The sequence below is a fragment of the Nipponia nippon genome, unplaced genomic scaffold, assembly GCF_047370975.1.
Source record: "Nipponia nippon isolate SJK-2023a ecotype South Korea unplaced genomic scaffold, ASM4737097v1 scaffold_6, whole genome shotgun sequence".
In the NCBI taxonomy this organism is placed as follows: domain Eukaryota; kingdom Metazoa; phylum Chordata; class Aves; order Pelecaniformes; family Threskiornithidae; genus Nipponia; species Nipponia nippon.
The window spans coordinates 79,154-201,676 of NW_028262380.1; the positions used below are offsets into that span (position 1 = coordinate 79,154).

Here is a 122,523-nt window from a genome sequence, read left to right on the forward strand (position 1 = left end):
TTTGTGTAAGTAACAAACTGTGGGCAACTAACGGCTCCAGCCTTGAGGAAGAGCTCACAGACCGATAAAAGGGAGCATCTCGGTACCAAAGACTGGACGGTGGCCAGAGAAGCGTGAAGTTTGATCAAACTGCAGAAAGTGGGTGAAAGGTAAACGTGGCGAGGGGAGATCGTGACCGCCGACTCAATTCAGGACCGAAAAGACTTGCCCCCCCACCTGAAAGGGGCACGCGTGCTAATTTACATAGCAAGCGAGGCTAATTTAAGTACAGCAAACCAATAGTGTATGAAATGTTAATCACCAGCCGATAAGTGTAAATTTAGGCAGGTTTATACCGATCTTGTAACCTGATAAATACACTGCCGTTTTGTGTGAGGGTGTGCCTGATTTGTGGGAAATCGCCAAGCACCCAGCTTTGCGCAGACCTGAAATAAGTGATCAATGTCTCTCCTGAGTGGGTGGATATTGGGCCGTTGCACACCGGGCAAAGGATCCGCCTTTCGGACAACACAGGGAGTGGGTGGGGGGTGTTGGAGTTTGGGTGGGGGCAATGGGCAGATGGGGGGGTGCAGGCAGCGCCCCAGGGGTCCAGAAGCAAAGGGGCTATGGGAGGGGGGAGCAGGGGAGCGGGGGCACAAGACCGGAGGGCAGGGGACGCGGGGAGCACGTCACGGGGAAAAAAAAACCCCGCACGGGGGGAAAAACCTTGTGTGGGGGGACGTTTGGGTGGAGAGCACTTGGGAGGGCGCAGAGACAGGCAGAGGAGGACGGGGGGGCGGAGACGGACACGGACAGACAGCGGCTGTGTGTGGATAGAAAGGTGCACGGGGGGACACAGGTGGGGATGACCTACACCAGGGGGTCCGCCCGGCATAATCCACAGCAGATAACTCACCTGGGATAAGCCGCAACGGATAGTCCGCTCCGGAGAAGGAATCCACGCCAGAGAACAAATCCACTTCAGATAATTCCCAGCAATGCTCCTCGAACTGCCAGCATTTCACCCCAATTTTTGCCAAAATTAGCAGTGTTTTTTGGTGGGGTTTGGTTTGTTTTTTGGTTGTTTTTTGTTTTGGTTGTTTGTGGGGTTTTTTTTTTTGGCTTTGACATCATACAAAACTCGGGGGTTTCTGCTTTCCAAAATATTCAGTTCTGGGGTTTTCCGGCGCTTTTCCACATCATAACAATGGGTCATTTTTGGTTTTGGTTTTCTGCGTTAACATGGGGGGGGGGGCAGTGTTTGCTTTCCAGCTGCACAAATCCAGGCGGATTCGGCTTTCCTGGGAGCCCCAAACTGTGTTGCTGCCCCCCTCCAAATTGTGTGGCCCCGCAGGGGAAAGTCCCCGTTTGGGGGAAACTGGCCCCAAAGCGGGATGGGAAAAGGGGGAAGGGACAGCTTTGGGAAGTGCTTTTATACCTGCAAGAGAGATTCGAGGGGGAGGTCGAGTTTTTAAATCCCTTCTATAAACAGGGTTTCTTTGCATTTTATAAACCTTCTGTAGCATAGACATTTACACTTAGGTAGCTAGTTACACATACATATATTCAGGCAACAGATACCTTTGATGCATATTACCTGTTTACACTGTTATATCTATTGACATGTACGTGGCTATTTACACTTATTATATAGAACATCTATTTAGATTAGCTAGCTGTTTAGACTTGGATATTTTGACACTTTGATATCTTAGACTTCCCTCTTTAGACTTAGATACCTACTTACAATTCTGTCTATTTAGTCTTAGTTATCTGTTTACACTTCCATAGAACCTTTTACTCGGTGACACACGGTAAGCGTAGAGAGCTCTACCTATCCAGACTTTTCTCTGTTTTAAATTCCTTCATATCCATCATCTCTTTTTGCATTTTAAACTCCTTTATTTCTTCACATATAGACAAGTTCTTTTTTATTTTAAAACCCTATCTATCTCCATTTAGATTTTTTAATAGTCTAAAACCCTTTATATAATATAGCAGATACAGGTTTGTATTTTGAAATCCTTTTTTTATATATATATAAGTGAATATTATTTTTTTATATATATATATATAAAGGCGAGAGATTTTTCTCTACTGCAATGCCTCACACCTGTATTTACAGTTTTTAATGTTTTTAATGAATTTTCAGGCATTTTGGGGCTGTGACCCCCCCCCCTTCTCTGGGGGGGAACCTCCCCGTGACACCTCCATCCCCCACTCACCTGCTCCTCTGTTTCATCATCACACCCCCCGCCCCCAGGGACGTTGGGGTGCCCCAAATGACATCATCACCCCCCAGGCCCCTCCACACTTTTTCATCACCCCCCCAAAAAAGGCACAAAACAAGGAAAACAGCCCCGACCGGCAGCTCGCTACTTTAATAATGCCGTTTACATATGTAGGCGCCCCCCGAAAAGGGGAGCTCCGCCAGAGAAATAAAATGGGGGCAGCCCCCCCCAGCCCCTGTCCCGCAAGCCGGCGGCTGCCCCACGCCGCGGGGGGAGCCTGCCAGGGGACGGTGACGCACCTCTCGCTCAGGCTCTGCTCTGCCGTGCTCCCCCTCCGTTCCCGCGCTGGCTTGGGCTTATCCAAGGGCTGCAGTCCCTTAGGGGTTTATCCGCTTCAAGTGGAGCCTTATCTACGAGCCAGTCTCTCCAGGAGTATACCTGCTGCGGCACAGACTTCTCCACAGTCACTTAGAGGTGCACCTGTTCCAGCGTGGCCTTCTCCACAGGCCACAATGCTTTCCGAGATATACTGGCTCCAGCATGGCCTTACCCACAGCCACGTTCTCTTCAGAAGGAAACCTACTCCAACATGGCCTTACCCATGCCCACACGCCTTGAGGTGCTCCAGCATGAGCTCATGCACAGCCACCAATGCTTCAAGGTGTACCTGCTGCAGCACAGACTCATCCACAGCCACCAGTGCTTCGAGGGGTACTTTCTCCAGCGTGGCCTTCTCCTTCAGCCACAATCCTTTCAGAGGTATACCTGCTGCGGCACAGACGCAACCATGGCCACAGACGCTTTGAGACATACCTGCTCTGGCATGGGCTTACCACATCCACGGATGCTTCGGGGTGTCCTGCTCCCGCGTGGACTCATCCACAGGTCGCAGTCCCTCTGACTCAAGGTCAGCTGTCCTGGCCGTGCCCCCTCCCAGCTTCTTGTGCACCTGGCAGAGCATGGGAACCTGAAAAGTCCTTGACCAGTATAAACACTACTCAGCAACAAACAAGACATCACTGTGTTATCAACATTATTCTCATCCTAAATCCAAAACACAGCACTACACCAGCTACTAAGAAGAAATTTCACTCTAACCCAGCTGAAATGAGTACAAGTCCTTGCACTGCTGCTGCGCATCTTGCTGGCTCGGTCGATAAAGCTGGAAGCGAAGCGTAACGCTTTTGAGGGTAAAAGGAAAACCAGAGGACAAATCGCAGCAATTCGCTTCATACTAAAAAAGCTGTGGGTGTGTTTACAGACATCCAATAAAAATAATTCTGCTGGAGAAGGATTGGATTTTCCTTTTGCATTAATTTAACTTGCACAGCTGTGAATCGATACCAGCAGATTATCTGTCTCCAAGATACGCAGTTATCATTTGACCAGGGTTTTTTTGCGCCTTACGTCATTAGGAGCGACATCTGGCCAGCCGCGCTGCCCGAGAGAGATGCTACTGAACTGCCAGGGAAACGCACCCTTGAAAGCCAGACAGAAAGAAAGTACTTCAGAGCACTCCGTCAAACGAGCGGGGGGGAAAAAAATCCGTAACGTTCAGTTGCCTCTCCTGGTCAACGTTTACAACAAATACCTAACGGCTTAAATACACCTAAGCAATTGTACGCCACAGCTAGTTGGCAGTTAAAGTTGAAACAATGCCACAGCTAGTTGGCAGTTAAAGTTGAAACAACGCCACAGCTAGTTGGCAGTTACAGTTGAAACAACGCAAGGCAGTTTGCATAGACAATTTTAACTTTTTTTTTTTTCCTAAAGTTACATCTAGGGTAGAAAAATCAGTGAGAGAAGAGATCCCCCATACGGTTTTACTTTGCGGGCGGAATCCAATCCCCGGGGCTGCAATGCCTAAGGCTACCAGAAAGGACCGGCAGATTTGCTAACGCTTTTGGCTGCACCGAAGCACGCAGAGGAACGCGTGTTGATGACATCTCGGCTGTTGCAACTGAGAACCAGCGATGCCATCAACTTCCGGAAGACGTGCTGTGCTCGGGTCTTTGGAAGCAAACGGACTTTTCTTTCTTTTTTTTTTTTTTTTTTTTTTTTTTTTTTTTTTTTTAGAGAGCGGAAAGTCTCGCTGCTGCTGACTTCTACTGCCAAGCGCATCATCTCTGAAGATCCCCACTCTGATGGGGAGTTCATAAAACACAACTTCTTTGAATGAGAAAGACTTCCATTCTGGAAAATCTCTTTCCAACTGAAGTAAGAAACCACACGCTGTAGGTTAAGGAAAAAGGACGCTGCCGAAGCAGTAACTCACCGAAACCACGTCAGGACTCGCTGTCGCTACTTACAAGGCTGGCAATGCTTCCCGGGAAAGCGACGCCGATTCCTCCTCTTTTGTCCACGTCTCTCCTTGGACCTGGATCGCTTTTAGTATGGGTGCCAGTATCTCAGTAAGCTTTTCAAGTACTACTCTAAGATATTTTCAAAACTTATTGACTGAAAAAGCACACAGCTTCTATGACGAAAACAAAGCCTGTTTCTTCTGAACGCCTGAACTCTTACAAACGGCGTCTTTCCTCTTTTAGGACGCAACTATTTTCCCGATATCATTTCCTAGTAAGCGCACAGAAACAGAAGATTGCGCTTTCAGGAAGGCAAAATAAACGGAGGGAAGTCGGCTTTGCACAGGCAGAACACGCTCCAGCGCAGACCTTCTTTTCCTTTTAGGATCTGCGTTAAAATAGTTCCTAGAAAAACTACAGAAGGAAGGAGAGCTGGCGCATTCTTGACGTTAACTTTGAAGTCCATGCTCCAAGCGCCTTAGGAAAAACGCGGACACGCATCGCGGACGTACCTTGTACTCGCAGACCGCTACGGATCACAGCAGCGTGCAAAAGAGAGGGGGCCAGGGGAGCGGCAGGGAGGGCCTGGCACTCACCGCAGCTCTCGCTCTCGGCACTGCCGGGAGAATTGACCAGTTCAGACGCTTCTTTCTCCTTCTCTCCTCCCTTCCTCTTCTGTAACTCCGGTCGCTTGGCTGTCCTCTACCTAAGAGGAAATGTAGGTGTCTTTCAGCTCTTACGAGACAATGCTTCCTAGGCACGTAACCTCTGTCTCTCATGCGCTACGCAGCTCTACCGCGCTGTGGTTTACATGTATCAGCCCTGCGGTGGATGTTGGTGGTCTTGATACCTGCGAATATAGATAGAAGCTATCACTTCAAGTCGTTAGAATCATTGCACAACAGATGTAACCAAACAAAAGTAAATCTTTGTGATTAGTTAGGACAGTTGTAAGATAAGACGCTCCTGAATAATCCCCCTTCAGACAACTAGGCCTTGGGAGAGCAGATGTGTGAAACCATAAAGTAAGAAAGAAAGGTGCAAAATGACCATTAGACCACAACAAACCGACCTTGAAGGACATCGTATACGTGATCCCAGAACTGAGTTTGCGCAGAAGTAAAGGTCAGTCAGCGAACACAGTGAAGACGACTACGAGCTTTCATCTGAAGACCCCAAAGATCACCTGAAGACCACTATGGAAGACAACTGCACATGCGGATTGGACATTTACATATGTTAATAAGTTCCAGAAAATCTCATGTTTATGTAAACAAATTCTCGGAAGTCCTATGAATGTGTATGATTTCATAGTATGTAATTACTGAAGGTTTACCAAGCTGTTGTAGCCCTCATGGTGGAATGATCCCCAGTGCTGTCCAGCACCACGATAAAGAATGCCTGCTTTCTAAAATGCCAAAACTAAGTTTTAGAGAGTGAATTATTTCGCCGCTTTCCGGTAACAGATTTTGGCACCCCAGGTGGGACCCTGCTCTTGAACATCGATGGATCTGAGGGACTGTGGGACCTCCCTCTGGCACCGAGGGATTCTCAGGGAGAACCTCCGATCCCCAGACCGAAGAGCTCTGAGCCAGGACCAGCAATAAGGTAAAGGCATTCTTTCAGCGTTGTTTTCTGTTGCCTGCCCGTCAGTCCTAGTGAAAGCTGCACAGGGTTGGGCTGAATCCCTGGGGCAAAGGGAAAGGACCCTTGGATCCAAACTGAAGGATAGGTCTCCTTCCAGAAACTGAGGCTGGGGAGTTTGTCTGATCTGCGAATTTGAATGCTGAATAGGGTCGCGGCTGTAACTGGGTGCTTTTGTGTGTTTGTGGCCCTAAGTGTTTGTAATTGTGTGGTGGTGGTGTGAAAAGTTTGGTTTAAATTGTTTTGTGTCTTGCTTTTAAAATGGGAACTGCAACTTCTAAAGGGGAAACGATCTTAGAGAAATCTCCTCTCGGGTGCATTTTACACAATTGGGAGCAAACAGCAGGACCGCGGGAGGAGCTGCAAAGCAAGCTGATCTAACCAAACGTTGTAATCGGTGGTGGCCAGTGTAGAACCTGGGGGATGGAGGAAAGTGGCCGGTTAGTGGAACTTTGAATTGCCGTTATACTTTGTTGCAATTGCCGTTATACTTTGTTGCAATTGCCCGTACACATTGTTGCAATTGCCCGTTATACATTGTTGCAATTGCCCGTTATACATTGTTGCAATTGCCCGTTATTTTTAGGACGGGAAGGAAAGTGGGATGAAGTCCTGCATGCGGATATGTTTTTCACTTTACCTTCACACCCTGCATGGCAGAAGTGCGGGATAAATTTGGCTGCCTCAGATCCTTTGGTGCTAGCATTGGAAAGAGAGAGTAAGAGCAATGGAAAAGGGAAAGGTTTGAAAAGGTGTTGTTCTGCTGGTGGTATTGGACAGAGGTGTTTACAATGAGTTCAGGATGAGCCAGAGGATGACCCAGAAGCGTTGGTTGCTCCCAGGCCGAGGCAGAGATCGCAGAATGACAAACCTGAGCCCCCTGAAGCAGGCGACTGAGAGCAGAGAGAGAGGAGCGACGCCGGTGGCTGGGAGGACGCGTGGTCGGCAGGAGCAGCGCCGCGAGCGCCATTGGGACGGCTGTTGGGAACGAAGGACCCCTGACTGTGAGGGGGCCCTTTTCGATTGCTGATTTAAATGATTGGAAGCAGGCGGCGGGCAATTATAGCGATAACCCTGAGAAGGTGGCTAAAGCCTTTGACACAATGATCAGAACTACAGACCCTGACTGGAAGGCTATCGATGCTCTTCTGTCGGTATTGTTTGATAGCGCAGAAAGAGAAATCATCTTTAGAAGGGCAAGAACTCAAACAGAGGGACAAATTGCTACAGGACAATTGCAGGGTCGGTGGGAGCAACATTTACCTCCTACAGATCCAGACTGGGATCCTAATGACAGAACGGAAATTAATAAAACGATACCAGAAGCTGATTTTGTTTGGAATTAGGAATGCTGTTCCTAAAGCGGTGAATTGGTGGAAGTCGTATCAGATTAAGTGGAATAAGGAGTCACCGACTGAATTTTTAGATAGACTAAAAGAAACTGCACAAAGATATACCACTATGGACCTGGAATCGGAAGAAGGGAAAAATCAGTCAGTGTCCCTCTTTATAGGACAGTCAACAGATGGCATTCAGAGGAAATAACAAAAGTTGCAGGGCACAGATGTCAGGGACTTAGGGAAATTGTTGGAAGTCGCATGGATAGCTTTCAGAAACAGGGATCAGGTGAAAGAAAAATGTCATGCTTGGTTGATAGCAGCTTTAGAAGGATTGCAAGTAAGTAGAGGAGGATTTTGAGGAGGTAGAAATGGAGTCGGAGGAAGAGGACGAGTTAGAGGCGCTTATTGTAAAAAAGGAGGGACATTGGAAAGCGAACTGCCCCTCCCGACAGGGAACAGAAGGAGCCGATTCCGTGTTGACAACAACAACTGCAGTTAACACTGAGGAATGAAGGGGATGGAGGAGTCTTCCCCAGCAGAGCCTCTGGTTAAAATACAGCTGGGGGAAGATCCAACTGAAGCAGAATTCCTGGTAGATGCTGGAGCAGCTTGTTCGGTTTTGAATGAAAAAGGTGTTGAACTTCGTAATAAGAGAATCAAAGTTGTTGGTGTGACTGGTAACGCTGAAACTAGGCCATTCTTCAAGCCTTTAACATTCAAAATTGGAAAACAATGGGTAACACATCAATTCCTGTATTTACCGGGGGCTCCGAAACCTTTGCTAGGGCGAGATTTGTTAGAAAAATTGGAAGGAGAAATACGATTTAAAGACGGGGAGGTCGATGTATTAATTCCTGAATCTAAACTTGTACAAGCAACTGCGTTCCTATTGCAGGAAGATAAAACTTCAGGAACCGGCATCCCAGCAGAAGTGGAAAAATGCAGTGATGCCCCTCGTACGGGCTGGAGAAGTCCCTGGTAAAGGTAGGAACGCTGAACCGGTAAAAACGGAGCTCAAAGCAGGAGCAAAGCCAGTAAGGCAAAAGCAATACCCTTTGAAACTAGAAGCTAGAATCGGGTTAATGCCAATTATTGAGAAATTCATAGAATACGGTCTGCTGAGGGAATGTGAATCAGAATACAACGCCCCCATCTTGCCAGTAAAAAAGCAGATGGGAAAAGTTATTGATTGGTACAAGATTTAAGAGCTATTAATCAAATTGTTCATGATATTCATCCAGTAGCTGCAAAACCATACACTTTACTGACAACAATAAATTAAAACCAAGAATGGTTCACAGTTATAGATTTGAAAGATGCCTTTTTCTGCATACCTCTCGAGCAAGAAAGTCAAAATATATTTGCCTTTGAGTGGCAAAATCCGGAAACTGGTCATAAATCACAGTACACTTGGACAGCGTTGCCACAGGGATTCAAAAATGGTCCTACAATATTTGGAAATCAATTAGCCAAAGAACTGGAAACCTGGAAAAGAGGATACAAGACAGGGACTGTGTTGCAGTATGTCGATGATATTCTAGTTGCAGCTGTAACCCAGGAAGAGTGCTGACAATATTGCTCTTTTGAATTTTCTGGGAATGAATGGTTACTGAGTTTCAAAAGAAGAGGCACAAGTCATTTGAGAATCTGTCAGGTATCTGGGATTTGAGCTTTTGAAAGGATGAAGACCGAGCACAGAAGGAAAGGAAGCCGTCTGCCAGCATCCCGAGCCCCAGAATGCACGGGAGCTGCGGGCCTTCCCGGGAACGGTGGGGTGGTGCAGGCTGTGGATTGCAGGCTATGGACTCATTGTGAAACCTTTATATGAGCTACTGAAAACTTCACCACCTGCATGTTTGGAACGGGACGACAGCACCAGAAATGCTTTCAAACGAATAAAAAGAACTCTGATGAAGGCACCAGCTTTAGGACTCCCTGATCCAACTAAAACTTTTGAATTGTTCGTTCACGAGCGACAAGCTACGGCTCTGGGAGCGCTCTTAGATGCCAGGAGGCAACAGACGCGCGGTGGCCTATTTCTGCAAGCAATGGGGCCGTACCAGCAAAGGACGGCCAGGTGGTCCGAGGGCTGTCGCCGCTGCTGCGCTGTTAATCCAAGAAGCCCGGAAACTGACACTGGGACAGGAAATGACTGGGTCTGTACCACACGTGGTACTCGCTGTCCTGGACCAAAGAGGTGGGCACTGGTGGTCTCCGAGCCTGATGTTGAAGTACCAGGTAGCACTTCTTGAACAAGATGATGCTGTTTTAAAATCAACGGCAATAGTAAACCCAGCAGTTTTCCTGTCATCCCAACAACTGGAAGAAGAACCCACACATGATTGTTTACAGACTATCGAGGAACTGTATTCCAGCCGACCTGACCTGAAAGACACCCCTCTGGAAAACCCAGACTGGGAGCTATATTCGGACAGGAGCAGCTTTGTGAAACAAGAGATCTGGATGTCGGGATATGCCGCGACCACAGTGGATACGGTTGTAGAAGCAGAAGCTCTGCAATCAAAAATGTCAGCCCAGAAAGCAGAACTGATTGCACTAACAAGAGCTTTAGAATTGAGTGAAGGAAAGCGAGTGAACGTATGGACCGATTCCAAATACGCATTTGGAGTATTACATGCACATGGAGCGATTTGGAAAGAAAGGGGACTATCGTCATCTCAAGGGACCAGAATTAAACATGCGGAGCAGATTCTAAAGTTACTCAAAAGTGTACAGAAACAAAAAGAAGCGGTTGTTATGCACTGCAAAGCTCACCAAACCAGCCGCACCCCACAAGAAAGAGGCAATCAATTGGCCGATTTGACCGCTCGTAAGGCTGCAGAAAAGGGTAAAGGAATATTGGCAATAATCCCTGAAAAGAAAACAGAATTAGGAGAATCTCCTAACTATGACAGTCAGGACAGAAACTTAATTGAAACATTAAGAGCTGAAATACAGAAAAATGGATGGGCTGTTACTCCTACGGGGCAGGTAATTCTAACCCCAATTTTGATGCATGAAATAGCAAGGGAAGAACATAATAGTGTTCATTGGGGAACTGAGAACTTACTGAAACATCTGCAAAAGTCAGTGGTGAGTCATAATATGGTAGAAATTATAAGGTCCGTAGTTGAAACGTGTGAAACATGCCTTAGAAATAATCCAAAGACACAGAACAGAATTCAGTTTGGATCCACAAAACCAGGAGATGCTCCAGGAGAGCGCTGGCAGATAGATTTCACTGAACTGCCAAAAAAAGGAGGGTTAAACTATCTGTTCGTATTGGTGGATACTTTTACAGGATGGCCTGAAGCCTTCCCATGTCGCACCAACAAGGCTAGGGAAGTTGTCAAAATCTTACTTAAAGAAAGAATACCCCGACTTGGTGTTCCTTTAGGGATTTCCTCTGATAGGGGGCCACGTTTTGTTGTAGACATTGTCCGACAAGCAGAGTATCACAAATAACATGGGAGCTGCATGCCCCCTATCGCCTGCAATCCAGTGGACGGGTAGAGCGCATGAATCAGCCCTTAAAACTGCAATTGAGTAAAATTTGCCACTTCAATGACTTGGATACAAGCACTTCCACTTACGCTATTGATAATTAGAGTTCAGCCTAAAGGAAACCATCAGTTAAGCCCTTATGAGCTGTTGTATGGGAGAGCGTACCAGATTCCTAAATTACCAGAATAATTAAACATCAGTGGTGAAACAGATTTACGAAAGTTTCTAATACCCTAGGGACAGTGATACAAGAAATGAAAAAGAATGTGATTGTAAATAAATCTCTGAATCTTGATTCCCCAGTACATCCGTTCCAGCCTGGAGCCTGGGTATACCTGGAGTCGTGGACCGGAGAACCCCTGCAAGAAAAGTGGAAAGGACCATTTCAGGTTTTACTGACAACATACACATCTGCAAAACTAGGTAAGAAAGGGCCCTGGATTCATTACTCAAGAGTCAAAAAGGCTCCTAAACCATGGACTTCCGAGGAGGCAGCTCCTCTGAAGCTCGTTTTCAAACGACAACTTCAGTTTCTGTGTTACTGATAAGTTCAGAAGTGTTTGGGCTGAAACTAGGAAGGTCCATGGCACGAGAATGTTCCTGTGCCATTAGTAGCAGAAGTAGCTTCAGCTATTAATGCAAGCAAATGTTGGATTTGTGCTAGATTCCCAAAGCACAGTACTCAGTCTGCTGTAACACTAATTGGGCTACCAATTCCTTTCAATACCACTTGGAATATCCTTTGGGACAGCCCAAAAGTTTAAAATTTTGGGAAGTGCCCAAAGGACTGGGATGGTATTGGCTGTGCGGAGACCAAGCCCTTAAAGCACTACCTCCCTGGTGGACAGGTTCTTGTACGTTAGGGGTGGTGTCCCAGACATTAAAGTAATAACACATCTCCATGGAATGGGGGGATTAAATCCCCAATTGGAAAACAGAAAAAGAGCAATGGATAATCCATTGATTACTCTGTCTACTGCCTTTCACTCATTTCTAAAATGGTTAATCCCAGCGTTAGGAGTCAGTGAATTGGAAAAAGCAATAGTAAATATAGCAGGAGTCATCAAGAAAATTGGGAATGCCACATCCGATGCTATAAAAGCTTTACAAGAAGAAACTGCTACATGATGTTGGCTTCCCATGGAGGAATATGCGCAATAGTAAATTCAAGCTGCTGTACACACATTGATGAAAGTGGAAGGATATCCAAAGACTTAAAAATCATACCTGATCAAACAATAATCTTACATGAAGTAACTAAAGAAAATACCTCTTTTGGGTTTGAAGAGATTTGGAATGCTCCCACTTCTTGGTTACCTAATTGGTTATGGCTGAAGAGATTATTTTTATTAGTGATTATTACCATAGATTGCATTCTTGCCTGCATAATGATCCAATGTTGTAACTGCTGTACAAGATATAATAAGTTTGTACAGTGAGGACTGTAGCGTATAAGCCACAAGCCCTCAAAAGAAAAGGAGGGATTGATACCTGCGAATATAAATAAGAAGCTATCAATTCAAGTCGTTAGAATCATTGTACAACAGATATAACCAAACAAAAGTAAATCTTTGTGAATAGTTGGGACACTTGTAAGATAAGAAGCCCCTGAATAATCCCCTTCAGACAGCTAGGCCTTGGGAGAGCAGATGCGCAGAACTATAAAGTAAGAAAGGTGCAAAATGACCATTAGACCAGAACAAACCGACCTTGAAGGACATCGTATACGTGATCCCAGAACTGAGTTTGCACAGAAGTAAAGGTCAGTCAGCGAACACAGTGAAGAAGACTACGAGCCTTCATCTGAAGACCCCAAAGATCACCTGAAGACCACCATGGAAGACGACTGCGCATGCGGATTGGACATTTACATATGTTAATAAGTTCCAAGATATCTCATGTTTATGTAAACAAATTCTCAGAATGTGTATGATTTCATAGTATGTAATTACTGAAGGTTTATCAAGCTGTTGGGGCCCTCATGGTGGAATGATCCCCAGTGCTGCCCAGCGGCACAATAAAGAATGCCTGCTTTTTAAAATGCCAAAACTAAGTTTTAGAGAGTGAATTATTTTGGTGCTTTCTGGTAACAGGACAGGGGGAAATTCTGAAGCGACTGGGGAAAAGAAACATAGGCAAGAAATTAAAAAAAAATAGAAATGGGGAGCCGGATAGAGGTAGATATAGAAAGGAAACTTTCAAAAAGGAGCAGGGTACAAGAAACATAGGCAAGAACTAAGAAATAGGGACAGGGAGCTAGAAAGGGGGAGACGTAGAAAGAAAGTGTAAAAAGTGACAGGGTAGAGGACAGAGGGAAGAATAAGAACTAGAGACAGGGAGATGGATAGGGGGACATGTAGAACGACAATTTTACAAGAAACAGGATACAAGAATCATAGACAAGAATTCAAAAGTAGGTTCATGGAGCTGCAGAGAGGAAGAAGTAGGAAGAAAATTTGAAAAATGATGGGGTACAAGAAACACTGGCAAGAAATGAAAATCAGGTCAGGGAGACAGACAGAGGGAAAGGTAGCAAGAAAATTTTGAAAGCAACTGGGTTTGAGAAACCTATGCAAGAATTTGAAAAATAGGGATGGAGAGGTAGAAAGTTTCAGAAGCGATGGGGTACAAGAAACATAGGCAAGAACTGAAAAATAGGGACAGGGAGCCTCATAGAAGGCAACTGTGGTGGGCCAACCTCAGCTGGCCACCGGGTGCTCACCAAGGCACTCTATCCCTCCCCCTCCTCAACAAGACGGGGAGAAAATACAACAAAAAAGCTTGTAGGTCGAGATAAGGACAAAAGATATCACTCACCAAGTACTGTCACAGGCAAAACAGACTCAACTTGGGGAAATTAATTCAATTTATTGTCCATCACAATCAAGAGTAGGATAATAAGAGAGAAGAACAAATCTAAAAAACAACCTGCCTCACCATGGCCTTCACCCCAGCCTGCAGGGGAATCTCTGCTCCAGTGCCTGGAGCACCTCCTCCCCCTCCTTCTTCACCGACCTTGGTGTCTGCAGGGCTGTTTCACACTCACGTTTTCTCTATCACAGCATCTGCACAGCATTTTTTACCCCTTCCTAAACATCCATCCCAGAAGCACAACCAGCATTGCCGATGGGCTCAGCTTGGACCGGCTGCAGATCCATCTTGGAGCTGGAAGTGGCTGTGCCTGACATGGGGGCAACTCCTGGTGTCTTCTCGCAGAACCCACCCCTGCAGCCCCTGCCCTGCCCCACCTAACAAAACCTTGCCACGTAAACCCAATCCAACAGCGATCGTCTGCAGGACAGAGAAGGGGGACTGAAAAATAGGGAAAGGGAGCCACAGAGGGAGAGGTACGGGGGGGGGGAAAAAATAGCGATGGGCTACAGGCCAGAGAGGAGGAAGTGACAGGGAATCAGCCTGAGAGAGATGGAGAAAAACAAAGAATAGCGATGGGCCACAGGGCAGAGAGGGAGGATTTTTAAAAAGGGGACAGTGAGGACTCACTGCAGCTCCTGCTCTCAGAGCTGCTGGGAGAATTTGACAGTTCAGACATGTCTTTGTCTCTCCCCCCACCCTGTAGCTCCGGTTGCTTGACTGTCATCCACCTAAGAGAACAGACTGGTGTCTTACAGCTCTTACAATACAAGGCCTCCCAGATACATAGCCTCACACGTGCACGTGTTACCTGGCTGTACTGTGCTTCCAGCTACGCATACGGACCCTGCAATGCACGTTGGCAATTGGATCTGCTGAGGGCTATGCTAAGAGGGATCCTTCCTCACACTGAGAGGCAGGCTGTCTCCTGTCTGCAGCTGGAGGCAGCTGCCGGCTGGCTCCTCTTTATTTTATTCTTCAGCTGCTTTACCTTTTTCTGGCTTCTCCAGCTTCAGCTGCGGCAGCTCCTGTCCACAGCCAGGAAGCGTCCAGCTGTCCATTTTTGCCCATGCCGCTAGGAAAATGAGGCCAAAGGCCACCCACACAAACCTGAGCCAGATGCAATCACCAGCATCCCTGGAGAGCAACCGCCAACCGAGTCCTCAGTGCTGCCTCTGGGAGAGGGAAAGAACAAGCAACCAACCATTATCCACAGGGATGACTGCAGCTCTCCTCAGGCAGGAACCCCTCCTTCTGCAGGAGCTGCTGGAGACGCCGCTCTTTCCCTGAACTGATGCTAATGGCACCTGCATTTAAGGAGAATGAAGCATTTTCAAGGGCCAGCTTGCTGCCATGAGGACAGGGTTTGGGGGCAGTCTATGATGGGGAGGGACAAGGAAAGAGAGGAGGAAGGGCAGAGCAATCTAGGAAAGAGGTGAGGAACAGGGAGGCAGAAAGCAGGATGGTGCAGAAGAGAGAGGGCCTGGGAGGGGGTGCCGGGATAGAGAGCCAACAAGAGCAAGAGAGAATATGCCAGAGAGGTGGAGCACGAGAGAAGACAGGGACAGAGCACAGGACAGAGGTGCAGCACTAAATAATAGGGAGAGGGAGCAGGACAGAGAGTGGGACAGGTAAGAGAAGAGATAATTGGAGAAAGAAAAGCAAGGGAAGAGCAGAGAGGGTCAGAGAAGAGAGGTATGGCTGAAAGAGAAAAATCAGATGAGGAAGAAGGAGTGAGGAGCAGAGAGAAAAAGGTCCGGGGAAAGGACAGAGATGGAGAAAGCGAAGACAGACTAGAAGGAGAATAAAGGGAAAGCCTGACAAGGCCAGGGAGCAGGAGAAAGGGACAGAGGAAGACCAACTAGTGATGGGCAGCAGGATCGAGGAAAAGAAAGGAAAAGAACGCTAAGAGCAAGAGAAGGAGAATGAGAGAAGGCTGTCTAGAGTGAAGACCGGGAGCCATAAAAGGAGGGGCTGTGGGACACACACATCAGAAGGGTAGAAAGCAAAAGAGAGGGATGAGGAGCAAGGGAGTGTGACAGAGAGAGATGGAGGGAAGGAGGGGACGGGATGTGAGGATACAGAAAAGCAGAGGTAGAGGGAAGAGGAAAGAACAGTAGGCGGGGGTAATGGGGGGCAGGAGAGAGAGATAGAGGACAAACAAATAGTGAGGGGCAGAAGATAAATACAGAGAATGAAAACAATACTTGTAGGGAGTGGGACAGAGGGATAGAGCAAGAGGAAGAAGTCAAGAGGGAGAAAGACGGGTAACACACAGCAGGAGTGTGTGTTACCAGGACAAGTGCGGGAGTGAGAGGGAGGGAACCCAGAGCAGGACAGAAGGATGAAGAGAGGGCGAAAATGGGGACAGGAAGCAAAGCAGAGTAGCCAAGAGAGGGGGAGAAAAAAAACAGAAAGGGAGCCAGACAGAGATGAGCAGCAGGACAGAGAGATGGAGAAAGTAAAAAGAGGGGCAAGGACAGGGACAGAGGGGTAGAGAGGCAAAGAGAGGGACACGGACCAGGACAGTGGGGGGACACAAGATTGCAGAGAGAGAGGTCCAGGGAAGTGGAAAGGATGAGAGAAAAAGAATGGGGCAGGAAGCAGATCAGAGCTGGAGGAAAAAAAAAAAACTGCTGGGGAGCAGGACAGAAAGACAGAGCGGAAAGAGATGACTGGGAAGGAGGGCAGCAGGATGAAAAGAGCAAAACTCATGACAGGCAAGAGGACAGAGGGATTGACAAAGTAGTAAGGGGCAGGAAGCAGGCCAGAGGAATGGAAGGAAAAAATACTGATGGGCAACATGACAAAGGGATGCAGAGAAAAAGGAGGAAAAGGAAGGAGGGGGAGAGAGAGAAAGAGGGGGATTGAGTGCAGGACATGGAGAGACAAAAGGCAGGAGAAGGAATAGGACAGAGGGAGTGTCAGAAGTGGAGAAGGAAGAAAAAGGGTGATGGGCTGCTGGACAGAGACAGCAGAAGAAAAAGTAGGGCCAGACTAAGGAACAGAAAAAGGAAAGAAGGGAGAGGTGGCTGGCCAGGGGGTTACAACTAGAAGCAATGAGAGAGGCAGTGGGACAGAGGAATACAGGCAGAATAAGCAGGGACAGGAAGCAGGAGAGGTGGGCAGTGAGAGGAAAAAAAAGGGTCAGAGAGTAGGACTGAGAGATGGAGAAAGAAGCATTAGGGCCAGGGGGCTAGAGAGAGGGAAATACAGGTTGGAGGAAGGAGAGGGGGACAGAGAGAGAAAGTGGGTGACAGCCCAGGCAGAAAGTGGGAGAAAGAGAAACCAGTGACAAGCAGCAGGCCACAGGCAGGGAGAAGGAAGGACAGGAGGAAGGAGAGAGGGCTAGAAAAAGCAAGTGAGGGAGAGGGAGCAAGAAAATGGGATGCAGAGAAAAAGAGAGGGATGGGGAGCACGATGCTGGGATACAGAGCAAGCGAGAGCAACGGGGAGAAAGAGAGGGAGGTGGAGCCACAGGAAAAGCAGGGACTGAAAGCAGGAGAGAGAAATGGAAAAGGGAAATTAGGAGTGGGAAGCAAGACAGAGGGGTGGAGAGAGAATGAGGGACATAAGGATAACGAGAGGGAGAGAGGGAGGGAGAGGGAAGGAAGGCTGGGGAGCACCACAGAGGGATGCGGAAAGCGAGAGAGAGCTGGGGAGCAGGGCAGAGAAATGGAGAAAGAAAATGCAGTGATGGGGGGCAGGAGAGAGGAGCAGAAAGAAGAAGAGTGGGGAGCAGAGAGAGAGAGAGAGAGAGAGAGAGAGAGAGAAAGGTGGCAAGAAAAGGTCAGAGAGGTGGAGAAATCAAGAAGTTTAGGGAGGAGAAGCCCTGCAGAGAGATGGAGCAAGAAAAGGTAGGGTTGGTGAGCAGGACCAAGGGATAGAGAGACAGGGGGTGGGGAAGGAGAGGAAGAAGAAAGGAGGGCCAAAGATGGTGAGAGGGCGCAGGACCTAGAGCCAAAGAGAGAGAAAGGAGAGAGAAGAGGAGAACAGGACTGAGGAAGAAAAGGGAGGGTCAGATCTGTACAAAGAGACCAAGAAGGAAAAAAGAAAGAGCAAGGGGCTAGAGGACAGAGAGAGAGAGGAGGGGGAGGGAGGGGGACAAGGACACAGGCCAAAGTGAAAGAGAGGCAAAACTAAGAGGCAGCCAGCAGGAGAGAGAGGGAGGGGGGAAAGCCTAGGATGGGCAGCAGGACAGAGATGGAGCAAGAAAAAGCAGCAAGAAGGAGCGGGACAGAGTGAGAGAGAAGAAACCAAAGAAGAAAAGAAAGCAAAGAAGGAACGGGGCAGAGCACCAGGAGGAAAGGTGAGGAGAAGGAGAGAGAAACCAAGATAGGGGCAGGGGGATAGGGAGCAGGAGAGAGAGATGGAGCAAGAAAGGAAAAAAGGCGAGGAGGCAGAAAAAAGGGAAAGAGACAAGGAGAAGGAGCAGGACAAAGGGATGGAAGAGGAGAAAACTAGCGATGGGCTGCAGGACAGAGATGGAGGAAGTAAAAACAAGAGATGGAGCATGGCGGAATGACAGAGAGAGAAAGCGGGGACAGAGAGCAGGAGAGCACTGGAGGAAAAAAGCAACTGGGATAGGCAGTGATGGGGAGAGAGATGGAGAGAAAAAGAGTAATGAGGAAGAGAGAAAGGAAAGGAGAGCCATCTGGAGAGAGATATGGTTAGAAAGGATGGGAGAGGGACCGGGACCAAGAGACAAAAGCAGACAAGATGGCAAGAGGAAGCAGGGCAGAGGGGGGGAAAGGGACAGGGATCTGGGCAGAGATGGAGAAAAAAGCAGCAGGGATGGGTTAAGAGACAGAAAGAGCAACAGGGAGCAGTGCAGAGAAGAAAAAAAACATACCACACAAACAGGGCAACAGCAGGATCACAACAGAGAAGAAAAACACCTGGGAGGGTCAAGAGGACAGAGAAGATGATGAATATGGGCAGGGAGCAGGGCAAAGGGATACAGCGAGAAAGGACAGGACAGGAAGCAAGGCAGAGCGACAGACAAGAATAATGCCAAGGAGAGAGAGAGAAAGAGAGACCTTGAGAAGCACAGGGGGTGGGAGGGTGGAGAAAGAGAGAGAGGTCTTAGGAGCCCTGCAGAGAGATGGAGGGCAAAAAAAATGGGGCAGGGAGCAGCACAAAGTGTCCGAGAGAGTAAGAGATGAAGAGGAAGGAGAAAAACGGAATGGGAAAAACCAGTGGCAGTGAGCAAGGCAAGGGAGGGGGAGAGACAGAGAAGGAAGGTAAGTGAGAGGGAGAAGGCAGGGAGACAAAGCAGCACCTCCAGGCACAGAGAGGAAAAGAACGCCAGAGCAATTGTGGAGGAAAGAGACGGATGCAGATGAGGACAAAGAGATGGAAAAGGAAAAAACAGCAATAGGTGCAGGACAGAGACGGAGGATGAAAAAAGGGCGCGAAGGAGCAGGACAGAAGACTAGAGAGAAGAGGTGCAGGGAAGCAAAAAATTAAAAAAAACCCAACCAAACAAACTCACAGCATCGTGCAATGGAGAGGGGGCCAGTGGAGAGGTATGGAGGGCCCAGCATGCAGCAGTGGGGCAACAGGGCCCTGAGGGCCTGGCACTCATTGCAGCTCTTGCTCTCGGCGCTGACGGGAGAACTGGCCAGTTCAGATGCTTCTTTCTCCTTCTCTCCTCCCTTTCTCTTTCGTAACTCCCGTTGCTTGGCTATCCTCCACCTAAGAGAAGGTGTGAGTGTCTCACAGCTCTTACGAGACGAGGCTTCCTAGACATGCAGCCTCACTCTCATGTGCTACGCGGCCATACCGCGCTTTGGGTTACGTGTACCAACCCTGCAGTGGACATTAGTGGTCTGGCCTGCTATGGACTATGAAGAGTGATCCTTCCCCACCCAGAGAGGCAGGCTCTCTCTTGCCTGCAGCAGGAGGCGGCTGTTGGCCAGATGGCCTTCTATTTTTTACTCTTTACCTCTCTCCGGCCTCTCTGGCTTCAGCCGCGGCAGCTCCTGTCCACAGCCAGTAAGCGCTCCGCCTGTCCCTTTTCACCCCCACACCGCAAAGAGAGTGAGGTCAGGCAGAGACAACCCACGCAAGCCTGAGGCAGGTGCTGTCAGCAGCATCCCCACGGGAGGAACGGACAACCGCATCCTCAGCATGGCCTCTAGCACAGGGAAAGAAGAAGCGGCGACCGTTATTACCGTAGATCACCCCTGGCCTAAGCCCTTCCTTCTGCAGAGGCTTCTGGAGACACTGCTCCTTCCCCGCACTGCTGGTAACGGCACCCGCGTTAAGGGACAATCCAGCCCACTTGAGAGCCAGCTTGTGGTCTTCACAACAGGGCTTGGGGGCGATCTGGTGCTACGGGACAGGCTTCAGGGGAGGTGCCGGAGCAGGGGGCAGCTGCACGGGGCCAGGAGAGGCTCGGGGGAGCTCTGGCGAGCTGGGGAGGCGCCCGGGGGCTGCCCCTTCTGTCAGCTCTCGGGTAACTCCCTGGGGCAGACCGGGAGCCGGCCGCAGCGGGCAGGCTGAAGCTTCCCGTCCCGCCACCCCCGGCGGCCAGCGGGCAGGAGCCGCCGGAGGGGCTCGCTCGCCTCCCCGGTGGCCTCGGCCCTCACCCGCCGCCGGGAACGGCCCCAGCGCGCCGCCACGCTGCTGCCGCGCGCCGCGCATGCGCCCGGAGGGGCCAGAGCCGGCGCGCGAACGCGGGCTGCGGTACCGCACTTGGGCCACGAGGCGGCGGCAGCAGCGAGCACCCAGCGCGCGTCGCTCGCCCCGGGCGGCACCAGCGCTGCCGTCCGCGTTCCACGCGCCGAGCGCCCGCCGACAGCGCGCCCGTGGGGCGGGAGCGGCGTTTCCTTACCGGGAGGCAGCACCGAGCGCGGCGGCACCGCCCCGCGGGCACCGCAGTATCCATTGCCGTTACCGGCGCCGGCAGCGTGGATCACGTGGACGCCAGCATGCGCTGCCACGCACGTCCGTAGAAACTACACCTCCCGGCATGCCCCGGGGAGCGACACGGCCGACCGGAAGCCCCGGGGCCCCAGGATGCCGCCACGGGCACCCGGCCCAGCTCTCTGGCCCTGCGGGGGCACCGCTCCCCTCGCCGCCGACGCACCCGGAGCCCCGCCGAGCCCCCGCCCGGCTCCGGGCTGCCCTCGCCACCGGCCCCGACCCGGCGCGCCCCCCCGCCGCCCGGCCCCGGGAAGCCCCACCCGCCCGGCTCCCACACGGCACCGCACCCTCCCCGCTCCGTGCCTCCCGCCGGCCCGGCCGCTCCCCCCCAGGCACCGCCGCCCTCCTCGGGACTTTCCCCGCTCACCTCCTCCCTGCCTGCAGCCGCAGCCCAACGACCGCTCCGCTCCGCCCCGGGCTCCCGCTGGCCCCTCCGCGGCCACCCGGGGCAGGGCAGCACTAGCTGCCCCCCAAGCAGCCCCTTTACAGGGAGGGGCCGGCGCCATCAGCCTCACTGCCCGCACCTGGGCCTCTCCAGCCCCGGCCCCCAGCTGGGGCCCAGCAGGAGCAGGGGGCCCTCGCCCGACCCCCACAGTGCATCAGTCACCTGCTGCCCTGGGCTCCGCCACAGCCCCTTGCCCGGTGCAAAGGGAACGCAACCACAGCCGGGAGGGCAAAGGAGAAGGCGAGTGTTTATTCAGTCACGCACAGAAACATAACCAGTCCCAGGAGCGAGTCTGCCCCGGGACTCGGGGCCCCCGATGCTCCCCCTGGCCCGGGCACACCTCAGCAGTCGTTCCCAGAGCCACGCTCGCTCATCGGTTTGGTGGGGAAGTGATGGTCGGTCTCGGCTGGCTCCTGGAGCGATGGGCTGCTGGGCAGAGGTGGAGGCTGCCAAAAATGAGGATCAGGGCACAGGACGCTAGAAGAGAAGAGAAGAGAAGAGGAAGGTGACAGCCGGCTGGCACAGTATTTTCATTGGTCATGAATAAATGCATTTGAAGAGTTTGTACTATTACTGACTTCAGGTATTTTTGGTTTGAAAGAAAACCAAGAAAACACCATACTGGACGTGATTCCGTTTTAATAGTCTCTGAATTTCCAATATTTGAAAGGAAAAAATAATGGGGTAAATGCAGGAGTACGCAGCTATTACCAAGAGAAGCAGCGTTAGTAAGCTCTGTGGTTACTGGCTGTGCGCTGTGTCCCTGCAAACAGCAGTGTGGCAAACAATTGCACTCTTCTGTTTTTCATAGATATGAAGACCTATCACGTACAATGCTCCAATTTCAAAGCACATACAAGGAAGAGGGGAAAAGGATCTTTCTTTCCAGAACTTACTTATGGAAAGCCTTGCTGATGATATTTGAAAATTGGGAGGAGAAAAAGAAAAATTTGCTTCCATGGAAACTGAACAGTTAATAATTACTTATTACTTTTCCTACCCTTTAGATGCATTTAAGGCATCCAAACCCCGAAGAACAGCAGCATTAGGCACTGATTAGCATATGGCAAACTTGAGGCTGAATGTGAAGAAAACAAACAAAATTTTTAAAAAATTAAGAACTCAGGAGTGGAAGGTGTATCTTAAATCCAAAGAGCAGAGCTCAGGCGGAGGGTTTCATTCCTGCTTTTGCTTTCATTGCAGTACCTAAATGCACATTCAAGGTCCAAGGTCAGGGGAAAAGCTGTACCCCTCTGGAGAGACATAAGGGGACCCCTTTGGAGCTAAGTAACTGCATCCCTCCTGCACTGCAGGAAGCACCTTGGGAGCACGAACGGGGAGCCCTGTGCCCACCAGTCCTCACTGGCAAGGGCTGTGACCAGCAAGAGACTAATGGATGGCTTCCCTGCCAAAGTTTCCTGAAGCTTGTAAGAGGAACAAACATGTGGTGCTTACCTCCCCAGTCCATGCCTCACATAGCGACCAGTGTAAGTACAGAGAAAGATGCCATGGCAGCATGGAATTATGTATGAAAAACACGGATGGGATGGGAAAGACTCCAGCAAAGCTGCTGATTTGCCCTGCCACCCCTTTGAAGCTTGGCCACCCTGCTTGTGCGCACTCCAGTGAGCTCCGATGGGAGAAGCGCTTTGCCTCGTCACCCCTGGCAACGCACCTTTCCCCGTGTAATAAAATTGATGCTTGGATTGCCACGTCTCCGTTCTGTTGGGTAACAGCAGGCTGGGTGCTGGTAGCAAATCGCAACAGCTGTCTTACAGGATCTCAATAATTTTTAGAAGCACAATTTCAATAATTTTTAGAAGCTTATATGTGCATCCAAAATGTGTGAAGCATTTTATGTACATCAACACCATACTATCTGCTTCTCTCAGAGGCCTTTCACTTTAAGATTTTTTTCCCTCCTCAGTGAAATCATATCCAGTACACTATGTAAAGTGAAGGGGTGCAGAGAATATTTAACAGACCTTGCATGATCCTCCAGAAAACAGGTGCTTGTTATTCTCTTTAATGTAGCTATGCAAATTCTGAACAATTACTGCAGGACAATAACACGGCCCTTGGAGCCTGTTAAACTTTACGATATTCACACTGAGTCTGACTTGCCCTCCGCAGGCAGACCAGACAGTGCCCCTGTATCGTATCACCTCCTCTCCTCTTTCCCCGGGTTTCTCAGAGCACACCTTGGCCCTTTGACTTCAGCATGTGCTAGCCAGGAAAAATGGGGAGAGGGGGCGGAATATGGGGCTGGCCCTATACACAACCTCTGTGGGGAACGGTGATAAGGATGGCGCGATGGATATGGGCTCTGAGCAAGGTCACGTCTTGGCTCTCAGCAGTGTCGCCTGCCTCAGGAATCGTCCTGCCAGCTACTCATCCCCAGAGGAGCGGAACCTTTACAAGCAAGAGGTGGGTAAGGAAGTACAGGCCAGAGCCAGGGAAAAGGTAGGGAATCCCAAAGTAATGTATTTCCGAAGCTATCTGAACCATTAATTATATTTGAAATTGTTGTAAGTGGAACTAATAGCAAATAGATAATTTTTTGTATTTAAATAGTTAATCAAAATCATACAAGAATGCATACATTTCAGGTGTTTTCTAATGTGTCATTACTGCATATTTTAACTGAACTATTCTAACTATAATTACCTGGCTAAGTTACAGACAACTCTGACTGGGCTGCACGTATTTTCTAGCAATTACATCATGGCTATTTTTATGAAAGCATTCTAATTCTAATTCTAATTCTAATTCTAATTCTAATTCTAATTCTAATTCTAATTCTAATTCTAATTCTAATTCTACAACTTCCTCAAGGGGGGGCAGTGGAGCGGGAGGTGCTGATCTCCTCTCTCTGGTGACCAGCGATAGGACACGAGCAAATGGAATGAAGCTGCGTCAGGGGAAGTTCAGAGTGGGCATTAGGAGAAGGTTCTTCACTGAGAGGGAGGCCAGTCACTGGAACAGGCTCCCCAGGGAAGTGGTCACGGCACCAAGCCTGTCAGAGTTCAAGGAGCGTCTGGACAATGCTCTTAGACATATGGTTTAGTGTTAGGTAGTTGTACGGGGAGTGGGGAATTGGACTCAATGATCCTTACGAGTCCCTTCCAATTCAAGATATTCTATGATTCTAATAATCTTTACATATATTTATAGAAATATAGACAAAATAATCTAAAAACCCAATACACCGGGATATTTCTGTGTCTAGAATTGGCAGTGCTCTTTCTGCACTGATTGTTGTGGTGAAGCATATGGGGACTGCAACACTGGAGAACTGACAGTCAGAGACACATACGGCAGGGTAACAACTGTAAGGCAGGCAAAGAGTGACTGCAGCCTCCATTTGAGAAACTGCAAGGAAGCGTGTGTGAACGGTTTGCTTTTCAGCCTGAAGTTATCATACATGTATCACGACTGTAGTTAAAAGTCAACAGGTTAAGCTTGAAAACGAATTCTTCAGAAGTGTTGGGAGCTACATCGCCATGGGTTTTCTCCCCAGCATACTACATTAGCAGTAATAAAGAAGCCGAGATACCCTGTTTGTTGCTACCTCTGATGACGGCATCAACGCTACTCATTTTTGTTAGTCTGTTCCTTCTGCTACACAGTAAGAAAATCACTTTTATGCACAAATACCTCTGCAGCTGGAAAATGGCAGAGAAAAACAGAGCTATGGGGAGGAGAGGCAGTCTTGTATCTTAGGTGGATGAATAACTTTTTAAACAGCTTGAGTCTCCTCTACAATGTGAGAGGCTAGGTAAAAGGGAGGGAGGATGGCAGACAGCAGGCGGTGGACTTTCACTTTCTTAAGACAGGCAAAGTAATATCTAAGGTTAATGAAAGATGCCACAGGGACAGGCTAAATGTCATTTCAGAACACGATACGTGCCAAACAACCCTGTTAGTTTTCAAAAACTATCTAAAATTGATCATTATAACTGCTTGCAAGTGGTTTGTAAGAAGGCTTCAATCATGCAAACACTGTCAAGCGTAGTACTTTTTCTTATACTTTTTTTTGTAATTCTGCAGAGAAAAAAAAAAGAGGAAAAACCTGACAGGAAAGAGGGAAGTAACAGCTCCATATTAAAGCAGACAGGACAGCTATATACCTCGTACTGGGTACATTCCTTGTTCTAACAGAGGCCCTTGTTTAGTATTTGAACACAAGCTGTGACTTTTTCTTATTGTCACATTAGAAGGGGGAGAAGAGGGGAGAAAATGTGGGGAGAGGTGAGAGGAGAGGGAAAGGGAGAGAGAGGGAGAGGGAGAAGAGAAGGCAAATGTTTTCTGAGACATACAGAGAGCAAAGGTGATTGCATAGCCTGTCAGAGCAGGCAGAGCAGCGTGTCTATAATCGTGGCAAGGAAAAAAGAAACTTCATTTAACAAATGTGAATTTAACATGAAACTTCAGGAAAACCTGTTACTTTGCCCAAGTATGCAAAACCTAGTATAGGAGAATGGCACCTAAAGCTATGGAACGGAAAGCCTTTAGGATGATCCTAGTGGAAGAGTCAATGAAAAAGTTTCCCTGGGCCAGCAAGTTCCCACACAGGCCTTGAACAGAGATAGGGAGTTGCTTCATGGCAACAGAACGGACTGTTAACTTAATGTGTTCAGTATAAAATAGATATTCAAGTCTACTCAAATCTATTACTGTTGCCTACAGCCCATAGTACTACCACAATCCATGCAATAACTTCTGCACTAGCCTTTTATGTATGATGATCTTCTCCACTAACAGGAATATCTAGATAGATATAGATACAGAGTGTATATATATATATATACACGCACGTATCTATCTCCATACGTACAATGTGGATCCCTCCAGCAGCTGGGCTCAGACACTCAGTCTGCCCAGTAGCTGCTCCTGGATCCCAGTCTCCCCAGGTGCTGGCACCCGGACATCGGAGCCCCCAAGGCTGCAGCCCCACTCCAGTTGCTGGTACAGACCGTTGTACGCATCCCCCCCAACGGCCAGGACTCCCCTCGTCCCTCCAATAGCCAGCTCCTCCCGTGGTCTCACCCTTGGAGACCCCCTTGCTCCCAGGCGGTTTCTCCGCTTCACCGGCTGGTCCATTTTGATCTTTGCTAATGATCACGCGCTCCCTCGCACTTGTTCCAGCCTCTGCACCACAGACACAGGGGCCTCCAACCCCTGGTGTGGCTCCAGCTGCTGCACTGAGGCCCCCCACCCCGTGCACACAGGAGAGCCCTCAGCCAGGACAGAGCTGGGAAGGAATTTAAGAAGAAGATGGGACAGCCTGTGGTGATCAGGGCAGGGCCTGGCCAGGCAAGCGTACTGACCAGCCAGCTCTTTACACGGGACCGGCTCTTTTTACCCCCTTACCCCTCTGTTCTCCCACACTTGTTCTTTCCCAAATCACCTAGCTCCATCCCTTTGCCCACTTTTGCTTCCTCCCCTAGACATCCCGTAATAAGCCTTGTGCAGTCCCAGACTGCTCTTCCCCTGCATCCCATAATGTGTCCCACACCCCTAGCCAGCACCCCCCTCTCAGTCGGAAAGGTGCTGGGGGTTTGACTCGTCTTCATGGGTTTCACAGCTGGACACGGGCTCTCCGGGGCCAGCCCCGGCAGCGGCCCCCGGAAGGTGTCCCTTCCTCCCGGCCCCGAATGTGGTTTCCTGGTCTGACACCATGCCCCTGTGCTCCTGTAGGCTTGGGGAAATAGGCCTTTGACGGGCTGAGGGCAGGAGCCAGGACAGGGCGTTATTTGGGCTCTTCTGCCTCTCACTGTGTCTCTGTTCTCCTTCGAGGGTGTGCAGATGAGCTTTCATGACATAGCCAAACAACTGTCACAGAAGCCACAAAGGAACTGAGGTACTTGCGTAGTTATCAGCCATCGTTAACTCAAATTTTATTCACAGATAGTTTATACTTAGTTTTTGTTATCCATGGTTGTCCTCTATTTTTAATAGCTCTTTTCAGTGTTTGACCATTGAAATGGCTGTAACAACAACCACGGCATCTCACAGGTTTCATTTTGCCAGCTAAATGAACGAAGCTCATCTGTTGTCAGATTTTCCATTTCCTTAGCAGAACTTCTCTGTACCTATCATAGTTCCAATTAAATCTATTCCATCCCCCCAGACTATCATCACTCCACCTGCCTCTGCAATTATTGCACCATTTCTTTCACTGCTTTTCAATGCATGCATTTTTTGCTGGTTGCTTGGGGTTCTTTTTCTGCTCCAGTTTCTGTCATTGCTCTCACCCAAGTCTCTTCTTAGCTAAAGCTCAGAGCACTGCTCCGTCTTTATCCTTCTTACACAAACTGCACACATTTCATTGTCCTCTTCTTGACATATTATCTGACCTTGCATTTCCTGGCTGAATCATCAATTCCTATGTAATTGCTCCTTTTCTGTATGCTTTTCTGGGGATGACTTTGCAGAAATGATCTTCCTTCATGTGATGTATCTCCATGGGTCTCTGGCCTCGACTCTGTTTTTGATTTTTCGATGATCTCTGTATGATCTCATCTGCAAATAGATTCAGTGGACTAAAGTAAATCAATGCTGATGACTCACAGATGAACCAAACTACTTCAGGTTTGCTGAAACCAAATTCTCAGCCCCTAACATTTCCTCTTGGATGCTGACTTGACTGCCTTACAGCTAAAACCAAACTTTCTGTTTCCTCACTCACCACCACTTCTGTGACCTCCAATGAGAGAGATGCCATAGTCCCCTCAGGTAATATATTGCCAGTGCTTCATTATTACAAAGCTTTTATCCAGACACCATTGTGACTTGCCCTGTTCACTGGGAAAAATAGGGTTTATTCTCCTCCTCTTTGCATCATCTTCTTATATGCTTGAAGACCAGAGGGGACGTATCCCCATCCTTCTACCAGACTTAGCTTCTATAGTGCACATGGAGACCTGGTACATCCTCCACCTATTGCCCTTTTCTCATTCGGTGTCATACATTCAGCTTCTAATTCTAATAAGCCTTAAAATATAATCCTATGGATAGTCTTTGGCCTTGGTTTTTTGTTGCTTTTTTTTTCTCATGCTGTGCTTTTACTCTCACTATTTACACAAAACAAGAACACTAGCCTCCTGAAAGCAGTTGTATTTTCTTTATAACTCCTTGGATGTAATAAATTATATTAATCCTATGTCTTAAGAATCTTGATAACAGTAGGCAAATAATACTCTAATCCCATTACTTGTCATCATAAATTAGCTTGGGGGAGCTGGGTCAGATTAAGGCCCTGTCTGCCCAGTATGGTGTTTCTGGCAGTAGTAAGGAGGAGATGCTGACAGCAGGAATATAAGAACTGAGCACATACAGGTGATAATTCCACTGAAACATCTCCAGATTAGGAACTTTTTCTAGGTCAAAGGTTTTATCTGCATCTTTCAGTTTAACAGCCACTGATGGAGTCTCATTTAATGAAGTAATTCCAAAACCATTTGGAACTCATTCATGTTTTGACCTCTACACCATCCTCTGCCTACGAACTCTAATTATGCCCTGTATGAGAAAATGTTTTTTTTTTCTGTTTTAAACTTCTGCCGGAACATTTTATTCAATGTCTCCTACCTCTTTTGTTAAGAGAAATATGAATAAGCATTCTGTTTAGTTTCTCAACACCATCCTCCTTCTGTGACAAAGTGACCTGCTTAGCGGATGAGGGAAAGGCTGTGGATGTTGTCCACCTGGACTTTCGTAAAGCATTTGACACCATTTCCCACAGCATTCTCCTGGAGGAACTGGCTGCTCATGGCTTGGACAGCCATACACTTCACTGGGTAAAAAACTGGCTGGATGGCTGGGAAAACTTCTTCCCCCAAAGGGCTGTCAGGCCCCGGCCCAGGCTGCCCAGGGCAGGGGCTGAGTCCCCATCCCTGGAGGGATGTAAAAGCCGGGGAGATGTGGTGCTGAGGGACATGGTTTAGTGGTGGGCTTGGCAGTGCTGGGTTAACGGTTGGACTTGATCTTAAAGGTTTTTTCCAACCTAAACGATTATATGATCCTGTGATTCACAACCTTAAATGGTTCTGTCATGTATCCCCATTTCTTTTAGAAGCCAATTTTTTGGATGCTAAGGAATCAGAATCTACTTAATCTCTTCTTACTCAGAAACTCTGACATGTATTTCATAACTATTATTTTTCCCTGACTTTTTCTAATTCGTACTTTATCCCTTTCAAGACGGCAGGATCAGAAGGGCATGGATTCTCTGAAAATGGCTTCGCATTGGACTTACACAATGCAAAACAGTGTTCTCTGCAATGTTGATCACTTGTATACTCCTGGCTTTCTGTAGTCTCTTGTTTTTTTGTTCCATGTTTGAACAGTGTTCAGTGCCATTAAGTCCTGCTAGATAATTGCATAATATATATAAAAGAATATAAACGCAATATTACTACTAATAAAGATTCAGAGACTCCAGCTATGCTTTGCCTGAGAAAACATTCTAAAAGTTAAATCATTTTCTAGCTTCAGCTTCCAGTCATTGCATTTGCTCTTCCTCAGTCTCATAGATTAAAGAACCCTGTGCACTAGGATGCAGAGACAATGCGCTCCTGTACTTCTGATCTGAAATCTCCCTAATTACGTAAGAGGATAGCGCTGCCTCTCTTAACAATAACGTCACTCTAAGATGTTCTATAATTTTCACCATGATCCAAATTCTCTTCTTGTTTCCCACAAATGTGCTGCAACCTGCAAATAAGACCTACACATTTCTATTCCAGCTGATCTGTATTTATTATTATTTACTGCTCTGGTTATTGTTATCTATAATCTTCATCCACGATGACTAGAAACACCTGTTCAAATGAATGATAACGACATGGGAGATAACAGATTGTTGCAGCATCTGATCAGAAAAATGTCTGATGAGGTATCAGAATGTAACAGAAATTCAATGCGTATTGATTTTAGTTTAGTTGACGGTTTTATTAAGTTTACTATTTTGCTGGCATATTTAATTTATAAATTAGTATATAATGTTCTGACATGGCAAGGATCTTTACTGATTTTAGCCTGAGATGTCCAGCATGTATTCTTAGACTAAAATCCCTTCTGAAAAATGCAGGTTTTCCCTTAAACATCCATTTCCTAATAGACGAGAGGGAAAAGGGCACAGACAAAAAACACAGCTACTTTGATGCAGCAGTGTCTGTCCGTCCTTCTCTCTATTCAGCCTCACGGGTTCCTGCTGTCCACCTGCACGTGCCTACGTGCACGTATGCCTGCCTATACATGCCTGTGCGTGCCTGTGACTACGTGAGCGCATCCAGGTGTGCCTGTGAGCACGCGTGCCCATGCCCACGCCTGTGCGCGCAGGTGAGGGTGTGCAACACGGCCCTGGCCAGGGGGAGGAGGGGTCCGGCCCAGCACCGCTGCCTGGGCTGGCGCCCTGCCAGAGGCGACCCTGAGCAGCCACAGCCAGAGCCGCTGTCCGCAGCCCGAGCCGGCTGTCCGCCGGGATTGCTGCGCTGCTCCTGGGCACGTCTGCCGGGACCGCTGCGCAGGTAACCCCAGCGCCGGCCGCCAGCTGCCCGCGCAGGGCTCCCCGTGCGCCGCAGGCCCAGTGTGGCTGACTGCGGAGGCCCCTCACAGGCCCAGGCTGGGTGCTTCCAGACGGCCGTCGGCCTGAGCCCAGCATGGCTGCCGCAGGCACATCCCCTACCGCAGGGCCCTGCCCAGCCCAGTGTGGCTGCCATGGGCGCGTCCCCTGTGGGCAGGGTGCCCGTGGATGGGGAGAAGCTCCCTCCTGACCCTCCTCCCAGTGTTTGTAGACGTGGCGCTTAGGGACATGGTTTAGGGGTGGACTTGGTAGTGTTAGATTAACAGCTGGTGATGTTTTCAATGACCTTTAACTTTTAACTCGATGATCTTTTCTGACCTAAATGATTCTATGATTCTGTTTCTGGAGGAGGAATGGCACTGGCAGCGTTTCACCCATCTCATCCAGCCTGCCCATTTGCTGTGAAACCTGCCACGGTGACCGCACGCCCTTCTCCAGCGGCCGCCCACCACGGGCAGAGCAGAGGGGATCTGCCCTTACCACAGCACGGCAGCAGAGCAGCCCTGGCTTGCGGTGGGGGAGGCTGCCTGGTTTAGAGACCGCACCTGCCTCAGCCGCCTTGGCACCTCCTCGTCTTCCAGCTGGGACATGCAGTTAAAGCGTGCAGATTTTACCGTGTCGGTCTTGTGGGCCAGAGGACAAATGCAGCAGGCTGCTGTGTGCTGTATTCCCTTATTCTGTGTATCCAGTCACAGGGCTCGCGAGTGAGGTAGCATTGCTTTCTACAGCTTTTTAAAAAAGCAGTACAGGAAATATGAACCTACGAGAACGTTATAGTGAGACTGAAAATCTAGAGGCTTAGAGGACACATCCAGGATACAAGGGTTTGGGTTGTAGCACGTGATCTAAACACACAGAACTGTGTTTGTGAGCAGTGGGCATACATTAGTATTCTAGGGATTTTATTCTTGATTAACAAGAATTGTTATTAACATGTCATTAACATATAAATTGTGCTTTTTGCCACCTGTGTCCAGTAAAATTTGTTTATTCTTTTATAAAACCTCTCAAGGACAACTTCCAGACTTGAAAAATCCTAAGCTAGACCTTAGGGAAATTGAAAGCCATCAAAAAAATACATATACTAAATTATGCGCTTCAGTTTATCCTCTGAGTTTAAAGTGCTCCATGCTTCGTTGTAGCCCCCTGCTACATTATTCTGCCCAGGAGCTGACAGAAGCCCCTTTGTTTTTCCTTTGTTTCTTGCACCAATTTTTATTTGATAGAGGAAAGCAGTTTAAAGAAGGAGAGATTGGAGCGGGGGACTGGCTGCCCTCCACAGCATTGTCCCCTGCCAAACCGCGCATTTTCTTTGTAAATCTAGTCATGAGTTTTGCCGTGAAGCAACATTAACTCCTACTCGGTCTTTGCGTTCCTGCACAGCCCATGGGGGAGCTGCATAGGAAGGGAGGCGGTAGCGCCCAGGGAGTCAATCTGCACCACAGGCTGGCGTGTACTTCTCCTGAGGATGCAGGCCTCGGGATCTGTGAGGATGTCTTCCTGCTCTCCTCTACCAGCTTCTGCCTCCCCACGGGGCGGATTTGAGAGGAGCAGCTGTTCCGAACCTCCTTCCCAAAACCCTCCACCCAGCAGTTCTGTCTGACTCAGCCTCCCGCTGCCCACAGTCCAGCAGAATGTGGTGTTGATGGAGAAAGAGAAGACTGGCTTCCTCGGTCTGATGCTTGTGATTTCAGCATTGCTTTTGGTCATTCAGGTGCAAGCCCTATTCAGTCACAGCTGGGAAGATCCTGTGCAGAACCAAAGCAGAACCCAGACCATGGTGTTAGATTTTGGGGTCTAACCCTGAGCAAGGATGCTCCTGACCAGCTGGCCAGGTGGAAGTAAAGAAAGGAAAGTGGTGTCTTAAACCCTACCCTCTTTAGCATGTAAATGCTCAGGTCTGGGTTACGGTGAGGCCGCTGCTTCCACTGAGGATGCACACACCAGAGTTCTCTCCTGGTGCCATTAACTAAGTTGCTGCATTCAAAAAACAAGAAGAGATCACTCCTCTGCTGAAGCTGATGTGGTTATTGCCACTAATCATTTCGTACACTGGATTAATGGCTAGAAAAGACATCCAGAACGTGCGAGGTATGGATTTAATGCTGTTCTCAGGGTGAAGAGTTCACGTAAGATACCCTGCCTCTCAGAAGAGTGCCCTGACCATCAGGTTGAAGGATATTTCAAGGTGTGATGGAAGGGAAATAAGAGTCCTCTCTTGCTCTGTCCTGTTTCTTTGCGCTGAAAAGGATTCAAGATGCCTTGTGTCAGGGAGTAGGAGAAAGAAAGAAATAAAAGTGAGCCTGTCTGTCTGTAAGGCATTACTAAGGAGGACAGTCCTAGTCTGCTCTGATACGTGCATGTTTCTCACAATTTCATGTGCACTTACTAAAGCACCCTCTGTGATGATTGACTGTCTACGGTTATGTTTTGAGGCTTATGAATTTTGCAGGTTTTTATCCGTTTAATGTTTATGTTGACTTCATATCATTCTAGTTTCTTAATCAAGATGCCAGGCAAGATAGAGTATATGCCCTATGAGGCTTTATTAATCATACATATAATCTCATTAAAAAGATATTACAATATCTAAGACGTTTTAATTCTGAGAGCTCCAGCACATCACTCAAACAAAAGTCCCTCATGATAACACAGCTTTCCTCAGAGCATTCTTGATGGGTTTCATGAGTTGGCTGCTGTTCTATAGGGGCGCTTGGGCATATGCATTATGCATCATGCATCAGCTTGTCCTTGTTTTGTTTTACCTGTCAACACACTGGTTGATAAGCATTCACAGTCATTTCCTGCATCATTTTAGTGATTCAGAATTAGAAAATGCCTTTTTCTAAACGCCTACAGTGTTATCATTCCTCTTCTTTTAAGGAAAAAAAAACCTAAAGGTTATAATGAGTGATTTTAACACTATGATACAGTGACAATTCTTACTAAGATTTGGTGATTTCATATCAATAAAAGCACAAGCCTAAAGTCACTTATCTATTATCAGTTATAGTACTGGTTTATAGAAAAACATGTAATATCTTCTGTTATATAGGATCTTGAATAATTTTGTTTTCAGCAGCTTGATTTTAAGCTAACTTTGTTTGTTTGTTTGTTTTTATTCTTCTGTTCATCCTGACCTTTTTAAATAAATGCCTTCCTTTCCAGGCTAGGTGGACAAAAAGATACGCACCAGAGGCCATCCGCACTGCATAGCCACTTCATGGCTCAGGCTCCTCCATGGCTTGCTGTCTTTCTCTCTAGTAAACCCGCTTATTTATGCGGCTTGATCTGTTTTCCGCATGAGAATATTCATGCTTCCCACGGTCTTGAAGCTTAATCAGAAAACGGCACATTTTTATACCAGCTAGTTTGAAACTCCAAATGATAAATATCTGAAAATAGTGAGACAGGGTAAGACCCAAGATCCATCTCCTCCATGAACTCGTGGCCCACAGCAAATGCTTTGGGAGGAGCGTAGGAAGAGGGTGAGTCCGCAGTGCCGCTGCTGCAGACCGCTCTCCCTGCCTCCAACTGTTTGCAGCTCGGGGACTTCCTCAGTTGAAGGTGACATAAGCTCTTATCTTCCGCTGCTTCTGCTGCTCCTTTGGTTAGCTGCATTTGGCTATATTAAAATGCATAGTATGCAAATGAGCCCAGTTTGATAAGCAACTGTGTTAAGCCCTTATAAATTATTCTTATTTGCCATGTCAGTGTTTGTGTCTTCTATAAATTTTATGAGGTAAATTTTTGTGTATCATCTGGTTTCTACCTAATTAAGTAAAAAATAGATTGCTGTATAACTGCAGTGGGAACATTTTACTGAATAATCCTCATTGATAGATATCTGCAATTTCTCCGTTAATGAGCTCTTAATCTATTCATTGAGGGGCTTCATTGCTTTTCATAGTGAAATGGTGACTAAAAGCAAGTGTGTTTAAATTGAATGCTTCATAGAGGCAAATTACACTCTGCTGACACTCCTGTCTTGACCACCTAGGCCTATATATATTGTAATCCTACTAAAATCTATTGATTAATGAGATTTATTTTGCATAATTACACAACTATTTTTTAATTTGTTATTGACTGCCTTATATCCCTGTTTCTATGAATTTGCCTGGTATGTACATTATGACAAACAGGCTATTGCTATCTGAATCGTTTGCGTGCTCTTTGTTTGAACAAGAACATCGTGGTTACTCTGGAACTTGCACAGCTCTGAGATGGGTTAGCAGGAATGGTTCAAATTGCTCCTGGGCACAAAGATCCCCTGTCTGAAATGTAAAACTCACAGTCCAAGCAGCTGCAGGTTAATGTCCTCTCTAGCCACTAATGGAAAAGAGAATAATTAGTTATCAGTGCTTTTGTCTGAATGCAGATCAAAATATTTATTGAACACTTTTTCTGCATCATTAAAGAAAATCACATCCTTATAAGCTAATAGCAGATTTATGCTATTTCGAGATTGTCTTTTGTTCTTGACATATTTAAGGAGTAGTTTTTATTCTTTAATAATTTACAGAATAAGCTTTTATTGTCCTTAAACCTATTGACTGTTACTGTTTGTTTGTGCCTTTTGTTCACCGTTTTGTGTGCGTTTCCTTGCCGATGGCTTGTATTCATTATTGTCGCATCTCAAGGTTTTCTTGGTTTTACTCCCAACTTCTCTGTAAACAGACCACTGTCAAAGTAGTTGTTTGCATGGCTGTAGGGCTTAGCTACCCAGTAAGGCATTCGTAACTTAAACTCATTATTCGCATTTTTGTGTTTGTTTTTTTTTTCTTCCCACTTAGAGTGAGGTTGGATCTGAGTTTTGCTGGTTCTTGTATTAGAAAGGAGATGGAGACTATCCTTAGTATTCTTTAACCAGTGACTTTGGTGTTGCCTCTCATTCACACTTTTTTAGACTTGCATATTAGTTAGTGGTTTTGTACAACTGGAACAAGTTAAGCGCATAGGATAATATGCAACTGCAGAATGTCATCAGCACTGACAAGTCACTCAATTTGGCAAAGTTTTCTTTCTGTCCCTGTCTTTCTAGTTCTGAAAAATATATGTCATCTTGCATTGAACAAAACGTACATCACCGTTAGCAACTAGCTCTGACAGTTGATAAGTTCTGTTTTATTGAGCAATAAGTTAATGTGATATCCGCTGCTAGAACTAACAGTTTTCACTCACGCACACTGAATTATGGTGTAATCCCTTAGGCTAGGCTCTCTGTCAGTTCACTTGCTGCTTAAATGAAGATGTGATTTTGCCATAGCAACCAGTTAGACCATTATACTGAATTCTTCAGTTATTCAGCCTCATCACAGCTAAGTGTAACTGGTGTAGGCTGTAAGAGAGGCGGGCAGTTTACACTGTATGTCAAACATTGCACAGAGAACTGGACATAAATCATATGAATATTGCTAAGCAGAGATTAATTAAGACACCACAATTATGAAGAAATGAAATTCATTCAGTTGATAAAGTGCATAGCTGATGAAGGATCCACTTTACTAAAGCAGTTTAAAATAAGCATAGTCCTATACAGTGTCAAGAATGAGAGAATTCATTCAAATTTAGGAAAACTCAAGGCTTATTTTTCTTTCTGAAACCAATGCAAATGAAAGACCCAGCTCTTCTAGATTTCTGACTGCTGGATGGGTTTTGTTTCCTTGTTTGAGAAAGCACTGGGGGCTCACAGAGTTCAACAGTGTGAAGCCTCATCACAAAACATACAGACAGATAAATATTTTCCCAGATTCAGGGAAGTAATTTAGTAAACTCTCCTGTAAATTGTAAAGCTCCAGAAGAGACACTGATTAAAGTGGTATCTGGCAGTTTTTCATTTTCCAATGAAATTATATCAGGTTACTAGTCACAGCAAGATACCTACGCATATATACGTGATGTGTATATATGTAACATTTTCACCAATTCTGAAATGTTAGCCTCGGTTTTGAAATCCAGTCTGTGATCAGTCCATTTTGCCTTCACTGAGAAACATCCTAGAAATACAGAGTTCTTTTCTGATGATACTTCAATCAAATAGAAATGCATTTCTTGCTCTTTTCAAGACTTACAGAAATTCTTACTCGAAAGTGCTGGAGGCTGTAGGAAATATAGTGGCTTGACTCCTTGGTGAATATAAAAGAGTTATTTGTCTCAGCTGAACATACCACACAAGTTACAGGAACGCATACTGGCCTGGGTTCTGACCAGAGCCCAATTATGTAAATCCAGGGTTGCTTCAAACTTTTACTAAGCCTGATGGGGATTTACACAGCTGTAGGAAGAAAGAATTTATTCTAGTTCATACTGAGAAGGTATGTGCAGTTATACAAACGCTTTTCTGGGCACAGGTAGACTTGTATGGTTACATACTGCTGTTATTACCAAGACCAAGACACATTTTTAAAGCGTTTTCTATAACCTTAGAAACAGCACCGAGTGCTCTGTGCAGATATGTTTAGATTTAGCGAAGAGAAGATTGTAGGCAGTATCTTTGTTCACGATGAAGGAAGAAGAATTTTTAGACAGGAAAATGCTGGCTCTTGCGCTTAAGATATATGCATTGAAGGGAAATGGGGGGGGGAACAAACGTCGTATTCAAGGCCTGAGGATGAGTGCACGTGAACACGTCGCCTCTAAACCTTTGAGCCAAACTACAAGGTGTTCGCTCTGGGCTCGGGGCTGAGTGGTTTCCTCTGTCTCGTGCACGTGAAGCACAGGAAAGACACAAGAGCTGACAGCACACTCCTCCTGTTTGCTTCTCGCTGCTTCTCCGCTTACTGTTTCACAGAAACGGTCAAATTTTCTTAAAGATTCTGGGGAAGTCTCTCAAAACACCACCAGCTGAGCCTTATGCATGCAGAGATATATCGTGGGGCTGCTGGCTGAAAGGGTGGATATTTGAAAGGAAACGTACAAAAAGAGGTGGGGGAGAAACACGGCCTGACCACAGGCTCTGTTCATGTTCCTAAGGGATCCGTGGTCTCCCAGGGCACTGCAACAAGAACCACCTCTCTTCCCACGCACACAGGACCTAGGAACCGAGGAGCCCTAATCTTTCCTTTCCTTCCTTGTGCAAGCCGTTGCCTGCAGCACTGACAGCACCACTGAGCTGTTCTAACAAATCCCGTTTGGCACAGCTGTGTGACACGTGAAGCACAGCCACCTCCATGCATAGCATTCCCAGCATCTCCAGCCAGCTCTGGGAATCAAAGCTGGTGTTTGGCTGAAAATACTTTCTGTTGGAGTTCCTGACATTATAGATTTTTTAAGGCTTGCAGCACTCCCCTGTTCTTGAACAGTATGAGATACTGCTGGGCAACCTTACTGCTGCATTCATTGAGGCTTTTGTCAGTGCAGAGAGCTAACAGGAGGTGTTGGATACTCTGAAGGACAAAGGTCAGTTCTCCCCCATCCACAAAGTAAAATTTATGTATGTGCAATATTTTCTTGCTGCATCATGCTGGCCTTTTTTGGATAGGACAGCTACTTGTCTCGTACTGGGTATCAAGGAGTGGGGACTGTGTTCTGCTCAGGGTGTTTGGGTATGATCACCTGGCCGCTGCAGAAGCAGGAGTAGGAGTTCAAAGTCTTGCTATCCACCAGCTGCTGGAGGTCACTTCTCTGCTGGAGACTGATGCCACGCACCTGAGCCATACTGAGGGACCATGCGACATATCACACAGCTCATCCATGGGCTAGGCATGGCTATGCTATTAACATTTTTAACTGCTCCAGTTGCATCTGTAAGAGTATATCTGACATGCATTTTCTTTTGTAGAACCATTTTGTTTTCTGACTGTATGCATTTTCCCTTGTCTTTGTGTGGGTTTATCTTAGAGTGTGGACAACGATTGCTTTGGAGAAGGCTGTAGAAGTCTAATTCATTACTGTCTGCTATGTCTCAGGTTGCTTTCAAGTGAATGGGAAAGGGAGAGTCTCACTCATTGCTATTATTTGTTAATTTTTCCTGTTCAGATGCAGACGGATAACTGGACATCTAATACCCATGTTCAGAAGCCATGAATTCCAGAAAATTACTCTCAGAAACACGGAGAACATTTCCTGCTACCAAAGTACACTGCCAGCAGCCATCGCGGATTCTCATTGTGGATGTCACATCACCTTCCTGGACCAACACTTGTTCTGTACTCTCTGAAGCTCTGGAAAACACACTCTGCTTGGCATGCAGTTTGACAGGCCCCTGCCGCGTTCCCCTGCTGAGCCTCTACGTGGTGCAGAACCAGCAGGAGTGTCTGCTTCCCTTTACGGTATGTGTGAAATTATCTCTTGGGATCTAACATGAATGCAATGCATTGTTGCAGTTCGGTAAAGAAAGATCTGATCATGGAACTTATGACAAATGTATATCTAAAAATTAATCATTCTCAAAGAGCATAGTTTCATAGACTTCGTGGAAGAGCTGAATTTTATGAAAGAATGATGTTTAAAAGGAGGAGTGTCATATTTTTGATCTGTGAAGTTGCTCATGTGCATAAATTAAGTTTTATGCGGTTCCCTTCTAAAACATCTGTTGTACCTCTCCCTTTCATATGCTTTCTGCACTATCTATACTGCTTCTCTATCAAAATTATCAAACACAACTCTACAGCTGTAATAATTTGGATGGTGAAATGGTCTGTGCACCTGTTGATTACACAAATATTACCACTTTGGGAGAGGTTCCAGACACTTAAGGGGAAAGGATCAGAATTCAAAATATTTTTGCCAAATTTGAGAAATATCCTGAAATCATAGAATCATTTAGGTTGGAAAAGACCTTTAAGATCATCGGGTCCAACTGTAAACCTAACACTGCCAAGTCAATCACTAAACCATGTCCCTAAGCACCACATCTACATGTCTTTTAAATACGTAGATCTAAGTCAGTAAGAACAAGTATTTCACTCATCTAGGGATATGCAGCAGAATAAATATAGATGGGGAATGACTAGCAGCTCTACAATAAAAGTGTGGGATTACAAAGCATCATACTGTTCACAAGAATCTATCTATCGTAAACAGTCTCACTGAGCACGCTCATTTACACTACATTAGTGTAAACACACAGTATTAACCCTTCCACTTTATTCAGCAATAGTGAAAACATTCTGAAATATTTTGTCAAGTTTTCACATCTCAGGAAAGGTAGAGGCCAACTGAGAAAAAAAAAATCAGAGGTCAACAGTAATTTAGCAAACGTGATCTGCAAGAAGACTGTGGCTAATGGTGGTGGTTATTTTGTAGAATAGGTTATAGATAGTGTGACAAAGATAACTAAGGGGATACCAAAGAAACATTTTCTGGAGATATTGTGAAATCACTCTTATTAGGGGCTTTAAGAACAGACACTTGTCTTGCTTCCTAGGATAAATTTACATGTAATTCATCCTGGCATGTCACTGTAGGATGGACTAGGGAATCTGTTTCACAACTGGTTCCAGGCCCGTTTTCTGTGATTTTGCATTATGTCCAAGTTGATTTGTAAGTGTCTGGGGCCAAGTACCTGCTTTTGTATTTCCTAGGTATGTCCTGACACTGATCCAACATGTGCTGGCTGACAGCAACCTCAGATCTCATTTGCTAATCATGGGTCACCAGAGCACAACTGCACTTTGACACAATCCCTCTGCTTGCCCCATCATATGAATCTTCTGCTAATGATAGGCTGTCTTTTTTATTTAAACAACAATTCCTCATTTTGATAATCACAGTTTTTAAAGACAGAGAAACCCTTAGATCGTTGTTCGGCTTTCTTCATATTACAGGCTATTATATTTCAGTAAAGTACCCATGTGTCATTAAAGCACTTCCTCCAGAAAGACATCTAGTTTTGATCTGAAGATATTACAAGATGGAGAATCAAGTACTTCTGTTGATAATTTCTTCAGTGGTTAATCATTGTTGTTGTGAAACTTGCACCTGGTTTCTAATTTGCATGTATTGGCTTTAGCTTCCAGGGATTTGTTAATATATTTTCTCTTTTGGCTGGATTGAAGAACCTGTTTGTATTTATACTTTCTTCCTCTAAGTATAAGCAGGTCCCTTCTCAATCTTCTAGCTGCTAAATGAAAGAGAACCAAGTATAGGTCTAACTGCAAGGCATTTTTACAGGCCCTTAATAACTTTCAAGCCCTTCTATGTATTCACTCTTCTGGTTTTTCGGATGCTACATTCCAATACTGGTAATAACAATTTTGCCATAATATTGTGTTTCTCTGGGTCTTGTCCAAGACAGCAAAATTCACACTCAAAGACTGGAGCCAGTAGTGCATACCCGGTTGATAGGCACAACTCTCACGTGAGTCCCCGCTCCCCTTCTCCCCAGCTTTGCTTGGATGTTCTGCCTAGCGAGCCGTCTCTTTATTTTAGACATCTGCTGTTGTAGTCAAGGCTGGTTTTCTGAACTGTTCTTCCTCTATTGGGAACAGTAACATATAGCAAGATGACTATCTTCTTCAATGGACCTAATTTCACTAATAATGATATCTGGTCCTCTGCAGCTTCTGGAATCAGGAGCAGTTTTACATCTCTCTCTGATAAACCTCTGTTCTGTTTCAGCCTTCTTCAGAAATACCAGGGCTCCATTGCTTTTTCTGTACTCCTGAATTCGCCCCTTTGTCTCAACAAGGCATGCTGTTTATCACATTGACTTTCTGATCTAGCTAGACAAAAACTTGATACTTCTCAGTGAGGAACGAAGATAGAGCTATATTAAAGGTTGCTTATTAGACAAATCATATGAAGTCAGGAAAGCCCCAGAGCTGAAAATAGAGACTGGGAGAGTACATGGGGAAGTGTCATATACAGTTACTCTTTTCTTAGTTTTTCCTGGGCACTTGTCTATGGTCTCTGTTCCTACTGGTCTCCCCTGTTGGCCTAACTCTAACAAGTCCGAAGAGCTTCCCTGGAAAGGGCAGGGGGATGCCAAAGAAAACAGGAAGAAAGTAAATAACCGTGGAGGACACCAGATGGTGACAAGAGGGGAAGTGAGCATTAAAGCGTCAAAAAATGTTAATGTGGGACTGAGTAAGGACTCTGAGCAGAGCATCTCCAGCTGATGGGCCCTGTTCCTACTGGTTTTCCCTTGGGATGGGCAGCCATCCCCCACAATTCCCAGTCCCTCCCTGACAAAAAGGGCTGAAAAAGAAACAAGGGGGAAAGACATTAACTACAGGGACTAGCAAATTAAGAAAGAGAAGTGGGTGAGGGTACAAAACGTGGAAGGAGCCAGATGGGGTGGTGAGCACAGTGCCTACCCTGGCTCGTGGCCAGCTTTGATCTCTCATTTTGGTAGCTTTTCTCTGGAAGGAATGTAGTGTTGCAGATTAAAATGTTTTGCTGGATGCATAGTGTGAAGTTATGAATTCTTGGAGTTGTGTAATGAAGGGGCAGGGTCACATGTGAAGAGACATGTCAAGGCCCATGGCACTGGGCTGGGTGTCAGTGCCCAGAAGAGGGGTCAGAAATAGTTAAACACCACAATATGGGCTTAGAAGTTTAACTTCTGTCCCAAGCACATTCCAGAGTTGAAACTGCAGCTTGCGTAGACTCACCTACGTTAACACCTGAAGTAGCTGTGCATGTACTGTGCATACACTCTTTCTTCACTGAAAGGGCTGTCAGGCCCTGGCCCAGGCTGCCCAGGGAAGGGGTTGAGTCTCCATCCCTGGAGGGATTTAAAAGACGGGTAGACGTGGTGCTTAGAGACATGGTTTAGTGGTGGCCTTGGCAGCGTTAGGTTAACGGTTGGACTTGATGATCTTAAGGGTCTTTTCCAACCTTAACAATTTTATGATTCTATGACTCTACAAGAGAAAACGCATCTCTGTGGGCGCCAGTTCCAAAGGGCAGGTACTTAACTGGACTTCAGGCTGCCCTGCAGCCCATGCTGAGCCCTGTTCTGCCACAGCTAGGAGCAATACTTGACCTGAGACAGCTGGTTTACATCTGCGCAAGCTGCAGCTGCCTCTTGGGATTGCAGGGCAGGCATCTGAACTGTGGGGAATTTTGCTGTAGCACTTTGAAGAGGCTCCTGGCTGCATCTGCTTGGTGCATTTATCAAAGATTGCTAACCTCACAGCAGAACTGACATAATGGGCCAGACACTTCTTGCACTGTAGAGTACGAAGTGTGGTGTCTTTCCTTAAGACTGCTCTCCTCACCTTTCTGAGGCAAGGTTTGAGCCATCCCAGCTTTCTTCCCCACCTTATTTGCAGAACCGTCAGAGCTGTTTGTGAACACATGCCTGAGCCCCCTGGTTCGTAACTTAGTCACACTGAAAGACCATGCTGTAAACCATGGCTGCTCCGGAGTGGTTCAGTGAGTCAGAGCTCCAACCATCTGAAGCAAACAAGTCATATGTTCACCTGTTGCCTCTTCTCTCTCTTACATTGCTTCAAACAGATTTGGTAGAGTTCCCTAATAATCTCTCCTATGGCCAGAATTTGCCAGTTTACCTGCTAGGTATGTCTCAACTCCTTTGAGTTCTTGTTGAAGCTCAGGTGAGCTGACATCTGTGTGAACGCTAGCTGACATGCTCCACACACCTCTGGATCCTGGGTGCTCCCTAGCATTGTCATGTCTAGGCTAAGGAAAGGTCATGGCTGCGTAATAGGTATCAGGTAGCCTCAACTAATATTGTGTGGAGAAAAAGCATGAGAGGGGACTACCATGATCCCAGCCAACCTGGTTCATATTCAGGCTGCCTTCTGTGGATTTAGGTGACCACTATAAAGTGATACTAAGTTCAAGGAAGTGCTGAGCAACATATGTGATATAAGGGTTCAGCAGCCCTGGTAATCTAAATCACCATAGCAGGCAGTGAGAGTATGGCCCAACATCCTCCAATCCATGAGATTGACACAAAGCATCATAGTGGAGCACAATGGGTTAACAACCTGTGCATTTGTAATATTCATCTTGCTATAATGAGTCAGACCAGCTATCCTCGGGGCAGCCATTGTACAGTGGTAGCTGTTGCCTGAAGGAGTAAGACATTTTTACAAATGACAGCTATAGAATAGTTTTTCCTTTCTAACACTTGCTCTGGTAGCTCATCTTTGAGGGTCCACAGACCTTCCATCAGCGTTTGCTTTTCTGATAATCGTTACTGTGGTGAATATCCTAAAAGAGCAGTGTAAGAGTGGAAGAAAAGTCCTCCTGAGTCAGACCAACAGTCTATCAGCCCAGTATCAAAAGGAAAGGCTATTTTGTGGGAGTGCCCCAGCCCAGTCGCTTTCTGCAGTTCATTCTCCTCACACTCCCCTAGTTCCACAGCTGTTGTATTAAGACTGATACAGGATACATTTGAGGCTATTCCTCTTGGTACCTGCTTCTGGACCTGTTACCCATGAGTTTGTGGAGCCCCTTTTTGAACCTGTTGCCACATTCTGACTCCAAACCCTCCTGAACGCAGGTTCCAGAGGTCCACAGCTCAACGAGTAAAGGAGTACAGACCTGGCAGGGGTGACTGTGGCCTGGGGATATCACACCTCCTCGGTGCTCCTATTTATGTCTCAAGTTCTGCCTCTGTGTTATGCAGGGCCAAAGGAGAGGGGCATGCCAAACTACTACATTTTGGCTAGCAGCAGGCAACAGGTAGACAGCTGAAAACTCGAGGAGTGATCGTGTGTGTTGTTACTAGCATAACAATCAGCTGGTTTTGATTCATATCACTGTTCACTGCTTTATGCCTTGGCTTCTGCCCCCAGTCTTATCTCAGTGCTGTGAATTCAAAAGCCTCCTTCCACATAATGGAAAAATATTTCCTATTATCACTTTGACATTGCCAGCCTTTCAATTTCATTGCATACTGTTCTGCAGCAAGTGAAAGAAAACTTTGCACGAATTCAAGCCTGCATTTCGGAGCTCCGTTCGCTACCAAGAGAAGGCTGTTTCCCACAGCGGGGAAACGGAGTGGTACAAGCTGTGCAGGATGGATTGCAACAGTTCAAACAATACAGCAGACACACAGCAGCAGGAGGCTCAACAAATGGTTCTGTTGAGGTAAGAAAATGTTGGGAAGGTAGTGGGAGCCATCCACCAGACTTGCCACTTGTTAGTTCATTAAGATGATAGTCTGCATGGTATCTAAGGTCCATGGGAGGGAGAAAGTCATTAAGAAAATAAGCCCTCCAAGAAAACCCATGGGGCAATCTCTGAATGCTCAGGGAAACTAGACCGATTCAGGTTTGAGTTGCTTATAGAGACTGACTTACTTTACAGTATAGAAAAATGAATTTAATTTTCCAGAATTTAACACTGGATGTTTTCTCGGCTTTATTTTGATTACTTTCACAGAAGAACTGTGTCAAACGCGAAGACATTCACAGCACTTATGGACATGATTTTCCTTTCACCCTACAGTTACATTCTGTGGTTACAGTGTCTGGAACTTTCACTGATGCAATAGGATGTTTGTGCTTTCGTTGTGCCTGAAAGCATGTCCACAATTCATTGAAAGTGAACTCATACAGACAAAAGAAATGCATTTCATCTTGCGAGTAGTTGGCATAGTTGCAAAGGACAGGAAAAGCCTGCAGAATGGTCACTGTCTTGGCACAGCCCTCTTCAAATCAGTTCTCAGAGTAAAAAGAAAATATGATCAGTACTTGGAATAACAAGAGGGTTTGTTTATAATTAGCATTTTTCTCTTCTCAGTGGCAGCTTGGGAATTCCACAGGGCTCCTGCTCTGCAAATTGTAATAGGGGACCCTTACAATACATCGCTGGCAATGGCTGCGTGAAATAACTGAAAAGACTAAGACGACCATTGTAAGCTCTTGTACGATGGACAGACCCTGAAACTCAGGAAGCATCCATGTCTCTTCTTGGCATGCATCCCTACATTGCTCTTCTTCCATTCACCCAATCTCTGACACCTTTATAGCAGGCACAGAAAGAATGGGGAAATCCAACTGGTTTGCCCATGCCCCAGAGAATTAGGGGAGAACGGTGCCTGCTGTAATCCTGATGCGCTCGTACTTTATCCCCACTCCTTGCACTTTACAAGGCCCTGAATAAGGTGCAGCTGCTAATGCATTAAGAGCACTCTCTCTCACTTCCCACTTCATGAATCCCACTTTATAAATGTATCTCTCATGTTCCACCTACACTCACATAGTTTCGGAAATCTCATAAAAGACAGCCTAAAAGCAAATTCTGCAGCTAAATAAGCATTCCTGCATCATGAAAAGTATTTCTGTTTATCCCAGCTCTAGGCAATGTGCTATGCTGTATCCCATGCCACAGCAGTTCCCGAATTTCCTTCTAAGGAGGAAGGCCCTGGGAAGGGGGAATAAAGTGTTTTGAAACACCACATGCAAACGTTTCCTTTCTGCTCAGGCTTTGGGAAGTTTTGGGACTGGCTATTGATGATTTGCCTGGAGAAAGTAGAAAGAACCGGGACTTCAGATAAATAAGTCTTGTTGGATAGGTTAGTGACATGAGTCGGTACGGTAGGACAGCCTGATGTTTGTCTGGGATTTCAATACACATACGCACTGGTGTCTTGTTTCCCAGGATTCTCAGTGGGAATGAACAGGCACACGGCAGGTCTGTCCAGTGCTTCCTGAGCCAATCGCATAGCTGCGTTGTCACTGTTTAGCTTGAGCAGTGGCTCTGACATGACCCTATGTACAGTGACCGTGCCAGAAAATTTTAGGTATTCAGCAATCTAGCTGTCTCAGAGATCCAGTGTCCAGAAATCCTGCATGAATATATCAAGTCCTCAAATCCCTCTGGGCAGATTCCAGTAGAAAAGGGGACATATCTAGGAAAAACTATATGCACAGCAGTCCTGGGACAGGATCTAATAGATTTTGGTGCACACTAGTGGCTGTATTCTCAGCTGGGTGTGCATACTTGCATAAGTGGGAGGAAGCTGCTAACAATGCATGAGAACATATGTGCAAATGTAGAAAGCAGAGCAAGGTTCACAGGAAGAAATATTTTTTTTAAAGTAGGATCAACCGATGTGAGAGGACAGGCAGTTATCAAGAGGGGAAGGACTCAGAAGTGGTGTTTTCTTCTGGACATGAGGAAACATCAGCTCCAAACTATCATTTCAGATTTCACAGGCTCAGGGTCCACCTGGGTTTGGAGCTTTGTCAGTCCTAAAAAGGAATCCAGACTCCCATGAGTGAAATTTCCCCAATCCTTTTACTTTATTTAGATTCTTAAACCCTTCCAGAGTCATGCTGTGATTAGGCAGACTCTCCCAGCTGTAATTAAGACTCACTTCTAGTGTCTATCCAGGAAGCCTTTCTCCTGATTTACTGCTTCTCTGTGTTTTCTTAGGGCCTTGAGGTATTTTTCCTGGCCATTTCAAATGTGATTTGTGCTTTAGCTTCAAAGCTGGGGGCTGGAACGAACAGAGTACACTTCTGAGACAAGACCTTTTTTTGACACCTAACAAAATCCAGGATGTCTTCTAGTATAGTTGAAGGAATGAGATAGCTACATTCAAAACAAAGTTATCCATGAATATAGGGAGTTTATACTCCACTAAGTGATCCTTGTTCCTCTAGATTATGCAAGTACATTATACTTTTCATTGCAAGGGGATGCAAGACAGCTGCTGCAGTGATAGACTGTGGTATTATATACTTATTTGAAAGTGTTGACCACCATTTTTACAATCTACTTTCATTTTCTCATAGGAACAGTGTACATAGATGAAACACTAATTCCTCCTCTTCTGACATGTTACCAACTCGCATTCACTCTCATATACTTGGATCAGCCTGGAAAACTGGGTGTCCTCCACTCTTCTGGAATTAATCTGACCACATACCACTTTGTTGATAATTTTGATAGGTAACCAAATGTTTTTCTTCCTGGTACCAGAAAATAGCAAGTTCACATCGTTTGTTACACTATCCTTGGCCCTGCGAAGGTCCTGGGTATGTATACTCAGTCCCATCTGAAGACGACCCTAGAGGTGAGTCTTTATCAAAATGCCTAGGGCAATCTGAGAAGATGTAGAGCTGGCTGTCGTGCCTGGCTGGAACAGCAGTCTGACCAACGTTTATATGATTAATTCCAGTGTACCCAAACCAGAGAATGATGTAGTAGATTTTTGTATTTAAAAAAAAACAAAAACAAAACAACAGCAAACCCACAACACTCAAGCAACAAGCAAACAAAAACCCACTCTTAAACATGCATGGATTCTAACTTGAAAGATTTCTTAGGGAGGACAAGAACTCTATAACCCAGGAGATGCGGCCATTCTTCAGAAACTTCATGCAGCAAGCTACTTAAATTGCTGCATAGAGAATCTCTGCCAGAAAATATCTCATACAGTGTTAGAGAACCCTTGCAGGGGTCAGTTGAACAGGTAGGAGCAGCTCCTTTAGAAGCCTCTCACTGACAGCTGAACATACGATCCGCTTCCCTTCACCACATTCAAAGTAACGTCCACACCAGAGACTTTGAATTTTCCTGGTTTCCATACAACAGCAGACACCACAGACATCAGTCACACTTGCCAGCTCTAGTCTTCCCTCTGAGTTGCTCCATGCTAACTATATTTCATTCCCTGTTTCTGCTGCCTTACTTCCCTTTGAGCTGTTTGTGACAGGCATCAAGTGTTTCTTCCAAGAATGCATACCTTATAAAGGGAAAGAACAATTAAATTAAAAGTAGCTTTTTTGTGGCTTCATTAGTGGATACAATTTATAGTGATCCTATTTAATTCAAAAAATATCCAAAATAAAACTAGAGAGATAATTCAAAGAACATAGAGATCTTATAGCATAGTATAGTACACTTGATTTTAGCACAGGTACTGGAGAGGGTACTGGGGACTTCCAAAAGGCAACACATCACACTTGCCTATCTTGAGGAAACTTTAGCTCAAAGTTTAGTTCTGTGCAGAATTTCAAGGACAAAGGACTTCTCCCCAAGCTAGCAATCCTTCCCGTTCTACACGCTGCATAAATGTAACCTGTGGATGAAATTCAGTCTTCTGCAAGTCCAGACAAAAGGTGTTTCACAGACCTAAATGGTATCTAAGGGTTGGCCTTGGTCTTTCACATAAGGGTGAATAAGCACTAAGGAGCCAGGAAGCCAGCAGAAAAGCACCTACAATTCTCAGATTTTTGTTGAAAAACAAAAGCCAGTGATCACAGAAAGGCAGAAGGGTATTTCACCCTTACAAAAGGCCACGTTTCTAAAAAAGGCAGCTTTTTGCTTCAGTGACTGAAATTGTTTTCGTCACAAGCATTTTTTTTATGCAGAGTAAGTTGGATTTTTATTTGTTTCCTTTTCTCAGGAGGCATTTGAATATTTTTTCTCAGATACAGCATCTTTTGAAGAAGGGAAAAAAAAAAAAAAAGAGATACCTTCTTGGAAATGAAGCCTGGATGACTTAAGCCAGATAAAGTAGGCATTTACCCTGTTAAATTCAACTATATCAAGTAGACCATGTGTGGTGAGCAAGTACTTAACATCTCCCACATGCATTTTCTATTTAGTCCACTATGAAGAGAAGTAGCAATTCTGTTTCTGTGATACTTTAAAGCACTGGTGAAACACTTGCACAGGTTGCCCAGAGAGGTGGGAGATGCCCCATCCCTGGAAACATTCAAGGTCAGGTTGGATGGGGCTCTGAGCAACCTGATCCAGTTGAAGATGTCCCTGCTCATTGCAGGTGGGGTTGGACTAGATGGCCTTTAAAGGTCCCTTCCAACCCAAACTATTCTATGATTAGAAAACATACTAGGGGAAGTATTTCTGCATTGAACTATAAGGCATGGACAAGAGAAAATAAGCCCTGCTTTATCAAATTTTTGGAACTCCCTAATTCCATCTTTCTTTTTTCGATGGGATGAATGTCAGGTTCTACCAAGTCAATTTCTTCCTTCTGTCTGAAGAGCCGCATGCCTTAGTTACATGCCCTCATAAATCAGTTGATTCCGGTATTTTGCAGTTAAGATTTAATGTAAGACTTATCTGGAGTGTTTGTTATTCATCAAAATCTAATGCTTTGTATGTCACTTTGGTGCATCAATGCCTGATTGCCAAACTGGCATCTCTGTGGCCCTGTTACTGAGGTGCAGTAATGCATGGTGCTGGCTGGAACAGCAAATTACAGGCATATAATTACAGTCAGTAAACTGAGGGGTAAATAATTGGGAACAAGTAAGATCACTATCTGTGAAATCCTGCACCAGAGGGAAGATGCTTAGCAGAGGGAGTGTGCACAGCTGGGCAGGAGGGCAAAAAGGCAGCCAGCGAGGGGCCAGACCTGTCATTGAGATGCACTGGCTCATCTCAGCAGAGAAGGTTAGTGTTTCTCTTTGTGAAGCCTTCTCTTCTGAAAGAAGTGCTCTTTTTTGCTTTTGCTGTTATGCTTCTAAAGCAACACAACTTAAAAACCAAAAAGCTTTCCACATGCTTCCATCCATGTGGAAGAGATTACTCCAGAGCTGCGCACCAGGAATGCACGGCCACTGTACTGCCTGCAGCACCGTTGCACTGCCGCCGCACCGCGGGCAAAGCCTGGCGGGCAGCAGCAGAGCACGCTGTGGGCAGCCGGGCACACGCCTGCTGCAGCTCAGCGGGAAGAGGCAGGAAGGACAGGACAGGACGATGAAGAAACATAGCATCAACAAGCTGTTGATGAAGTATGCTTACATGTGAGCTAGCAGAAATGCAAGCACTTAAGGAGGCGTTACGGTTATATTAGAAGTAGTTTCTTTAGCGTGAGACCATGATGGCTGGTATTTATAGTACAGGCGTGCCACTGGCAATTTGCTGGTGCAAATCAGATGTAGTCTTTAGGCAAATGTGCATTTTCCTAACAGTTAAGCTGCAAAGAGGCCAGAATATTCCTAGCTGACTAGTAAGCATAGGAGGCAGACTTTGTTACAACCTGCAGTCATTTAAAACCTGAATATTTGTTAAAAGTATTGAAAATGCTTACTCTTTTGAGATCCTGACTTCAGAGGGGAAAAAACACCAGCACCAGCGAAGTTAAGTCTCAGCAGCAGCTACAGGGCAGGAAACGTGGCCAACCTGCAATAGGATGACAAGCATTTTTCAAGTCACCAGGAGCCCATTTTTTTGTCAGATTAGGAAGGATAATGGCATGAAGGGATTATATCTAGAAACTGTGGTAATATCAAGGGAAGTCACAGTAGCTACCTCAGTTTTTGTATGCAGTAAAATATTTCTCTGGGTCTCTGACCAGCACGTGCTAGTCTGGCTCCAGTTGGAGGTGATAGGCTACAGATGTAATGCAGCCATGGTTTTGATGAAATAAAGGTGCATCAGTGTAGCAAATGCTCTGTCTATAGCTCTGCAAAAGATAATTATATCCTTCAGGCAGTTCAGCTACCCCCAGCTCACAAACAGTCCCTGTTAGCCATTTTCATTAGTTCCTCAAAGGACTCCATAATAATTTCTTTGTTCGCAGTAACTCAGAGGCAAACGCTAGGGATAAGTTCGGTTGGAGAGGTGTATTTTTTAGGGAAATCGGGCCTGATCTGACAACAGCAAGGCTGCCACAGCTCCATGCCCCTCAGCCCAGCCAGCTGTGAGGCTGAACATGTGTTCCCAGCAGGCAGATGCACACAAAACACATGTATATAACACATCTATACATGCATGATTGGTCACACAGGTCACAGACACTCGGAGCACTCACACGAACACAGACTGCACCAGTGGCCTCAGCCTCCTCCCCTCTCTGGCTGAGCAGGATGGAGATCCACTAGCAGAAATATATATATATGCATGTATATATACACACAAAGACATATCTATCTCCATACGTACAATGTGGATCCCTCCAGCAGCTGGGCTCAGACACTCAGTCTGCCCAGTAGCTGCTCCTGGATCCCAGTCTCCCCAGGTGCTGGCACCCGGACATCGGAGCCCCCAAGGCTGCAGCCCCACTCCAGTTGCTGGTACAGACCGTTGTACGCATCCCCCCCAACGGCCAGGACTCCCCTCGTCCCTCCAATAGCCAGCTCCTCCCGTGGTCTCACCCTTGGAGACCCCCTTGCTCCCAGGCGGTTTCTCCGCTTCACCGGCTGGTCCATTTTGATCTTTGCTAATGATCACGCGCTCCCTCGCACTTGTTCCAGCCTCTGCACCACAGACACAGGGGCCTCCAACCCCTGGTGTGGCTCCAGCTGCTGCACTGAGGCCCCCACCCCGTGCACACAGGAGAGCCCTCAGCCAGGACAGAGCTGGGAAGGAATTTAAGAAGAAGATGGGACAGCCTGTGGTGATCAGGGCAGGGCCTGGCCAGGCAAGCGTACTGACCAGCCAGCTCTTTACACGGGACCGGCTCTTTTTACCCCCTTACCCCTCTGTTCTCCCACACTTGTTCTTTCCCAAATCACCTAGCTCCATCCCTTTGCCCACTTTTGCTTCCTCCCCTAGACATCCCGTAATAAGCCTTGTGCAGTCCCAGACTGCTCTTCCCCTGCATCCCATAATGTGTCCCACACCCCTAGCCAGCACCCCCCTCTCAGTCGGAAAGGTGCTGGGGGTTTGACTCGTCTTCATGGGTTTCACAGCTGGACACGGGCTCTCCAGGGCCAGCCCCGGCAGCGGCCCCCGGAAGGTGTCCCTTCCTCCCGGCCCCGAATGTGGTTTCCTGGTCTGACACCATGCCCCTGTGCTCCTGTAGGCTTGGGGAAATAGGCCTTTGACGGGCTGAGGGCAGGAGCCAGGACAGGGCGTTATTTGGGCTCTTCTGCCTCTCACTGTGTCTCTGTTCTCCTTCGAGGGTGTGCTTCCATCACATAACCTAAAGGTTTTCGTGAAATTAAGGTGTACTACTGTAGGAAATACTCTGTCTATAGCTGTATAAAAAAAAAAAATAATATCTTTAGATAGTTCGGCTCCCCTGAACTCAAGAGCAGTTCCTGTTATCTACTTTTGTCAGTTTATAAAGGAGATAATTACTACTTCGTTCCCAGAATCTCATAGATAAACAGTAAGGATAGATCTGGATGGAGAAGGTATACTCCCTGCCCCCTGCACGCCCCCCACACCCCAAAAAAAAACCTCTAAGCTTGAACTGTCACCTCTGTTGATATGGTTTAATATCTTTGTAGTAGAACTCATTTGTGAAGGTCCACTGTTAAGTTTCCCCAAACGCTCCCTACAGGACATTTGTTAGCAGCCTTTCCTAAAATACACCTTAGCCTTTATTTAGAGTTATTCAATAGTCTTTGGGAACAACGAGCAGATGTGCTGAGAAGACTCAGTACTTCACCAACACTAAATATCAGGCAAGGTCAGACTCAAAACTTTCTCACCTAACTACTCTTTCAGGGTAGAAGCTAGTGTCAAACATGCCTGACATGTTTCTAGACGCTGTTGCCGATTGTCAACGATGAAGAAACTCTTTGCAGTCACTTATGTAGTATTACATCAAACCTGGGAGTTGGGAATCACACCTACTGTTGCTCTGTTAAGAAGCATCTTTAGGATAGACTATATACTTTAAAAAAAAAATTCCCAGTCAGCCTTCAAGTGAGAAGGCCAAATTTAGTCTACTTGAACTATAAATAACTGAAGCAGTAATAGGAAGCGGTGCTGTCCCTCAGAAGGTCTCCTGTACACACAGAGACCCGCCAGTGCAAAGCTTAGAATATAAGACAGCTGTGGATTGTTCCGTCTTCTTCCAGCAGTGGCACAAAACCTGTTGGTGTTTCTACAGTGAACCTCTCAATCCATTTCATATTGGCTTAAATATAAGCCAAAGCTCAAAAATATGCTTTTAAATCTGCTTTTGAATAGATGAGCTGTTTTAGCAAGATATCTCTCTTCTCTCCATAGTGGGACCTGTGCTATTCAAACAGACCAAGTTTCATCACCTATCAAGAGAGGATTAGGGCAGAGGCAGCTCTTGCACACTTTGATTTGTGTTTCAGATAGCAATTTTGACTAGCCAGTCCAGCAAAGAAATGGTAAAGCAGCTGGAAAAGAAGTTAAAAGATGTAGACCTTGTGAGTCTGCGAAGAATACAAGTCATTGAAGTTTTGAAGAGAGACTTTCTGGAGCCAGAGGATGTGGAACAGTGCATGCCAGCAGAAGAGCCCAGCAGCAATGGTGAGTATAAGACAGACAAGGTATTCAGGGAAGTCATGGCTTTGGACAGCAGGACAACCACTAGTTCTTGCTTTGGTCCCATATATACCACTTTCCTTTGTGCCGTTTAGTGTCATTCATGTAAGTGGGAACTACTGTGCCTGGAGGAACAGCAAAAAGTTTGTACCACAACGCTTCTCTGGGGCTTATATCACATCTGGGCAAAATCAGTATATGAACTTCATGCATTACTGCATCTCTTGGTATTACCTAAAATTGACTTCATGTGCAATACAGCTTTATCGAGGGATTAAAAAGAAAAACGCATAGAGTTTATGGGGGCAACACGCTCTCAGACACACATATACTCATGCTGCTGAACATCACCCTGGGCAATTGACGGGCTGATCAAAAGGTCCTTGGTGCCGGCAGAGAAAACCAGGATCCTTGAAGCAGGTAGTTGTGGGGGAGAGAAGCAGGCAGACAGGCAGAAGGGAGGGAAGCAGAAGCAGGCAGGCCATTTACAGTTTCAGTGATCCTATACAGATAAGCCCCTCCTCCCCCTCACCAACTCAAGATCTTGTCCTTTTACAACAGTGTTTGGTTTCCAGACAATTCTTAGCCTTTAGTCCTTTCCCCCAAACTACATATTGCACATTGCTGGGAAGAGTTACTTTCCCAGATGAAGTCAGGTGCTTACCTTGTTGATGAGCTGGTTTTTGTCACTGATATTGTTCTTAGCTGCTGCTTCTTTTCTCTATGTTTAGGGCAGTTTTTCTTGAGCTCTTAAGGTTGTACTTCTCCAGTAACCAGTAACTACACATCAATGAGTTCTTCACAGCCCTGCAGCCTCTGTTTTCCAATCCAGGTCTCCATTTCAAAGGCCTTTACTGCTGACACTTAACACTTCTCATCAACAAGACACACCTGGTACCAAGCTCTGGTTCACACAGCTAGTTCTGATGACGAGTTGATAACAAGCTTAAAAACCTGAGCCCTGATACCTTACAAAGTTAGTGTAAGACCTGTTACTAGCAATGACAATATTGTTTTTACTGACAGCCAATGTTGGATGTTGTTGCCTTACCCGTCTCTAGCTGTTCTTCTTCTTTTCTGGTTGCAGTAGCAAATTTCTGGTCAATTGGCAGAGTAGGGGCTGGGAATGTTTTAGTGGATCGCAGATTCCCTTTTGCCTCGTCCCTCGCACACCTGGCCACATGCTCCATCAGTGAAAGAGCAAGTATATCCCAGACCCTGAATATTATTTTTCCTGGCCATACCTCTGAGGAACTCCTCCCTTAATCTGACAGTTTTCAGCAGTGAGAATTTAAGCTATAGTAATGAAAAATTCAGAAACAGAAATTCCTGTTAGCTCCTGTTTTGAGCCTTTTTGTTTCAAAGCAGAACATGCTGAGCAACCAATGTACAGGCTTCTACCACTGATCTGCTGTGGTATTGGACTTTCTGACTGGTTGAGCAGTTGCGTTTTTACCCACCTTTCAAATCTGCTCAGTTATTTCAGCTCTTTCTCGAGGCTGATAAAATGACTGCAGGAGTTTATGCTGGTTTCCCCCATCTGCAGCACAGCACTGACTAGGTGCATCTTGCTACAGACGATGCCCACTCTCCCTGCTGCCTCTGCATCCCACTACTCTGGTGGCAGACCAAATCAAACACTGAGTTGTATAATGAAGCACTTAGAGGTGTATCAACCCTTTTACTACCCATTAAAGGCTTCCTGCCTTGAAGGGGCAGTCTCCCTCAGTGAGACGTAGCTAGTTATTCTGGACCCTGCCTGTTTGAAAAGAGAGGCCTCAGGGAGAGTGCTCATCTCTGCAGGTAAAACTGCTTGGCCGGAGGAAGGGAATGCCTTCTCTTTCTGACCAGCACCGTTACCACTAACATTGGGAACAGTGAGTCCTAGGGAAGAGGATCACGGTTCTGTCGGTCCGATGTGACTTTAGAATTAATTTAATATGCCAAAACTGCACCAGAACCGCGAGTTACAAAATCGTGGAAGGAACTGTTGCCTACAGCTTCCAAGGCTGAGGTATTCTTTAAAAGGACCGATCTTGTCTGTATGGGAAGAGGACAGTATATTGAGCGGCTGCAAATGCTGTCTTCTCAAGTAAAGAGGATTATTGTCAAGGCTTTGCATCGAGTTGGTGCTGCACAGAAGCCTGCGGGGAAGCCTTGGAAAACTAGACACCACGGAACAGGAGATGCTGTGTGCCTCTTGGTCACAAGACTGCTTTGCAGCCTGCAAAATCCCACCATATTGTTTTTAAAAGTGAAGTTGTGTAGCCCTCTCACCAAATAAATTGAATGAAAACATAAATGGGGACACAAAGGCCACTGAAATTTCAGATGATGAAATCCTAATTTTCTACTTATGAGAAGACTCAGATGATGTATTTGCTCTCTAAGAGGAGCACCAGGGAATGGATAGTCCAAATAATTTGAAAAAGGACCCTAACTGATCTATGAAGAGGAGTTTTTTTACCTGTTGGAGCTCCTTTCCTCTGTTTCTGCAAAAAAAAAATCATTGTATTAGAAAAAATTACAGTAAAAAACATTGAAGTTGCAAGGTCTGGCATGCAGGAAGGGCAAGAATTAGTGCTGTGTTCAACCGCAGCCCGTCCCCACTACAAAATCAATGTTGTGATGCAGCACTGAATTATGAGGTTCATCCCACTGTGGATATTTCTTCCATTAGTTTGTTTAGTGGCTGTTTGAACCTACTTATATTTCTAATATCCAGAGCATTGCTGTCACATTGCACCCTGCATTTATATTTGTAGCACATGGAAAAACCATCTCTTTTTAAATCCTCTGCCTGAGAAATTCATTTTGTGCCTCTCCATCTCAGCTTATTGGAAGCAAATGACAGTTTCCAATTTATTTTTTCTGTTATTGTTTTATAGAGCTCTGCCACAGAGCTCAGGGATCTTAAAATGTTGTGAAACTGATTAGCCTGAAAAAAATGTAACCCGTTTGTAATGGCTTTGGTAAATTGCTCTCAAAAATCTCTTCTGACCTGCTCTAGGGCTTTAATGTTAGATTGCTAGAGCTTGAGCTCTTTCCTTGGCTGGCCCTATTGTCCTCTTTTTGAGGACATTTAACAGTTAATGGCCTCCATGTGTACCAGTGAGAGGGGAAATATTTTCTGACTGGGTTTCATGAAAAGTCTTTGTACCATTGTAGGCTTCCGTCTCTTTCTGCTGTTCCAGCTGCTGGACCTCATGTCTGCTTCGTAAGGATCAGTTAGCTGTGTCCTGCTAGCCAAGCTTCCTCAAAGTTCTTTCATCTCACTGTCCCAAATTTTCAAAAGGGATGGTTTAAATCTGGTCCCCAAATGAGGAAGCTCTCCTGTCCAATGCACCTTTTGACCAGACCACACATTGGTTTTTTTATCCGACCACTCCGGGTATTACTTTCAAAACAGCCTTCCTGTCAGGCAGGAGGGTTGGTAGGAGGCAGCTGTTACTGGCATTTCCCCCTTTTCTCTTGTATGGGTGTTTCTTGGGTATGAAGGGGCTGAGTGCCTCTGTATCTGACTTCTGACATTCGCTGCAGCAATCCTTACACGTTCTTCCCTAAGCCCAACATTCTGCTTCTCCGGAACCTTCTGTTAAAACATACTTAAAATCAAGGTTTTGTTTCTCTCCTGACTTAGTGTCCAACAACTCCTGATTTCAAGAAGGAGAACGGGAACATGTTGTTTCCCTAGCTTCACATGTCTTCCATAAATACATGGAATCATAGAATCATAGAATTCACCGTCTGTCTGTAATGACTGACCTGGACCTTAGTAGAATAGACCAGACTGGTCTGTTTGGTGTTTCACCTTTCTTTCCCAATTAGCTTGGATGCATTAATCTTTTCTTTTTAACAAACTGCACGTCATATTTCCTCTGGGAGATAACTCTCTTGGCCATTACACAACTGAAGTAAAGGATTTTTTGTTTTGTCTTTTAAATACTGACAGACTTCAAGAATATGATCTAATTTTGTTCCCTTCATAACACGAGGGTACAGTTTTATTAGATTTCTGAATCAAGCCCACAGTGTCTGAAGAATCAAGAACCTTTAGGAAGACATCTAATTTTAAGGTAAAGAAATAAGGTGGAGGAAAGTCTGTTATAGACCAGCAACAGCCATGCATTAGCATGAATGCCAAGTTTGGGAGCACTAGAAATGTGGACTGACTCTAACAATGAAGAGCTGTAGCTCTTGATTATTACTAGAATTTTTTTTTTCACCCAAGGACCCAAGTTTTGTTACTGGCAGACTCCCTGAAAGGAGGTAACAGGTAAGTACTCAGGTATAACATTAGGGCAGTCTGACAGTTCTTTTGCATGCAACAATAGTGCGGAGTTTTATTCTCTCCAAACCTCAAAAACAAGCCGATAATTTCTTTCACTATGTGTGGCTACACTATTTAAGGTGATATGAAAGTGAAATTTTAAGCACAGCTTGCAAAAATGTTTACAGTATGAGTTAGGTAGTGGTGAACATCATATGTGTATTTAAACCAAACTGTATTAATGCAGTGACCTTCAAAGTGGCACAGACTAAATATATTAGGAAAAGGCGGAAAAAAAGAATAAACTTACTGGAAATCCCATGCAGGATGTGGGATTTCCAAGAATGGCTGATGCTGAAACATGGAGTGATTGAATAGGAAACAAAGCTTTGCCTTTATCACATTTTAATAGCACAGCATACTTCTCAAGTGACATTTTGAAAAGCATCGCAAAAACTTGCTTTCAAAATGAAAGAAGTATCGTAACAGCTTACTACATGAGCTGAAAACATTTACTAGACAATCTGCTTCACTGAAGAAACTTGCAACAGCTCACAAAATTGTTTCAGCAAATATAGCAAGAGATGTTATGTTGCTTGAGAAGTACTACCACAATGTGATAGGGAAAATGCTCTCTGACCCTTATAACACAGTTGTTGTTTTAAGACTTTGATAACAGAACTGAGATTATTGGACATATATACCTATATATAAAAGCCATACCACAGGAAAAAAGTTAAATTAAGAATTAAGGAGCTGGGAACTATGTTTATAAATCATGTTTATGTTTAGATCTTCTGTGATCTTCTGTGTTTAGAAGATCACTGGAATAAATGCAATTTTGATTTTTTTTTCTTTTTTAGATAAAAGGATGTTTGGAAGCTCTGAGATTTGGTTAACAATTATGACTTGGTGTTCAGGGCATACTGGAATGAAAGAAGTTGCCAAAATTTCCAGGAACAACTAAAATTGTAATTTTGTGTACTGCATAAGCCGTTGTTATTGAAAGAAACAGTCCTAAATCCCTCCCCTCCATTCCATTCCTCCATCAAAACTGTTCAGTATCAGGAAACTGGTCTGGGCTCACACAACCCCGGGAAAAGACAAAGTGAGCCTGTTTTCACTTAAGTTGCAAATCTGTGCTGTAAGGTCTATCATCTCTTTTCATCTTTAAAGAAATCCTGTAGATCTGCAGACCATTTAGGAGCGTAACAAACCTATATTGAGATATAGCTATTGGAATGAAATACTTAGCTTTTCTCCCTCCAAGGCTTAGAATAGCTTTGAACGTGCTAAGAACAGCCTGTTGTGGATGACAAATGCTTGCTGTTTTCTTCACAAGAGGAACCTCCTTGGGAGAGTGCATTTCTAGACAAACAAAGAGCATGTGGTGAGCAACGAGGATTGCTTTTACAAAACTGCAAAGCAGCTCCTCTCTGGGACAGAGACTGAATCTGCAATGTTTCTTTAATGATAAAACATTTGGGCTTGCCAGACTGCAGACTGGAGCAGAGATCGTGATGTAATATAAATTCTGTAAAGAGAGCAATGCATACAGCATTCTTCGTGGGAATAGTGTGTGGGAGTAATTGATAAGATGCAGTGGACTGGCCTCTAATTGATAACATGAGAATTATTATGGTCTCTTTCTTGCCCCCACCCCATTACAAACACTTAAAGCATCTGAGCATTGCCAAACCATTTGCTAATGAAGGTTAATATTTGTATGTGCTATAGATACTGGCCCTATCTATTTCTGTTTTGGGAAAACAAAAAAACAAGCACTGAAGATAAGCACTAATACATTTTATATGAACATAATCCATCTTCTGCAAATCCCAGGGAACCTTTTTCTACATTGCTCTGCAGATCACTGACCAGTAAATGGCTCTGCATGTCTGCTCTCCAGGAATTTTAAGACATTGCACAGTGGGTGCTGGCATCCCAACTTGTTCTTCCTAAGAAGGGACAGCAATGAATGCAGTGAATTTCTTTTTACAATTGCCATGTATTGTGCCAACTTAACATGTGTCAGTGGCTACATATCTATTAAAGAAGAGAAGATAAAAAAATAGGAAAATATTTACTGAGGAAAGGACTAAAACATTTACCAGCCCCAAAACACTGTCTCTCAAAACACAGATAGTTCCCCTTGTCGCCTGTCTATACACTATTTGCCAAAGTAACTTACCTGCATTTCCTGGTGCTTTGTCTTCTGAACTGTTAATGCCATCTTCAGTGCATATCCCAGAGAGAAACCGAAGTCTAAAAAAAAGTAGGGAGTGCATCACAGCTGAAACACAACCAGCACGCTCTCCAGGTGCATTAGTGCGTTCTGCAGGGAAATGAGAGCACGGCTCATGGCATCAGGGCAAGCGACTGACGGTGGTAATAGCTCTGCTCATGAAGAGCAGTCTCCAGAGAGAAGCGGGACATTCCCCTCCACCAGAGTTTCCTCCAGCATTGCTCCATGGGGGAGAAACTCATATTCCCATAAGCATCAGCGAAGACTGGGGTAAGGCATGGTAGCAGTCTTAAGATACATTTTTAAAAGCTGCTACAAAACTAAGGGAATAATCGGTTTACTCTACACATTTGGGAAGAACTCAAAAAAGGAGGAATGAAATGTCCTTGCAGCCAAGGACAGTCAGACTGGACATTAAGAAGGAAAGGCTTTCAGTAGCAAGGACAGCGTGAAGGACCTCCTGTCGTAAGTAGGAGTTGATTCTACTTTGCTGCAGAGGCACAGCCTACATGATCTCAGTGCCTTCCTCAAGGCTGGAAGGTGGAGGCCATCAGAAAGGATGTCCTGCTGTGATGGCCCTACTACAAAGAGTGTGTTTGCAAGTTGCAGACCATTGGAAGAATTACAGTCATTATATTAGCCCTGGACTATTTGCCACGTAGGGGGAGAGTAATGAATTTCTGTCTTTTTTTTAATGTAGGAGCGGATGCATAGTGTCATTTTTGCAAATTATAAATACTAATGCATAAAGAAAAGATTTCTCATTGCAGATGGATGTAGCACTGTATTTTAGTCCCCAGCTGGCCTGGTAAACATATTGGGGAAAAAAGGCTACTTCTGCTCTGTATTCATCTTTTTTCCCCCACTTTTACCTATTCTTTTTTTTATTTATTTAATTTGCTAGACTTTATGCTAGCTTCTCATTTGGATGCACCTTTGAGTTATTATTTGGGAGGGGTTGGGGTTTTGGGGTTTTTTTTCAAGGGTTTAATCTTGTTTATGACCTCCCTAACTCTGCTGTCCTGCCTACATTTCTCCATTCCTGAATGTTGCTAGATCATATACATTTGCTCTGCACCTCCACCACGGTAGCTTAAATACTTGCTATGTTCTTGCAAACATTTTTACTTTCTCCTTTTAATTTCTTTTTAACAAGTCTCTCGATTTCATGCATTTCACTTGTTTGAAATGAAATGTAATGGCGGTGGATAGTTTTGACTGCTGTTGTATCTGCAAGGATGTTCTGCTGTGGGATTGCTGTGTTACCAAGCAGCACTTCAACAGTAAAGTGTTGAAACACGTCCTCTGTGTTGGTCAGGTCCAGGTCAAGTTTTGCTTCTGTTCTTCTCAGGTCTGTGACTAGCTGCTCCTTTAAACACACGCTGAGGAGGTTTAGCAATTTAGTCACGGGGCCATATTGCAAAGAAACATTGATCTTCTGTATGAGGAGTAGTACTTTTCCATCACAACTACAGAAGTCCCCATTAGTATAGCATCTCAGTTTTGCAGTCTCTCTGATTTCTCGTAGCATCCCATATCCGTTGTCCCTTGCTCAGGGAAAGGAGGAAATGGTTTAAAATTGTGAGAAAAGTCTCTGAGGCCAGTGCTAAGATGACCACAGCAGAGGATGGTTTGCATCGATCACAACTAGTCCTCTGAAGACGGTAGTAGCCAGTCCACCCACCCCATTGATGAGAAGGGTGTTGGTGTGGCAGCTCAGCTGCTAGCAATGCCCTTTTAAGAGGGCTGGCATCACAGTGCTGTGCTGTGCTTTGCATGGTAATGGCTTCTGAAGCACTTCGTATGTGAAAGCACTTGAGGGACTAAGGAGGTACAGTGTAGTGGAAAAATGCAAAAGAATGTTCTTTTCTATGGCTGAAAATATTTGTGCTTTTTCACCTTTTTTTCCTGCAGATGTTGCAATCCTGGGAATGGACATTGATGTGCAAACCATGGAGGACAATGTCATCAGCTTGGAGATGCTGTTTAAAACATGGCTACATGACTATGGCACAGAGAGAGAACACCTCCATCTCCTTCTTCCATCAGGAGGCTTCAGCCATGCCACTGCACCCAAGACCCCCCTAAGTATTTTGTCTGCTCTCCTCCCTGCAGGACGCTCCTAAATCCCACAGCCTTAAAGGTTACCCAGGCCTGTCCAATGGGCACGTTCCCTTACATTTAGAGACCCAAGTAAGGTCTCTGGGAGACTTTGAAAGCTGTCTGGAGTTTCTGTTGTCTCAGGCTGAGAGGGGCCATTTGCTCAGAATACTTCTAGGCTGATGCCGTGTCCTGTGGCTGCTGATGCTATAATTCATTTCCATTCTGCAGCAAAAATGTGGCTTGAAGAGTATGTGAATTTATAGCCACTTGGTCAAGGTAAAAGGGGCTTTACGTACTGAGAGCCAAGGACCTGCTGGCTCAGTTGTATAGCCCTAAAAATTGTGTTCCCTGTGTTTGATACTAGAAGTCTATGCCAGAGCTGCACTTAAATAAGGCTGTCTTACAAAGGGACTTGGCTTGTATTTATATCTATTGATTTAGCACTAAAATAGCTAATGTTCTAGCTGGAGCTGCCAACAGTTTTAATAACGCATGGGAAAATTTATAAGGAACGTGTAATTTTTTTTCCTTTACTAGTCTAAGTCCTAACCCATCCTTGGGTGAGCACTGAAAACACCAACAGCTACAGCAGACATAGGTGTTTCCCGTAAGTTGTTGTTCCCATTGCACTGCCATGGGAATCTGCACGTGCAGTTCCAGCAATCCCCTTTCCATGCCTCTCCAGTATGGTACTATGTGCCACTCCAATATGGTACTCACGTGCAGCTTCTCATTGCCGTCACAGCAGAAGCACACTGTTTTTCTTCTGGTGATCCACAGGCCAGTTCCACACTGGAAGCCAAGCTCATGGAGAGTTGCTGGTGGCTCTTGCAGATAGGTTCCACAGCAAGCAGATCAGAAAGCCTGGTGTGACTTTTTATTTATGTAGTAGCTACCATAACAGCCTCCAGACCAGCACAGGCAATGATGATATTTTGTTAAACATGTATTTTCCTTCATCGTAACATTGAATTTCATGGTCGATGCATTGTCTTATTATAGTTAGCAAGACAAACCAAGTTACACTGCAGTCAGGTTTTTTCACCTTCCCACACTCAAGAAATCTGTAGAAGGCCAGAGAAATCGTATGCAGCTATATATCATATTACACCAGAGTTAGTGTCATCAGTGTGCTGGGTCTCTCCACAAACACAGACAGAAAAGCTGGCAGGAAACGTGTGGCCCTGAACCCAGCGTGGCACTGGGAAACGAGTTTCTGCTCACTCTGCTGCTGGCCACTCATTGCCAAAACTGGAACTTGCCTGCCCAGTTACCAACCAATCCTTGTTTCGTTAACATGCCAAACACCTGGAATTTCCCCTTGTGTGTAAAATGGGGATAAATTGTTGCCTTGTGTCACAGGCTTTAGCGTTGTTCTTCCCTTAATAGTTGCTGTTGCTAGAAAACATAGTGTTTGTAAGTGCTTTGAGCATGTCGTGTGCTAAACATTGCCATTTCCAGCAACCTAAACCAATCTCCTCCTCCTAGTGTGCTTGAAGTGTGATTTGCAGGAGAGATTGCTCGACCCAGCTCTACTTTCTGGGGCGGTTGATGGCACCATGAGAGCAGCAGATTTGAATTCACCCTGCCAGATGGCGGCCTGGCCAGCTACAGTGCTGTATAAACTCCGGGTTGTAAAGTAAGTGTTGTTACATGCTTTGCACTTGGTAACTGGAAAGCTGGTGTAATAGCAGCCTTCACTCTTTCTGTGCAATTTCAACTAGGACCTAGTAACCTCACCATAAAGAGCTGGGGAACTCAAAGTGCTAGCGAGCAAAATTCTGGTGTAAGATACCCTCAACCCCCATAACTCCTAGTGTTATGGAACAGCACATCCCGCACATGCAGACAGGAGTGCAGAGTCAAGAACGGTGTTACCACGACACTAGCACTTTATGAGTGTTAACACCATAGCTGTTATCCATGCAACAGTTGTTTCCCTCCAGTGTGAAGCTCTGTAGATTGCAGCCATTGCTCCATATATAATTCTGCTGTTCTGTCACTACCTAATGAGGCCACAGCAATTAATCGGATGTCAGAGCCTGAGCTAACTAGTTGACTAGTAGTAAAAAAGCAAGCAAAGCCTCATAGTGCTGTGACTTCATGTAAGAATTTATTCGCTTTCCCATCAGCCATCTATGGCTGGAAAGCACAGGGCATAACAAGAAGAGTGATGCTCTCTAGTGTCTTTTCTGAGGTTTATTTATACGAAAAATGTTGTGTAATTTCTGCACTATACAGTTGCTCTTAAAATGATTGTCATCCTGTCAGTAGCTGAAGAGCACTCAGTAATTGTGCATAAACGACCCACAGCCAAAGCGCTGAAGCTACTTAATAACGCCCTGTCAGGAACCAGAAGCGTGCTACGGGCAGGCAATGTCAAGCACTGTAAAGTCTGTAGTGGTGTTTGTGGTGGGATGTTGGCTCTGTGCAGGAGTAGAGCACATGTCAGTTTACGTGAAGGATAACCACAATCCAGTACAAATCACTTAGGAAGAGATGTAATTGCCTGGGTGAGTTATTGCCCAAGAGGCCAGATTAACAATCTGTTTTGTATACAAAAATACATGACTGGATGTGCTTCTTGGCATGCTCTTGTCAATGCAGACACGAGGGAATCTGGAAGTCAGCAAGAAAGCCTCTTTTCACTGCAACTGGACTTTTCTGCAAGGTTTCGTAGTGACAGGCCGCAGCAATACAGACATTAAGTGCTTGCGGCAGTATTGCAGTGCATACTGCCATAGCCACTTGAGCTAGTCATCTCCTGGTAGAGTCTTCTTGCTGGTTTCATGGTGGCTGTGCTTCACTAACACGAGCTGCATATTTGCAGGGCTCTGAAGTCTGAAGGGGTCTGTGAGTCTGTACTGTATGGCCTGCCCTTCATCATCAAGCCCACAAGCTGCTGGCAGCTAGACTGGGATGAACTGGAGATAAACCAGCACAGCTTCCATGCTCTATGTCATAGTCTTCTGGTGAGTGTGTGAAAATTGCAGTCTCATGGGGAGGGATTGCCATAGAAAGGAATAGTTAGTGCACGTCTAGTAAGATCTGTCTAGCTTGCACCAGAAAACGTGTTTCAAAAGCCGCAGCTTCATCTCATGGGTCAGAGTTGAGCTTGTAAATCCTTCCAGCCAATGCCTCCACTAGAAAGACACTGCAGCACATCAAACCTTAGAGAAGACTCTCTATAGCCTATCAGAAATCCAGTATTTGGAGGTACGAAGTGCAAAGGTCAGGGTTGGAGTTAGATGTGCGTCTTTAACTGTGAAAACAGTTAACCAAGGCTTGGGATGTGGAGGACTTTCCATTACTAACAAGTCATAAAGCAAAATTGGATGTTTTTATTAAGAATCGTCTTGCATTCGATTAAAAAAAAAAACCCAAACTACATACTATCCTCAACCATAATGCAGAATAGTGTTGTTATTCTGATGTGTTTGAATGCCTCTGCTCCTGAACCCAGCAGCCCCTACAGTGAAAGTGCTGAAGGAAGTGGCTATTGCCCATTGTTCACATGGGTTTTGCCTTTTGCCATTTAGAAAAGGAAGTGGATGCTCTTGGCCAGACGTGAGCCACAGAACACTAGTCCAAACTGGAACATCATGGTGCATTCCTACTACATCATTGTCCCTTCTGACTCTGCCACTCTACTTGTCAAAGCAGTCGCCAGCAGAGAGCTCTTGCTGCCATCAACCTTCCCAGCCCTCCTTGCTGAACATCCTGAGAGAGTGCACGGCCCTATAGAGGTAAGTCATTGGCAGCCCTGCACAGATATCTGTGGAAAGGATCCCAGTTGTACAAGCAGGAATCAGAGTAACGATCAGCCTTTATGGACAGGACATGCAGCTGCTGCTGAAGATGTATCCATCTCCCTCATTACTGGGCAACATGGACCTCCTCAGACTGCAGAGAGAGGTGCTGTAGGCATAAGATAAATCAATACATAAAGCGTCTCTGTTTCTTCCAACAGACTCAGGCTTCTGCATTTCCTATTTTGCATCTGTATGTTCTTCTCCTGAGTTGTCTGCCTCTGCTTCAGGGGATGCCAGGAAGGGCAGAGCCCTCACCATAGGTCTTAGCAGATGAGCAGAGGAGGAAACAGCTGTGAAAATGTCTAGTGACAGCTGGAATATGATGGAGCACTCTGAAACTTCTTCCCAGCAGCCAATATATCCTACAGCTTTCTACACGGACAACAAATGCCTGTCCTTTGGAGCAATGTTGCATGTCTGTTGGGGGGAAGGGGAAGAGGTCTTAGGAAGCAGAGAGCTGAGGGTGACAGTGCCCAGAAAGGGTGCTCCAGCTTGTTGGCTGATTCTGGGCATGGGGGAGGACAGGACGGCATCCTGCAAGGGGATGCTTAAATCCATTAAGACCTGGTTGCAGATGCCTCTTGTTCTATACACAGCTAAGAGTGGTCCTCGTGGGCAGCAGCACAGCCAAAGGTCCTTTCTCCCATCACTGCAGGGTGGCATGGAGCATCTGTAACATCCCTGCAAAAAAAGCCCTCAACACTAAAAAACAACAAAACCCCCCGAGCAAAGCCCACAGCCTCTACCTGTCGTATCTCATAGCCACTAGGTTCTTTGTTCTGTCTGAGCAGAGTGCCCTGAACAGCTTGGAAGTGGAAGTTGCTTATAACCCCTTGCACCTAAAAAGCAACCTCTACAAATACCTGAAGAGTACGTTGTACAAACCTCTGCACAGGCCCAGGGACCAGCGACCAGAGCGGCATCAACCCAAGCAGGTATGTCTCTTGCCTTTGACTAGCCTAGATAGCCTCTGTTCCGTCCTGGTCTGCTTCCCGCAGAAGGGCGGAGGGCAGCTCCCTGACACCCTGGCAGCACAGGGAAGGCAGCATACGGCAGGGGCAACATTCACTTGCAGCTGGCGGAGCAGAGGGATGGGCATAGCGTGAGCTCATGCAATTGAGGAGAGGAATGCTGAACAGCTGGCACACGCAGACACAACCAGACAGTGCGCTGCTGAACAAGCCAGCGCCTCCTTCCACAAGGTGCATTTGTATTTTGTCCCTGTATTGCAGCATCAGAGCAGAGCCAAAGCCACGGTGGCGCCCCTTCTGATGGCTCCTTCTCCTGTCCAAGTGCTCAGACCAGCAGCGGCGAGGAGAGATTCCTGTGAGCGCTCCCTGCCCTCCAAAGAGTATGACGAGTTCCTGCAGTGAACCCCAGGGCACTGCCTGCGCCTCCTCACGTGCAGTCACGGTTTGGCTTCTCACTCGGCTGCCAACCCTTACGCACTGGGCCGGAAGCGGTCAGCAAGACACTAAGCTTGGCCTTGGTCAGACAGGCACTTCCCAGTGTTTGTTCCTCCTTGTTTTATGGTTTTGTTAGTCACCAAGTCAGTCTGCAGGAAGCCTGCTGCTCTGGGGCCCTCTGTCCAGAGGCTCAGCTATCCCCTGCAACACCCCATATTTCCCATTCTCGTCAGCGCACATCACCAACATGCCTCAAATTTTGGTTTCCGAGACTAGGCTAGTACAGACCACAAACCACAGATTGTTGTCAGCAGGTGCAGAAAAGCTGCAAGCAGGGCGGCGAGGAAGTCAGACATAGATAAAGGAGGCAGTTACGTCAAGCTGCCTTCAGCCTGCAGGAGTAGGTTGAGCAGGGTGTTTGAATAGGCATAAACCAGGGCTTTTGAATTTAATCTTAAAGCCCAGCAGCACTACCCATGATGCTGCTGATTTGCTTGCTTCCATAATTGGTCTCACCGTCCAGCTCCCCAGCTCGTGAAGGGGTTTGTAGCAAGTGCCAAGCCAGCCGCAATGCCCCCGCTGGCTCCTACACAGCGACAGCTCACCGCAGCTGGAGCTGCAGCACAGCACCATCCTCCCGGCCAACTGCTGCTTGGATACTTTCCTCCGTATGGCCTGTCTGTGCCTATGGGGCTGTTCTGCAAGCCAACACGGCAAGTACTTTTCGGCAGGGTTCAGAAGATTGGGGGGGGGAGTTGCTCTAGAGCTTTCCAGAGAGCTTCTGCTCAGTGCTTGCACAGATGCTAGCCTGTTTTTCAGTGCAAAGGTGGGACAGCTGCCCCCGGCAGGGCAGGAGCCGAGGCCAGCTCAGCTGAGCCAAGGTGGGGTGGTCTCACTGGGCTTCCTGGATGCTGAGCGCGAGCAGGGGTTTGTGTTCTGCTTACTTTGTTCTGACAAGCTGTTTCAAAATAAAGTTATCCACCATAATGTTGACTTACCGCCTGTAGTTTATAACGTGTACTGCATGCAGCAATCCCAGCACTGACCTGCGCTTCCTGAGAAACAGCAGCAGTTGACCAAGGGCACGATGCAAACACCGTGCTCCTGGGGGACTGCTACAGCAGGAGAGCGGAGCCATCGGAGCCATCTCTTTTCCCTGGGATCCCAGCTCAGTAACAGGCCCTGCTAGCCACCCAGGGCACGGACCTGGCTCTTCCCACGCCCTGGCAGCGCTCCAGGCCTGGCAGGAGGCTGCATCTCAGGCAGCTGCTTGGGGTAAGATGTCAAGGGCAGGTACCTCGAGGACCGGGCAGACACTCCTGCAGGCGCAGGGATATGGGTTTGTTAGGGAGCGCAAGCTGGTGGCTAACCCCTGCCTGTCTCTAACAAGCTCACAGCATGAGGAACTGGGGAAGGAGTAGTAGCAAAGGGCAGTAATGTACCTACAGATGGCCCAGCCTGGGGCATGCAAACCAGACAGAAGTGTGAAAATGACAAAATCAGGCAGACAGGGGGGGCGAGGGACACAATGGGGAATTAGCTTGACTGAACTGACGATGCAGGTGGAAATTACTTTGGCAACCATATCATAAATAAACTAAATAAATATAAATAAATAAACATAAATAAACTGGGGTACAAAGTCAACAAAACACCTTGCCAATGGGAAGGGGTAAACTAACAAGGGCTTGTGATTTATTGCGATAGAAGGAAGCTGCTAAAGGGGAAACTCGTGAAGAGGGAAAAGGGACTATAAGGAGAAGCAGATCACAAAACTGGGGCTGTTTGGAGGTCCCTGTTGAAAAGCCCTCCACCTGACCGCCACACTGTGAAGCAGCGCAGTAACTGTGCTGTTGCTCTGACCAACTCCTGACAGCCAGAGGCAACTTCGCTGCTTTCCCTAATGCCAGTGTGAGAACAGATCTCCCGGCAGAACAGTTGTCTCGTGCCTGCACCCCGCTAGGCCCTAAAGGGGAGGAGGTAGCAGTTATAAAAGGACGTATCTTTCAGAATGGGAAACAGAAGAAGGTAGCCCCCAAGGGCAAGAGGTTGGTGGGACTTTGAGCAGCTCCCAGGTAATTTTCTCCTGGTAAAAACTGCCACCTGGCCTACAGAGACCAAGACTTCTGCTTCTGTTGCATCCCAGCTGTGGCTGCTAGACCAGTACTCCGACATTTCTCAGCTAATCTGGGGCATGGGGTTTCAGCAGAGAACAGGGAGGCGCACAGGCTGTCTTCACATGAGGAAGTCTGATCTCCGAAGGACTTCCCACGCACCACCCAATCTGGCCCATAGCACCTGGACTGGGCAGAAGCAAAGCTGCTCACCCAGGACCACTTCTGCACTGTAAGAAAATGGGCAGAGCGAACAGCCAAGCATAAGCCGTGCATCCCCAAGCACCTTAGCAAAGCCTTGTTCAGGACTGGCTGCCAGGATGCCATTTTCAAAGTACACAGACTGAATTCAGCCACGGCACACGTGACTGCAGTGATGGAGATGCACAGACACCCATGGCTGTATGGAAGGGGGAGCCCCGGGGCTCTGCTCCTGGGAGGCTGCTCTTCATCGTTTAAGTCTTGGAGCCTCACACTGGAGTCACGAGCAAGGATTATGAGCGGGTGGCCTGGGCCCCCCGCAAACCGATGCCCAGAGCTCTTCTCTGGAACAGGCGGGCAGAACTGCTCTTGGGACACGTGCACGGACCGCCATGGACAGGAAGACAAGCACGGGACCACCCAGCAGCCAGCCACGAGCAGCAGATGGCTGCTGCTCACGCCTCTTGTCCCAGGCAGGAACTGCCTCAGATTCCCAAAGCCCCTTAAGGCTTTCTCCCTTCTCCTGCAGCAAAACCCCAGTGGGGAAAAGGACCCAGCACAGGAGAACAGCCACAAATTGGTCCTGCCTACAGCTGTGCTGTGTTGTTACAGGACTGAGGCTTCCCCTCCCTGCAACTTGGGCACGAGACAAACGCCCAGAGCTCACCGCCTTGTCACCATCTCACCCATCTGGGGACCCGCACCTGATCTTCCAGACTTCCCCAATGGTCTGTGGCTTCCTGGGTCTGAGCTGGGGCTGCAGAAGTCATGCTTAGTCCTCTGCACAGGTACGCCATAGTGCTGCTTGTCAGCTGGCTGTTCTGCTGCGGTCTGCATCAACAGGCTGGTAAACCTGCAGAAGTCACCAGTAGCCCCATCCAGACTCAGGGACAGCCAATGCCAGGATGCCTGGTCTAACCCCGCTCAGAAGGGACATAAAATCTCTCAAAACCATTATCAGCACCAAAAGGACAACCTGTTTTTCCCCTGCATATGTTTCTGCCCAAGGCTGGCCACACGGCAATCGCAGCCAAACCCCTGACCTCAGACCACACAGCAAGGATCACAGTTTTTGCCATTAAAGTCAGTGGGATCCAGACTGGACCATCCCAGGCCTTTCAAGAGCAGCTGGGAGTGGGGGGAAATCAGCAGAGGGATCAGGCTGGGGAAGGAGCGATCCTGTGACTAATCAGCAGTCACCGAGCTGCAGCAGCGCTGGAGCCTGGCTCTGCTCAGCCTTACGCTTGGAGGCCATCACATTTCATGCCCTGATCAGCACATAAAGGTATCTGCGAGCCTGACTCTCATATCCCTTCATCCCCTGGCACCACAGCTGAACCTGGCACCCGCTTTTCTTCGCGGTTTCCTCTTAGCTCAGTAGCTCTGGCACAGGCACGAACGTGCCACCACGCGAGCACTGCTCAGCTGGGCTGCCCTGCTCCGCAGCACTGCGCCAGCATCTCCCCATCCGTGTGCCTGACAGCCCAGACATGCCACAGGCAAACGTTTCATTCTAAAACATGCACATTTTAATATTAAAATAATTTTGTATAAAAATACTTTTGGAGACTGAGGGCAAGCAGTCTTCCACGCACCACAACGGGCATCCCAGCCCTGCGGGCTGGTCAGAGAGGAAGCCAGAGCAGAGCCAGAGCAGCCGGGGCAGGGCGGCGCAGCCAGCCCTCCTGCGGATCAGGAGGCGGCAGCAGAGCCAGCTCCAGAGCCAGAGGCACGCTGGCACCTGCACCAGCCACAGCTCTCTTGCTCTTGCTGCGGAAAGGGCCCCCAGGGAAACGCAACCCCTCGGTGCTGGTGAGCAAGAGAGGCTCTGCCCGAGCCAGAACAGTCCCAGCCTCAAGCCACCCCCAGGACCTGCGGAGGACAGCAGCCAGCACTGCTCACGAACGGGCCTAGGCCCCCCGGTCCCTCCTGGGCAGGCACAGAGCAGCAGCATGCTATATCTCTCCTAAGTCCTCGTAGACAGGCGATAAGCTGCACTCATCCACGGACTGCTCCTTCTTCTGCATGTGCTGGGGCTTCACCACCTGGCTGTACAGCACCTCTACGTTGTTGTTGTTGCTACTGTTGAGGCTGGGTTTGACGACCGCCTTCTCAGGAGCAGCGTTCCCTCGCCACCTGCCAGGGTCCCCGCTCCTCTCGGCGCCTTTAGGGATAAAGGCTGCCTGAGGCTTGGGGGCAGGCACCGGCTTGGGGCCCTTGGCCTTGGCCTGGAAGGCAGGTACCGAGTAGTCATCAGTGCTGGGGTTGTAGGGATACTCGTAGCCGCTCCTGCCGTCATGGCCCTGGGTGCGCCAGGCCTCGCCTGTGGGCCGTGCTTCGTCGTAGATGCAGGCGGAGGGGGGCAGCGAGCGGGGAGCGCGACCCTCGGGCTCATCGTAGATGTGCTCTCTCTGCCCGGGCACCGCGGGGGCCTGGCTGCGTCCCTCAGCCCGGACCTGCTTGTACGTGCCCGAGTATGGCGGCGCCGGCAGCCGGAGCTTGGTCTCATCCGAGGCACCGCTGGGCGCCTTGGCCCCGCTCACAGCCTTGCTGTCTATGGGGTCCGAGTACAGCGGGTCCAGCCAGGGCCGGAAGCCCTTCACCGAGTCCAGGGGCTCCGAGTACACACTGGACGGGTCCTCGGCCGGCAGCACAGCACGGGGCACCTTTGGCAGAGGGGAGCGCGGGGGCGTGCTCGGGACTGCGGGCTTGGCCTGTGGCACAGGGAGCTCTGGCAGAGTTCGGGTCTTCAGCAGAGATGTGGTGTCTCTCTCCTCTGCCACTGCACTGGGCCTGGGCGCCAGCCCTGCTTTAGGTGCCAGGGTGTCATCCCCCGCCGCGGGCAGCTCCAGGCTCAGGGATTCAGCCAGAGCCTGGCGGATCAGCACCACGCTGGGGCTGTCTGAATCCAGAGAGTCACAGCTTTGCCGGTTCTCCTCCGCCTGCGCTTTCTGCTCCCGGATGGAGGCTTCCACCAGGCGGAAGATCTCGTTGCCCTGCTTGGTCTCAAAGGTGAAGTTCCCTGGACCGGAGTCGCAGCGCCTGCCAGCTTCGAAGGAGAACATCACCTGCAGGGGAAGCGGAAGGGTCACATCCTGCCCAGCACCTGCCGACCCAGCGCATCGTGCAGGCGGTGCTTCCTGCTGAAGGGCGCATGGCTGCGGTGCTGATCCTGCACATCCTGCAAGAGACTTCACTGAACATCCTGCTCCTTCTGCTCCCCACAGCGAGGGCCACAGCTCAGTGAGCACCACCCCAGGGGCGTGCTGTGCTCAGCAGCTGCACAGCGCCTGGGCGGGGGGAGGGCTGCGCTGCCCAGCAGCCCAGAACAAGCTGTGAAATTGGAGCAGGATGCACACTTGAGGGGACATCACTGCGACATGCCCCACGGCCAGAGCTGCAGGTCCCGCGGGAGACCTGCTGCCTTACCTGAGCAATTGCAGCAGCAACAACTGGCACCAGATAGTCTAGGAAATAATACGCAGTTAGCACTGAGAACGGAGTAGGGTGAGAAGGTGAGTGACAGTTCAGCAGCGGAAACTATTATGGGCATCCTGGGTAAGTCAGCATTAGTCAAGCAGAAGGGAAGCGATCCAGAGGCAAGAGATACAAGATGGAGGAACACAGCTTTCCACAGGAGAAAGGCCAGAAGCAGCAGCTTGGCTACCAATAGTAAGAGAAGCATTTGCCTTACCAGCATTACTCTGTTAATGGTATAAAGTACTTTAAAGAGAAGTCTTGCACCAAGGCCGTGTTCCTCAGGCCTGAACACACACTCATGTGCAGGTTCCTACCAGCAGAAGCCCACACTTTCTGAACCTGTCCCTGAATCCAGGTGAGATTTTCTGCCTCACTGGTGCGCTCTCACGTGCAGCAGCAGTCTCTTGCTGCAAAAGCCTCTGGGGCCAGAATTCCTTTTGTGGGTCGATGCTGCCAAAGACAAGCACAGCCAACCTGTAGCTGCTTGGGGACCTGTGGGCGCAGCTGCCTGCTCCTCACACCACGTGGCCCCTCTGTGCAGGCCTACACAGGTCAGCCAGGCTAAGAGCAATACGCCCCGTAAGGTGCGCAAATCCACAGCAACTGGTGTCTCAAAAGCCCCTCCTGCTCTGGCCACCATCCTTCGGGGGGGATGGACTGAATCCAGGGCAGAGCCACGACTGCAGGGAGCCAAGGTCCCTGGAGGCTGGGGAGAGCTTGTGCGCAGCGCAGAAGGACATGCCTGCCCACGGCATGGGCTGGGGAGCGCTGGGATGGAGAACCGGGGCAAGGCAGCTGCGGGGATGGCAAGCAGAGGGGCTGGCAGGGGCTGCAATGGCCCCAGCGGGAGTGGGGCAAGGACCACATAAAGAGGGGCTCTGCACAGCCATGCCCTCGGTGGGGACGGGTGTCCTGCTAGCCCACGCTCCTGCGCAGTGACACAGGTGGGAGCTACGAACAGACAGGATCACAGATGCCCCAAGGACCCTGCTGGGGTCGCCGAGGGCTGTAGCAGTTCTGGCGTTTGGCAGGGCCTGCTGCACGGCTGCCGCAGGCTGGTTGGGCACATCAGCTCCTTACCCTTCAGCAAGGGAAAGCCTGCGGGGGAACAGGCCTCAGCACGTGGCACGCAGGGCCCCCCCGTCCCCCACCTTGTCCCGGCCGTATCTCCGGAGCAGCCGGTAGGGCCAGACATAGAGGATCTCATTTGTCCGTGGGTCCTTCAGGATGAGGCTGTCACGCTCAGCCTTGAGCACGTAGGCACCGCGCAGCTCGCATCGCTCCGCGGCCTCAGTCCGTTGCACCGTCACCCAGAAGGCATTCACTGTGGGGACAGGGATGCTCAGGGGAGGGCAGAGGAAGCCATGTCCCCAGCTCCAGGCGAGGCGTCGCCCTGCCCACCACCGGCGTCCCGGTGGCGGAGCAGCAGCAGGACAGGCCCCGCAGAAGGTGGCCCGAAGTCAGGGCAGCAGCAGATCCCACCTTCGTCTCTCGAGTAGTAGATGGAGTTCACGGCCATCTCCAGGGCCGGCGCCTCCTCGCCGCCCTCTCTGCCACGCCGGGCTGCCACGCCAGCATCACTGGGGCCATTTCCCTGACAAGAGAGAGCAGATCAGCTCCAGCCCCCTCTTCCCACATCGGCCCTTGGGTCCCCTTGCAGCCACTGCCCCCCCAGCCCCGCATCGCCTGGGCCCCGCTGCCCTCCCCGAGGGGCCCACCCCAGCCCCACACAGCTTGTCCATCCTGCAGCCATACCAAGCCCTTCCCGGCCCAGAGCCGGCGACAGACCTCAGGCCCGCTCCCACCCTCCCACCGAGCCGACATGAACACAGATGAACAGGGCCGGGCAGCGCAGCAGGGGCTTCCCTGGAGCCCCCGGCACCACCCTGGGCCCCGGCTGGGCTGTGCATTGGACAGCGTGCAGAAGCAAGCAGTTACGCCCGGCAGCCCTGTCCTCCAGACCCTGCCGCCCAGTGCAGCACAAGGCAGCACTGAGACACGGCCTCCTGCGGGGCAGCACCTGGGGGTCCCGTGTGCCCGCTCCACTGCTGCTCACCTGACCGCTATGGTGCGCCCATGCAGGTGCCCCGGTGCCGAGGCAGAGAACAGCTCTGCTTCCTCACCAATGCGCTCCAGCACACGGGACATCGGCGCCCAAAGCATCGCATGGGCCCAGGCACACTCTCTCAGAGGTACGAGCAAAGGAGGGAGCTGATGAGATGACCCAGTAACACAAGGGTCTGTGTCCTGCTTCTGCACAGGCAGGAAGGCGGCACCAGTATCAGCGCACAGCCCGCAGAAGGGAAGCGAGCACTTCTATTTTAGGCGCATGCAGAACTGAAAGTGCAACGCACACACTCTGTCAGCAACCGTGTCCCAGCAGCAGGGTCCCCTGAAGGGCCTGTGTGGGGGATGCACCCTTGATGCTACCACCGAATAGCAAAGATCCTCCTCCAGGGAAGCCCATGCAAATCAAAGGCTCACAGACGCCCAGCAAGAGCTGCTTCAGCAGATTTCACACCGTTGCATGAGGGTCTGTATTTGGACGGGAGCTGGAAGCTGTTTCTCAGGGTCACGTGGGACGGGGTTGCAGCAGAGTGTACATCTTGCAGAAGGCAAGCTGTCACAGCTTCAGTTTAAAACCTAGCCACATGAGCTTCTTAACAAGAGGCAAGGCCCAAAAAGGCTCTTGCTTGGCTCCTAAATAGAACGGGGACTGCTAAAACCTAGTGTCCTTAATGCTGATAGCAGCAGCTCCTGCTCAGCTAAAGCATCTAACGCAGCAGGGTTCCAGCCTGCGATCGGGAAGTCAAAGGCCAGCCGAACTGCGACAGCTCTTCAGAGCTCCGTTTGACTGCGCTTTCCCTCATCTTCAAAAGAAAAAGCAATTCTGTTCTCAACTCCAAATGATCTCTGGCCCCAGTTCCCAAGCTACTAGACCCTGCTTACCCTCCGGGCAGCAACAAACAACACGACACAAAATCACGCTCTCCATGCGGATGACCAGAAATCACAACTGAGAATCTCCAGCTTTTTGCAGAGAGGCCACATGCAGCTCCTGTGCCTCTTGCCCCAGGCCAGGCCTTTCTGGAGCACATGCCATCCTTGCAGCCTTTTGCTTCCTAAACTGTCAGGTTGCTTCTGGACCTCAAGCACGCAACTGACAGCTACCCTGTGAAGGAAGGTATGAGCACACCCCTGCTCCAAGCAGATGTTCCCCCGCCTCGCCACTACCCTGCACCGCTCCAAAGGCACGTGCTGTGTCCCTAGCTCAGCCCTGCAAGCCATTTCCAGGAAAAAGGCTGCAACACTGTGCACCAAACAGACACGGGCACGGACACGGAGTAATTTCCAATACCCTGCCGGTGTCTTTTGGCCTGGTCAGCAGGGCACTTGCTGCACAGACACGTTTGGCTTGACAGCAGCCTGCAGGGAGACGGAATCAGGGACAAAAAAAAGGCTTAAGGTAAATCACGCTTGGCAAACACCCGCGTCCTTGTGGGAAGATCCTGGGATCACCAGCTGTGCAGCCAGCCATCTTGCGAGGCAGCCCTGCCCAGCACTCAAAGCCTGGAATCGGCTAGGCACAACCCAGGGCTGTGCAAACATCTCCTAGGAGGGAGAGCAGGGAACCCGTGGGGCAGGGCAGGTGTGGGCTGCTCTCGCAGAGAGGTGTGGATGACCAGATTTGTAGGCCACCCGCTGTCCAAACTGCCTTCGCAGGGAGGCATCGCGCTGGCTGACCACTAGCTCTAGGGAAGGCTGCAGAGCTGCTACGGGGCTGCGGGCAGGGGACGGGGGAGCCGGAGGGCTGTGCCGCAGGCCCAGCACTGATGGCGCGTTCCCGGCAGCAGGCAGGGGCGAGCCCCAGGGCTGGGCGAGGGGGTGCACTGGCCCCACGGCTGCTGGCGCTGCCGCCCAGGAGCCAGGTGGGTCCCAGAGCCAGGCACTGCAATGCTCTCGAGGCTCTGCTTCCGCCGCTGCGGCAGGAAAGGTGGCGGTGGTTGGGCCAAGAGGAAACGCTCCTCGGCCATCACCCGGCCCCCGCCAGGTCTCTAGAGGGGCCGAGTACAGGCTTCATGCTGGGGGAGAGGAGCCCAACTTGAAATTTGTAGCTGCAACCAAGAATTCCTGACAGCACGGCGCGGAGTCCCGTAACCCGCCTGGCTGCTGGCACGGCGGGAGCTATCGCGAGGGGACCGGCGTCCCAGGGCCAGGCGCTCTGACCGCCTGGGACCGCTCACAGGTGCTTCGGGGTCTCCTGCTGGGCAGGGAGGGAGGGAGGGGGGGGTCGCGCCACCCCCCCGCCGCACCTCTCCGGTGCCAGGGCCCCCCCCGCCCGGTGCCCAGGATGCCCCTCCGCCCGCCCCGGGGCTCACCGGGAAGGCGATCTCGCACAGCTTCGCCACCCACTCCTCGCTCTGCTGCTTGTCAGCTGCGAAGAGGTAGCTCCTGCCGCTGGTCTCCAGGCGGAAGACGGCCATGCCGGCGCGGGGGCCGCTCTCGGCCACGGGGGCCACGCTGGTGCAGTCAGCCAGCCGCACCACCGTCTTGTCCAGCCGCTTGGTGCCCAGCCGCTCGGGCGGCGCCGCCGGCTCCTTGCAGTCGAAGAACTCCAGGCGGGCGACGCCGTGCTGGCTGGCCGGGTACAGCACGAACCAGCTCGGCTTCCACCTCTGCAAGGCAGCGGGGTCGCGCTGGGGCCGGGCCGGGCAGCAGCGGGGGGGGGGGGGGGGGGGGTTCCCGGGCGGCGGCGGAGAGCGGCCCCGCCCGCGCCCGCCCGCCCCCCCCCGCCCGGCCGGCCCGGCGGGGCCCAGCCCCGGCCCCACTTCCCCAATCGCCGGGCGGCGCCCGCGGCCCGACAGCGCGCCCAGCCGGGGCGGCCGCGGGCAGCGGGGACGGCGGGCCCGGCCCGGGCGAAGGCACGGAGACCGCCCGGCGCCCGGCAGGGAGGAGGAGAGCCCGCCCGCCCCGGCCCCGCACCGGCCCCGTCCCGCCCGGCCGCGCCGCGCGGTGCCGCCCCCGCCCGCCCCGCGCCGAGGCGCGAGCCCCACCTTGGTGCCGAACTTGTGGCTGTGCTGCACGAGGAGCGGCCCCTCCTTGGCCGGCGGGTCCATCCCGCGCCGCCACGCGCCGCCACGCTCCGCGCGCTTCCGCCCGCCGCCGCCCGCGCCGCCGCGGGGCGGGGCCGGGGCGGGGGGGAGGTGCTGTGCGTGCGTGCGCGTGTCCCGGTGGGTGCGCGCGCGCGCGCGCGCGCGCGCGGCCAGGCACGGGCACGCGTGTGCTCACGGGAACGCGCGCGGCCGTGCGGGGCGCGCGCCGCTCCCGCTCCCCGCTGCGCGGCCCCGGGGGGGCCCGCGGTGCTGCTGCGCCCCGGGCCTCGGCGGGACCCTGGGGTCTGCGGGCGGTTCCCCGCGGCGCCGGCAGCTGCGCCCCTCGGCTCCCGCGCCGCGCCGGGAGGCGGCGGGGAGCGGGGTCATCCCCGCCCCGAGCCGGCTCCGCAGGGCGCCGGGGGGCACCGCCAGCGGCCGGCCGTGCCCCGGCGGAGGCGGGAGAGCTGCAGCCCCTCGGGGAAGGGGCGGGCCCCGCCGTGGCTGGCTGCGCTCTGCCGTGCTGCCCGCGCCCCACGGGGGAGGTCTCGGCCTCCAGGCCCGCCGGAGGCACTGTCCCACGCTGTTCCGAGGCCCGGGAGGAGGTGGCACCTTGGCCTCATCCCTGCCGCCCCTTCCCCGGCCGTGGGGGCCGTGGGGGCCTTCCCGCCCTGCAGCTTTCCATCTCCGGCGGCGGCTGCTGAGCCCGGTGCTAAAGGAGCAGCAGCCGCCCGAGCGTTCGCACACCCTTCGGGGAGTCGCGCCCACACCACCCGAGACGTCAACTGCTCGGAGCGGAGGCCCTTCGCAGCGGGCAGCCCCACTGAGCCGATGGGTGCCCCTTTCGACTCCCCGCTCACACTCACACACACGCGCTCACCCTCGGGCGCTTCCTCTCCCCGCAGGCTCGACCCCAGGTCTCCCCGAAGCACAGTCTCCGACACGACGTACGCCAGGGGAATTTGTCGCGTGGTCCAGTGGTGAAGAGCAGCTCGAGCTGGGTGCCTCTGGAGAGGGACCCCGAACAAAGCAAGCCCTGGGCAATGACACGCTCGCAGTTTAAGCTCCCCTCCCCTCGGGCGACGGTTCGGTCCCACAGCAATATTTGGGTCTGGGGCCTTCTTGTTCCTCACTGGATCCTTCCCCCGTCTCCAGGCGGGACGATCCTTTTCTTATCGTGATTAGCTGCAGCTTCTGCCGACGGTCGCGGCTCCCTCACCCTCCTGGTTTGCAGCTAGGTAAGAGATCAGCATTTGGTCAGCGTAACCAGGAGACAGGCTTGCAGTCCAAGGCTTCAGCAAGTCTTTGGATTCTTATGTCAGCTAAAAAGTGACTTCTACAACACAGGTCAAGCTCGGAGCAGGGGCTGTGAGCCACAGCCCGTGACCAGAGCCCACAAGCCCCGGGAGGTGGGGGTCCAGGGCCATCGCCCCCGGCACGGCGTGCTCCTTCCCCATGTGCTGGTGCAGTTACACAGGTGCCGCAGTGGGAGGTCTTGGTAGACGTCTGAAATGATGATCCGACCGGCATAACGCACCCCGAGGACGGGCCTGTGAATTAGGGGGTGTAGCCTGTCAATAAAGAGCGAAGGGCTCGGGCTACCAAGAGCTTTGGGCCGGCTCGTGCAGGAAACCCCAGGGGAGGCTCTCCCAGACCCCATTCTAGACAAAAGAGAGGAAGCGCTTGAGGGTGTCGAAGTGGAGAGCACCTTCAAAGCGCCTTTCAGAGAAAACCTAAGGAATTCAGGGAGCTGGACATCAGGTCCAACAAAAAGCATTCAGAAAGCCTGGCAGGGCTTTAGTGAAGCAATAGGGCACAATGGAAACCACCCCGGCACTGGGGGAAGCGGGGGCTCGTAGTTCAGATAATGACATGAAACTTCAGAAGGAAAGGCGTAAAAGTAGAAACTAGGTGAAAAAAATCGGAGGAACAGAAGAAATTAACAAAAAATCAGGGAAGCCAAAGTATGAGACAAATTGTAACTAGCAAGAAACATGAAGGATTGCAAGAAAACCTTCAAAAGGGAAGGTGTCAGTAGGAGGGTGCTGAGCAGCCCACGTGGCCCAGTGTCCTACCGAGACTGGGAGGGACAGCAGAAGGTGACAGGGCTCAAGTGCTCGATGGCTTCTTCCCCTCAGCCTGCACTGAGGAGGGCGGCTGCGACCGCCACTAACATGAGCGCCAGAGATGGGTGCTCGTGCTGGATAAGGGACAATGTGATCAGACTGGCTGGGCTGAAGATGAGTGAGGATAATATTGAGAACTGGTAGAGGATGGATGAGGTTTCAGAGAACAGGAAAAAGGGGTGACACAGTGCCTGTCTTTGATAGGAGAAAAAAAAGGAAGTGAAGAATGAGAGGCCACTTAGCTCAACTTCCAAGTCCAAGAAAACCATGGAACAAATAGCCAGGTGCTCCCAGGGGCAACAGGGAAGGGGAAGAATCACAGCAAACACACCCGTGTATGCACAGCCCTGCCTGACTTCCTTCTCTGACAGTCTTCCTGGACAGGGTAATGTCATCCACAGCTCTCTACCGCTAACCTGCCCTGTCCCTGGGCACCGTGGCCACGCCAGGGGCACTGGGTGGCTCCCAGCACTGCCCCTGCCATGGCTGGCCGCTCCAGTCTGCCCCAGCAGCCTTCTCCAGGGCCAGGCTTGAACTCAGCGCCCACCAGCAGCAAAACTCGGCAGGGGCTGGTGCAGGCCACAAGGCAAAGAGCAAGCACAAGCATGGCCTGTGCTCAGCAAGCCCCAGCAGTTGCTCCCTGCACGTGAATAACCCAACCTGGCAGCGCCGAGCTGGCTTTCCTGCAGTGTCATTGTCTGTCCTGCAGCCAGCACGCAGCTTTTATTGCTGTGTGTGAGTCTGGTGATGAGACCCCTGTTCAGGTGCTGAGGCTGTAAGTGCTCTGGGCTCTCCTTGCTTTGTGCAGCCTCCTCCATGCCATACAGCTGAGCTTTGGGCAGACCTCGCTAGCCTGCAGTGCACTCTGATGGCCTCTTCCCTGCCAGGTCGCTGCTGGTCAGCCGCTCTTGGGCTGCTTGCTGCTTTGATCGCCCAGACACCATGACTTGGCTTCCTAGCACTACATTAACCTGCAAAGGGAAGAGGAAGATGCCACAGTGCCTGATTTTCTAGGCCTCTGATGCCCAGTTCTCCTGTGCAAGCCCATGCCTGTGGGTTAGACGAACCGGCTGCAGGTGGTGACAGCTGCTGGGAGGGCACTTGGCAGTGCCTCACCTCTGCTCTCTCCTGGCTCCATCCCTCACACTTGCACGGTAACAAAGTCGTGTACTCGCTCTCTGGGTTACGATGCCATTTGGCTGGGGAAGGCTGCAGGGATGCTGCAGAACACAGGTCCCCCTTACGATGAGACTGACAAACAGGAAAAGTGGTCAGAAAAAGAGCAGAGCAATTCAGTGACGTCAAACAGACGGTCCCGCATGTAGGCAGGTACCAGCGACCGTGCAGCTGCAGGATAGGGAACTAATGACGTGGCGGCACTTCTGCAAACCAGAACCTGTGGGACAGAGAGGGTCACAAGCCAAACATGTGTCAACAGCTCAGAGCAGTGTGACAAAAAGGCAAATAGCAGCCTGAGATATGCAAGCAGGTGAGTCATGTGCAAGGCACGTGAAACAGCCCCGATCTCATGGACGTGGTGAGCCAGAGCGGCATCACACCCTGGGCCCGGCATGAGGGTACCGGCGGGGAAGGTGCCAGCTCGGCGGTGATACAGGGGAATAATGACACCCGAGCACCCGGAGCAGCTCTGGGGCCTGGGGCTGTTGGGTCCCGGGAAGCTGCAAAGGCAGGAGAAATACCGACCCTGGGCCTGCAGCGGGAGAACACCCGCCCCTGGGGTGCCGGGGACACGGAGCAGGGGCTGCCGTGGGCACCAGGGCGCCGGGAGCGCCGGGAGCGCGGGCGGCCCCGGGCTGCGGGCCGGGAGCAGGCGCTGCACCGGGCCGGGCCCGGCTCTGCTGCAGCAGCGGGGCTCGGGCACCTCCTCCCGCGGCGACCCCGGGCAGGGCCGCGGCGCCCGGCGCTCCACGGGGCCGCCTCGCCCGGGGGCTACGCGGGGCCCCCCCGCGCCGCGCCGCGCCGCGCCCTGCCCCCGCCGCCGCCCCACCCGCCGGGGCCGCCCCCTGCGCTGCGGCGGCCGCGTCTCCGCGGGGGGAGGGCAAGCGGCGGAGCCGTCCCTCCGCCAGTCCCTCCGCGCACCCCTCCGTCCCTCCGCGCACCCCTCCTTGCATCCCTCCATCCCTCCGTGCATCCCTCCATCCCTCCGTGCATCCCTCCATCCCTCCTTGCATCCCTCCGTGCATCCCTCCATCCCTCCGTGCATCCCTCCGTGCATCCCTCCATCCCTCCGTGCAGCCCTCCATCCCTCCTTGCAGCCCTCCTTGCATCCCTCCATCCCTCCGTGCATCCCTCCAGCTCTCCGTGCATCCCTCCGCGCACCTCTCCATCCCTCCGTGCATCCCTCCGTGCATCCCTCCGTCCCTCTGCGCATCCCTTCGCACATCCTTCTGTCCCTCCTTGCATCCCTCCGTCCCGCCGCGCACCCCTCCGCCGGCCCCAGCACCGGCAGGGCCGCTCCTGCGCGGGCATGGCGGGGCGGCCGCGCTTCCTCTGCGGCGTGGTGGAAGGTAGGTCCCCCCGGGCCGCGGCTGGCGCCGGTGCCCCGCCCGGGCGTTGCGGGGGCTGGCCCGGTCCGCCCGGAGCGAACAGGGGCCGGGAAGGGCCGCCGGGACCTGAGCCGGTCCGCGCCCCCGGGTTTGGGGAGGCAGGGAGCCGGGCCCCTGCACAGCACCCTGTCTCTGCCCAGGGGTACGGGACCAGCACCCCCCCACTGAGGCTCCCCAGCTCTTCCCCAGAGCACTGCCGCACCCCGCAGCCGCCCCAGCACAGCCGCCCGCAGCGGGGCATGGGGACCCGCTGCTCTGCCTCCAGCACTCTGCAGGGTTTTCCTCTGCCCTGGGCGTGGGGGCAGCATCCCGGTGCGTGCCCTCCTGCCTCCCTGCCCGCAGCGCAACGCTGCCTTGGTCTCTCATGGCAGCTCTGTATGGCTGAGCCCTGTCCTTCTGGGCCCCCACCCCCAACTCCTGTTTCTGCAGCACGGCGCCTCTGGAGCTGGGCCAGGCCTGGCACCCACTCAGCGAAGCATCTCCACTTTGCCTGGCAGCACAGTACCCCGCTGAAACCCACTGCCCGCTGCCTTGCCCGGGAGGAAGCAAAAGCACCACGCAAATAAACACAAAATAAATAGAAAGTGCAGGGATGGGGAAGTTGATAGTAAAAAGAAATATGAGTCAGACAAGAATCATTGATATAGGAAAGCTGACCTGGGCAAGAGAAGGACACATGCTGCCAGCAGAGCCACTCCAGGAGGAGGAGGAGGTCCCTAGAGAATGAGGAAGGAAAGGCGTCCCTCACCCTGGCAGCACAGGCCCTGGCAGGGAACGGGGGGTGCTGCGGCAGGCAGGCTGCCGCGCAGGCTGCAGCTGTAGCAGGAGCAAGGCAGGCCAGGAGTGACGTGTCCTGCGCAGAGCCCCCTGCTCCCTCCTGACACCCCGGCCGTTGCTAGCAGCAGCAGAGAGCGCGGACGGACTGACGCCTCTGGGCGACCTGCACCCAGGACCGGAGAGGGGCTGAGGAACAGTTGGGGCCTAGGGACTTTGCTTCCCAATGTGTTCATCAGAACTTTGCTAACGGTTGTGAAGAAATTACTGAGGGACATCCCAGATGGCCCAGAGTTTGGCAAGTAATGGTGTTGACGGGTTACTGATGCAGCGATCTGGGCCACGGGAGAGCCGAGGTACAAACGCACAGCATCACGCATCAGTGCTCGTCTGTCTGCAAAACAGCAGAGCACCGACATCACTCCTTTGGAAGTGCAGCCACGGGTACAAAGAGATTTTGCTGGTGCGATTTAAGCCACTTTACTGGGCAGAATACACTGGGGTGGCATTTCCAACAGAGCTGCTGCTGGCAGGGCGTGGGTAGGGGCTGTGTCGTGCTTGCAAGGCAGCGTCAGCTCACAGCGAAGTGCGAGCGAGGCGCTTGCAGGCAGGTGCTGTACGGGGACTCCGGGGACCTCACCGTGAGCTGAGCAGGCGTTCTATGGATTGGGAAGTGGAAAAATCTTATTTATCATGGAAATACCTTCTTTGGGTGAAATGTTTGCTGGGATCCTTGAGTGGCCACAAATTTGGCCCTGTGTGCGGTGGGGGATGGCGAGTAAGGTGAATATATATTATTTCAAAGTAGTTGGAATAACCGTGTAGATGTTCAAGCAGGTGGAAGATCTATCTGCAAAGAAGATAATGTTCAGTGCGTGCTGTGGCACAACCTACCCCACCGCTGCCCAAGGCTGGTGTTGAGGGCTGCAGGGCGGGCTCCTGCCAAAGGGAGTGGGGCATCGGGGTCTCCTCCCAGGCAGACCGGCTCCGGTGCACCCAGGTGCTTTGGGGAAACGCGGGTGCTTTTCTGGGCAGTGCTGGCCTCATGCCAGACGCTGAGAGCTGGTCCTTTTCATAGAGTCATTGCGATCTGCCCTTGTGTGCTGCCCAGTTCAGTGAACGCATTCACCTCCCTGAATATCTGCTCCTGTCGGCCTTGTCTGCTAGGAAGTGCATTGACTGATTTAAAAGCGGCCCCTGATGCAGAGCCCATCCCAAATTAGGAAGCTGCCTTGATGGCTAATTGCCATCGCTGTTCAAGACGTAACGTATTTTCTGTGAGACTTCACATTGCAGCTGCCAGATCTGGCAGGGACTTGAAGTCACTGAAGATTCTTCTCCTGCTACGTTTCAGGTCTGTGCTGGAACACTTACAGGTTCCCCTTACCCTCCTCTTCAAGAAGCTGTCAAATCTGCCTCTCTCCAAACCCATTTACCTGCCTGTTCTCCCATTGTCCCCAAGTGAACTGGCTTGCTTTCCACTGGATATTCTTTCTCACTGGCTTTGCAGACAACTCTGCACCTCCCAGGTCTTCCCACATGCAGCACTAGGAAGGGCCCTGCCTTGACAGCGGTCCCCACAGGGGATGGGTGCTGCATGTCCAGCAGTGCCCCTGCTCACTATGTCCAGTCGCAGACTGGTTCCCGGCCATGCAGAGCACAGGGCGGACTGAGCCGCTGTGGTGCTGCAGCCTCACGGTTGTGTCAGACACTGGTGCCCCACAACCGCCTAAAGCCTGCACGCAGCAGAAGTGGAAATGTTAAGAAACGCTTGGGAATTTGCTGACTCCAGATCTGTATTTCCTGCATTCGGTTTTGTTGATGTGAACCTCTGGAAGGGCGATGTCCTTGTGGCCAGCCTTGGCGCTCATTGATGAGTGTCTTCGTTAGCAGACAACTGCTCCCTGGTGTCCTTTCCCTCTCTGGATTTTCCCTTTGCAAGTTTATGGGGATGGTGTTTTCCAGTGGGGTCAGACAAGGTGTCTGTGAAACGTCCTGTGGAGTCACGGTCCAGCACTCATGGGCATCCCTGAGGCTGGTTGTGTGTTCCTGATCTGAACAGCTTGCCATGGGACAGGGATGCTGCCTCAAAGCCCTGTGCTGCTGCAATGCAGGTATGTGTTTGCAGGGCGTAGGGGCGAGCTGTGTCAGTGCAATTGTGGTGCAGTTTGAGTGGTGCAGTGATTAAAGACAGAGCGAGCAGCTTTTGTAGCCCATACAGGAGTGGTGATGCTCTGCGTGACACAGCCTGACCCTACACAGACACAGAGAGATGCAGAGAGACACAGAGCTGGTCTCTGTGAAGAAGAAAATCCCCAGGCAGAAAACGCTAGGATGTATGTGCAATAGGTCTGTGCTTTGGTGCACCCCAAAATCATGCTAGAGTGCCTTACAGCCTAGCCAGCCCTCAGCCGTCTCCTCTAGGCTTGGCTTTTACTGTGCTACCTTGTGCAATTCTTCCCAGCTGCCTCTTTCTGGGAAGGACAGAAGCACGGACATTATACCCACTTGCTTGAATACCAATGCCCAGCAAGATCACAGCAGGATAATGGACATTTGAAGTACACGGAGGTGAACGACTGGTGGATCTCTGAGTTAAGAGCAGCCACTTAGGGATAGTACAGGGAGAGACTCTGTTTTAAGGCAGTTACTGGCAACTGCATTTTGGCTTTTTTTTTTTTTTTCCCTTTTACAGGTTTCTATGGGAGACCATGGTCTATGGAACAGAGGAAACTTCTCTTCCAATGGCAAGTACCCTGAATTTTCCTCTCTGAAGGCACTAGCCTGCGGCAGCGTGAGGAGGTGGAAGGCAGAGTGCTGTGGAGGCAGGAGCGGTGAGGGAAAACGTGCCGGAGGGAGGCTCCTGGGGCTGGCCTGCCGTTGGGATGCTGGGGCGAGGGCAGCGAAGGGGGCTTATGCTTCTCCCCGGGCCGATGCCACAGTGCCCCCCCCCGTCCCAGCACTCTTGCACCCCCGGTCCGGCCCGGGGAGACTCCCCCGCCGTGGGCCCGGGCGTGGCGGCTGCGGGACGGACGGACGGGCAGCCCAAGGACGCCCGGACAGACGCGGGCTGTGCTGCCCTGTGCCGGCAGGTGGTGCTGGGACTCTGCCACAGCCCAGCTGCAGCCAGATGTGCTTGGCTGGGGGGCCTGGGCCCCAGGGGAAGGGGGTCTGGGGACGGGGCCCGGAAGGGGCTGGGTGGGCACCAGCCCCTGCGTGCTGGCACCGCACAGCTGGCACCGCACAGCTGGCACCGCAGTGCTGGCACCGCAGTGCTGGCACCGCACAGCTGGCACCGCAGTGCTGGCACCGGTGCTCCAGTGAGGGTGCAGACCCACAGGGAGCTGCCCGTGGGACTGGGTCGGACTCTGCTGCCCGCACCATGGGAGGAACGATGGCAGCTGGGAAGGGCTTGGAGAGGAGCGTGAGGGCTATGCGAGCCTGAAAATGCCGCCTCTGGAGGCACCAGAAAAGCTGCTCTGCCCTGACTGCAGCGTGGCGCGGGTCGGCTAGGGCAGCCCGTGTGCAGGAGCAGGCAGAGGGGCTGGGGCTGGAAATGGGAAGTCAGATCAGCGTGAGAGAGAAGGTGGGGTGTTCAGTGGGCTGGAAGCCCACCTCGGGTGCTGACCCAGCAGGATGAGCGCCCATTGCCTCATCTCTGACCCATGGGGGCCTGGGCAGCGCCACACGGCACCAGCCCCTGTGGGCGCGCTGGCCACAGGACAGCGTGCTGCGTGCCTGCTGCCACCAGCAGCAAGTGGCCAGCTCGCCCTGCCCGGGGCCGCCATCCCCGCCACCCTGCGCTCCCAGCGAGGGCACCAGGCGGGTGCTTCCAGGCAGCCTGGCCTCGCTGGAGCTGGGCTTAGCGTTGTGGAAACAGGCGGCACGGCAAACCTGCGTCACTCCACCGTGGGCACAGGTGGCCACTTTAACCTGAGGCTGCCATTCCTGCTTGGTGTGGAGGTGGCCCTTGTGTCTCTGTGAGTCCCCATGTATGTGCGTGTGTCACCATGTGTCCCTGTGGCAGAAGGGTGTGGGCAGGATCTGGCACTGGCTGGTTGTGACAATCACCTTGGGATGGGAGTTGATCCATGCAGGAGAGAAAAAGCCCTCTCCTAGCAGCTGGCGCCCATGCATCAGTGGGATGACCTGCCACCGACGGACTGGGGCCTGCGGGGCCTCCTGTGGAGCATCTGGCACGGGCAGCATGATGGTCACAGCCTAGGCAGCACACTGGTCAGTGGGGGTGCTGCCCTGGTGATGGCACGGGCAGCACGCTGGGGATGGTGTGGAGCGTGTGCTGGTCACAGCAGGGGCAGTGTGCCGGTGACAGTGTGGGCAGCGCACCGGTGACAGTGTGGGCAGTGCACTGGTGATGACTTGGCAGCGTGCTGGTGACAGTGTAGGCAGTGCACTGGTGATGGCTGGGCAGTGCACTGGTGACAGTGTGGGCAGTGCACTGGCGATGACTGGGCAGGGTGCTGGTGACAGTGTGGGCAGTGCACTGGTGATGACTTGGCAGCGTGCTGGTGACAGTGTAGGCAGTGCACTGGTGATGGCTGGGCAGTGCACTGGTGACAGTGTGGGCAGTGCACTGGCGATGACTGGGCAGGGTGCTGGTGACAGTGTGGGCAGTGCACTGGTGATGGCTGGGCAGTGGGCCAGCGACGGCAGGGCCGTGTGCTGGTGATGGTGCTGGCAGCCGTGCAGTGCGTGGGAAATGTGCCGGTCATGCTGTGAGAGTGCGCTGGTGACAGTGTGGGGCAAGTAAGGACATAGTGCAGGGACCAGAGATGCAGATATGGAAAAATGTAGCATAGAAAAGTTGGGGAAAACGTGCAGGAAGGAAAACAAGATGTGATGTTTTAAAGTATATTAGGAATGAGGTCTAATGATGGCCTTGGCTGGTACTGGACTGGGATGTAGGTTCAGATGTTTGCACATGTGAGCGGTATGTTCATTGGTGTTTTTCTTCTCTGGAAAGAAACAAGAGGAGGCACTTGTATCATGTGGCACATGAAGTGCTTCCCAGTCTGTTCTTCGTGGGAAAATGTTAAACATCGTCTACTAAGGCGGATAAATAAAAATAAATGAATATATCAGATGGCTTTCACGCAGGAGTGCCAAAAGAGCTGTCTGGGGAGGTGTCTGTCCTGTCCTGATAATTTCCAGTGAGTCTTGGATTGCTGGGGAGATTCTGGAAGGAATTCGTGCTTTTTGAGGCCAGATACACTATCTTTCTGGAGGTCCCTAAACAACACAAATCGTTGTGCTCAGCACTGGGTGAGATTAATGTCTCTGTGTGGCTGTCGAAAGTACGCGGGGCAAGCTCCCTGTGCAGGGGAAGAGCCGCGGCTCCGCAGCCTGGGGGCCTCTGTGTGAGGCTGGAAGCTGCAGGACACCGTGCGGCTCTGGGGAAGGAGAGGACGCTGTGTGCCGAGGAGCTCTTGCTGTTGCGAGCTGGCACCTGCCCGGATGCCTCTTTGCAAAGAGCGCGTCTGGAGCCCTGGGTGACCCCGTCTCCTTGCTGCACAGGCTGAAACGCTGGGGGCTGAACTGCTACATGTATGCACCCAAGGACGAGCTGAAGCACCGGCTGCTCTGGCGAGAGCCCTACACAGAGCATGAGGCAGGTAGCGGCTCTGCTGGGCCCCAGCATGGGTGGGCTGCAGGTGTCCCAGGTCCTCAAGGGTGAAGCATGGTCTGCATCTCAGCCAGGGTCAGGCTGGCTGTTACCGCTCTTCCTGCCAGGAACCTGCCCATTGCAGGGAGCCCCAGGGGCCCTCCCTAGTGCAAGGAGACCCCTAGACCCTGCCCGGCACAAGGAGCCTCCCTAGACCCTGCCCATCACATGGAATTGCCTAGGAGTCCACCCAGCATGGGGAGCTCCCCACGTGGGTCTCTGACAATATGCTCGAATATGCCCACAGCCCCTTGTGGAGAGTCCTCTGTGTCCCAAGGGACTGGAAACTGCGTCCCCTCCAGATGCTCTCTCGTGCCTTCCGATGCTCTCAGCTCCTTCCTTTCGGGCCACTGTGGTTCCCTCTCCCTCCATCCCTTGCCTCCCTCCATCCCTTGCCTCCCTCCATCCCTTGCCTCCCAGCGCTCACAGCACCTCCTCTGCTTTGTCCCCAGCCCGCATGCGGTCTCTCATCGAAGCTGCCCAAGAGCAGGGCGTGGAGTTTGTTTTCGCCATTTCTGCTGGCCAGGACATGGTGTTTTCAAGTGCCGGGGATCGGCTTCTGCTGCAGCAAAAACTCAGGCAGGTACCGTGGGCCATTCCTTCATCCCACTGCTCCCTGGCGAGAGGCACGCGTGCTTGTGTGTGGGCCCCATGCTCACCCCAAAGGCTGGTGTGGGGCTATAAACCCCTCCTGCTGCTGTGCATCAGGGAGCAGCTCTGTGGGGTGCCCGGTGTCAGACGTGTTGTCCCTGTCACGGTGACAGAGAGCTGAGGGCTCTGTGGATGCCTGACTGCCACCAGGCAGCGCTGGGGGCAGGAGAGGGACCAGCCAAGCCCCAGAGCTCGCTGGGCGACACCAGAGGCTGGTGCGGGCTGGTGCTGAGCCCCAGGTCCCCAGGGAGGGTCAAGAGCCGCCGGCACAGTGGGTTTCCTCTGTGGGCGGCTGCCCCTCCCGGCGGCACAGCCCAGGCAGCAGCTGCCCTGCGCTGCGCCATGCCCGGCCACCTCGCCAGCTGCCCCAGCCAGCCCTGGCGCAGGGAGCACCTGCCCCGGCGTGCGGCGAGGCTCCCCATGAGGCTCTGCTGGCCTCCGCTCCTGCCGTGGGGCTCCCAGCGCTGCAGAGCAATGCGGGAGCGTGGTTCAGGGGCAGTGGATGTGGCAGGTGGTGAGCGGGGCTGCCCGGCAGCGGCACGGTGGGAGTGGGCTCTGGGCCACCGCAGCACAGACTCTGGTTTGAAAGGGCTCCTGGCCCATGGCAAACCAGGGCTTGGAGCGAGGTGGGCTGTGGATGAGGGGCTGGCATGTGCCCATGGAGCGGCTGGGCCCTGTGCACAGCATCTGCTGGGCAGGCATGGGGAACACGGCAAGGGCTGCTCTGCCCACCCCATCTGTCCAGGCGCCCCGGACCCCTGCTGTCCTTACGGGCCCAGGCAGCAGGGGCTCGTCCAGGGCTCGCTGCCTCCTTTCTCTCTGCTGCCCAGGGATCCTAGCAGCCTGTGCCCATGCCCACAGGTGGCTGCCATGGGGTGCCGCTCCTTCGCGCTGCTCTTTGATGACATCGACCCCTGCATGTGCCAAGCTGACAGAGACGTCTTCCCCTCCCTGGCGCAGGCTCAGGCCTCTGTGGCCAACGAGGTGTACCAGGAGCTGGGCCAACCCTCCGTCTTCCTCTTCTGCCCTACAGGTACCGCCTGCAGCTGTGCGGCCCCAGCCACCCCCCCCCGGGAGCCTGGTGCTTGGCCAGCTGTGGCACCCCACAGCAGACTGGGGTGCCCTTTGGCTGGCTGCACCCAGCACCTGTGTCTGCTGAGAGCTGACTGCCCTGACAGCAGCAGCTCCCCCCAGCCCCCTCATGGTCCTGAGGGAGCCCTGGAGATCTCGGGACTAGGACAGGACCAGGCTGCAGATGGGCTGGCGCTTCAGCAGCCGTGCATGCTATATTCCCTGCACCGCGCATCTCCCCAGCCCCTATCCATCGATCCCAGGCAGCCTCTCCTCTCCCAGTCTCTCTGCTTCTCAAGGGATGCTCTGTGCTCTCTCCCCAGAATACTGCAGCTCTCTGTGCTCTCCCAGCCCCAGCCAGTCCTGCTACTTGCTGACCCTTGGCCAGGAGCTGCTCCCAGGGATCGGTGTCATCTGGACAGGTGAGTGCCTGGCCTGGCTCTGTGGGGTGTGTGGCCCTGTGCGGCTTCTCAGCGAGAGCCAGCGTCTGCAAACCCTGCAGCCCCTTGCTCCGTCCCAGGAGAGGCGCCAGCAAGTGGCCCCATCGCGGTGCCTTTCAGCATCGGGGTGTGCAGCCCCGGCCAGGCAGGCAGTGGGTCGGGCCGTGGGTCTGCTCTCCCCTTGGCCAGGGAGGGTGGGGTGCATGTCCCTGTTGTGAGTGTGCACGATGGACTGTGCTGCCTGTGTGCTCCACACGCGTCCGTGCCGTGATGCTCCAGGCCCAAAGGTGGTGTCACAGGAGCTCTCAGCCACGCTGCTGGAGGAGGTGGAGGGTGTCCTGCGCCGACGCCTCGTCATCTGGGACAACCTGTACGCCAACGACTATGACTGCAGACGTGTCTTCCTGGGCCCCTACACGGGACGTGCCCCCGGCCTCATGCCCGGGCTCCATGGACTGCTCCTCAACCCCAACTGCGAGCTCCAGGCCAACTTCATCCCCATACACACATTGGGCAGCTGGTTTCGGAGCGAGCTGCGGAGCTGTGCCCACCCTGATCACGCAGGTACCTGGCCCCAGCACCCCCGGCAGCTCTGTACATGGGGCCCCAGTGCCAGCAGTGACCTTGTGCACCCAGGGCAGGGCCCTGCCCATCCCTGCCCATCTTTGCCATGGCCCTGCAGGCTTTCCTGCGTGGCAGCCTGGGTGAGGTGTCTCACCTGGCTGGGCACCACCTGACACCCCCGGGCATGGGATCCATCCTGGGGGCATCTCCTTGGCGGAGGGGGGGGGAGGGGGGGCTGCCCACCCTCAGTGTGGCATGGGATAGCTGCATCAAGCAAAGAGTGGGGCTGCCCAGGCTGATGAGCTCCAGTTCCTTAGGGATGGAGACTGCAGCAGCCCTGGGGGACAGCCAAGGCCCACAGGAGGGAAGCTACAGCCCCCAGGAGGCCTTGGAGCTGGCGCTGCGTGACTGGGTGGCTGAGATAAACCGGCAGGCCTTGGAGCCAGGTAGGTGATGAACTCGCACCGTGCAGCATCCCTCACCCCCTCTGGAGCGCTGGACCAGCTCTGCTGGGAGCTCAGTGGGGTGAGGGAGCCCCATGCCCTGCCCGTTTGGATGGGGCACTCCGGCTGGTGCGGCAGCGGGGTCTCTGTGTGTCGTGGTGGGCAGGCGTTGGTGCTCCTGCCCTGGACGCATCCCACAGCGGGTCTCCTCATCTGGCAGCGTGAGAGCCTGGGCCATGATACGGCTCTGGAAGAGGGGGTCCAGCCAGGTGCAAGCTTGGTGTTTTGCAGTGGTTGCCTCTGTAAAGCCTGTGGCCTCACCAGCCACAGAGGCCTGAACTCCAGAGCACAGAGCGATGCAAACCCCATGGTCCTGGCAGCTCCCTGGACCAGCTCGGAGATGGAGCTTCCCGGCACGGCTGCACCCAGGGCTATCCTGCCCCATGGGCAGCAGTTTCCATGCAGGTTCCAGAGGGGCTGCCCTGTTGCTCCTTTCTGCCAGGAGGAAGGACCCCAGGACACCCCAGCATCAGCCTCAAGGGAGGAACGAGGCTGCAGCCCGGCACAGCGGGAGGACAGGAGATCACGCCCGACTCCCAGCCCCAAGACTCTGTTCCCAGTGGGGCAGACCAGCGTGGCCCTGAGCCCTGTGCTGTGGCACCAGGGGAGGGAAGGAGGAAGGTGACCGCGGAGCCTGAGAAGGGCAGTGGGAGCAGGATCCCCACTGGCAGTCGGCAAAGCCCCACAGGGGACGGGGACCAGCTCACCACCGGGAGCAGAGCGAGCTGTGAGCCCTCCTCTGCTCTGCCCAGCACGGCTGGGAGTGCCCAGTCTGCAGGAACCCCAGTGGCTACTGAGACCCTTCACAGCGCAGGCCCCGCCATGCGCTGCAGCAATGAGGCCAACACCAGCCAGAACCTTCCACTATGCACCAGTGATGACAGGACAAGGGGTGGCAGCCCCTCCCCGTCCCCCAGCAGTACCCAGGCTGAGGCCAGCAGGGCTGACATGATGCCCCAGACACCCCCAAGGCCTGGGGCTGGCGCCAGCCCTGTGCCCCCAGCACCGCTCAGTGATGGGGCTGGCGCCAGCCCTGGGCCCATGGCTCCACTCAGTGATGGGGCTGGCGCCAGCCCTGGGCCCCCAGCACCGCCCAGTGATGGGGCTGGTATCAGCCCTGTGCCCCCAGCACCGCTCAATGATGGGGCTGGCGCCAGCCCTGGGCCCCCAGCACCTCTCAGTGATGGGGCTGGTATCAGCCCTGTGCCCCCAGCACCGCTCAGTGATGGGGCTAGCGCCAGCCCTGGGCCCCCAGCACCGCTCAGTGATGGGGTTGGTGTCAGCCCTGGGCCCCCAGCACCACTCAGTGATGGGGCTGGTGCTAGCCCCGTCCCTACAGCACCATTGACCCCAGAGGGGGCTGGGTCTAGCCCCATGGCCCTGCTGACCCTGGAGGAGGCTGGGTCTGGCCCCACAGTACCACTGACCCCCGAGGAGGCCAGGACCAGCCCCACAGCACCAATGACCCCAGAGGAGGTCAGGTCCATCCCCACGGCACCGCTGACCCCAGAGGAGGCTGGATCTGTCCCTACAGCACTGCTGACCCTCGAGGAGGCCAGGTCCAACCCCACAGCACCACTGACCCCAGAGGAGGCCAGGTCCAGCCCCATAGCACCGCTGACTCTGGGGGAGGTGCGGATGCTGGTGGAGCTCTTCTACCTGCCCTACCATCATGGGCCACTGGCGCAGCATCTCCTGGAGCACTTTCGGTGGCTCCGGGCAAACAGCCTCAGTGTGGGGGTCCCGGCCACGGCACCCGATGCCTGCGAGGTAAGGCTGGTCCGGGCCCTGCTGCGGGATGGTGCCTGTCACGGTTGTGCTGACGCCTGGTCCATCCACAGGGCACACGGTGGCGCGGCCGAGCCCAGTCCTTCCAGCTGCTCTGCGCTCAGACATGCCGCTTGCACAGCCGCTTTGTCAGCAGCGCCGGACGGGCACTGCTCTACGACCTCCACCCCTACCTCTGGGACATCCGCAACATGCTGCTGGCCGCCAGTGCCTTCGTCCTCTGGCTGGGTACGTGGCTGATGCCAGCCCCGAGCCAGCCCCTGTGGCCCCGTAGTGCTTGTTCACACCCTGGCCAAATCCAGCCATGTCAAAGTGCCGGGGCCCCCGGGCACTGCGGCACACCCAGGGCATCTGGAGCTTGTTCTGTGGTGATCCACTGTTTCCCCTTCTAAAGAGGTGAAGGTGTCTGGGACCCCTTTGCAGAGGTCTGGGGTCCCTGTGTCCAGCCAGGGGTGCCAGGGTCTCTTCTGGGAGTGCACCTCCCCTTGACACCTTCCCTGCTGCTGACCCATGTCCCGTGCTGACCACCTTGCCGCCTTTGCAGATGGCCATCTCCTCTGCGACCCTGACCCCAAGGGCACCTGGGGAAGCTGCTTTGGCTGTAAGTACCGGTGCTGCCCTGGCTCACCCTCCTGGGCGGTGAGGCCCCGGCTACTACCCTCCGTCACCTCCAGCCCCACAGCAGCAGCCAGCACCGTCATCGGGCTGCCCGTTCCCACGCTCTGCCTGCCGAGCAGAGCGGGAATGGCCATGGGAAGGCTGGCACCCCTGCATGCCCTGACACACTGCAGCACGATGGGGCACTGCTGCTGGGGACAGGGCGGTCGTGGGAGCAGCTCTTCACCATCCCTCACAGTCTAGAAGGAATACCTATTTCTAGGACATGGTTCCTCAGCCCTTTTAACCTGAGGACCCCTTAGCCTTTCTGGTAAAAGGGATCCATGGGCCATTAGGAGCAGAAATGCCCTGGGTGACAGAGGTTAGGTTGGATTTTGAATGCCTGTGCATCACTTTGGAAGCCCCTGTTCCTCTGGTTTAGGGTTCCCTGATTGCTCTGTGGGCCCTGTGACCTCTTACAAACCAAGAACTGTTACCAGATGACAACCTGAGAGGGTCTCCAAGTTCAGTGTGAGACGGAGCCGTGCGCCTTGACCCGCTTCTGCAGGGAAGCAGCTGCACGCAGGGCAAGTTCCCACAGACGCTGCAGAGCTGGCTGGCCGGGCAGCAAAGCAGTCCGCTGCGCTCTGCCAGGCTGCAGCTTTCCAACTGCAGCCAGGAGCTGTGTCTTTACATTACACCGTTCGTGTAGGCAGGATCAGTCCTTTCCCCATTCCCCCACTTCAAGCCTTGTTGCGGAGGGTGTGCTGCTACCCCAATGCATGGGGCTGGCTGCCCAAGCCCAGGCAAGGGCCCGTGCCCAGGCTGCACGGTTGCGGGGGCAGACCCTTGGAGCTGTGACCAGTGTGGATCATGATGCTGCTGTGTGATGGAGGCTGATCTCCCCCTGGCCCAGCAGGTTTTTGTTCACCTCGCATGTGTCTGTCTCCTGCTGCCTCCAGGGTGCCAGAGCAACACTGCCCCGATCCTGCTGGGGAGGGACGCTGAGCCCTGGGCACGTCGTGGGGGCCTCTTTGGAGAGCTGCAGGTGAGAGCATGCCCATATCTGTGGGGTCTGAAGGAGCCATTGGGAAGCCAGGGTCCCAGCTGCTGCTCCTGGCCCTGCCGTTGGGTTGCTGCAAGCTTGGGAAGGCAGAGCTGCCCCGGGCCTCTGCACCTTGGCTGTGGCTCCTGGGGTTTAGGGTGCCTCAGAGGGACCCTCCTCCTGCTGCCTCCGGGACAAGGTTTGGAGCCAGGACAACCTGCTCCCTGACAGACTGTCTCTCTTCCAGGCCCTGCTGCCCGTGGGGAACAGCTGTGACCTCTTCTACCACCCACCTCCGCTCTTCCCGTCCAGCCAGCCATACCTCCTGCGCCCGCTGCTGCCCCTGGACAAGGTGGGAGCCACGGCCTGAAGGGGTGGCCAGCACCGCTCGGGCCAGAGCTCACCTTTGCATGGCCTGTGCTGTACGTGCACTAACGAGATACATGCTCATCTGCTGCTGACCCCAGACTGAGCTTGCAGTGCAGGGTGACGCAGCTGGGAAAGGACCTCTGGGTCCAGCCCCGCTCAGAGCCGGCCAGCCCGGGCAGGTCACCCAGGTCTGTGTCCGGCAGCATGTCAGCCCCCTGGGCTGGAGGGCGGGTGTTGTGGCCAGCGGCCTCGGCAGGGACCGTCACCCACCTCCCTGCGACGAGCGCCCAGGCAGGGCCCCTCCTGGCAGCCAGCAGCAGGAGAGGGAGACCCGGCTCAGAAGTGAGCAGCAGGCACAGCCACAGCCAAACTGGCACAGACTGGGGGTCGCCAGGTTGCGAGGGCGATCTCCAGAGCACCCCCAGCGCTGATCTCCAGCGGTGGCCACGAGCAGATGCCAGGAAAGATCCAGAACAGGACAAGTCTGGATGGCAACCTCCTGCAGCCTTCATCAGCCTGCAGCTCTGGGCAGTGCCTGAGCCTGCTGGGGTTCACCTCCAAATCAGTCCCTTCTTCAAACACTCACCCAGCCTCCAGCATGATTCCTCACTGGAGAGGCAGCAGCCTCTGTCAGCCACAACCTGCTTGCTGCCAGCCGCCCCGCTCTGTCTGACACCCCAGCAGTTCGATGGGATGGGGAGGGAAAGGGAGAATTTGGAGGGGGGTGGACACACAAGTTAAACTGCTGCCAAATCCAGCAGAGCCCTGGGCTCCCCACGTACCACGCAGCCTGCAGCGAACACCCTGCTCCCTCACCCTGCTGCCGCTCCTAGCTAAAGGAAATGCTAACGCTGCAAACCCGGCCATGGCGGACACAAGAGCACACCCTGCTAAATACAGCACCCGGCAACGCACAGCTGCAGCGCTTGTAAATAGCAGAGGAGGAGCTGCGAGCACACGAGAGCAGATTATATCAGACTGCAGCTGCCAGCAATTCCCATTGCCAGAGCTTGTTTTCAGTTGCCTGTTGTCAGATTTCATCTCATCAGGCTAAACTTTAACAAGCTGAACGTCTGTGTCCAGCGAAACTTTGAGAGAAAAATCCAGCTAAGCACTTCAGCCCGTTCTGGGAACGGCGCTCGGAAGAGCACTGTCCTGCCCTCGTCGGTCAGTGATCAGGGCAGCTTTTCCTTTAGAAGCCATGCTTTTATCGGGATGTTCTTTTCGCTGATCCTGTGAGCAGCAGCAAACTCACATCTGACCAAGATGGGAAATTTTAAGATGTCCCACATTGCACATGCCCTGTGGAGACTTGAGTTTCGGTATCGGCTTTGCTGCCGTTCTGGCTGCTCTGAGCATGCTCTGTCCTGGGGCGAGCAGCGTTTCTTCAGCAGCTGCTGCTCTGGGATGCCTGACTGGAATGGCAATTTCTCATGCTGAAGTGTTGCTGTCCTGTGGCAATGAGCCTCAGAGGCCAGCAGAAGGTGGTGCACGGTGCATCACTGGGCGCAGACGCCAGCGCCCTTGGAGGGCTGAAGCGCGTACCTTCGTACCTTCCCCTGGCCAGGGCGCGCTGGAGGCCACAGCCCCGGTCGCGGTCCCTCTTTATGGTCAGCTCGGGCAGCGGCCGGCACGCCGCGCTCCGGCAGGGGCTGTGGCGGGGGCGGCAGGCAGCTGAGGGGCAGCAGGGGGCAGGGACTGGGCAGGGCAGGCAGAGCCAGGGCTGAGGCGGATCTGGGTCTTCCAGGCAGAGCTTTACCGAATGTGCCAGGAGAGTTTGGACTGTGACCCCAAAGTCGCAGAGCTCCTCGCGGCCCACCCCGATCTCCTCGGTGACAGGTGAGACGTGGCCTCTCTGGGGCTCCCTCCTGCCAGGCGTGTGCTGAGCCTGGCCATGTGCTGGGTGAGGCAGGGCCGTGGTGTGAGGCAGTGGCCATTCCTCGCATTGCTACGGGGACCAGCTCTGCCTGCACCACGGCTGGCGGTGGCCTCACCCTGCGGAAGGGGGCAGGGAGGGCAGTCCCTGCGCCAATGTCCCGCTGGGTCGTGGCAGCCACCGTGGGGATGGACCTGCTGTCCAGCCTGGCTGCAGGGGGGCTGCGCTGGCTCCCCTTGGCTGAGGGCTTCTGCTGGGGCGGTCTCAAAGGGATGGTCGGGTGGGCGCTGGGGTGCTGTCCTGCTGGGGCACGAAGGAGGAGGCTGGCTGGTCTGCGATTTCCCTGGGGCAGGCTGGGCTCCAGGCGGCAGCTCAGCGGTGCTCCTGCTCCGGCTGGCAGGCTGCTGGGCAGCTTCCTGAGCCTGAGCCCCGAGTACACGTTCGTGCTGGAGGATGAGGGTGGTCCGTGCGGCTACGCAGCCGGAGCACTCTGCGCTGAAGGCTTCCTGCAACAGCGAGACAGCAGCTGGCTGCCGGCCATACGGCACAAGTACCCCCGAGACCTGGGCGCAGGTGCCCCAGCTCTAGGACAGGTGAGGGGGCACCTGGAGCAGAGGGGAGTGGGTATGGGGGGGATGGAGGGGTTCCCTTACTTGTGTTTGTCTCCTGCAGGATGCCCTGGAGGAAGCACTGCTCTTCTTCCATGCGGAGCCACCGGCTGTGCCCCTGCCTGTGCTGCGGCGCTTCCCCTCCCTGGTGCAGCTGGGCACGGCCCCCCGCGTGCTGGATGTGGGGGCCAGCCGCAGCCTGGCTATCTGCCTGCTGAGCGCCCTCAGGGCCAACGGTGAGCATGACCTCCCCGTGCTGGGGGGCACCGGGGCCCCCTTGATCCGGCACGACCCCGTCCCGACTGCTCCCTTGCCCACCCCAAAGCCGGGAGCCGGCCCCACCTGCACCCCGCCTCTCAGCACGGGGCTGGGGTAGCCCTCACCAGGGCTCCCCATCCCCTCGCTGACACGGTCTGGCCCCAGCTCCCAGGCACCGTGCCCTCCCCTGGCACCAGGGGGCACGAGGACCCGTGTCTCAAGGCATCACGCAGGCAGCCAGTGCCAAAGGGCAGTTGGGAGGCTGACCCGCTTATGGAGGGGGTTCCAGCTACTGGTCCCCAGCCCCAGCGCTGGGTTCCCGGTGCTGGGGCCTGACCTCTCACCTCCTTTCCAGGGTCACGGGGAGTGTTTTGCCAGGTCAGTGCCACTGACCGGCAGCAACTGAGCTTCTACGGCAAGCTGGGCTTCGTCGCCCTGCCGGTGGCCTGGGGCAGCTCCCCCGGCGCTCTGCTCCTGGGACGTCTCCTCTGAGCATGCTGCGCTGGGTGCGGGCACACGGGAGAGGCTGACCCCTCCATCCTGCACAGCATCGGCCCGAGGGAGCAGGAGCAGAGGGGCGCCTTGAGCAGGGCAGGTACACGTGCTGGGGGACATGGCCTGGGGGTGAGCAGGATGGCACTGAGGTGTGTGCTGGGGACTAGGCTGTGAGGGTCCCTGGGCGACAGAGAGGTATTTCTGCCATCTCAGGAATTTTGGGCATCAGGGCCCCTCCATTTGTCCCCCAACTGTTCCTGCTTGCTGAGCGCCCTCCACCTTTGCTGGGGAGCCAGCAATGTCCTCAGGCTGTCTGCAGACCACCAGGCCTGGCGGTAGCCACGTGGGCAGTGTTTAGGGTGGTGGTCTTGGAGCATGGTGCAGTGCATTAGCGCTGAGGGAGCGTCCCCGTCCCGCAGGCTGGGCTGTCCAGCTCTCTCCATCCCCTGTGTGGCCCTAGGTTGGGCAGCTGGTGCCGGGGCTGGCTCTTGGCACCAAGGACCTGCTTGTCTGTATGGACCGGTCTGGTGCGGGACACAGTGAGGCAGCCTCCATCTCTGCTGCCCAGGGGCTGAGGGAAGTGCTGTCCTTGGCAATAAAGCATTTGCTGGCCTCTCACCATGGTTTGTCTCTTGGGGGAAATGTTGGGGTACCAGCATGTCCTCTCACCCCCTCATGCCCAGCTTTCAGCCAGCCCTGTCTGCCTGCCTCACACCGGCTGTCGGTACAGCTGGTCTTGTGTAACCTCCAATGGAGCGGCTCCCCGCACATCTGCCTCTCCAGCTGCTCACCAGTCCTCGGCCTCCCCCGGCTCCGTGCTCCAGGAAGGAGCTCCAGGTGCTGGCAGCACGTGCCCACGGCAGGGCACCCCCGGGGCTGGGCAGACCCCAGCCCTGCGGGACGGGGCTCTCCTGTGGGATGGGACCCCCCGGGCCTGGGCCTCCCCTGTGGTCACGGCTGCCTTGTGGGTCTGGGGGTCGCTGCACGCCCAGGGCAGGCAGCATGGCCAAGGGGGGCGTCTGCCCAGCCATCCTGCTGCAGCCTCTGGAAAAGCGCTGGGAGGGAGGGGTGGAAGGAGCAAACCATCACAGAAGGTTTCTCTTCCAGAGCTGGCTGCCCCCCGGACCCAGGGGGAGGAGAAGGTTGGGGCAGGGGTGGCCGAGAGACCGGGAGCGGGGGGCCCGCGGGCACCCCTGCGCCTTTGCGCGCTCTGGCTCGCCGTGCCCAGGGAGCCGCTCCGAAGGGTGGCAGCAGCCCCGAGCCTGGTACCGGGGGCTGCCGTGGTCACCCGGGCTGGACGGGGAGTTCGGTGCTCACGGGCTGGTGGGACCCGGCGCCCACGGCCGCGCGGGTGGGAGCAAGGCTGGGGGACCCTCCACGGGCGGGCAGGGAGGCTGGGCTGTCCGGAGGGAGGCCCGGGGCTGCCCCCCCGCAGCGGGCAGCCCCCCGCCCGCGGCCCCCGGAGCGGAGCCCAGCCGGGGCGGGCGGCCCCATCCCGGGGCGGGGGGCGGGGGGCGCGGGGCCCGTCCTCGCCGCACCGGCTGCGGGGCCGGGCCGGGGCCGCTCGGCGAGGGCCGGCGCGGCGGGGCGGCACGGGCCGGCCCCGGACACTTGGGCACGGCGCGGGGCGGGCCGGGGCGGAGAGGGGCGGCACGGCTCGGCACGGCTCGGCACGGCTCAGCACGGCACGGCTCGGCACGGCTCGGCCCCGCCGGCACTCGGCTGGACGCTCTCGCTCGGCGCTGCCGGAGCCGCGCAGCCCGCGGGGACGAGAGGTACCGCCCGGGGCAGCCGAGCGGGACCGGCCCGGCGCCAGCGGGGAGCGCGGCTCGGACCGGCGCGGCACCGTCCCGGTGCAGGGCTGGGTGCGCCCCGCCGTGCCCGGCACACGCGGAGCCGCCCGGCCGCGTCGGGGGGCGGGCGGGGGCGCGGCCGGGTGCGGTGCGGGTGCGGGTGCCGGGGCTGCCGGGGCTCGGTGCCGGGCGGGGGTGCCGCGGCGGGGCTGCCCCGGCCGGTCCGCGGTGGCCCCCGCGGGGCCGGCGGGCTGCGCCGCGCCGTGCGTGAGCCCTGTGCCGCGGGGCGGGCGCGGTGCGGAGCGGAGCGGGGGCGGCGGCCGGGGGTCCCGTGTGCGGGGGCTGCGCGGCGGGGCCGGGCTGCGCGGGGCCGCGCCGCCGAGCGCTGGGGGAGCGGGCAGGGCGCCGGCCGCGCCGCCCCCGAGCCCCGGCTGTCGGAGCGTGTCCGTGCCGTGTCCGTGGGGGGCTGGCGGCACGGCCTTCGGCTTTCCGTGGGCGTAGGGAAGGTGCCCGGTGGTCGCTGCGGCCGGCTGCCTTCGTGCGCTCTGCCGGCAGCGCGGCGGGCGCGGAGCCCGGTGATGCCCTCAGCTCTGCCGCCCGGCCCTGCGTGGCAAGGCGAGAGGGTGCGGGCAGCGCGGGCGGCGCGGGCAGCGCGCGTTTCCCACGTGCTCGATGGGAAGGGGCGCCCAGCAGGCCCCAGCAGGTTTGCGGGGTGCCGCATCGGGGCTGTGCAGCCACACCGTATCCCCAAGTGTGCTGTCTGCGGGCTTCGGGAGGCTTGTTTGCTGAGCTGCGGTTCACAACAACCGGTGGAGACTCAGGATTTCCATGAAGACAGAATTTGCTGTAGCCCTTGGAAGAGAGGATGGATGACGGGATGTGAGGCGTGAGGGCTAGGGGGGCTGGGGGGGCATTCTCTCTTCACTGCTGGCCCTGCATCTTTCCAGCTGCTCTCCTGAGGAGCAGGCAGAGCTGAGCAGGTCACCCATCTCCCAGTAGCTCCAAGCAGGCTGCCTCTCTGCTCCGGGGTGTGTGGGCCCCCCAGCCACGCTGCCTGCCCCTCAGCCTGTCTGGGCCGTTGAGACTGTGTGGCTGATGGTCTGCACATTCGTCCGGGGTCTTTCCCTCCCGCCTGCAGCTGGTTCCTCCCAGGGCTGCCCCTCCAGAGCCCAGGGGAGCCCAGAGCAGAGCAGGCAAGCCCCTGGCAGAGCCAAGGGCCCTGATGTGTCCTGGGGAGATGTGTCCTTAGGAACTGCAAAGACCTGTACTGTGACCTGCCCTGGCTTAGAGGGTGACAGCAGGACAGGGGGACATCAGGTATCCTAATGGGGCTGGACCCAGAGTCAGCAGGGGAAGGGAAGCGCAGCCCCGGCGCGCAGTCAGCGCTGTGCCCCAGCTGGCACCCCGGACAGCCCCGGGAGCTGGGGCTGCGGCCCACAGCAGCATCCCTATCCCTGCCCGGGATGGGGGCACGCAGCGGGAGCGGCGTGGACAGGCACCCTGCTTTCCGGGTGGTGCAGGGCAGCGAGCTCCTAGCCAGCGGGGTGTCGGGAGGCGTCACCAAGCCTGCCAGGGTGGCCAGGCTCCTGTGGTGGCCCTGGGCTGCTCCCCGGTGCTTCTGGGACCAGCTCAGCTGCAGAGCCCTGCTGCCCTCCAGACTCTGGCTGTGCTCACCCCAGAGCTCCGATCCCACGGGGTCCTTGCAGGCAGGGAGCCGGCCAGTCCCGGCCCGAGCAGGTGGGGGTGTCGGGGCTCCCCCAGCTCGTGCACACGCACTCCTGGCACCCCAGGGCTGCCGGGAAGCAGGAAAAGCGAAGCAGGCGCATCCGGGCATTGCGAAAGGGCCAGCGCTGGGCTGTGCGTGCTGGGGCTCTGGGGAGAAGGGGAGGGGTGGAGCCCAGCGCCTGAAGCCATGGGACCCATCAGACCTTCTCCTGCCCCTAGTGCTGGGGGCGCGACCCCACGCTCTCAGGGGTGTCCTGGTGTGGGCCTCGGCAGAGTGTGGCCATGTCACCCCTTAACCTTCCCCAGGAAGGATAAACAGAGGGAGCTTCTTCCTCCTTGTGCTGGCGGGTTTCCCAGTTCTTTGGTCGCTTGTGCTGCTCTTCTCTGAGTCCTTCCAGTTGTCAGTGCCTGGGTGGCTCCATGTCCCTGTGCATGTGTCCAAGGCCGCTGGTGAGGGAGCATGTTCCTGTGACGCCCGCCCTGGCCTGGCCCTTCCCTGCTGCTGCAGCCTGGGATGTCGTCCCTATGCCTCAAGGATGCCCCGCGCTTTGCTGCCCTAATGCATGCTGATCAAACATGCCGCCTTGCCAGGGGCCCCATTTCATCAGGAGCCGCCCCTTCCCGAGGTCTGTTTGCCATTCACCGGGGTTTTGCTGGGGCGGACCGATGTCCCTCCGAGTGCCCGGTGGGTGCCTAATGGCACATCAGATTTGAACAGTACTTCGGAGCCAGCAGCCCCCCCAGGCTCTGGGCACCCCTTGTCGGCACCGCTCACTCTCGCCGGCACAGCCGAGCCCTTCTGGGAGGCACAGCCCCCGTGCAAGACGCAGTCGGGGGAGCGGAGCGATGGTGGGGGCAGCGCCTGGCCAGGAGGGCTGCAGGCCCTGCCAGGGTGGTTCTGTCCTGGGGGGGCACAGGAGCCCCCATCGTCCGCTGGGACGGGCAGAGCTGGTGGGTCTGGCATGGGAGCAGGTCGAGCAGTGCCATGGCTCCTGCTGCCGCGCAGGGCTGCCCTCTGCACCGAAGGGTCCCTGCACCCGTGCCGGCCTCAGCAGCGCAGGGCTGCAGCCAGGGGAGTGCGGGGAGCCCCGCGGTTTCAGCCCCGCAGGGCTCTTGGACGCCCCGCTGCCAGCGCCAGCTGCGCCGTGGGCCAGGACATGGCTCAGAGCCCTGCACGCGCCTGGCCGGGACATTCCTGAGGTTTCCTGGGCAGTGGCGAGGACCTGGGCTGCTCTCCGGCTCCCATGCCTAGTGTTTGCTCAGGGCCAACCCGTCCTCCCGAGCCCTTTCCACTTGCAGCGTGAGTGCTGCTGTGTGTCTGAGCCCACTCGCACACCGGGGCAGGCACGTTCAGCGCGGCACAGCACGGCACAGGCTGGTCGGCGGCTCTGGCTGGAGCCCCAGACCAAGAGGAGACTGTCCCTGGCTGGAGCAGGCAGCTGGCAGCAGGATGGCCCAGGCGCTGGGGCAGACTGTGCCTGGCTCCTGTCCAGGACGGTGCGGCGGCAGCGGCCAGGGGACATGCCTGGAGACCCGGTCCCTGTCCCAGGTGATTCCCGGCCCCCTGCCTCTCCCACAGGTGCTGGCTGACCATGCCCAGGCTGTCTGCACGTCTGCCTTTCACCCTTTCCAGGGGATGTGTGCGGTTCCTGCAGATTCCTGGTCCCCTGAAAGCACCAGCGCTCGCATCCTCCCACTGAGCTGCTGGTGGCACCAGTGGTCCCATGTGCCGATAGGGTGGCAGCTGTCGCCCTTGTGGGACCCTTGCTCTCAGCAGGAATGGCCCGTGGAGGCTGGGCAAAGGGGTGCACCTTCCCCTGGCCAGAGGTGGGAGGGAGATGGGAAATCCCCCTTGGGACTCTTGTGCTGGGTGATCAGCCCCACCAGGGTGGAGGGACCCCCCCAGCTTGTCTGTCCCAGCCAAAGAGCCCCAGCCCTGGCACAGATCTTGTGCCCTCCTGCCGTGCCAGCCGGCAGGACCGCGGTCCCGTAAGGCTGTGTCAGGGCTGGCCCTCCAGCTGCAGGGAAGGGGCCCCAGGCTGAAACCGGGAGATTCTGCGCACGGATCGGCCCCATCCAGCGGGACAGCCCCGCCGGGGCTGGGGGTGGGCTCCCCGTCCAGGAGCAGCAGGCAAGACCAGGAGCAAAGCCCGCCAGCAGAGCAGGGAAGTCGGGCAGCGTCACATGGCTGGAGAAGAGCAAATGCACTGCTTACGTTTCAGAAAATGGAAAAAGTGATCTGGACAATGAGAGCCCTGTTAGCCTGACCTCGCTGGCACATGGACTCAGAGCACATTCGGAGAGGGAGATAGTACAGAAACGGCGAAATGGCTCCTGCCGTGCCCTAGAGAGCTCACGCTGCCAGCCTGACGGCTCTCCTAGGTTGGGTGCGGGAAGTGCTGCCGGGCCGTGCAGACCTCAGTGGGACATTTCACTGGGAAATTCCGAGACAAGCAGCAGGAGCTGAGGACAGGCTGAGCTGCAAGGGCTGAGGAAGCGCGGTGGGGAGAGGGGACGCTGGAGCCTGAGCAGAGGGAAGCCGTGACCCGAGAGAAGAGTGCTGAGGGTGGCAGCAAGTGGGGGTTAATGCAGAAATGGATGACAGAAGTTTGAGCAGGTTCAGAAGCGACTGAAGGACTGGGAGGAAGAGAAATCCACAGAGAGCTCTTAAATACGGAGGCTGAGGTAGCTGAGCTGGGGGTGACGGCAGGGCATTAGCAGGACATCGCTGCCCTGTCCGAGGGCACCTCCTGCTCCTGCTGTAGGGGTTGGGGTCCTGGGCCAGGGGATGTTTGTTGTGGCCTCACACAGCCGCAGGCTCTCGCCCCAGCCACCACCGTGTCAGGACGTGGAGGCCCTCCCAGCATCAGCTCTTCTGGCCGTGCCCTGTGCCCAGCTGGACGTGGGGCCAGGAGCTCGTCTGGCGGGGCTGTGAGACCGCAGGCACATGCGGGGCTGCCCCACGTCGCTGCAGGGCTGGGGCTGAGACCTCGCATCAAGCCAAGCCGTCTCGCTGACACTGGTGAATCTGGTGATCGTGTTCAGCCTGAGCATGCCAGATCCTGGAGGTCACGCTGCTGGGGCTCAGTGGGGACTGGGGCTCGGTGGGGACTTGGTGCTTTGCCACACGAAGCCCAGGTGCTTTCTCAGGTGCCATGTTCTGGTCTCTGGTCCTACACGCTTTGTTCCTAAATGCACGGGCTTAAATTTTTCTTGTAGTCAAGGATATAGGCTACATGATGCCATTTTACCAGGCTGTCCACATCTGTCCCCATCACAGTTCTCCACACTCTCCCCCATTTCTGTCCTTGCAGACTGTACCAGGAGAGGACTTTTTTTCCTCCTCCAGACACGGTTTTGCTTTGAAAAGCATGTGATGCTCACCAGAAAGCCCACTGGGTGGTGACTTCCCCCTTGTAACCACATTTTGGTTCCAGTGGGTGACCAGTTTTAATCCACTTAGTAGAAGGTGCACTGATTTTGCTGAGTGCTAATTATTCATTAAAAGGTGGTGCAGGATGAATTGAATGCCTTCCAGTCTCAGCCTGTTAGATCAACACAGTTACTCCAATTAACCAGACCTGTGATCTCATAAAAGGTCACACCAGCTTTCTGACACAGGCTATTTCTGCAGAACCATGGAGATTGGCATTAATTGTGCTGCTGTCCTTTAGTGTTGCATTGACCCCGTTGCAAAACAGCCTGGAGCCTGCCTGCAGCCGGCATCGGCAGAGATCATCTTGCTCGTTCAGTGCAAGTGCTGGTGAAGCTTTAGTCCTTACGTGCTCGCAGCTTTCCCAGTCTCCCAAGGTGTGTTACAGTTAGCACTGCGAGGGCCCACGCTTTTGTGTCACGTGCAAAGTGGTATAGCTCTGAGGATTTATAATGCTTTATTTGGGCAGGGAGGATGTCCCCTCAGTGACTGATGGGCAGAATAAGAAGTGTTTTATTACTGCTGTGAGGTAGTAAACTCATCCCCTCGACGCTTTCCAGACAGAGCAGAGATGCGGATGGAGCGTTCCTGTCCTGCCTGCCCCCGGCAAGCCCAGAGCCCCCCTTCCCCGAGCCGCTGGCAGGGCTAGGGTGGCCCTTTGTGCCTGCCCTCCTCTTTCTCCTGGCATAACAGCTGATTAAAAGGTTCAGCAAAGCATTTCCCCGCTGCCTGCCCACAAATATGCTTCCTGCTGGGCTTTGTTTTGTTCTCGCGGTGCCAAAGCAGGCAGCTGAGGTGTGGCGAGCCCTGAGCCGGCTCCTGCAGCGCAGCACCTAAAGAGCAGCTGTGGTCCCCCGGGATGCCCCGACACACCACTGCAATCCCACCAAACTGGCATGTAGGCAGCGAGCCGTGGGAGAGCAGCCACGAAGGCTCGCAGGGAAGCATGCTGGCTAAGGAAGCGTGCTGGCACCATGGGGAGGGTCTGCGAGAAGGGTCCCTGCGGCACAGCCCCACACTGGGAGCGTGTGTGGGGTTTGCATTTGTTTTCCTTCCTCTGTAACCCTGTAGCTAAACATTGGAGTTTTAAATCACCCCTACTTGCGGGTAAGCCAGACCTTGTTCTTTTTAATGTTGCTTAATGACAAGCGCGATCTGTGTGAGTGCGGCATGCAGGATCTGCTCTCAGGGTCAGGGGTGTAGGGCACAGAGACGTACTTCTGGTGTGCCTGTCCCGGGGGGCTCCCAGGTTTGGGGGTGTGCTTCCCCGCCCGTGGCAGGGACTGGCTGGAAGGGTGACGTGAGGCTGCGGTGGTGGGAGGCTGGTGGGTCGCCGTGCCAGCGGTGCTGGGTGAGCATCAGAGCTTTGCCGTGAAAACCATGGCGAGCGCAGCCTGGAGCAGGGCTGGCACCGCCTGCGCAGCAATGCTGTTCCTGGGCTGCCGCGGCACCCGCGGGGTTAAAGCGGTCCCTGACGGGATAAATGGGAATAGTGCACTGGAAGGTGGTTCACAGAGAAGTGTTTTCACCAGCGTTTGCCAATGGGGCTGGTGCAGGAATACCACATCTCCCTCAGGTATTCAGGGAGCCACAGATGTTATTGGAGGGCTGGAGAAATGCCGCACAGAGAGGAATGTGAAAGACTCCGGCTGCCCTGCTCCGTGCAGCGGGCAGGAACGAGGGCTGGCAGCCCCTCATGGCCCGCAGCCGGTGCTCTGCTCGTGGTGGATCAAGCTCCTGGACGGTCCAGCCGGTCTTTCCCTGGGCCCTGGTCCTGTTCCAGCTCCCTCTGCTCTGGCGGCCGATCCCCCTCCTTTCTGGCTGACTCTCCTGGGGGTGACACACACCCCTTTGCCTGTCTGCCATCCCTGCCCTTTGGTGCAGGAGATGCGACCCGGCGGCGCGGTGGGATTTCGGTAGTGGCTGTTCATGGAGGGGTGCAAGGTGCCTGGGAGGTGCTGGACAGAGCCATGGCCGATGGCAGCCCTGGGGGTGCAGGGCTGGTGCAGGGGCTGCATGCGGGAGGCACTGGGCAGGCAGCGAGAGCGGGGTGGCTCCGGCTGGGGATGAGACACGCGGGCGTGCGGGTGCTGAGCGGAGCTGCGTGTGAGCAGAGGGTTTAACCAGCGTGGGTCTGGGTCAGGGGAGCTGGTGTTTCAGCACAGCTAGTCTGTCCCACATACCCTGACCCCTTCTGCCCTTGCAGAGCCAAGCTGCCATGGGAAGCTGCGGCACGTGGGCATGGCAGGAGCTGCTGGTGCTGCTGAGCAGCGTGTGGCTGTGGGTGGGCAGCGCCCAGCCCACCCCCCCGGGCCCCACACACACCCCTGGATCCCAGCTGAAGTTTCGCCTGGCTGGCTACCCGCGCAAGCACAACGAGGGCCGTGTCGAGGTCTTCTACAACGATGAGTGGGGCACCATCTGCGACGATGACTTCACGCTGGCCAACGCGCACGTGCTGTGCCGGCACCTTGGCTTTGTGGCTGCCACTGGCTGGGCCCACAGCGCCAAGTACGGCAAAGGCGTTGGTAAGAGAGGGGCGGTGGGCGCAGCCCCCATACTGCGTGGGCTGGGGCCAGCCTGGCTGTGGCTGTGCATCGGCCCGCTGCCACGGGGTGCTGTGCGTGCCACAGCGGGTTTGCATGCACTGGTTGGGGGGGGGAGCAGGCAGGTCTTGTGTTTGCTGTGTGCCCGGCAGCATGTGTGTGCGTGTGTGTGTGCATGTGTGTGTGCACATGTGCATGTGTGTGTGCACATGTGCATGTGTGCACACGCAAAGCAGGCTGGGAAGCCCTGCATGTTTGTATGTGAGCAGCTGTGCATGTATCCAGGGCACAGCGTGGTCGCAGGCATGCACTACAGCAGTGGGGCTGCGCATGCCCCTGGGTGGTGCAGGGGGCTGCAGGTCCGGGCTGGTGTGGGCACGTGGTGCAGAGGTGTAGCGGGCTGTGCTGCAGGTGAGACGCTGTACAGACCCCAGGGCGCACGTTACGCGGGCTTTATGTCTGACAGAGCAGCCCCTTGGGGAGGTGGAAACGCCCCATCTACAGATCCCCTGCTCAGGGCTTTACTCTTGGCATTTCACCAGCCTCAGCTTTGTGCCGAGGGAGGGCTGTCCCCAGCCCAACATCCATGCTCCTGCTGTGCACCTGCGTGGTCCCCGGCCGCGCTCCATGGGCACCTTCCCTGCTCCTGGGGGATGCTGCATGGGCTTGGCCCCCTCTCACCCCTGGCCCTGGTGTCTGGCAGGGCGGATCTGGCTGGACAACGTGAATTGTGCCGGAGGTGAGAAGAGCATTGGGGACTGCAAACACCGGGGCTGGGGGAACAGCGACTGCAGCCATGAGGAAGATGCGGGTGTCATCTGCAAGGACGAGCGCATCCCAGGCTTCAAGGACTCCAATGTCATTGAGGTGAGGAAGCTCCTGGCCACGATCCCACAGAGCCAGCTGCCAGGAGCCCTGCCGTGGGGCAGCCCTGCCGTGGGGCAGCCCAGCCTGGCCTCAGTCCTCCCTGGATAGTCGGGAGGCAGCTTCCCCACTGAACACGGGCAGGCTCCCATGTGCAGGACCAGGGGACCCTGTCAGTGCCTTCCCTCAGCCCTAGCACACGGGCTGTCCCCATCTCCCCATGGAGAGGGGAGCATGCTGCCCCACTGCCCGGATCCGCAGCGCCCCTGAGCCGCGTGAGCACGTATTTCCCTGGCGTGCGCCCAGCCCGGCTCTGGGGCTGCGGGGAGCAGCCGGCACTGCGGCGGGCCACCCTGCAGCAAGCACGTCCCTCCCCTGCCCCGCGTGGGAGCGCGGCGCTGCCATGGCCTCCCGCAAGCGTCCCAAGCTGCCGCTTCCCCCAGCAGCTTCTCCGGGCCAGGGGCTCTGTCTCACACCTCTGTAGCCTGTTTTCTTCTTTCTCCTGCCTGCCGAGGACCCTTGGTCCCGGACCTGCTCCTCCACGCCGCACTCCTCCAGCATGCTTGGCCTCTCCCTCTCTCTCTTTCTCTCTTCCAGGCTCTCTGTTTCTCACACCAGCTCTTGTGGCTGCCCTTGTCTGCCCAGCCGGGGCCCCTGTCCCCCCCAGCCACGGTGCCTGCGGAGGACGAGGCTCTGCTCAGGATGGGGCTTGGGTGTGGGGACATGGCACAGCTCTGGGCACGGGACAGCAGGTCTGCGAGGCGAGGAGGGCTGGGGCCGTGTCCTGCAGGCTGTGCCCAGTGTCCCGGCACCCCCTGCTGCCGTCCTGCTCTGGGTGGGTGCCTGGGCGTGGGGCGGTCTGGGCACCCTCCCTCTGGGTGCAGGGTCCCGAGGTGACGGGATGGCAGCGCTGGCTCTCCTGGCTGTGCTCACAGAAGATGCACCCGAGGGGCCAGGGGGACGTGGGGCACTGACTGCATGGGGTGGGATTAGGTCCTTGGCCACCCAGGGCCATCAGATGTGGCCTGCAGGGATGCAGGACCTGGCCATCCCTGTTCCCCACCTGGGACTGGGGACCCCATCTCCTGCGGGTGCCTGCATCGTCGGGGCATCCCTGGGAAGGGGCTGGCAGGGAGCCGGGGCAGCGGGGTACAGTGCGAGCCTGGGCTGACCTGTGCCCTGCAGACCGAGCAGAGCCACGTGGAGGAGGTCCGCCTGCGGTCAGTGGTGTCCGGGGCCCGGAGGCAGCTGCCGGTGACGGAGGGCATTGTGGAGGTGCGCTACAAGGATAGCTGGGCACAGATCTGCGACGAGGGCTGGGACAGCCAGAACAGCCGTGTCATCTGTGGCATGATGGGCTTCCCTGCTGAGAAGAAGGTGAACAGGAATTTCTACAAGTGAGTGAGGCCAGCAGGGAGCCTGCGGGGCTGGGGTGTCGGAGCAGAGCTGGGGGCACGGGGCTGGGGCAGAGCTGGGGACAGTGGCAGGGACACGGGGCAGTGCTGGGGGAACAGCAGGGGACCATGCTGTTGGGCGTTGTGGCTCCCCAACATCCTTCCCATCCCTGTTGCTCACCAGTCCTAGCCCCAGCTGGCCATATGGGCACTCGCTAACCAAGCGGGGGGGCCATGGCATGGCTGGGGGGCCATGGCTGCCCACCTGCCCCATGCACCACTGCAGTGGCTGCTCCAAGAGGGCAGCTTTTGCTCCCTGGCAGTGGTGCACCTCCACATTTCCCTTTGGTGCAGAGTGCGGGGGTCCCCGTGCCAAGGGGAGGTTTGCAGCCGAGCCAGGCACGGCTGCTCCAGCAGCACCATGGCCCAAGCGAGGGCCCAGGGGTGTGGGCACGGACACGCTGCCCACGGCGTTGTGCCCGGCGTGGTGCCCAGCATGGTGCCTGGCGCTGCGCGCACTCCTGACTGGGCAGCCGCCGTGTTGCTCCCGCAGGCGGTTGAGGCGTGCAGCCAGGATGAAGGGCCGGAGCCTGAGGCCAGGCAGCAGGTAAGGGGCCGGGGCGCCCCATCTGCTGAGCCCTTGGCAGAGCCGGGCTGTCCGGCCTGCCGGTCTCTGCCATCAGAATGGATCCTGGCGCAAATGGATCCAGCCGGAGCAGACCAAGGGCCTGGGCTGTGCTGAGCAGGCAGGATGAACCCCACGCCGATGGGACCTGCCTGTGCGTGCTGGGGTCCCCCATTCCCCGCGAGAGACAATCTTTCTCCCAGGCCAGCCGTGCCCCGGGCAGAGCAGCCCCCATCCCACGCACCAGGCAGGAGTCCTGGCACAGGGGTCAGGGTCTGCAGTGCAGACCCGCTGCGAGCAGGATCCCCTGGCAGGCATGGAGAGGGCTGTGGTGTCCTGTGCTGCAGCCCCACAGGGACCAAGAGGCCTCGGAGTGGAGCTGTCTCTCCTGGTGGATGGGGAGGGAGGGCTGTGGAAATGGGCTGCTTTCTGCAGAAAGCAGCAGCAGGGAAGCTAGAAAGGCTGCGCACCCCTCCATTCCCCGCAGGGTGGGCTGGCAGGGTGGGCTGGCGTGGGCGTGAGAGTGCTTCCTCAGCAGTGCTAGCGGTGCTGGGCACCAGGGTGTTGGCATGGCAGTGCTAGCGGTGCTGGGCACCGGTGCGATGGGCACAGTGTGGCAGGTCTTGTCATGAGTGCTGCATCTGCTCGGGATCTCTTGCACCCTTTGGCCACTCGCTCTTGCTGCCTTTCTGCCAGTCCCAATGGACAGTCTGGCTGCCCTTTCCCTCCGTCCCTGGACCCTGCTGCCAGATTTGGTGGTGGGTGCAGCGAGCCAGAGCCCGTCCTCTCTGGGCTATGGCATGGCACCTCTCGCCTGAGCCCACTGCCGCATGGAGATGTTGCTCTGCCCCCAGCACACGACCTTGCCCTGGTCCCACCACCTTCCCTGGTGCTGAAGGTGCCCCACACTCTGGACCCATCCTGAGCTCTTCATCGTGACACTTGCCAGCGTTGTGTCCCCAACAGGTCTCCTCGCCAGCTCCTGCAGCTGTGCCTGCGCTGGTGATGGAAATCCAGACGGGGTCATCCCATGGGGTCTCCTCAAACCCCCACCCACAGGTCCCGCTCACTGCAATGTGCTGTTGTTTGTCTGGTTTGGTGCTGACTGCCCCCTTTCCAATGAGCGGGTATTTCCCCTGCCGCGCTGGGTGAAATGCTTTGCGAAGTCCATGAAGCTGTGGTCTGCTTCCTTCCCTCTGCCCGGAGCAGGAGCTGTCTCCTGAAAGCCACGTGCTGGTTTGCTGGGGCTGATCAATTTGGGGCTGCATGGCTGCAGTCGTATGTGGGGTCACAGGCTAATCCAGGCTGGAAGGAACCTCAGGGAGTCCTGGTCCAGCCCCCCACATGGAGCAGGGCCCGCTGGGGGTCAGCCCAGGACTTCACCCAGGTGGCTTTTGAAAACCTCCGAGGATGGAGATCCCACAGCCTTGTGGCCTCTGCTCCAATGAACAGCCCTCACAGGGAAAAAGTTTTCCTTGCGCTGAGTCTGAACCTCACGTTGCCGGTCACGCCTGTGTCTCTCATGCTTTTCCCTCCCACAGCTGGAAGAGCTGGGCTCTGGCCCCCTGGCAGCCCCTTGCAGGTGTGGGTCTGCTGCTGCCAGAGCCCCCTGACGCCGTCTCGGCCCCCGACTGGAGCAGCCCCATGCCCCTGTCTCTCCTCCAGCCCTGACTGTCTCAGTGGCCCTCCCCAGAGCTCACGCTGCTTAGCTGAGGTCTTTCTTGTACTGGGAACCCAGAACCGGGTGCAGGATCGAGATGTGGTTTCATGAGTGCGAATGGGTGCTGATGTGCTCCATCCGGCTGTTTGAATCCCGGTTCCTGGCAGCCCCATGCTGTGTCCTGGGGCTCGCTGAGCTGTGCAGGCTGACACGAACCTGCCACCCACCAGCGCAGTCAGTTGCCAGGCTTGGTTTTGCCTTGTCCCTGGCGGGGTGCCAGTCCCCTGCCCTGTTTCGGGGCACTCTGCTCTTCATTCCTTGTGGTCCCTGGGGTTTGGGCCCTGCTTGGCATCTTCCTCCCCAAGTGAAGCAAAGCATTTGAGCGTGTTGGGACCGTACCTATGTCACATGTGCACTGGGCTCCAGGCAGCCTCCTCTTCCCTGCTCCGCTCAGTGTGCGCCTGGGGAGCTCCCCTCGCTTGCAGTGGGTCCTTGCAAGCCTGCAGCGAGTCTCACCGTGCCCCGTGGCACTGGGGAGAGCACCCACTGCCTGTGCTGCTTGCTTGGTGCTGTGCTTGCTGGGCATCCTGCTCCCCTTGGAGCATGGCAGAGTGATGTTGTCTGGTGTCTGGACGAGGACAATCGCACACCTCACTTGGAGCCGACAGATCAAATCGTTGCCAGTGGTGTTTGATCTTCTGCTGTGTGACAAGGCAGCACGGGATGTTGCTGCATCTGGCACAGTTTCCTGGTGGGATGTGGGCAGGAAACTGCATCATTGCTGTGGAGCGCAGTGGTGTCACATTGCTGGCAGCAGATGATGCCGTTGCACCCATGCGTGACACAAAGGGGACGAAGGGGACGTGCATGAGTCTCCCTGGGAGGCCAACGTTCCCAGTTCGGTGTTCAGTGAAAGCCGGGGCAGGCTGTGCTCCCTGTGTCACTGCAGCTGGCAGAGGTGACAGCCTGAGGCCCCGGGCTCCTTGATGGTTGTTTTCTGTTTTCCAGGCTGGCCTCCAAATCTCAGCCTAAACAAAAGCGCAGGGAGGACATAGGGTCCAGGAAGAGGTAAATGGCTCCAGTGGAGAGCCTGAGTGCCAGGAACCCGACTCAGTGCCGCCAGAGCCGTGTGTGTCCCTGTGCTGCCGGGGATGTGGGGCAGGCAGCTGGCGAGGGGTGGGCGCCCTGCAGGCACAGCGCGTCTCTCCCCAGGGGACAGTGCAGGGGGCATGGACAGCGAGCGCAGCCGCAGGCAGGGTGCCCGTCGACACTTCTGCTGCTGGCTGGCCGTACCGGTCACGCCTCAGGGCTCCTCTCTCCTTGCAGGCTCTTCACGGAGCGGCAGCAGCTCAACTACCGCCTGCACTCTGTGTCCTGCATGGGGACGGAGGTGCACCTCTCCATGTGCGCCTTCGAGTTCTACCGGGGCAACGCCTCGGCCGCCTGCAGGGCTGGCATGCCCGCTGTCGTCAGCTGCCTGCCTGGGCCCCTCTTCACCACTGGCAACGCCCACAAGAAGAAGCAGCGCCAACAGCAGCAAGGCCAGGTGAGCCCAGCAGGGAGGGGGCCGGGTCCTGTGGTGGCCCACAGTGGCCGCTGCAGGGCTCTGTCCCCTGGGCTGCACCTGAGAACGGGCGTGCGGGTCCCTGGGTGACCAGCTCATGGAGCAGGAGGTGGGGACGGTGTCCTGTCCCTGCACGTCCCAGGAGTAATGGCTAGCAACCTCTGTGCTGCACTGTGTTGTGCCACACCATGCCATGCCATTCTGTGCCGCGCTGTGCCGCACCATGCCATTCAGCACCGTGCCATACCATGCTGTCCCATACCGTGACCTGACCCCGCTCCCCTGCAGCCGCGGATCCGGCTGAAGGGTGGTGCGAAGGTCGGCGAGGGCCGCGTCGAGGTGCTCAGGAGCAGCGAGTGGGGCACGATCTGTGATGACCACTGGAACCTGCTGTCAGCCAGCGTGGTGTGCCGCGAGCTGGGCTTCGGCAGCGCCAAGGAGGCCCTCACTGGGGCACGCATGGGCCAAGGTGAGGGTGCTGGGGTGGAGGGGCCAGGCATTGACCTCCTGGGCCTGTGGATGTCCCTTTGTCCAGGCGCAAGGCTCTGCTGGGCTGGGGGGAGCCACGGCTGGGCTTGTCCCGTGGGCGCCTGTCTGCCGGTCCACGCGGTGCAGGGCAGCAGCCACGGGGGACAGGAGTGCGCCCGGCTCCCTCGGTGCACACTGAGGAGCAAGGGCAGCCATGAATACAGGATGGCCATGGCTATGAGCCCTGAGCCCCACTGTCCCCCTGGCAGGGACGGGGCCCATCCACATGAATGAGGTGCAGTGCCTGGGCACCGAGAAGTCCCTTTGGAGCTGTCCCTTCAAGAACATCACGCAGGACGACTGCAAGCACACAGAGGACGCGGCTGTCCGCTGCAACATCCCCTACATGGGCTACGAGAACCTGGTGCGCACCGCGGGGGGCTGCCAGCATCTGCGGGGCCACGGTGCCTGGCGGCTCCCGGCATCAGGGCCCCCAGAGCTGGGTGCTGCGGGAGGGCCCATGGGACACGCTGTGGGATGGCCCATCATTGCTCCTCCTCTGCACCCCATCGCAGCCCTCGCGTTTCCCCCTGCTCTGAGGCAAGGGCTGCCCTGGGGGGCTTGGGGATCTTGCGGGTGGGAGTCCCAAGCTGCCCCTGTGAGGAGAGGGGTGGAAGGGCGGCCGTGGGGGGCTCTGGGTGCCATGTGGTACCCCGCTGGGTGGGGTGGGGTGGGGCAGCTGCTCCCTGCTGCTCTCCCTGCTGCCAGCCTGTGCCAGCTCCCCAGCAGAAGCACCAGAAAAAAAATCCCTGTGGGCCAACCAAAAGAGATTTTTTTTTTTTACTGATGATGAAATGAGCAAATGGAGCTGTGTGTTCCTGTTTGCCCTGGCCTGTCATTTCATCCACTTTGGGCTTTTCAATCATTTTTAACTCTCTCATACCTGTCATTTCTGAAATGAGAATGCCATTTCAAAATGAACCATTTTCCCTGCTTTGGTGAGACAGTTCCCAAACTCACAAGCAATTTCTTGGCCCCAAACCCGCCATTTTTGGTGAGTCCCCTGCTGACCAAAGCTGTGCCTGGCTCTGCTTGGCTCCCGGCTGCCGCCTCCCCGTGTGCCCCAAAGCCCCTGGCCCAGGGCCCGTCCAGGCGCTGTAGCACAGCCCTGGCTGTGCCGGGGACGGGGCGACTGCGGCCGCTGTGGGACCGGGGCAGGGCAGGACCGTCCTGCAGGACGCAGCCCCAGCAGCGGGAGCATCACTTGTGATGATGATGATGATGCTGCCACTGCCTCTCTCCGCAGATTCGGCTGAGCGGGGGCCGGAGCCGCTTCGAGGGGCGGGTCGAGGTGGCGGTGGGGGCTGGCGATGGGGACCAGCCCCGCTGGGGTCTGGTCTGCGGCGAAGGCTGGGGTACACTGGAGGCGATGGTGGCCTGTCGCCAGCTGGGTCTGGGATTCGCTAACCACGGCTTACAAGTAGGTGCCAGCGCCAGCTTGGCCAGAGCAGCGAGCCACCACCACCACTGCTGCACGGGGATGGGGACGGGGACAGGATGGGGACAGGGTGGGAGGTGGCATGGCGCGGGGTGCCTGCTCACGGCCCCAGGGCTTCCCTGCAGATCCGCCTAGCGGGCGGGAGGACAGCATTTGAGGGCCGCGTGGAGGTGAAGCGAGGCAGTAAGTGGGGCACAGTGTGCAGCGATGGCTGGACCACCAAGGAGGCGATGGTGGCCTGTCGCCAGCTCGGCCTGGGCTACTCCCTGCACGCGGTGACGGTAGGTGCCGGCCGGGAGGCCCCTGGTGACACCGCAGCGAGCACAGGCACCGGCGCTTCCCTGACGGCTGTGGGGCTGTATGGGGGTGAAGGGATGTGGCTGCTCCGCGCCGCGGGACGGGACCCTTGTGCGCAGCCTGGGTACGCGGGCAGGGCTGCGCCGTGGCTGGGTGCTGGCTGCAGCCTGGCCACGCGCGAGGTGGGTCATCCATGGCAGCCAGCCCTGCCACCCAGCTTGTCTCGCCCCCTCCCAGGAGACGTGGTACTGGGATGCCAGCAACGTGACGGAGATGGTGCTGAGCGGGGTGAAGTGCGCCGGCCATGAGATGTCCCTGAGCCACTGCCAGCACCATGGCACCAGCCTGAACTGCAGGAACACGGGCACACGCTTCGCCGCAGGCGTCATCTGTTCCGAGAGTGAGCGGCGGTGGGGTCTGCGGGCAATGGGGGCTGTGGCGATGGGGTGTGCAGGCAGCGGGGGCTGCGGGCAGTGGGGGCTGCGGGCAATGGTGCTGTGGGGCCAGGGGCTGCAGATAAAGGGGCTGCGAGCACTGGGGCTGCAGGCAACAGGGTTTGCAGATGATGGGGCTACAGGGTCAGCCTGTGCCCAGCCGATGGGGAGGGCACACGTTCCCCCGGCTGGCTCAGCCCTGCCTGCGCTGGGCGCTCGCCCCGTCCCTGCCGCCCGCCAAGCAGCGGGGCAGCCGTCTGTCCCTGAGCAGCCGCCTGCTCCCCAGCTGCCTCCGACCTGCTGCTGCACGCCCCGCTGGTGCAGGAGACGGCGTACATCGAGGACCGTCCGCTGCACATGCTGTACTGCGCCGCCGAGGAGAACTGCCTCTCCAGCTCAGCCCGCCTGGCCAACTGGCCCTACGGGCACCGTCGCCTGCTCCGCTTCTCCTCCCAGATCCACAACAATGGCCGCGCCGACTTCCGCCCCAAGGCCGGCCGGCACTCCTGGGTCTGGCACGAGTGCCACCGGTGCGTGCGCAGCATGGGCAGGGGCAGGCACGCAGGCAGGGGAACAAGCCTGGGCCAGGGGAGTCAGGGTGGGAGAGGGCGATGGTGCTGCTGGGGTGAGCTGGGTGAGGGTGACGACAGGCGAGGGTGGCACTGGGTGAGGCACCTTCTGCTGCCCAGTGACTAGTCACGCCTGCTCTGGCTCAGGGCTGTCCCTGCATGAGCAGTGTTGGGGCTGGGGGGCAGGGACGGGGCTGCAGGCTGTGCCCTGCCGCTGAGCCCCCCGCCTGCTTGGGCCATCTGGCTGGGGACAGCCCTGTCCCCTCCCAGGGCAAGACTGAGCTCTGCCCGACCTCGCAGCACTGCGGCCTCAGAGCAGCGGCTGTGGGGACCTTCGCGGACAGCACGGGGCCGGGCAGGCGGCGGGGGGCCTGCCACAAGGCAGGCGAGTCTGCTGTGGGCTCTGCGGGTCTCCTCCTCCGCCCCGAGCATCCCCAGAGCTCCCCAGCGCCCGGGCACTGGTGCAGCCGGGGCGCTGCGGGCTCCCCCTTGCAGGCACTACCACAGCATGGACATCTTCACCCACTACGACATCCTGACCCCCAATGGCACGAAGGTGGCGGAGGGACACAAGGCCAGCTTCTGCCTCGAGGACACTGAGTGCGAGGAAGGTGGGCACCGTCAGGCTTTGTGGCACCGTCCCTGCCCTGTCCCTGCTGCGGGGCTGCCTGTCCCCAGCCATTGCGTGCACCGGAGGTGGGCTGGGGGGGCTGCACAGGGGGCTGTAGCAGGGACAAGCCCCACTCCCTTTCTGCCCACAGACGTGGCCAAGCGGTACGAGTGTGCCAACTTTGGGGAGCAGGGCATCACCGTCGGCTGCTGGGACCTGTACCGGCACGACATCGACTGCCAGTGGATCGACATCACTGATGTCAAGCCAGGCAACTACATCCTGCAGGTGCTGCAGCTGGGCCGCCCCTCCTGCAACCCTCCCACCTGCACCCCCGCCCTCTGCCCCTGCACCCCAGCTCTCCGTGCACCCCAGCGCCCGGCCCTCTCTTCCCTGCTCTCTGAGCAGGCTGGAGCACGGTGGGGCTGGCGGGGGGTGTGCTGGCGGGGGACGGCGCCTGTCCTCATGCCCAGAGATGTGCAGGGCTCGTGTGAACTGTTCAGGCATGCTTCAGGCGGGGTTTTCCTGCCCCAAGCAACACTGCTCATGGGTGCATGGTGCATAGGGACAGGGCCACCCCGCCACAGCAGCAGCCACCGGCTCCTTGGAGCCCTCCAGCACATCCCACCGCAGCTGGGGAGACAAGTCCTGCCAGGGCTGGGGTGCAGGGGCTGTGCCGCAAGGCAGCAGCTCCACCGAGGCTGGGAAGGCCAAGCTGACACGGTGTGGGGCTGCCAGGTGTGGGGCAGGGGGCTGCGACCCTCACTGTCAGTGCCCCACAGGTCGTGATCAACCCCAACTTTGAGGTGGCAGAGAGCGACTTCACCAACAACGCCATGAAATGCAACTGCAAGTACGACGGGCACCGCATCTGGGTGCACAGCTGCCACATCGGTAACAGCCCTGGGACGCAGCACGGGGGGCAAGGGCAGACCGCGGCGGGGGGCGTGCTGGCAGGGGTGGCCCAGGAGGAGGGCGCTGACGGGGCTGCAGGCAGCAGCGGGGCTGGGGGCAGGCTGCGGGGCTTGGGCGGGGTGAGCAGGCTGGCGTGGGGAGGCAGGGGCTGGGGTCCGAGGGGCAGCTGCGGTGGGGGCAGAGGCGCTGCGCAGGCAGGCGAGGTGCAGCGCTGGAGCTGACAGCTCTCGCCCTCTGCCCACCCAGGCGATGCGCTCAGCGAGGAGGCCAACAAGCGGTTTGAGCAGTACCCAGGTCAGCTCAACAACCAGATCTCATAGGGCCCCAGCCCCTGGGGAGACGGGCATCTCCCTCCCTCACCCCGCACAGGTGAGAGGAAGCTGCTGGGGGGCCGGCGGGGAGGCCTCACGCCCGCCACCGCCACCACTGTGCCCTGCTGGGGACTGCCCAGGACTCTCACCAGCCCCACCTTGGGGAGCTGGTGCTGGAGGCACTGCACGCCTGCACCTCCCAGCCTGGGGCCACCAGCCCAACCACTGGCCAGAAGACTCTGTGCCCACATCCCCTGGGCTGCAGCACATGGGTATGGTCCGGGAGGTCCTGTACCCCCCCCGCACCCCACTCTGCTCCCAGTCCCTGCTGTCCCAGCTGCACCCCACCTCCTGCTCCCCCATCCTGCCCTGGTTCCTCTCTCCCCCACAGCCCTGCCCTCAGCTGGCCCCAGCAGGGCCCAGGACCCGCTGCCCATGCAGGGACTCGCACCCCTGCGCGGCACCGGCTGAGCCCCGGGGAGCCCCTTGTCCCCTGGGGCTGGTGTGGCTGCCCCTGCCCTAGCAGCACTGCCTCCAGCTGCCCAGCAGCAGCTCCCACACCCACGTCTTAGTTGTAATTTTATTTTCTCTATAAAGTTGTCAGTTCTGATTCCCCAATGGCTGCTGGCTCTTCTCTGGGGTGGGACGAGGAGCCTGGCAGGACTGGGAGGCACGGCGTGGCTCGTGCTGCGGGGCTGGCTGGCATGCTCCGGCACAGGGCACGGGAGCTGCTCACTCCATCCCCTGCACCCACCTCCAATACCCACATGGAGCAAGGAAGCCCCCCCTGCCCACGCAGCCCTGGCTGGGCAAGGACCAGCCCCAGGCCTGTACCCCAGCAGCCGCCTGCACCAGCCTAAGCCAGTGCTGGGCTAGAGAAAGACGGGAGAAGCCTGTGCGGGTGAGAGGAGGGGGCAGCACGAACCCAAGCGTAGCTGCTCTGGCCTGAAGCAGCCCCAAGGGGCTGCACTGGAGGGAACAGACGGGGCCATCCTGGCGCAGCAGGGGCACGGTGAAGTGCCTGTTCCCCCGCACCAGATGCAACACAAATGTTATGGAGCAGAAATTCCACTGTGGGGCTGTGACCCACGAGCACTGCAGTCTCGCAGCAGAGACGGGCTGCCTTGGCTGGCATGGAGGGAGCAGAGCTGGGGCAGAGACACCCCAGCTCCTGCAGCTCTCGCACCTCAGCCAGACGCTCTGGTCCCATCCGCAGCAGCACCCGGGGAGGAGGAGAGGGGCAGCCGGCGGGTGGGCTGGGGCAGGCCCTGGCTCCAGGCAGTGGAAAGCGCTGCGGTCAGCGCTGCTGGAGCAGCTATGTGAGAAACACCGCCCGGTGTCTCAGCTATTTCCCCTGCAAGCAGCCGGCTGGGGCTTGCCGGGGGAGCAAATTCCTCTGGCGAGGCCAGGGCCGCCTGAAAGGAGGCCTGTTCTCCAGGGCGGGAGGAGCGAACGGGGGGAGCAGCGCTCCGAGCCGCCCTTCGCCACAGCACCCCCAAGGAACTGAGCTTCTTTCATCTCCTAAAAATAACAGGCAGGGGCGCGGGCTCAGGAGCCCCGTCACGGGCAGGGCCTGGCTCGACGTGCACATTCCTCCCGCCGGAGCAGGGCCGGACACAGCCCAAGGCAGCCCTCGCCACAGAGCTGCCTGCCTCCCGCTGCCTCTGGCAGGGGCCAGAGTGGAGCAGGGGATCTTCCAGGAAGGCGAGGAACAGCCGGAGCTGCTCCTTCCCAGAAGAGCCGGCCGGGCT

The 122,523-nt window shown here is 54.0% G+C and overlaps 4 protein-coding genes, 2 long non-coding RNA genes and 1 pseudogene across 19 annotated transcripts; 3 read left to right on the forward strand and 4 right to left on the reverse strand.

Annotated features, from left to right (window-relative positions):
* Window positions 1-13,879: 13,879 nt before the first annotated feature.
* Window positions 13,880-21,721, reverse strand: LOC148051296 (uncharacterized). The gene is made up of 3 exons (XR_015699877.1): window positions 21,170-21,721; window positions 19,367-19,569; window positions 13,880-15,179 (listed from the first exon to the last, which is right to left on the reverse strand). It is a non-coding gene; the product is annotated as an uncharacterized LOC148051296 (long non-coding RNA).
* On the reverse strand, window positions 18,012-18,825 carry LOC148051297 (uncharacterized; annotated as a pseudogene).
* Window positions 21,722-38,860: 17,139 nt separating the features above from the next.
* On the forward strand, window positions 38,861-71,343 carry M1AP (meiosis 1 associated protein). The gene is made up of 9 exons (XM_009465658.2): window positions 38,861-39,109; window positions 44,664-44,846; window positions 53,738-53,915; window positions 62,360-62,533; window positions 64,037-64,187; window positions 65,379-65,520; window positions 66,088-66,294; window positions 67,152-67,295; window positions 67,593-71,343. The coding sequence occupies exons 1-9, from the start codon at window positions 38,861-38,863 to the stop codon at window positions 67,731-67,733; spliced, it is 1,569 nt and encodes a 522-aa protein (XP_009463933.1). The 3' UTR covers window positions 67,734-71,343.
* LOC148051298 (uncharacterized) lies at window positions 46,050-54,853 on the reverse strand. 2 transcript variants are annotated; one of them, XR_015699876.1, is made up of 4 exons: window positions 54,595-54,853; window positions 50,770-50,861; window positions 47,080-47,202; window positions 46,050-46,954 (listed from the first exon to the last, which is right to left on the reverse strand). It is a non-coding gene; the product is annotated as an uncharacterized LOC148051298 (long non-coding RNA). The 2 variants fall into 2 exon arrangements; XR_015699875.1 differs by lacking the exon at window positions 47,080-47,202.
* A 249-nt stretch (window positions 71,344-71,592) lies between the features above and the next one.
* Window positions 71,593-78,747, reverse strand: DOK1 (docking protein 1). 2 transcript variants are annotated; one of them, XM_087737154.1, is made up of 5 exons: window positions 78,616-78,747; window positions 77,941-78,237; window positions 75,044-75,155; window positions 74,713-74,885; window positions 71,599-73,149 (listed from the first exon to the last, which is right to left on the reverse strand). In XM_087737154.1, exons 1-5 carry the CDS (start codon window positions 78,676-78,678, stop codon window positions 72,037-72,039), a joined length of 1,758 nt encoding a protein of 585 aa, XP_087593280.1. In that variant the 5' UTR covers window positions 78,679-78,747; the 3' UTR covers window positions 71,599-72,036. The 2 variants fall into 2 exon arrangements, with proteins under 2 accessions (XP_087593282.1, XP_087593280.1); XM_087737156.1 differs by lacking the exons at window positions 74,713-74,885; window positions 75,044-75,155 and having other exon boundaries at window positions 71,593-73,149.
* A 4,393-nt stretch (window positions 78,748-83,140) lies between these two features.
* LOC104013753 (protein O-GlcNAcase-like) lies at window positions 83,141-100,684 on the forward strand. 7 transcript variants are annotated; one of them, XM_087736474.1, is made up of 18 exons: window positions 83,248-83,305; window positions 85,473-86,232; window positions 86,814-86,865; window positions 89,654-89,751; window positions 90,254-90,384; window positions 91,314-91,485; window positions 91,847-91,945; window positions 92,243-92,527; window positions 92,845-92,973; window positions 93,473-94,800; window positions 94,872-95,046; window positions 95,363-95,419; window positions 96,378-96,463; window positions 96,708-96,812; window positions 98,577-98,668; window positions 99,106-99,298; window positions 99,378-99,549; window positions 99,927-100,684. In XM_087736474.1, the coding sequence occupies exons 2-18, from the start codon at window positions 86,187-86,189 to the stop codon at window positions 100,061-100,063; spliced, it is 3,357 nt and encodes a 1,118-aa protein (XP_087592600.1). In that variant the 5' UTR covers window positions 83,248-83,305; window positions 85,473-86,186; the 3' UTR covers window positions 100,064-100,684. The 7 variants fall into 7 exon arrangements, with proteins under 7 accessions (XP_087592602.1, XP_087592606.1, XP_087592600.1 ...); XM_087736475.1 differs by having other exon boundaries at window positions 93,476-94,800; XM_087736476.1 differs by lacking the exon at window positions 85,473-86,232 and having other exon boundaries at window positions 83,141-83,305.
* Window positions 100,685-101,676: 992 nt separating this feature from the next.
* LOXL3 (lysyl oxidase like 3) lies at window positions 101,677-121,385 on the forward strand. 6 transcript variants are annotated; one of them, XM_087736542.1, is made up of 16 exons: window positions 101,685-101,841; window positions 109,224-109,545; window positions 110,267-110,430; window positions 111,613-111,824; window positions 115,115-115,174; window positions 115,433-115,652; window positions 115,959-116,139; window positions 116,408-116,562; window positions 117,445-117,618; window positions 117,762-117,917; window positions 118,171-118,333; window positions 118,654-118,897; window positions 119,432-119,547; window positions 119,698-119,834; window positions 120,329-120,440; window positions 120,708-121,385. In XM_087736542.1, the coding sequence occupies exons 2-16, from the start codon at window positions 109,236-109,238 to the stop codon at window positions 120,779-120,781; spliced, it is 2,478 nt and encodes an 825-aa protein (XP_087592668.1). In that variant the 5' UTR covers window positions 101,685-101,841; window positions 109,224-109,235; the 3' UTR covers window positions 120,782-121,385. The 6 variants fall into 6 exon arrangements, with proteins under 6 accessions (XP_087592674.1, XP_087592668.1, XP_087592670.1 ...); XM_087736544.1 differs by lacking the exon at window positions 117,762-117,917 and having other exon boundaries at window positions 101,688-101,841; XM_087736545.1 differs by lacking the exon at window positions 117,445-117,618 and having other exon boundaries at window positions 101,688-101,841.
* Window positions 121,386-122,523: the final 1,138 nt, after the last annotated feature.

Excerpts from the sequence above, each read along its gene's own strand:
- LOC104013753 (XM_087736480.1), top strand. The coding sequence starts at position 83,266 with ATGGCGGGGCGGCCGCGCTTCCTCTGCGGCGTGGTGGAAG. Across the intron at positions 90,385-91,282 it reads TGCAGCAAAAACTCAGGCAG|GGATCCTAGCAGCCTGTGCC; the intron begins GTACCGTGGGCC and ends TCTGCTGCCCAG. Across the intron at positions 94,801-94,871 it reads CGGCACCCGATGCCTGCGAG|GGCACACGGTGGCGCGGCCG; the intron begins GTAAGGCTGGTC and ends GTCCATCCACAG.
- M1AP (XM_009465658.2), top strand. The coding sequence starts at position 38,861 with ATGAATTCCAGAAAATTACTCTCAGAAACACGGAGAACATTTCCTGCT. Across the intron at positions 39,110-44,663 it reads AGTGTCTGCTTCCCTTTACG|CAAGTGAAAGAAAACTTTGC; the intron begins GTATGTGTGAAA and ends ACTGTTCTGCAG. Across the intron at positions 67,296-67,592 it reads AGCGGCATCAACCCAAGCAG|CATCAGAGCAGAGCCAAAGC; the intron begins GTATGTCTCTTG and ends CCTGTATTGCAG.
- LOXL3 (XM_087736542.1), top strand. The coding sequence starts at position 109,236 with ATGGGAAGCTGCGGCACGTGGGCATGGCAGGAGCTGCTGGTGCTGCTG. Across the intron at positions 115,175-115,432 it reads GACATAGGGTCCAGGAAGAG|GCTCTTCACGGAGCGGCAGC; the intron begins GTAAATGGCTCC and ends CTCTCCTTGCAG. Across the intron at positions 117,918-118,170 it reads ACTCCCTGCACGCGGTGACG|GAGACGTGGTACTGGGATGC; the intron begins GTAGGTGCCGGC and ends GCCCCCTCCCAG.
- DOK1 (XM_087737154.1), bottom strand. The coding sequence starts at position 78,678 with ATGGACCCGCCGGCCAAGGAGGGGCCGCTCCTCGTGCAGCACAGCCAC. Across the intron at positions 75,156-77,940 it reads TGTGCGAGATCGCCTTCCCG|GGAAATGGCCCCAGTGATGC; the intron begins GTGAGCCCCGGG and ends CTCTCTTGTCAG. Across the intron at positions 74,886-75,043 it reads CTACTACTCGAGAGACGAAG|TGAATGCCTTCTGGGTGACG; the intron begins GTGGGATCTGCT and ends CTGTCCCCACAG.